General features: G+C 42.3%; 2 protein-coding genes and 1 long non-coding RNA gene across 4 annotated transcripts; 1 reads left to right on the top strand and 2 right to left on the bottom strand.

The window, feature by feature from the left end:
* Window positions 1-49,190: 49,190 nt before the first annotated feature.
* On the top strand, window positions 49,191-82,730 carry CXADR (CXADR Ig-like cell adhesion molecule). Of its 2 annotated transcripts, XM_063393884.1 has the most exons (8): window positions 49,191-49,863; window positions 66,081-66,250; window positions 66,921-67,125; window positions 67,497-67,652; window positions 68,632-68,754; window positions 69,036-69,174; window positions 69,506-69,692; window positions 82,152-82,730. In XM_063393884.1, the coding sequence occupies exons 1-8, from the start codon at window positions 49,206-49,208 to the stop codon at window positions 82,191-82,193; spliced, it is 1,680 nt and encodes a 559-aa protein (XP_063249954.1). In that variant the 5' UTR covers window positions 49,191-49,205; the 3' UTR covers window positions 82,194-82,730. The 2 variants fall into 2 exon arrangements, with proteins under 2 accessions (XP_063249954.1, XP_063249953.1); XM_063393883.1 differs by lacking the exon at window positions 82,152-82,730 and having other exon boundaries at window positions 69,506-73,996.
* Window positions 73,015-98,866, bottom strand: LOC134548807 (uncharacterized). Its single transcript, XR_010079900.1, has 2 exons — window positions 96,510-98,866; window positions 73,015-77,466 (listed from the first exon to the last, which is right to left on the bottom strand). It is a non-coding gene; the product is annotated as an uncharacterized LOC134548807 (long non-coding RNA).
* A 14,313-nt stretch (window positions 98,867-113,179) lies between these two features.
* Window positions 113,180-131,456, bottom strand: C3H21orf91 (chromosome 3 C21orf91 homolog). The gene is made up of 5 exons (XM_063393882.1): window positions 131,306-131,456; window positions 130,800-130,929; window positions 118,442-118,957; window positions 115,259-115,321; window positions 113,180-114,210 (listed from the first exon to the last, which is right to left on the bottom strand). Exons 2-5 carry the CDS (start codon window positions 130,921-130,923, stop codon window positions 114,050-114,052), a joined length of 864 nt encoding a protein of 287 aa, XP_063249952.1. The 5' UTR covers window positions 130,924-130,929; window positions 131,306-131,456; the 3' UTR covers window positions 113,180-114,049.
* Window positions 131,457-144,179: the final 12,723 nt, after the last annotated feature.

Below are 144,179 nucleotides of genomic sequence, written 5' to 3'. Positions count from 1 at the left end.
TGCAGAACTCAGTCCACTGGATGGATGAGAAATACATGCTTCCTTTCTGTGTTGGATTTGTTTGTTTGTTTGTTTTCCCATTTGGATTTCTTTGTATTCTGGATTCTGTAACCATGTAGAGTATTTAACACGGTGTTGTGAGCTGGTGTCAGCCAGCAGGTGAACTTCTACCCAGCTGCCTGCTCCCTCCCAAGAGGGAGAGGAGAGGAAGAACAAGAGCAAGAAAGCTGATGGGTCAAGAAGAAGGCAGGATGATCACTCACCCTTTTTTGCCACGGGACAGACTGACTGCTCTTGGGTAAATTCCCAGTTAAAAGGGTTGCCCAGAGAAGTTGTGGATGCCCTGCATGACAGCTGAAGGGAAGATAGGAAGAGCAGCACGAACAGTCACAGAGCTCATCCTTCACATGCTTCGGCATCAGGCACCCTCTCACTCCTGCTCTCCTCTTTTCTGGGTGATTGTAAGGAAGACAAAGAACCAGTTTAGGCCAAGAAGTCCTTGATATCGAAATTCAAATCCCATAATCAGGTGCAAGGTGCAGGCAGCCACCAGAGGCATCTCCTGGAGGCACTGGTTGCTGGGAACAGTGAAAGGGGAAAGAGGACCCAGGAGCTGAGGTAGGAGAGTTTTGCTACCTTTTCTCTGCAGTTTCTCTCAGATAGGTACCTCGATTTTAGGATGAATTTCAACAAACTGTAGGTGGGGAGAAAAAAATACAGGTTGAAAAAAGGTAAGAGCAGGTTGAAGAAAATTTTGATGAATTAAACCTATTTAACTTGGCAGAACTTAATGAAATGTACTTAAGTACTTTGGAAACTAGCCCTAATATTTCTGAATCATCTTTAGGGATTTCCTAGAGGACTGGGGAAGCATAACCATGGCACACAAATTGAAATATGGAAAGTGGATGGAGCTGGAGAATTATTGAGCATGCATCCTTGTTAGAACAGTTGAGGGAAGATCTCAGATTGAAAGAATTTGTCAGAGCATAGCCTCTGTTCAATCTTGCATTAAATTGCAGATGACGAAAGGGAAAAATGCACAAAATCAGCAAGGGAGGAACTGAAATTTTAGAGGAAGTTATCAGAATCCAACACCTAGGGTGATGCTCAGAAGAATTAGGATGGAGTCACCAGTACACATGTACAAATGGAAAATAAACAAGAAGCAGGAGAGCACAAAAGTTTGGAAATCATAACTTCAGTGCAAGTTGTTCACATGAGCCATTCCCAAACACCTTACCCTAAGATATCCCTGTCAGGAGATCCTACCTCAACTAAAAATGTGTTGATGATCAGCATCTGTTTGCTACGACTACAAACAGAGCTCTGATCTCAGTATGGCACATTAGATGCAATGTGGGCAAACCAGAGAAGGTAACCACAGCACAGCAAGAATGAATGATTTTATCATCACACCCCATGGGAAGAGGTATAAAACTACACTTTGCATTTCTAGAAAAAGAACACGGGCAGTGGCTGTGAAAGCAACAATGTGCAGGTGTGAGTACAGTGTGTGACCATAATCCTCTGTTCACAAAATTTTGATGGAAACAATGACAAGTCATTCCATTGGAAAATGAAGAAACAGTTATCATGCCTCAAATTATCAAGACTCTGTGTGAAAATAAAAATCCAAATTATCGAAACAACTATGGAGATAAAAGTTCCAGAAACTTCCATTTTTTTTTTAATTAGAAAATAAAATCCAGAGTGTAAGAGCTGCTCAGTGGCATTACAGGGATAACTCAAGGTAGGAGAAAGATTCATATGGCCATGCTGCACAGAATCCTTGTAATCAATGTGCCACTACAAGAGATTCACTCCAGCTCATGGACCTCCTTTGAAGTAGCTGCCTGTGTGTCAGATGAGATGCAGGATTCCTGCCACCTCAGTTTGCCATCACTGTGTCCATGGTTTCCTGTCTTTTGGCTTCCAGAATTCCACAGCCTAGAACTCTGATCACAGCTTCAGAAATAATCGTTCACAGCTTCTCCTTCAATTGGTTTATTCACTTGTGTATATTTAAAAGGTTGCAGATTAGACAGGCCAATAGTCAGAATTACTTCAATAGAACAGGAGTAATTCCAGAGAGTAAAATATTGTTATTGTCTTCCTTGAAAAACAAAGATGTTGATTTATTGGCAATTAATACACAACTAAACTGCGGGACACTCTCTACAAGAATTGCATGAAAATTCAAAAAAATCCAACAGAGAAAAAAAATCAACCAGAGGCAATTTTGCTTTATTATTTTTATTTTCCCCAATTATTTAATTACTGTTTTCTGGGGGTTTTTTTTAACACACTGCTTGAATTGTCATTTTATTTAGATAATGATCAAATCTCGCTATATCACCAGAAAATAATGCTGCTCAAACAGCCCAGCATTGCTCTGCTCCACAATCAAGAGCTGACCCACAGCCAGCCCGAACCTCTCTCCCAAAAGAGCCAACTGGATCACCTTGCCCAGCTGGGCAGACAAAGCATCTTGTGTTAGCCAGACTCTGCTTCTCCAGCCACTCAGCCCCAGCCAGAGACTCAAACCAGCCAGCCAGAGCCATGTTCCCCAGCTGCTCTGTGAGATCCTCTTGCCATCCAATGTTCCCCAGCTGCTCTGTGAGATCCTCTTGCCATCCAGTGTCACATGTTCCCCAGCTGCTCTGTGAGATCCTCTTGCCATCCAATGTTCCCCAGCTGCTCTGTGAGGTCCTCTTGCCATCCAGAGTCACCCAGCCCAGTCTGGCTCACCACAGCCTCTCTTCAGAGCTCAGAGCTTTCCCCCAGCCACCCAGAGCCTGTTTCTTCAGGCAGAGCCACTCAGCCCCAGCCTACCAGCAAGAGATCCACCCTGCCTGGCCAGTCAGCCACCCCTGCCCCAGCCAGCCAGGCTGTCCTGCCTGGCCAGGCAGGCACAGAGCCCACCCTGGGCAGCCAGCTGGAACAGCCAGCCTGTCCTGCCAGCAGAGCTCCCTTCTCCAGCGGGCAGCCAGCCAGGGCAGTGCTATTCACAGCACAGGATTGCTGTGGGAAACCAGACACGAGCCCCACTGAAGTCCATGCAGACAGCATTGTCTTACCTTCTGCTGTGATTCATCTATTTCAGCACTGAGGCCAATCAGATTGGTCAAGCATCATTTAACCTTAATGAATCCATACTGATCATTCTTGCTCACCTTGTTTTCACTCATTTTGCCCAGAGACAGCTTCAGAGAAGACATGTTTCATCATTTTCCCATCAACTAATGTGAACCTGACGTTCGTAGGTCCCCAAATTGTCCACATGTGTCATTCTCCTGAAATGTGTTCTTCCCTCACCTCTGGTATGGGGAAGTTTTCTCTCTTGAGCCCCCAGGTCTGTTCCCCACTGCTCCCTCCTCGATGCCCCTCCGATTTCTGTCTCCCTCTATGCTGTGGTGTGTGCAGCCATGGTTTCCATTCAGATCCCTCACCAGAACCTTGAGAAATGTTATCACTCCATATCTCCCCATCACAACCTCTGGTATTTGTGCTGCACAGGTCCCTTAGCTCAGCAAGTGGCATTGTTACAACTCAGCTGCACTTTGCATTGTTACAGCTTGCTCTGGAGCTGCAGAGCCAGGGTTTCCCAAAGCCTCTGCAACATTTCCCCTGCAGTTTTCTTGTGCCATTATTTTCACCCTGTTTTTCTCAGGGCTTTGTGCCTGTAAACCTCAACTGTGCTGTTATGGGAAGTTTTCACAGGAATGAACAATTGGTTTTGGAGTGTTGAAAAAAAAAGGACAAAGCCTACCCTTCATTATCTTGTTTTGTACATCTCAGTTTATGCTGGTAAAATCCAACCACACTGCATAACAGAATAAATAAGCCATTTATTTTTTTTTAATTTAGTGTATTTATTTAGTACAATTTAACTTCTTATTTTATCGCTATTTAATTCCTTGTTTAATTCATTATAGATAATTAGTTTTTAAATTTTAATTTTTATTATGAGTATTATAATTCTATCATTGGTATATCTTTTTCCAATAATATGCACAGTTGGAGATCAACTGATGTATGGTACTTGCACCTGATCACCCCATTCCAGTCAGCAGTAGAAGCATCATGAACAGCCAAAAGGGAGATTAAATGAATACTTCTGAAAGCATCATAGCTGTGTCATCCTGCTATCCCTCATGGAGGGAGTCTGCAGCTCACTGAGGACCAAACATCCCAGTGTCTCAGCAGTTCTACACTGTCATAGAATCATAAAGTCATGACTCCAAGATCATTGAGTCCAACCTTTGACTGAACATCACCATGACAAATAAACCATAGCACTAAGTGCCACATTGAGTCATTTCTTGAACAATTCTAGGGATGGTGACTCCAGCTGGGCACCACAGTTCCAAATTCCAATGCTTAAATAAAGCAGACCAGAGCTTAGAGGTCACTTGCCACGCCCTGCTTCCCCAGCAGCCTTCCCAGGCATGCCATGGCTCCTGCTACACCCTGCTCCTCTACCATGGCCACACGGATCCTGGGACACTGCAGGAGGCCCCTAAAGAGGCAGGAAAGCATATTTATAAAAAAATTAAACACACACACAGAAGATTCTGCCCAGAAGAGCTAAATGGCCTTTACAGGGTGCATCTGCAGTCACAGGGCTGGTGTTTGGGGCTGAGAGGAAGGGCAGGAGGAACATCAGCTATCCCTCTCCTGCAGAGTTTTCTCACTCTTCATTTTCCATTATGGTCAAATAACTTTTGGTGATTAAAAACTGCATTCAAAAGCTATTTCCTCCAGCAAATGAAGACGCTATTAAAAGCCTGTTTGATAGACAATGCTGAATCTGGTGACGATGTTCCATGGCTAGGAATAGATCAGCCCACAGAAACATAGCCATGGTTGTGTGGTGCTCCTAAACAGGCCAGTCGTGTCCTTCTCACAGCAGGACTAGCCAGCAAGAGTGCCATGCCCTATTCACAGCCACATCCTTGCTGCAGCTGGTTTGGCTTGGTCAGCTCAGGGTGCCTTGTCTTCCTCTGGCCAAACACCCCTTCTGACAGATGCTACTGCAGCAATGCATTTCCACACCCGAGCAGGTGTTTCTGTGTAAGAGAAAGAGTTTCAGCTTACCTTGGAACATGTAAGGAAGTTAAACTAGAACTTTCTACAGCCTGTTCATTGTAATTGGTTCAGTGCCAGCACAGAGACAGTGACTGGGCTTTGGAAGTGCATCTCAAACCTAGTGCAAATCTCATTGGGCAAGGTACCAAATAGCCCACCTGAACAATCAAGTACTAAACGGACAGCACAGAGGTGCTCAAGGCTTTTTTGGACTGCCTTAGCCAGTGTAAGAGTGTTTTCTACACTGTCTTCAGCTTGTATTTCTTTGTTTTATAATGTTTATTGGTTTTGTCATTATCAAAACCTTTTATTTTACAAAGCATGTCCAGAGAAGTTGTCTTACTATTATTTAGCCATTTCTCTGCAAGGCTGGACCCTGGGAGGTATTGGGAACCCCAATATGCTCCCACCTCCAATCCAACCCACAGGGTTTTCTTGCTGGTGGTAAGTGGGCCTTTCCTTACTCCCTGCTTGGTTTCCTCTTGTGGATGCTTGTGGGCCTGACATTGGTCTGAATTTAGGCTTCAGGCTCTGCTAGTGTCTGTGTGAAAGGCAGGCGAGCAACTTTCTCATGTTAGCCTGAGAAATCTAAAGGAGGAATTCAAACAAACCTTGGGAAGTGAGAAACCATCCGCAGGTGGTGTTTTTCCAACGTGTTTACTGGAAAGAAATGTTTACTAAAGGGTGTAGACGCTGAATAACCAATCATGTTCTTTGTACCGAACTACTCTATAAAAGTAGAATTTAGAAGAATAAAGTTTGCTCTCATCTTTACCATCATGGAGAGTCATGTTGTTATTTCTGTGCCGTCCGAAAACCATAGCAACATCTGGTGACCTGACGTTTCGAAGAAGTTCAGCGCAGCCGGGACTGATTCATGCAGCAAAGCTTGAAAATTCTACCTGCCTCCTTAGAGAGGTAAGCAAAATATCTCCACGTTTTTCTAAAGAATGCTGGTCCTGCTGACCATGGAAAAAGATCACTCCTGCCAAAAAACAGCAGGTCGGACGGCACCCAGCACAGCTGGACTTTAATTTCTAGAACAGACAGCTGGGCAAAGGTTCCAGAAAAACCTGGGGAACCAGCCTGAGAAAGGACAGCTTGTGCCTTTCCTGACAAGAGCTGCTGGAATTCTTCGCTGCCGACAGCTTGCCCAGCACTCCCCCGACCTCTTTCGGTTCTGTCTGGCCGAGATCAAAGCGAGCGTCTGTAAGCCTCTCCCGGCCGGCAGAGACGGCGCTTCCTTGGCTCTTCCTTCTCCTTTCTTCATACCACGGATGGCTGGCAGTGGTTCCTGCGCTATCATCCACTGCGACTAGTCTGTACCGTGACTTTAAAAGATGCTAGCCCGTCCAAGATACAGCTGGTCAGATTCCGACCCGGAGTGTGACACAACGATCGTTTCCTCCTCGGCGTGGCCCAGCATCTGGCCTGCGGACGGGACCGGGATCGAAAACCTTTGATCCCTCTGTATCCTTCTGTGTGTTCAGGGCGAAAAGTTCACTTTATGAGTGTTTTATGCTTTTAACGTTACCTGTGCTTGTTTTTATGATTGCCTGTGTGAGTTTAGGGCTTGTCTTTCTCTGTGTCTCTGTGTTTTAACTTTGTTCTTTCCCTTGCGCGGGGATGGGGGGTGCGGTGAGACAGAGGCATGGCAGCACGGATGCGATCTCCCTGCCTTCTCTCTCTCTCGCTCGGTTTTTCTCCCGCCCTGCTCCAGGGCGCTGCAGCAGCTGCAAAATCTCTCTCTCTCTCGTTTTTCCGTACTCGGTTTTCCCCCCTCCCCACAGGCGCGCGGGTCGGGCGGGTGCGCAGGTCCCTTCCCCGCGCGGTGCCGCTGAGACGGGCGGCTTGGAGCAGCTTTGCCTCTTCGTCCCCCCCCTTCCCCCCCGGGCGGTGAGGGGGGCCACCGGCTCTCCGCTTGAGACAGGCGGCGGCAGGGCGGCGGCGGGCTGAGCTCCGCCGAGCACCGCTCCGTTGTCCCCTCTCCGTTTCCCCTCTATTTCCTTCCCGCATGAATTTGCACAGCAAGTCGTCATAGGAACCGAGGAGCGGTCTCCTCGCTCCTTTTCCCCCTCCCCCCCGCCATGAGCGGCGGGGTTCGCTCCCCCACTCCTTCCCTGCGGGCCGAGCGGCTGGCTGCGAATAGGGCACGAGGAACTTGCCGTTCCTCTAGACAGCGGATAATGCTGTGGGAGTTGCTTCGCTTGAATTTTTTTTTTTTACATAGAAATGGGGGCCACGTTTGTTTGGATTTCCCCCAGCTCTGCGGAGCGGCCCTGGGGCCATTGAGCCCCCAAAGCCCCACTGAGGGAGGGCCAAATAGCTTCGTCGCCTTTGAGGTGAGCAGAAGCTTTTTCCTTTACAGAAAAATGGGGGCCACGTTTGTTTGGATTTCCCCCAGCTCCGCGGGGCGGCCCTGGGGCCCTTGAGCCCCCAAAGCCCCACTGAGGGAGGGCCAAATAGCTTCGTCGCCTTTGAGGTGAGCAGAAGCTTTTCCCTTTAGAGGGACAGTTGAATTTTGTTTGGGTTTTTTCCCTCCCCCCCTCCCTCAAAACATTTCTTCTCAAGGCGTCTCTGTGAACAGATGCCTGTTCATAATAGAAGAAAAATGACAAGAAATACAAAAAACAAATAAGCAACCTTTGTTGCCTTTCGCAGATAACACAAGTATTATTAATAATTCTACAGTATAACCATCAGTTATGAGATTTATCTCAGTTTTTAAGATATTTGATGTGAATTCACAGATATGATAAAGTTATCACAGTTCTACAGCCGGCTGCTGCTTCTGCTTCTTCTTCTCATGTACTTTGCTATTTGTCTATAATTGCCTGTAAGACACGTGTCACCCAAGAATTTTTCCTTGTTTCCTAGCTGTCTATGCTAGTTTTGCATTCATGATTTTCTAAATATTTTCAGATTTCCAGACAAGGTTATCTGAGTTTGTAAGAATGCCTCCTCTGTCCTGACGGTTTGGGATGCAGTTCCAATCCTGGTCACAGACCATCTCAAGAGCCTGCTGAGCTCAGAGCATCTCTACCCTGACAAATTTAGGAGGTGTCAATTACCATATTAGTTTCTTATTATAAGATTTTTAGAAAGTTTGTTTTTAAAATTGGTGTAAGGGATTCCTCTGCAGTTAGAGCTGGGCACTGGCCATGCCTTGGCTCTCTCTGGATGGGAATTGCCTGTTTGCCCAGATTTTTAACAAAAAATTACATATGAGTTATTTGACTCAACAATTTGACCTTTAAATATAATAGCTGAATTGATCTTTGAGGTGAACCTGGAATTCCTGCCCGGGAAGGATGAACAGGATCTCACTGGAAAAGAAGCACTTCAGCTTTTGCAGTTCCTGGGCTGATCAAAATTATTATCAAAAAGATAACAGGCAACAATGTAACATTTATGTTATGAACCTGAAGAAAAAGTAATTCTGAAACCTGGATGTTGAATTTAGACAATGGAGTCTGACAAGTTATCAGTTTAGGGCAGTGGAGCCTGACAAGTTTGTTAATTTAAGGGGAAGATGTGCCTGTGTTTTATCATTAGCAGGTTCAGCAGTCGTGTTACCCATCACCTTTGAGGAGTGAAAAGGGACATTGCATAGCCTTAGTGGCTGTCATATAGACTGCAAAGATGACCATGTGGTTGGAAGTTATGGAGACAACAGAAGTCCTGTGTCAGCAGCATGGTCCTGTTTTCATCGATCTTCCTCGAGTCACTTCCTGCTCCAGACTTCAAGAAGACATCCAGTGATGCTAAGGATCAACATCTTGTCTCAATGGACATTTCCTTTTCATGTGTTTTAATGTAGATGTTGTTTCATTTAAGTTTCCTACATAGATGTAGTTGTATTTTAGGTAATATTTCACGTGCCTTCGGTGTATGTTTTGTAGTTATTAAGGGTTGTTATTTCACTTTGTGGTTTTTGCCTTTCTGGTCTTTGGGATCATGTAGATTTTTTTTTGGAGTCAGATATCTTTTTATTGATATTTTTATTAATTTTATTATTCTTATTCTTTCTTTCTAGGTGACATCCTACAGGTATCATGGGCCAATTGAGTGACCAGTGGTCCAGTCCTGCACATCCTGCAATGGGTCTTTGCCCTTTCAAACATCACATGCATTTTTGCATTTAAAAAAAAAAAAAAAAAAAAAAAAAAAAAAAAAAGGGTCAACTCAGGTTGTCCAAATAATTGGAAAATTAAATCAGTTTGCGGTTGCAGGTAATGCAAGGACCACTGTCCTTTGCTAAAAGGCAGAAAAAGCCCTTGTTATCTGAAAGGATGATTCCTAGAGTGATGGATCTTGACAAATTAGACTGCCATTTTTGAGCAGGCTAATGATGTTTTGTTTTTTTCTGTATTAGAATTAGTAAATAGCTAAGCTTGACACTGGTGCATGGACATGGTTATGAAGGGTCAACACCAAATGCCACAGAACTTCCCTGACCATTTAAGTTGGTGCCCAATGAAAGTTCTATTTAGTGATTGGTTGATTACTAAAGGGACTTCTGGTGTCATGTTTGTTTTTTTCTCTTGCAAGGGCCCTGCAGGAGAGGACACAGACACAGACGCCGCCCTCAGCAAAAACTAAAAGGGGGAGATGTGGGCCTGACATTGGTCTGAATTTAGGCTTCAGGCTCTGCTAGTGTCTGTGTGAAAGGCAGGCGAGCAACTTTCTCATGTTAGCCTGAGAAATCTAAAGGAGGAATTCAAACAAACCTTGGGAAGTGAGAAACCATCCGCAGGTGGTGTTTTTCCAACGTGTTTACTGGAAAGAAATGTTTACTAAAGGGTGTAGACGCTGAATAACCAATCATGTTCTTTGTACCGAACTACTCTATAAAAGTAGAATTTAGAAGAATAAAGTTTGCTCTCATCTTTACCATCATGGAGAGTCATGTTGTTATTTCTGTGCCGTCCGAAAACCATAGCAACAGATGCTGACTGCAGACTTCACCCTCTGACAGAGATGGAGATGTGCTGGGAACAGGTACACACATGGCCCTCTTGACCTCTGCTTAGATACACTCGTGTCACCTAGTGCTTTATCTTCCTTCATGTTCTTAGTTAGGTATAAGTCTCTTGGAAAGTTTAGATTTGTGCTACTAGAGGAAATAGCTCAGGTGGTTACAATTCACACCAGCTGGCAATTCAAATGAGTTTCCTTGCTGCCCTTCAGTAGCTGCCCTGTTAACTACAACTGCCTGTAATCCCTTGTTCACTGTTAAATTCACCCCTTGATCTTCTATATTTCACATCTGTCATGGATAATTACTTCTTCAGTTTATTTACTCATTTCTAATTCCCATGCAGATAAAACTCTGAATTAATTTGTGGTCACCCTGATTTCTGTACCACTCCTCTGCTCTTTGAACTATCATGTCATATTCATTAATATGTATAGATTGATAAACAGAATCTTTGTTGTCAAATAGAGATAAATCATTCTAGTAACTTGCATCTTTTGGGTTGGGGGTTTTTTGGCGTTTTTTGGGGTTTTTTTGTTTTGGGTGTGGTTTTTTTGGGGTTGTTTTGTTTTGTTTTGTTTTGTTTGTTTGTTTGTTTTTTCAAGGTAAATAACTATTCAGAGTATCTTGCTTTTCCAGTATTCTCTAGACATTCCTATTTATATCTCCCCTTGGCAAATCCCAGTACTCACTTTATCTTCCTGTCCACAAGAAATAGAAATATCATTTTTGCACCATCCTCACCCTGCAATAGGTTTGCAGCTGGCCAGTTGCTGACCATCAGACCCTGAAAAGTGAAACAGCAAAGGTACATTTCTGAGTTTTCATTGTGTTTCTCAGCTGGCTGAAGGAGCCCAGTGCAGCAGCTCTGCCCTGCTTGGAGTGACCTCTCCTGTACTGTGCTTCTCTGTTGCCAGCCTCCAATTTCCAACATTTATCCTAGGCCTGTCTCCTCATCACTCAGCCCCAGCCACCTGTTTCTTACTCTGGTTCTATCACCATCCTCAGGCTCATCCCCCCAGCTCCTGCATCCTGCAGTCCCTGCACAGATCCTGCTCCCACCTCTCCAGCCTCAGATTGAGCAAAAGTAGCATCTTGCCCTTCAATAGCCCAATTTCTTCAGGATCCTTTATCCCAGATCCTTGGCTCTGTACAACTGAGCTTCTCTCATGACTCACCATTTCAGCATCTGACTCCTCCCTCCCCAGTCAGTTGTGATTACTGGACTCAGCAGTTAGTGGGTCTGCCAGACACAACCAACCTTGTAGGTCTGATCCCAAATCCATTTCCAGTTTTTAGCATCTAAGTCTGTAGCTCTTCCCTATTTAGAATTGCTGTGCATTAACTTCAGAGCAAACAATTCAGAGATGCCACTATTTTATGAACCCTAGCCTGGCTCACAAAGGCAAGCTCTGGTATGCTGGGTTATTAAATTTTTCTCAATCAATATATTGAATTTTATTTTAACAGGGGGCTGTGGCAAGATCAAACAGGAAAACAACACAAGCTTTCTGTTTAGGATTTGTGCTTCAATGACAAGACCCACGTCTCTCATTATCCAAGAGCTTTCCTTCTTAGCAATTACTCTAAATTATGTTGTTTCTTTCACAAAAGGCATTTAAGATGCTTAATACCTCTGTACCTAGAGAAGCAAAACTGCAAGACCTTAACAAAGGGTAAGGGTTTGCTATATAACCAGAAGAAAGCAGTTCAGGGTGCAGTCCCTTTATCAGATTGCAGAACAGGGCTGTAGCATCTACATTAAATTACACACACAATTCTATGTCAAAAATCTTAAGGTGTATTGGTAAAGAGATGGCCACAGAACATAACTGCAGCCACTTGAAACGCACAAGCCAGGTCTTGTCCATCTGTAACTCACCCAGCACTGGTACAGGGGGGCAATAATCTAGCTACCATTGAAATAGGATAAAGAAAAATACCTTAGATGAGGGTGTAACAACACTCAGAACAATTGGAGGTTGAAGGGAAACTGTTAACAGTTTTACCTGGAGAAATGTTATTTGATCAATGCTACCATCTTGAAAGGGGAGATGTGATAAGGAAAATGGAAATACATCTTGGAAAATATACCTGCTTTCTTGCTATTTCACATAAGCATTCCTTGTTCTGGCATTTCTGGATTTGTTTTGTTTTGGGCTTGGTTGGTTGGTTGGTTTCGTTTTCTGTTTTTTGTTTTTTATGTTAATCTAGCACCAGTGATACTGAAGGGCCAAAATTTTTTTCATATGTTGTTTAAGCATTGAATTACAGCTGCCTTGAAAACACTTTGTCCAGAATTCTGGAAAATTCTTTGTCCAAAATGTGACCAGGAAAATCATTTGGAGATAGAACCTAACATGCAGAACACAAAGCAGAGCTAGTTTATTCAAAGACAGATGGAAGTAATTCCTAAAAAAACACAAGAGTTCAGGAAGTGTTCCATTTGAAGACTGTATTTGCCCTGAAAAGCAGAGAGCATGCTGGATTAGACAGCAATAAAACGATTACTCTTTGACATTTTTTTAGCAGACAGAAGGTGGCAATTTCTTAGATATTTTTTGTGTCAATTTTCTGAGATTTTCCAAAAGCTTTCCCGATATGCTTTTGGTAAAATTTTTACTTAAGAACATAAGGAGTTACCATATTGGATCAGATTTGTGATCCATCTGGGCTGGTAGTCTGTCTACAATAGCAAATAGTACCAGACATGTCAGAAGAAAGTGCAAAAACCACACAGTTGACAGAGGTCATTTCATGCCTTCCCTAATAGTCAGGGGATAGTAAAAGGATTTTTAAACCCTTAAAATAATTAGTCTGCATTAAATAACTCTGAATATCTTTATTGTTGCTGAAAATGGTCAGTCCTTTCACATCCTTCTAAATGGCTTCCAGAATTGGCTTCCATTGTCAGTATGTTTAACAGCCAAACTGGAAAAGCAACTTTCTCCATTTTACATTTGTGCCTTCTATTTTCATTAACTGATAGTTATATCAGTCAGTGTCTCACTGCATCACTGAATATCTTAAAACAGATGGACTCTCTCTCACCCTTTCTACTCCAGGCATTGCTTTGTGTTCATTTCTCTCACTCATTCTCTTTTTACCTTTCCAGAGCAGAAAAGCCCAGTCTTTTCTGCTCCTTTTGGTGTAAGATTTTGTTCCTGTGTCTGATAATTGTCTCTGTGCTTTGAGGGAGCAGAGTGCAGCAGGAGGTCCACCTGACACAAAGGGCACCTTGAGGAAAAGACAGGACAGGAGCAGAGGGGTCATATAAGAGCACAAGGCTTTGTTTTGCAGGAGGTTGAGTGTTGTATTTCACTGAGAAATTATTTGTCCCACCCCAGAGACCCCTGGAGCCTGTAGCCATGTAGTTTAAGCCTTCCTCCCCTTTCTGACCCTACTGGCTGAGTTCCAACTATCTCTCCTTAGCAGGAGCCTGGATAAGGCCCTCTTCTTCTTTATTCTGTGTCTTTCCCCCCTGGAAACCATCTGGAATAAACCTCTGAGACTACATCTGGGGGTTAGAGCCTCTTTTGAATCCTTTGCCCTGTCCCTGAAATATTCCTCCAAAGCCTTCTAGGATCTGAGCTAGCATAGGAACTTTGGGGGGCTGCAAGGGGAGATATTTCAGTTGAGGAAGAGGAAGAGGACATGAACTCAATTCTGTCCTGCAGAAAGTAGAAAAAAAGAAGCCAAAGTGAGGTGGTGAACAGTCTCCCAGAGGGGCTACATGAGGTATCCTAACCTCTTGTGCCTTGAAATCTGCCTTGGCTGGAAACATTGTAAAACCAACCCAAATTTCAGGAATGCTGAACTTTTCCAGCAGTACTGACCATGGAGTGAGTGGAAAATATCATCTCAATAATGAGACAGCCTAAAACACAAAAGCTTGCATTAGAGGTTGATCAGAACGAGCTAGTTCTGAATCTTATTGACTGTGATTATTGCTGTGTGTTTCCTGAGCTACTTGCTGACCAGAGGAATAAATTATTGGATTCAGAACTGTTAAACAAATCCTGTCATTGACAGTAAAAAACCCAAATCTCCAGATTTTGCCAACTTCACTAGATTTCCGCCAGCTCAGATAAATTCTTCCAAGATGCTGTCAGTAGCACTGCTCAGCACCCACTGAAGTAACTTTAAATAATATCCCAAGGCTGTGCACAGAAGAGATGCCATTGCAAAATAATTTCTGGAGGCAAATTTGAATGTTTCTATTTCTTCTTAAACTGTAGAAAGAGACTAAATTTTTGAAAGACTCAAATGTTCCCTATGGGACTGATTGTTTCTTTGACAGGCAGATGTAGGAAATGTTACCACTTTTGTTTTTATAGAGTTTTCACAAGTGTAGCCAAAGGATTTTGGTAACATGAACTGAGCAAATAAATTTCAAAGCACAGAAAAGAAAGAATTGCACTCTTATGGGTATTAGTTGTTCAAAAGTAAAATTACATAAGCAAATGAAGATCCACAAAATATTAATTCATTCATTCAGAGGAAGGACTGTAGAATGAGTAATGGATACTGAATAGAAGAAAGACTGAGAATATCTGTAAAATATCATCTTTTGACTGTACAATTCTGAATTGTCATAATTTTTAATTATTGAATTTAATACATGAGTTAATGCCAGTAGAGAAAGATACAAAAGTCCTTCTTCAATTAGTTAGCAGTACAGTTTATTGGTCTGAATTCAGGCTTTTGCATTAAACTGTGTTAAAAATTCCAGCTTAAATGCCTTAGTTTATGGGATGAGATGTAGAGTTTAGCAGGATCCTGGAAGGTTATTAACACTGATATAGATAAAATCCATCACAAGGTCTTATAGTATGGCAGGACAGTTGGATTATAAAAAATGTCAAATCTGAGGATTTCAAAAGTTTTTGAAAAAGAAAACTCTGTTTCTAAAACAAAATTACACGTTAAATAAAAATGTAGGGGCTTTTTATTCTGTTGGATAAAGGTTTCAATTTAATAACACCTAAAATCACCTTTACTGATCTCTTTTTTTCCTTCCATTTACTTCTGTACTACTGATCTTAGATGTGAGTTGGAATTTTTGTAGTTATTACATTAAATGTAATAAGTAGTGTGTTTGTAGTTGATCATTTACTGATAAAGAATTATAAATTACTCTCAGTTTTATAATTGTTTTAATAACTGATAAGACTTGTTTTGCCTTTGTTCACTGATAGGTTTAATCAGTTACCTGCAATTCAGTCTGCGCTTTGGTGCAAAGCTCTTTAAAACAAAAGGGTGGAGAAAAAAACACTGACATAATGTAAAATGTACTGTGGTGGAGGACTACCACCAACAGTAGATGTTTATGTCTATAGGTATTAGAGAATACGAAAAGAAGAGGGGTAACTTATGTGTGTGTGAAGGAAAAATACACCAAAATACTGCACACATGAAATGTGTACTTACATATGACATGGGAGACGTCATTTGAAAAATTATCTGCAAGATTTTGATACCAGGAAAGCTGTGTGATGTCCATTTGTGCAATCACTGGGGATTTGTTTATTTGTTTCAGTATTTGGCTTTCCTTGTTCAGTCCACAGGCTACCTGGAACGGACCAAATTCACTACTCTTTGAAGTTTTGTGTTTTCTTACTAAGTTTACAAGAAGAGATCATTATGCCCTCTTTTCAAACCCTCTCCTAAAGCACAAAGCAATGTTTATTTTTATTAATTTAATTAACCTAGGGTCTTGGTTTAATGCACTAGCTCCTCCATCTGTTAGTGTTCACAATAATTTTAATCCATTTTTACAAGACATCTCTGAGCAGACAGACAGAGGGAGCTCAAGTACACTTTACAGATGGTCAGCTGAGTCACTGAGAGTTGAAAGTTTCCACCCATTTTCGATGCCCATAAGGCTTTATTTTGTGGAGTACTTAAGATTAGGTTAAACATTATACCTTGATGTTTACCTACCAATATAGTTAACACTATAATTCAAGTTCACCTTGCACCAACTTTATTTTACTGCTGTGTGCTCTGTGTTTCTGGTTTGATTTCAAGATGTCAGACAAGAAACAGGAAAAACACAACTAGTGTGAAAAACTGCAAATACTAAGCAAAAATCAATTTATATTTAAAATAATTTTCCACTCTCATTCTGAACTTCCCCAAATGAAAACCTTTCCACTCACGTGCCTGGGTGCAAACTCAAATAACAGGTCATGCTGGACAACTTGAATAATACAGAGTTCCCTGCCCTTGCCATAACACACATTCATTAATGTCAGCATTCATGACAGGTTTCTGCAGTCAGGGGATGTTGCTGCAGTGTCAGGGATTTTGTTAGGTGGAAGGTACTGAATACAAAAGGTTAATTCTAGTAATTAGTTGATGATAGATTAGGACCATGAAAAGCTGCAGAGAACATCAATATGAACACTGAAGAATGTCCCCAAGGCCATTTAATCTAATTCAGGAGTCAGAGTAATAGCTGAAGTAAAGGAAAGCCTGGCACCAAAAGTCAACCAAGTAGAGACAGCAGAGCCAAGCTCTGATGGGCTGCTCTAGTCCAGAGGTTTAGAGTGACTGAACCAAAGACAGCAACAGATAATGGACTAGTGGACTGTAAGATATTAAACCAAAATATACAACAGGACTAATCTATGAGGAAATGCCACTAGATTTTGATGAAAAGCTCTTGCATAATTAGGTTATGTAGCACACTGTATAGATTGCCTCTGGAGCAGCATCCTGCCTGCCTTCCATCCGTGTTCTGTTCAATACTGATGGAGTCGAGTTGGATTGATTTCATCAATCTAATCTGTACTGTGCCTTAGTTTTGGCTTTCCTGCCATTGCTTTTATTGCCTTTGCATCACACAGAACATATCTTTTCAAGTTGCAGCCCAATGATATAACAGTGAATGTGCCACTGCAGAGACTTGTGTGACTGGTAGAACCTCAAATATGTCACTTCAAGAATAAAAATAGCTTCAGTTCAGCTGTTATTGGGAGAGTTTGCTCTACTTGAATGAATTCACATTAATTTAAATATTTTAAATTACCAGTTCAAATAATCTAGTGTAAGAAGAGGGAAATTAAGCATTTTTGTTTACCAAATTTTTCCATTGGTTTTGACATAAATGGCATTTTGTTCAGAAATGGTTATTTTTCCATCTATTTCAAGAAATTGATTTTTTTTAAAAAATATTGACTGTATTTTATAGGTTTCAGATGTAAGGCTATGATTTTTAATAAGCTTTTTTTTCTGTCCTTTTCTGCCTCTGTTTAATGACCTTTCCTCAGCCCTATTAATTCCCCTCTTTTTGTATACTCTCTATACTTGGGGCTCTTTGGGCACAGAAATTATGCAGGAATATAGATGAATTTGGGGGCAAAATTTTGTATTCTTTAGGTGTGATGGATTAGAATTTGCTCCCTTAGAAACTGATATAAGTGTTTGGTGAGGGCAATGTGTTCACTGGGGGCAAGAACCAAGAGTTCTCTCTGTGCCAGTCAGTAATTCCTCAAATTCCTTTTCGATGGCAGCCAGGTGGGGTCAGCCTAAGCTCCCGGGCAGGTAGTGACAGGACAAGAGGACATGGCCTCAGGATGCACCAGGGAAGCTGAGGTTGGATATCATGAGGAATTTCGTCACAAGAAGTTGTTAAGCATGGGAAGGGACTGCCCAGGGAGGCGGCGGAGCCACCGTCCCTGGAGGTGATCAAGGGATGGCTGGCGTGGCACTCGGTGCCAGGGTCTGTTCGACAAGGGGTGCTCGGCCATTGTTGGATTCGGTGATCCCAGAGGTGTTTTCCAAGCCAAATGATCCTGTGAAATGTCCTTTAAGGATGCCGAAGAGGGATGCCGAGGAGTGCGATGTCGCTGTGTCGCTCCCCGAGGGGTAAGCGACGGGGTTACACTCGGAGGGGAGGGATGCGCTGGCAGCGCCGCCTCTCTCGCCCCGGCCCGCTGGGACCCGAACGGCCGGACCGGGCCCCGCCGCGTTCCCGGCTGGTTCTCCGGGCGCTGAACCCAGCGCCCAGCAGCGCACAGAGCCCGCCAGCACTGCAGATCATTGCCGGCACTCCACGGCGGCTCCTCCGCTTGTCCCCTGCGGGTGGTTCCCCGGCCCTCATCCACCCTGTCACAGCATCTCCCGCAGCCGCTCCCCGCCACGCCTCCGCACACCGGCACCTCCGGCACAGCCACCCCCGGCACCACCATCCATCCTCCGGCACCCCATCCTCCGGCACGCCATCCCGGCACCCCATCCTCCAGCACTCCATCTCGGCACCCCATCCACATCCGCACCATCCCGGCACTCCATCCTGGCTCTTCAGCCCTATCCACGCCATCCCGGCACTCCATCCTGGCTCTCCATCCCCACCCACGGCATCCCAGCACTCCATCCCCATCCACGCCATCCCGGCACTCCATCCCCACCCATGGCATCCCGGCTCTCCATCCCCACCCACGGCATCCCAGCACTCCATCCCCATCCACGCCATCCCGGCACTCCATCCCCACCCCTCCATCCCCGCCGCCCCGCCCCGCCGCTCCCGTTGCGTCCCTCCGCCGCCGGGGAGCGCTGCGAGCCCGCCCGGGAGGCGGCGGCGCCCGCGGCTCCCTGCGCTCGTCCCCGTTCCTCCCTGCGCTCGTCCCCGTTCCTCCCTGCGCTCGTCCCCGTTGCTCCCTGCGCTCGTCCCCGTTGCTCGCTGCCGGAGGCAGAGCGGCCCCGCTGCCGTCGCAGGCTGTGCGGACACGCTCGCACACGTTCCGCGGGGTTTGCCCTTCCTGCTGGCTGCACCCGTGCGCTCTAATTGCGCTCGGTCTAACTTGAATTAATCCAACCTCTAGCTGTGAGGCTTTGGTGCTTTTGGTTCAAAGCTGGAAAGGCATTTGCCTGCAGAAAGATTTGGCTTTTCTTGAGGCCGCTAACTGCTCTAGTCACACTTCTGCCTACAGGCTTGCTTCTGCTTTTCCCGGAGAGACAGACAGAGCTTAGCCCAGCTGGTTCCTGGCGTAAAGAGCATGTACTGAAAGGACAGATATTGGTGATGAGATTGCAGCACCGTGCCTTCAAGAGAGAGCAGGCTGCCTGCCCACCTTGGGAAGAGCAGCCGTGGCATCCTTGGGCAGTGTCTCAGAGTTCATATCTCCATAAAGCTGTCTCAATTTAAATTAGAAGCGACTTTATCTTCAGTGGATAATTTCAGCTTGGGATCTGCAAAATTCAAACTAGATCTTTGAGCCAGGCAAGTGCAAACTCCTCACACAGACAAGATCACAAAAAATTATGTGTATGCAACTGACTTTGATAATCACAGCCAAATGGTTTGTGCCTTTGGTGCAGCCCTTGCAGCTTTTGGTTTGATTGTCTAACCAAATCAGGATTAAGTGATAGGGCTGTGCTCTCATGTGTGTATATATATACGTGTATATATATAAACACCTGTCTGTCTCTTCCATCCTCTGTCCAGTTCTGACCAATTCAGGTGATTGGTCAGAGATGTCAATGTCAATCATTTCAGGCATGTTTTGTATGTTTTGTATGTATTCAGAGTATGTTTTGTGGAGTTAGATAGTCTAATGTAGAAAGAGGCTGCACTAGTCTACAGCTCAGGAAAATCCTGCAGCTGGCATCCCTGTTACTGCCTTATTACACAGCAGAGAACCCACACCTTGCAACATGAATCCACAGAAACCAAGGTGCATTGGTCCTGCTGCTCTTATCATTATTATTTGGTTGCTTTTTCCTGCTTCTCATCCATCAGAGAGTTTAGCAACTTAAAACTCAAATACTTGAGAGAAGAAACATGTCAGAAGCAAGAGCACTGTGACTCTTCTGGTTACCTGCAGGTCAGGAGGTGGTATCTGACTTCAGATACAACCTGAACTCACCAAGGCAAGAGAGAGGTTAACTCAAAAACACAACAGGAACTAACAAGAGGAAAATATATCTTATCTTGCCAGTTGTCAAAGAATGCTATGTCTGAGCTTGGAAAAATGATAGAGCTTAGAGAGCTGGTCATTGAAAAAGTCCCTCACTGAAATGGTTCCTATGGTAAAAATGCTTAGTTTTCTCTGTGGCTGTAAAGTAAAGCTAGATTAGCTCTGGTTTACACATTTCTATGTGGAAGCATTATGTACAGCTGCAGCAATCTTCCTTCTTGCATCCTAAGTGATAACAATTTGGAAGATTTAGAAAACATGTAAGATTAAAGATATTAAAGACTAGATCATTTACTATTAAGTAAAATTGATTGTTAAGAATATATTAAAATACAGGAGAAAGAAAAATAAGCTCTCAACACAACCAAATTGTTTTTCAAGGCTAGCTGCATTTAGGCAAGACAGAGCTAGGCATAAATATAATTTTCTCAAGAGTTCTTAAATTATCTGGAATTTCTCTTTAAAACACAGCTCTTTCCAAGCCCACGGTTAAGTGTATGTCAGCAATGTTTATCCTTTGAGAATTCAGGCTCTCAAATCATGTGGATTCTCAAGAAAAAGAAATCATCTCTAACCTGCTGCAGTGCAGAGGGAAAATCACTTTCCCCAGGTCTCAGGGAGCAGGCAGATCCCATTCTCCAGGCTGGAGAGTGATCCGTCATGTGTGGGTTATCTGTGCTGGGAAGGGGCACATCAAGATTCCTGAGGCTCTGTGGGCATTGTGGACTAATTCCTAGCCACTTTTAAAAATTAAGATTCCTACTCTGTTATTAGCAGGGTTTGCAAAGTAGAACTTCCCAGTAGCCTCGTAATTTCAGGCTTTGCTGCAATAGAATATCCACAGCTAGGGAGCAGCAGCTGCCAGCAGCAATGACAGCCTCAGAGCCTGCCTTAAACCAGCTGTGATTTGATGCACCCACTGTCACTGCTGTCTGCTGCTGCAGAACAGCCTTTGCTTTCCAGTCAGATTCCACACAGAGACAAGGCTTGTGCAGCCTCACTGTCATCACCACCCTTTCAAAATCTTAAGCCCTAACAGAGAAATGTCAGACATAGAGTTACATCTGAAAAACCTTGTGTCCCACAGGTTTCCTGGGAAGTGGTGAGCAGACACTGCTTTATTGCTCAGCCACGCAAAGCTGTTCCTCTTTCTGGGAGACATGTCAGGCTGCTGAGTGAGCAGCATGCCTAGACTTTGAATCAGACACAGTATATAAGGTATCTTTCCTAGCTTTCATGTAAAACACGGAATAGGAACATTACAAGAGAGATACAGAAGGTATGAAAGCTGAGATGAGTGTAGCAGGAGGCCTCGGGCAATACAGGAGGGAGCTACGTGTCTTAGTTGACTTAGGAGAACACAGGAGAAAATTGAGTATAGAGATGGTTAGCAGAAGGAAAGAAAAGAGAGCCTGGGAACACTGCAGCACTGGCTTTATGGGATAAGAAGAGCAAACCAATACAGAAAATACAGAAGATTCATAAAACATGGGGGGGGAAAAGATGGAAGAGGGAAGGCTTTCTGTCTTGCTGCTCACAGAACTATCTTGTGCAGATCCCCTGTAACAGAGGATCAGTGGGGCACTTACAAAAAATGTGGGAATACCTGATCAAGCACGAAAGAAGAGACAGTTAACTCCTGTAAAAAAAAGCAAGGAGTATGTCTCAAGAGAATGGGAGTGTACCCGGATAAGACGAGACAGAGCTCACTTGTAAATGAAGTCTTAATGGATGTTTGGTTACCATGGATTTTATGCAGGTGATCTACTTCCTTTTCCTTTTTTGCTCACATTGCCAGCTTTTACTGTGACAGTCACTGCAGAGAGAAATGCTGCTCTGCTAGAGGAACATTAAAATGCAAGGACAGAGTACAGTGATTCCAGTGTCCCACAGAAGCCTTGTGGTAGGAACCCTTTTTTGGCTTCCACATCATCAGATGGCTCAGTTCCCCTTTTCCCTGACCACCAAATGCTGGCAAAGGGGAGCACAGGAGGAGAGGCAGTATCGCTTGGCTTCTTCTGTTGGTGATCTGCCAGTAAATCCCACATGGTTCAGGAGCTCATGTGAGAGTAATAGGGCAAGCTGGTACCTGAGGGCTCCCCATTTCACACTAGCCACAGCCTGTGGCTTCTCCTGTATGAGTGGTAGCAGTGAAAGCACAAGCACTTTTTTTTTTTTCCCATCTTGAACATGGGTGCTGATAAAGGGGTTCACCTGAGCAAGGCTGTGGGGAAGGTAGAAGAGGGCTTTGCATAATGGTTTTATGTGTTCATAAAGTGCTCTGAAATCCTCAGGGATAAAGCACTGCACTCCTTGTAATAAATTTTATTTTATCAACAAAGAATTTCTTTGAAAAATGGCAATATAGAAGTCAGAGAAAACCACAAGCAAAAATTAGTGCCGAGCCCGGGGTCAGCACTGGGTGATCACACTCCTCAACCTGAATCACCATAGTGCATGCATAGTGCATATTTCTCCTATGCAACTATTAATTATTTGTATTTCTTATTAAATACAAATATTTTTTTCTGCCTAATGAATAAGATCATATAATTATAGTATATGCTGAGCTGGAAAGGGCCCACAAGGATCATCAGTCCAGCTCCTCGCCCTCCACAGGACAGCCCCAAGAATCACGCCACATACCTGACAGCATTGTCCAAACACTTGTTTGATGTGGCCATTATTTCTTTACTATTAATATCATGGAACCTTTTTACTATTAATGTAATGATTAAAGGCAAAGGAGCTGTTTATTAAAGGCAAAGGCGTTTTGGGGGTTGGGCTTGTAATAGTTTGTGATTAGTATTTTTTTCCCCCAGGCTGCTTTGGTGAAAGCAACCAAAGGCAAACCCAGGACTGTCTAAGGACACATCAATCACTGCTCTGTTGAATCCCGGCTTCTCCCGGCGTTTCACGGCAATCCCTGGGAGGGAGTTGGGAATGGCAGCGCTGATGGGATGGTTGGCGCAGGGGCAGGCAGGGGTGGCAGTGCTGTAGTTGGGAAAGGCGCCGGTGGAGGTCAGTGTCTCCCAGGACAGGCGGGCACATTCCCGTATTCCCGGCGCACATTCCCCTATTCCCGGCGCACATTCCCCTATTCCCGGCGCTGCCCGCCCTGCTCCGCTGCTTCTTACCGCCCTGAACTCCGCTTCAGGGGTGTGAGCAGGGGCTGCTCAGCCTTGGCATCCTGCCTTGTCACAGCAGAAATGCTCCTGGATCTGACCAGGAACAAAACCTTTGGGATGGAATGCAGGTTTCAGGTGCCTCCAGCTCACGCATGTAGCTGTTTCAGGTTGACTGTATGCCCCTCGTCCTGTGTGAATGCAATGATCAGCCCCTCGCATGGTATTCTTTAGGCAATGACTCTATGTTTCATGATCCCACCAAAAGCCAGACTAATTTTACAAAGGACATAAGCAAGGCCATGTCGTAACACTGAAACCAAGCCAGAAACCCAGAGCTTTGCCTAGGAGGGAACATCAGGTGGTTAACACCTAATTGTTGTTTTATCCAGTTTGCTAAATGCCGGTCAGTATTTGCATGTGCTTGTGCCTGCAGTATCTGCATGTGCTTGTGCCTGCAGTATCTGCATAAGTGCCTGGTGAGCCGGACTTTCAGTTTCACATGGACTTTGAGTGAAAGGCAGAAAAGTTCCCTGCTTCTGTACACAAGTGCAAAGTGTCCCTTCGAAGGTACACAGCAGGGTACTAAAATATGTAAAGGCAATTGCCAGCAGAGTCTGGCTGCCTGGCTGGGCATAGCTGCATTGGAGACACACAAACTCTCCCAAGCACATAGAGACCCCAGAGGAGAAGGAAATGGATGAGAGCAGCTGGATGAGTTGTGGCCAAGAAGAGAAAGGCTGGAAGATTCAGGCTGTTCAGCCCAGAGAGGAGGCATGTGAGGAGAAACAATGCTGCAAAGGAGGAAATGAGTCTTTCCTTCTGCATGGACTCAGTAACAGGCTTGAACTGCAAGTTGAGAACTAGAAAAAGCAAGGAGATGAGTTGGGATGTACTGAAGGGCTACAAAAAAGTCCAGTGCTCAGCCTGGAAAAAACAGGTTTTGCCATGTGACTGAGAGATGGGACTTCAAAGGAGGGGTGCAAAAAGTAGTCCAAGCAAGAGGCTAAAGTAAAAAGAAGTCGAAGTCGAAGCAGAAGTTGAAGTAATTGAAGTAATTTATTTTCCTCTCAGTTCAGTTTTATATGCTGTTGCAGCTCTAAGCAGTTACATCCTTAAGCAAGAATTTCTCACTAGTTACAGAATTAGCCTGTTTTTTGCATTACTTGGCAGCCTTCAAAACGACATAGTTTTAAAAACCTTGAGATCTGCATATTCTGTACTTTCCCATTCTTCTCATATCTGTGATTGCTTATCCCACCAAGGTTAGGATATAATTAAGCTCTATTGTGCTCTCTGTTCTGTCCCCCATTTATTCCTCCACAAGGTTAGAAAAATGATTGTGACATAGTTGATCCTGCTTTGGCCAGCAGGAGGGCAACAGACCCTCTCAAAATCCTTCCTGGCCTGTTTATATCATCCATTGATACGACATAAATCCTGAGTTTCATACCTCAGGATCTATTGACAGCAAAAATAGGTTTAATCAATGAAGCTTTATGCTTCATTTTGTTTTCTTTCTTGCTTAGATGGGGTGTCTTCTAAGGTTTAAACTTTCTTAATTTAGAAATTCAGGCAATTTATCTCCTAGATAAGTCAGTGAAATTCTTCAACCATCTGGGTGTTAGTGGGAATTCCTCGTTATGTGCAGCTGATGTGTGTGTTTACACATTTATTTTGAAAGATCTGAAAGGTAAGAATAAACCCAAAATCTTGCTTTCTGTCCCCACAATTTACACACACATATATTCCAAAGAAGGCAAAGAGATTGAGACATAATATTATGAAATAAGGCCTTTGTTATTCCTTTTTCTTCTGTAAGGGATGTCCACTACTGTAAATAATTTTCCTTGGCTACCTCTTGAGCAGGGCTGGATGATGGGAAAGCTGGAAAGGACAGATCTATTGCATGCAACTGAGTTGAAATCCAGCACAGCTGCAGCATGAGAGGTTTGGGATCACATTTGCTCATTTTTTGACAATTTTTCTTGTCCTGTTCTGTACAGAAGTTGGTTGGTCAGGGATTAGGTAAAATAATCCTTATCTGTATGCTTAAAAATTTTGTCTGTCACAGACACAAGATCCTGGCACTGCTGTAATGAAAAGAGAGGCTCTTCTACTTCTTCTCTACTCCTGCACTTTCCTGCAGATCAGAAATAAGGCATCTTTCTCTAGGTGAACAAGAGTTAATTGTGCAATTTTCCATTGCAAAATTCTTGCACTTATTTTACTACTCTAGAAATTCACACTGCTACAAGATTCACAAAGTGTTCTTCATATCCTCTTCGCAGGCAAGTCAGAACCCTTAAATGAAAAAAACAAAAAACAAAAACCAAAAAACATTAATTTGGGAAAAAAACCCAGTGAGACTGGGTGTTTCATTGTAGTTAGGCCAATTGACACTCATCCCAGCACAGATATAGTAAACTGGCAAGCACAGGTATGGGAAATTAGATTAGGAGATTAGAAGAACCCCAGATGGGAATGAGAGGCAGAATCATCTCCTTTGTGGGTAAAAGTCAGAGTTGTCTTTGACTCTCTTGAAACTGGTGATATGAGAATTCCTTCATCCCTCCCTCTCTAATCAAGGAATGTGTAATAAGTAAATTTTTAATCAATTGGATTCATTGTTCTGGCATTCTTGCAAAGAGCTGTGAGTGCCGTTACTGCAAAATCTTGGAAAGAAAAGAAAAAGAGGAATAGCTACATTTTATCACAAAAAAGAAGACTGCTCAGTTAGTGTAAGGCAAAAGACAAGCAGAAGGGTCTCTGATTTGTGTCTGGGCTCCTGATTAGGGGTTACTAAGCAACACTAGGCCTGATCTTAACCCTGCATTCCTCCTTGGAATTCAGTGTCTGTTAACACTCAGGTTAAAAACTGGGCGTGTGTATACATTCTTCTGACATCAAAGGCATGCATTGGTGCAAATGAAACAGTGATTCCTGATTTTCAGGGAGGGGTTAACCCAAACACACACTTTACTGAGCATGGCTCGATGGGTCAGCTATCACCCTGCCCAGCCATGGCATGCATTTCGTTTCAGCAGCTGTATTTCCCTCTTTTGCTCCTCTTCCCTGCCTGCTCCCTCCCATCCCGTGCTCTGCAGCCTCTGTGCTCCTGTTGGGGATGGTCATTCCTGTTCATTCCTCAGTGACAGGGCCTACTAGGACATGTCTTCATACAAATACTAATGCAAGAATGACTTGGATGTATTACGCTGAAATAACATGAGGCTCTCTCAGGTGTTTTCCCTGAACACTTTTCCCAGGCAATATTCCATCACCTGAATGATGCTGCTCTCAGCCACAGCTCACTAACCTGCCCCGAGGCCTAGGCAAACAAAAAAAAAAAAACAAACAAACCAATCAGCAGTACAAGGTGCCCCTTTGGGATCTGGAAGAGCACAAAACAACTTCAGTGTAGACAGCCTTCTAGAGCTGCTCAGAGGGAAACCTCTTCCCACAGTTCTTTGGGATCCCAGTGTAATTCACCTTAATGGAGTGAAATAGCCATGGGATATATCCCCAGAAATCCCAGCAAGTGCTGACACGGTAACTCCTGTAGTGCTTTTGGAGTGGCTGCCCTCACCAGTCCCATAAATTAACTCAGCAAAGAGTGGTCATACATAGAGAAAATCCTTCCTGGCAGGATTCTTATGTCCATTCCTAAGAAACTACCTTTCCTAACATACCTCTGTAAAATGAACTGCTTAAAAGAGAAGAGGGTATACTTTCTCTGTTTGTGATGACTTCCAAAAAAATGTCAGTGTGTTCAGTATGACTGAGGTAGCTGCTGGTGATCTGTATAAAACACACTGAATTCAACACAATGTAAACGTGTTGCATGTAAATGTGTTGAATGTAAATGTGTTGAATGTGTAAATGTAAATATTCCATGAAGTTCTATTGCCATTGGTATAACAGTTCTTTGCAATTCAACAAAGAGAAAGTCCATGGGCTAGAGAAGTGCCCCCTCACTGCTAATAAACTTGGATTAAATGCATACGATTTAATTAACTCAATTTCATAAAGCTGCACTCTGGTTTTGCTTGTGCAGCTTGCATGCCAGAGAAACACACTGGCAGGCTCCCAAATAATAAGCAAATACAGAATATTCCAAGGTTGGGCTTGTGCCACCACCAGAGCAGGGAGAGCCAAATCTGCAATAGAAATGTCTGCAAACTGTTGGAGGAGAAATGCAGTGCCAAGGCAAAACCCGTTAAATAAAATCCCAGGCCCACAGGCCCCACTGTAGATCTGTGGGTTGAGAGGTGGGAGAGACAAAGAGAGTATTCAATTGCCTGTGAAAACAAACAAACAAACAAACAAAAAACCAAACAGGACTTTTCAACAAATCTGTTATGTTCTTACACAAAGAAAATGAAGTTTACTTCCTTCTAATATTGTTCTCACGACAGCTATATTTGTCAATATGTTTGTCAATGTATTTATCAATTTGTTTTTTTTTTAATTTGCTTGTAATTCAACTTGAAGCATATATCCAACATGGAAAAAATAGAAATGGCAAAATCAGAGCTTTGATAACTTACTTTTGATAAAAATGAGAAAAAAAAATGATCAGGAATTTAGAGGGTAAATGTGAATAACCTTAACTAAACTTAACCATGACTGCTTTTGCCTATAACAGCATTCCTCTCTGCTAGTTTTTCAATAAACTGGTTTTCATTTACAAATTTTAAACACTGGAATAATTACCAAGGAGAATCTTTTAGACTGACTGCACTTTCAAGTGAAAGTACAGTGAGGTAGTGTTCAGTCTTTGCTCTGAAAATAGCTATTCTAGGATAAACATTTTTTATACTAATTGTGAATCCCAATAGGAAATACATACTGTTTTAATTTTGCTATAATTAAATGTGATAAATATATATATTATAGTAAATACACTATAACTGGGATGATATCACTCTTTTAATTATATTGATATTTGCACTTTTAACACACATTCCATTGTTAGATAAGTGACTCTGGTCTGATTGCAATGTTTTGTGTTTCAAGCTGCAAGTCATATCACTTCAGATCTGCCATGGACTAAAAGCATTCATGTGGGTTGTTTTCATGGCTCACTTGGTCCATAGTAGCTTGCTAAGCCATGATGATTCAGTTATGAGTTTGAGCTGGAAGGGAAACGTTTCAGAGTGCTCTAATAATGGTGCTGCAGCTGTGAGAATACAAGGAGAGGTTTTACTTTAACACAAACCCTAACAAAATAGCACCATCATCTAAACTAGGCCTGCAGAAGAATTAAACAGTGAGTTCTAAATACTGCTGAAATAAATGAGGACTGTAAAGAGAGTCAGTGCTGGTTGGGATACAGCTGATGATAAGCTTGGAACACAGCATTGTTCCTTAGGGCTCACGTGAGTGTTCCACTTTAACCCCGAGAAAGATGAGTTTTGGTTGAGGAAAGTGTCCTCATTCAGAAATGCACTTCAGCATGTACTTGAATTTCACTGAAAGCACTAGGATTCAAGTGTGAGCTTAAAACTAAACATAGGCCTACACATTCTCCTGCACGGGGCATACACTGATTTAAAGGCTGCAAACCATGCAAGTTAACCTCTTTTGAAAGCCAGCGAGGCAGTGCTGAGGAAGGAAATAAAATGAAAACTTCAAAACCAAGGAAGCATTTGGGTTGCTATGTTTCAAGCTGAAAATTGTGGACCTCAAAGTGGAAAATCACAGCGAGATAAGGCAGGAATGACAGAAACTCTCTAATGTCAACAAATATGAATCACCTCTGGCCAGGAGGTGGGGGAGGAAGGAGGAGGATTGCCCGAGGGTAACCTAATACTGATTAGCATGGCAGAAATCACACCCCTGCCAGGAGACCATGTGATGTCAGACTGCTTTTGTGTGATGGACTAGTCACTAACAGAGCACATGCAGAAATGCATTGGTTGTATAACTGGAAGCTGAGTAATGAACAAATTATTGTGCAGCTACGAGCTCTCCAAAGAGGCAGTGCTAGCTTTGGGGACTCTGGCTAGCACCCCTCTGTGCAGAGCAGCATTAAAGGCTGGAAGGTGGCTCTAAGGTCTAAGAACAGACCTTGCTCCTCTTTGAGAGCCGACAAAGTGATATCACAGAGATCTGCTGCACCCCAATGAAATGATACAAATTGTAGGAATTAATCCCAAGGTATTTCTTAATGATACAGTTTGCTTACTGCTTGTCATGCTTTTTAACCCAAGAACTATGTATGTCTGATAAATTGTTTAACTTGGTAGAGCTGATGGAAAGTGGGGTCTTGCCAGTGCTCTGAGAAGCTTACTTTCCCCATTGAACCTCACATATAAACTACCCTGGCTACTCTAATGTGTAAATAAATAAACATGGGAAGAGCAGCATCAGCTCCAGGAGTCTGCTCAGCCTTCCTGTTAAAGCTGTAACATACTGGGATGTGCTCACACATAGGGTGAGCACTTACAGTCAATTACACTCAATTTATTAGATTAGGTATGCAGAGGAATGGAATAATAGTGGAGTCATATGGCAGAGGAGTTTTACCATCTGTTATCTGCCTTTTGCAGTGGACCAGTTCTTACTGTGGACAACAAAAAAGAGGAGTAGTGAAAAAAATAAATGGAGTATATGCTTTTAAATTCCCAGATGGGACTTTGACTCTAAATTCTCCATTTACAATCACACCCTTTTGTGAACGAACTGGATTATTTTCCAGTATTTTACAGCTGAATAGATTTGCTAGCAGGCTCTTATTAATTACATTTAATAGTCTTCTGTTAGAAGCCTGTGCAGAGTGTGCCAAAGGGTACAGGCTAAGGGAAAAGATCTAGATAATGCAATTGACAGCAGCAGAATTGTGCCGAGTTCGTTTTGGCAACCATTCATGTGTATACGCTGAGATTTTTGTATTCGAAAAAATTGTATCTGTGCATAAATACTAACCTCTAAAACAGAGCTGAGGAGATACATATGGGACAAACACTCTCAAGCAGCATCATCAGGCATCTAAACCTGAAATCTGAAGACTAAAACTTCTATTCAGGAATTTTATTCAGCTATTAGTCAACAGTGCCACCCTGGGTGAGGATCCTCAAGAACCAAAATGCCATTTCTACGCAACCACAGCACTTCATTCTTCAAAAAAGAAACACAATTTAGCCTGATGTCAAACCTACCACAAAGCCTCATCTGCTTTTAGAAACCAGAAGTATCACCACATGCTTCCCTGATGGCCATCTGCAGTTATGCTTTATATCCACATTGTGGCTTTTTTTTTTTTTTTTTAACTTGTGTAAATGAAATTTGCCTTCTTAAATCTCAGGCCTTTCTGCCTCTGTGCTGCAACTAGCAAAGTTTGATTTATTTATGGAAACAATCAGTTCTGAGTAATTTTGTGACAGCTTCTGAGACCTATGACATAGCAAAATAAATACAGCATTAGTACTGCTGCAGCTGTTTTGGGAGACTGACGTTCCAGGATCAGTTGATATCCCTGCTTTTCCTCCCTCACTTCACTGGGGATTGGTGTGGGGTGGGGAGAAGTTGTTTGCAAAACAGACCTTGACCTTGTCAGCAGCAAAGCATTGCTGCTGAACAAGCAAGCAAAGGCCATTTCTGGGAATTTTTTCAAGAATTTTGGATTGGGACTGCATTTGCCATCTGCATTTGCCATCTCTTCTGCTTCTGTGACTATTCTAAGAGCTTATAAACCAGATTCTCAAACTCAACCTACCTACTGATAGTTTAAATTTGTCAATTCCTGTTTCTAACCTCCATTAAAACCCTCACATACTTAGAAGCACAGACTCTAAAATTTTAATATTAACAGCTGAACTAACACCATCCTTACCCTTTAAAATTCTATTATTGTAAAAAAAACCTTCAAAATGAGACACACTATCTTAATCAAGACATAGAATAATCTATAAGAATGGTTTTGAAGTGAAACATTTTGTAAATCTATTTGATAAACTGAATTTTATTAAAAGATTTTGCATTTCCCTTGCTTTTAACTTGAGAATCTCAATCCCATCTGTAAGCAAAGATAAATTAACTCCTCCAAAGTAATCAAAAGAGAATGAAACTCCTAGCAATACATCTACCTGCAGGTGTATGTGCATAAAATGTAAAGTTATATTATTTCACATGTATTTGTGTCAGGTTTTTTTTTCAAATTTGCATGTCTGTTTTTGACCACGTTAGTCTAGTGTAATTTCAGAATCAAAAATCATTTGCTGTTGCATCAATGTCATGGGAAATTCTCAAATTGCCAGAAACATCCTTCCCTCCATTTGACCTCTCCAACATGTACATTGGGACAGCTTGGTGATTTTGTGATCTTTTTACCATTAAAAGAGACTTGGATTCAGGGACTTATTGACTTAACTTGCCTGTTTTTTGCTGTTTTTCTACAGAAAGGAGCCTTTTATTATTACACCTAAAATTTCTGTATACCTCTACCTGTGAGTTCTCCCTGTTCCTCTTAGGACATGCCGGCCAGTTTAATTTCACAGAGACATACAAAGGTCTCCAAGACAAAACATGTAGTTTCAGTGTCATTACAACATATAAGGACTCTTAACAATTAACTTGTGTGGCTGCTGTGTGAGCTCAGACCTTACAGTACCCTTGAGTTTACCTGGGAAAGAAGAGAGACAAAGGGCAGGACTCTCCAGCAGCAGGAAAAGCGCCCAGTCATGCATATGATAAATATGCAGGAATACAAGTTGCCCTAGTTCTGGTGCTCCCTGAGAGGCCTGTAGGTGTACATGATGCTCCTTCTGGTCCCAGTACACTGCCTAGAAACCAGTGCCCATCAAGCAGGATTAAAGACTGGCCTGACTTTGCTTGGGTGTCGTTTGGTGGCTGTGGGCAGTGGTCAGGTGGATACCTGCCATAGCTCTGCCATGGCACTTTCCAAGTCACTCTGCCCTGCAATCCTCCAAGTGACTCTTTGGTTTTGCACAAAGTTAAGTGGAACAAAGTTTACTAGTGGCTGTAGTATAAATTCACCAGCGTAACCTAGCTGGTAATACCTGGGATTTATGTCCTTGAACTCGCTCTGATGGTGCGAATGTATTATATTGTGTGTGCTTATAGGCTGTTAAATCAATAAGCTGCTGAAGGGGAATCTTCCACATCATTTATAAATAATGGTGAGAGATGTGCTCTCAGCAGCACAGCTGTACATGCAAAGTGCCTCCATTGACTTCTGCACTATTACACATTTTGAAGCAGGATTAATTGAACCTGTTCCCTCTCACAAACTGCCCACACCAACATTTGCTGCTCTAACCAGAGACAGCTGTACTGCCTTCCCAAATCAGCCTTTCTAATAACAGGGAAACAAAAGAAACTATGAAAATCAGAAGGTATTAACATCATAATTTCTGGTCCACACCAGACTTACACCTATATCCAGGACCTGCATCTGCATCCAGGAATGGATTCTCTCTGCTGATAGAAAAAGTTCATTTGCGCTCCTGCTCTTTCATAATATGTTAGGTTTCAGGTCCATCCCAGGTCCCCTCCCCTGGCTTTGTACTTTGGTGTCAAGCACTCAAAACGTTGAGCCCTGTACTCCACACTCATCCAACTGATGAAATTTCTGGCCCTGAAATTTATTAAGATTATTATTATTATAGTAAAGTATGGCCTACAGCTGAACTCTGTTGGAAAGTCATCACGGAGCTGATGCAAGAAATGAAATGAGCCAAAAGCATGAGTGTGGGCACATGTATTGCAATATTACTGCAGTACACAATGAGAGGAGGAAGTATTGGTGATCACAAATAACCAAGAAATCCTAGTCAGAATAATGAACAAATTAATGACAAAATAATATCAGACTGGTCAAATCCAAAAAAGAAATCTGAAACAATGACAATATAATCAATAATTACTCAGATGTTTTGATGAATGAAGTAACACTATGTTTCAATAGATGAATGATAAAAACATTTAATTGAAGTTATAAAAGTAGTCAAGTTTCATGGAGCAGTTTTTCCAAGTAAGAGGTTTTCTTTTCAGAGCCTCACCACCCTCACAGTAAAGAATTTCTTCCTACTCTCTAATCTAAACCTACTCTCTGTCAGTTCGAAGCCATTCCCCCTTGTCCTGTCACTCCAGACAACAGTAAATAGTCTCTCACCATCTTTCTTGTGGACTCCCTTCAGGTACTGAAAGGCCACAATCAGGTCACCCTGAAGCCTTCTCTCTTCCAGGCTGAACAATCCCAATTCTCTCAGCCTTTCCTCAAAGGAGAGCTGCTCCATCCCTTTCCTACCCACTGATGAATATATTGAATAAAGAAAACAGGCTGTACTGTCAACACAGTGAGACACACTCCTTTTCTTTGCACCCGAAGTTCAGTTGTGCCTTATTCCCACTTTTCTGACACCATACAGGACCCGTGCTGGAAAGGTCTAAGTGTCAGTCAGTAAGTTTGTATATTTTCCTAATATAAGGAATATAAGGTTCTGAATCAGAACATCCTTCTGATGAGTGGGAATTAGCCAGGTCCTGAAACTCATGAAAAACAGGTGGTTTTGCACAGAAATGAGTTTAATTGGTCGTTTCAGCAATCTCTGCTCCAACATTAGCACTCATTTCCTCATAGCAAGTCCTTTTGTAATTGAAGTTACTTTGACAATAGAGAGAAAGGTTCCTTGTTGATCTAGTGACCCAATAAACCACAACAAACAAGGAGCTGGGAAACAACACCAGCAGCCATCTCTCCTCTAGCATTTTTCTCAACATTAAAAGACTATTTCATGAGAAGAAAACAAGCTTGTAAGATTCTGAGCTTAATAAGCTATATTTATGCAAAACTGCTGTAGCACTCTCTTAATAGGTAACCCCACTACCCAATAGAAGTCCACAATCCTCTTTGTCTGCTTTGTGTTTCCTTTGTCCCGATCAGAACCTTGGCTGGCAGGGCGAGCAACAGTGGCTCAGAGGAACTGCTCTTTGCTGTGCTTCATACCTGGCTGTGACTCATAAAGATTGTCTGGGAAAGTTTGTAAACATGAGAAATAGCCATTAGACACAAGGATCGCATTACCAGTCTGACAAATCAAGGCAGTTCTTGCCGGGTCGGGATGAATAACAAAGGGCACAGAGGTATATTTAGAAAGTAAATGTGTATGTATGATGAGTTACATCCATTTCACCGGCAGCAAGACTGAAGTCTGTGAAAGAACCAGTTCTCACAGGACTCCACCCAGACCAAGACAGCAAATAGGCAGCAACGCATGATGAAGCAAGCAAATGAAATCAAGCCATACACACCCAGCCGGGGTTACCTCCAGCACCTATATGATCATACATAACCTAAATGGATTAAATCGGTTTATTGCACGGTGAATTATGAATCTAAGACTGTTTCACAATTATTTTTTGAGACAGAAGTATGTTTCAGTGCAGCAGTTTTCCACTGGGAAACAGGGATGCGTGTAGGCAGCACACCAAATCTTTCTAGAGAAACACTCCACCCAGTAGGAACGAAGTGTAAAATTTTTTATCATTTTAATTCTTTGTGGCACCTCGTCCTCTCTTCCCTCTTTTGTTTTCTTCCTGTACATTTTGATTGGCGATCTCTCTTTACTTTTGCACGTTTTGATTCTCTCTTCTCCTGATGCTCTGGGCAGTACTGCCAGAAAAAAAAAAAAAAAAAAAAAAAAAAAAAAAAAAAAAAAAAAAAAAAAAAGAGAGAGAGAGGCGGGAAAAGAAAAAAATAAATTTAAAAACCACAACCCAACCCTGCCTGGCTCTGCTTCTGTTATCTGGTGCCAGTGATGCTGTAAAGAGCGAATGCCTGGAGTTCTGTTCTCGCCAAGAGCCCAGCTGCGTGGAGGAGGCTGATGGGAGCAGCCCCTCTTCTGCTGATGCTTTTCCACTTTAGCTGGATGGCGGGAGCGGGTTCCTGAGTGGGACAGCCCAAGGAGCTGCTGCCAATGACGGCGGGGGGCTCGAGGGTGTGTTAGCGGAGACAAACCTTGTCTGAAATTCAGCACGGCGATCCCCGCTGGCACACGGAGGATGAGGCGCGGCAGGACTGGCGTGTTTCCCTCAGCGGACCGAGGCTGCGGCTCCAAGCCTGCAGCCCCGCCGCTGACCTCCTTCCTCCTGCGGGGAGCAGGGACGGGGCCGGCGGATGGCCAAGGGCTCTGGGTCACCCTCACGTCCCTATCCCGGCCCGGTTCGCCGTGACACGTGGTGGGGGAAGCGCTCCGTGCCATTTTGGGCGGGTCGTTTTTAGCGTTTTTAGCCCACGCCGATTTGTGAAGGCGCAGCGGAGGCGGGCGCTTTCCTTCACATCAGGCAGCTCGGGGATGAATGGCTGAGGTGGGAATGCCATTGTTCACCCCGGTCGGCAGTCAGGATTCCCAGGAAGGCTCACATCTCATTATCAGCACCAGCGGCAAATAGCGGCATTGTTATTCCCTGGTTGCACCTTTTCAAAGGCTGAATCGCCAGCCCGAGGCTGTGTCTGGGGAAGGGGGTGGGGGAAAGGATCTGCCTCAAGTCCTTCGGTTTCAGGCTGCTCCATTTGTTTTCCTGGAGGATGAGAGTGCTTTGGCAGGCTGTTGAAGTTGGTTTTCTGGGGTTTTTTGTGGGTTTTTTGTTTGTGTGTTTGTTTTTTGTTTTATGGGGTTTTTTGGGTTTTTTTGTTTTTTGTCTGGGCAGGTCTCTCTCTCAGTGTTGAGCCCCGTGTAGCACACTGAGCTCTCAACGAGCCGGTTTTGTGTATATGGAAACAAAAAGAAGAAGAAGAAAAAAGAAAACAAACAAACAGACAAAACAACAACAACAAAAAAACCCCACAAACACCCACCCAAAAACCCCACCAAACAAAACAAAACAAAAAACCAAAAAACCCAAAAAACCCCCAAACAAACCCAAAAAACCCAACAAAACAAAACAAAAACACCCCAAACGTGGAAAAATGTGGAAACTTGCTTAATTACTTCACATGGTCAACATGGACATTTTATCTTCGTTCTGTCCTTCCTCTCCACCAAGCTGTTACCAGCCTTTGTGGTGGGTTTTCTCTTTCTCTCTCTCTCCTTTTTTTTTTTTTTTTTTTTTTTTTTTTTCCCCTGAACCCTGCACAATGAAATGTGATTCAGAGTTCATTTTGCTAATCAGTCCTCCTTTGACCAACAAGTGCTTTACGGAGGCTTCACCCAGCTTGGTGGTGTCAGATTATAGTGTGAAAGTGTTACATTCCTGACTGCCCTGCAGTCTCTTTGCATTTGATGTTGCAGGGTAAAATAAATGGAATATTTAGAAAGAATAATCCCATTCAGAAAATAAGAGGAAACAAAATGGAAATAAAAAGGGGGGTGGGGATATGAAATAAGAATTCAGCTTTTTTGGGTTTTGCATGCTTGATTCCACCTTTCCATGCATTATATCAATTATCTTTTACTGTTGCTGTCCTACATTTTTTTTTTTTTAACCTTTGGTTTACTTAAGGTTTGATACTCCTCCCTGACTTGTGGTTTTAGCTGAAAAAAGCCCTTCTCTAAGTCTCTAAAAAATCACAAAATGCTTTTTTCAAAAATACACATATTAAAAAGTTACTCTGGAAGACAGCTGTAACTTTCACCTTTCACTTCTTGCTGTAGTTCATGACAGAAGTTGCTCATGCTGGAAAAGCTGCTTGAATCATTTGAGAATCATAAAAGTACTCTGGATTTTTACATTTATTTATCTTTTCTAGCATATAGAGAAAGCCTGCATTTTTGCACGTATCTTTTATTTTAAACGCTGCTTTCCCCCTGCCTTTAGTCTTGTCTATAATTGTCTTTTCTGAAGGCACTCGAGGGGGAGGAAGACCATTTGCATCACTGTAGCTTTTTGTCTGAACGCAGTTACACTGGCACAAGATAGTATAATTAGGCTGTCACTATAAAGTGACAAAAATGTTGACTAATTCCTAGAAGAAAAAGGACTTTAATACAGTATTTAGTGTGAACTCCTGACATACATTTGAAAATCTGGAGTCTTCTTTGTAGACAGCCAATTCTTACTGTAAAAAACAAAAACAAAAACAAAAACAACACCACTACCACCACCACTAACAAAAACCAGACATTTTTAATACAAAAAACCCCTTTGCCCACATCAGTAGTGATAATAACAACAACCCCCCCAAAATATTAGAGCATTCTTCTCTTTTGAAAGTTACATTTATAAAATAAGTAGAATCACATTTTGATCCATATACCAAAGAATCTCTTTGTTTTGCATGCAATATAACATTCATGTTGGCTGTTTTGTTGTCTTGTTTTTATTTACTTATTTGTTTGTTTGTTTTTCTTGGAAGAATGGGCTTCTTTTACATTTTTAAAGGCTGTATTTTTATTATCTTCTTTTTCTCTGCTTTTGCCTCTTAATTTTTCCTGAAAGAGCCTCACTTGCTTTAGAGGCACAATTAAGAACTTGAAGATCTTCAGAAAAGGAGCTTTTAAAATGAATTATTCTGAATATTATAATGTATATTAAAAAAAAAAAATAAAAAAGCTTGCATTTCTAAGCATCCCTCCTGGTCTTTCAAAACAGAAGCTGGCATCTGTGTTGGCTTGAATTTAAATGGTCCCTGCAGGCTCTTTAACTCAAAGGGTTATTTTATTCATTTGGTTGTCTCATATTTCTTCCCGGAGGGTAACTACGAACCTAGCTCTTGTATTTGTTTACTTGCCTCACTTTGTTAAAAGATTATGTATTCACCAGCGCTTACGAATTTATTAGTGCTTAAAATGCACTCAAATTGTCAAACAGTTTGCCTTCATCACTGTATTTTACCTGGAGCATTTTGTGCCGTGATTGTTCCCCGTGTATCCCGAACAATAAGCTCTGGGAAGGAGGAAATGCACCGAGTGAGCCGAGCAGAGGATGCAGGGAAGTGTCAAACATCATTTGTCTGCCTTTATTTGCTCCTATTAATACAGCCTTCGTTTGCTCTGCCTGCGGTCAGCATTTCCAAACGCAAGGGATCCTCACTGGGTACCTGACCTCCACATCTACTAAAATATGTTGCTGACACTGTTTAACGGGGACAAACCCATCTCCCAGGCTGTATTTCCTCCCGTGCTCTCCCCAGTTGCCTCCATGGCCAATCCACACCTTTCCCCCAGTGGGAAAAGTGGATTGCATGGAAGGACACGCCACATTCTCCAGCCCAGCCCGAGGAACCTCCTCATCCCACCTGCCCCCTTCCCTCTGGTGTCCAGCGCTGTCCCCGTGGTGGTGCCAGCAGGTTTTTGAGGGGTTGTGTGGGAACAGAGTTTCCTGAGAAGACCTGAGTTAAAGAAGAGGGAGATGTGGTACAGAGTAAGATCAGGGGGGCTCCAAGTGTTTGTCAGCATCGCTGAACTGCACCTTCCCCTGTCACAACCAAAGAGAACGACCTGCAGACAGCAAAGTCTGCCTCTTCTAAAATACCTCCCTGAATTCTACACCTGCAGTTACAGTGGCCAGAGAGGGAGAAGGGGTGACAAAACCATCATGGAAACGTTGGAAATCCCAGGACGAGCTTTGGTCTGGTTCCTCAGCCTGCCCTCTCCCAGGGCCGTTCTCAGCTGGTGGCACAGCAGCCACACAGGCAGCTTTCTCCAGCCAGAAAGGTTCACAGGGTCATAGTGCATGTCTAAAGCACATAAAACCAGTGTCATAATCTCCTAGTCTGTGTTTCTAGCCTGACCAGCTTTTGACGTTTAATAGCTCAGTTTTAAAGTATTTGATAGTTTTATGCTGTGTTCTACTCAGCATTAATTATTTGATAGTTTTATAACCATTAACAAATATAAGAGATAGTAAATATAAGAGACAAGCAATGGAAACATAAGAGTCAGCATCTGGCTCGACCTTTTCCCTCTCTGGCAAGAAAGAATGGCATGTGGGAGTTTTCCTCTCGGGTGTTTGTCTTTTTTTTTTTTTTTTTTTTTTTTTTTTTTAGTGTGTGTGTATCTCACCTGTGATCTTGAAGAAACAATTACGGGGGGAAAAAAAAAAAAAAAAAAAAGAAGAGGGTTATATTTGTGCCAGTGCAGGCAGGTTTGAAGTATTTCTAGGATGAGGTTTGAACTAGATCCTGAAAAAAAACCCTTTCTTTTTCATAAATGTAACAACACTCCTTGTGGCACCAACAGATTGTTACTGGTGTCAGAGGAGAAACTGAAGGCTGGTGAGAAGAACAGCTGTGCTTGGGGTGTACATAAATACTGTAATATTCAAAATAGGCCACCCAGTTCCCCTCTGTATATGAGCAAAGAGACAGTGGAACGTGACAGGGACAGAGATACCTGAATATGAGTTGGTGGGGGGAAGATTTTGTGGTCTTTACTTTAAATCCACGATTCAAAACATAAGACCATCAAAACACCAAGGCTGTTTTGACTGTCTAAAGAGACACTAACCATTTCTAAACTGCTCTGAGAGACTGACACCTACAGAGTAAGGCAACTGATTTTATTAGATTTATTTTATTATTCTATTTGTTTGTTTGTTTGTTTGTTTATTTGTTTATTTTAAATAATTGTTGTGGAGCTTCATGGCAAGGTTTTAAATTGTGAAGTGTTTGCTTCTTATGTTACAAGAAAATCTTGTAGATGAGCTGCTGGCATCATTTTTGTCCCAGTTCAGCAGATACAATCTTATTCTCTAAACCCATGTATTAACACATCTGACTTTCAGCTTAATCAATTTGATCACAGCACATTTCCTTTTGTGTCTTTCCATTGCTTCCTTTTCCCAGCATGTCATAAATACTTCTTGTTTTGGTTCTGCATTCTTTATCTATATTTTCTTACATCCTTTCAATTTGTTCACCTTCTTGTTCTCTGCCTTTTCAGATGGTATAATCTTCTATGGCACATAACACCTTTTTTCTTTCTCCTTTGATTATCAAAGGACATTATTTGGTTATCAAAGTAGCATCAAAGGACACCTTCCACTAGACTCCCCCCCCCCAAAAAAAAAAAAAAAGATAAGGCCACTAAGTTAATTTATTCTACATCCTTACTTAAAGGCTGTCTCTCCCAGGAAGCATATTAGTTTGCTAGTAAGTAGACAGTTATGTGTTATTACTAGTATTATAATCATCTCTTTCCACCTGCCTCATACTCACCTTAGAGGGACTTAGTATTTTCCCTTACTGGAAATAGTTTAATTCTTTGCATGCATTGTCTAAATGGCAAATGTGTGCCATACCTTTCGTGGTTTGGGTTGGTTGTTTTTCTCCCAAAAAATGGTATTCTCTATTTGCAGGGAGAAGCAGGGTCTCTATATTTCAAGGTCAAGGCTTATAAATGCTTTGGTTTAGTTCTGATTTGTCTGTACTGCTAAAGGATAATATAAATAAAATACTTAGCTTCACGTCAGCTAAAGCAAATTATAAACATTTGCTTACAGAAAAAGGGATAGTTTATGAAGGACTCTGCCCTGCTCACCCCACTAAGATACCCCTGCTCCAGTCTTCAGCCACCAAAAGTTACAACATCCAGAAAAAGCAGGAATAAAAAGAAGGGCTGTTCTCCCTCCTTCCCTTTTTTGGTCATTTCTGTTCACTGTGAAACTGATAAGTGCACTTTGATGTTGCAGATTTCAAGGTGTAAACTAGAGAAGCTGAGCTGTGGGTACACTTCCTGTTTTGCTTTTTCTGCTGTTGGAGTAATAATCTCCAACAGAGAGAAAAGAAAGGCATTCAGAATAGTACCATCTTAAATGACAGACAAAAAACATACCAGGAGGCTACACCCTTAAGAAGGGCTTATTATGAAATAAAGTCACAGTTAAAATGAATTGTGTTTGACCTGCTGTGAGGTTGCAATGGCAGGTCAATTATCATTGGAGTACTGTTACTCTGTGGTAAAGTGAAAATACTGTATCTCCACAAGGACAGTTTATCTTGAATACTTTTATCTAGTTAAGTTCATGATGACAGATTAATTTCACACCTTTTAGAGCACTAAAAGGAAACACTTGCTTTGGAGAACAGAGTAGATGTTACTCAGGACATAGATCAATATTTTGTTATGCATATGCACTGGATGAAACAGAGCCATGACTCATAACTAGAACCTTTTAGACTGCACTGTAGCACAGACACAAATAGTATTCATAATTTTGACAGTCTTTTAATAACAGGTTTAGCTATAATAATAGAATTGTTAAGGTTGGAAAAGACGTCTAAGATCAAGAGCAGCTGCCAACCTAGTACCACCATCACTAAACCATCATGCGTCCTCAAAGGTTATAACCACATTGTTTGAATACTTTCAGGTGACTCCACCACTTCCCTGGGCAGCCTGTCCCAGTGCTTTGGGGAGAAATTTTTCCAAATGTCCAATTTAAACCTCCAATTGTGTAACTTGAGGGCAGTTCCTCTTGTCCCATCTCTTGTTTAACCTGGGAGGAGGCTGATGCCCACCTGGTGCACCCTCCTGTGAGAGAGTTGTAGAGGGTGATAGAGTCTCCCCTGGGCCTCCTTTTCTCCAGGCTAAACACCTCCATGTCCCTCAGCTGCTCCTGCTCAGCCTTGTGCTCCAGACCCTTCCCCAGCTCTCTTCCCTTCTCTGGACTCTCTCCAGCCCCTCAATGTCCTTCCTGCAGTGAGGAGCCCAAAACTGAGCACAGGATTGAGGTGTGGCCTCAGCAGTGCCCAGCCCAGGGGAATGATGATGTTCACTTTATCTGATGTAATAATCACAACCACACTGCTGGCCTGACCTTTTTTGGGGGATATGTCACAGCTTCCTGAGCCACCACAAGTTGCTGCCTGGGGGATGACAGGAAGCTAAACCTTGCAAGGGGACCCTGTGACCCATCTGAGCCCTGTGGGTGCTCAGCTCCTCATTCCAGAGGTGCCAGGGCCTCTCCTGCAGCCCGTGCTTAGGGGAAGTATTGCTTAGGTGAAATATTGAGAGCCATCATCAAAACTGATGATATAAAAGTTTGCTCACGTGCCTGAGAGGGGAAGGTCTCAACCCTCACCTGTCCTGATGATTCCTTTTCTCTTGCTAGATTGTGGGATTTGCCCAATCCCCTCTCCCAGTGGCTGCAAGGCACTGAACACTGCCCAAAAACAAAGGGGTAGCAGGGAGCAATGAGAGCACAGGGGAAGGGAAGGGCCAGGACTGCTGCTTTTCATGTCCTTGCAGACACAGCATTAGCCTTTGCTACCCTGTACTGTAAACAAATCTCGGAACTTCCAGGGAGAGGTCATAAAATGCATTAAATTGTCCTATGAAATGGACCTCACAAGCTCCTATAACTTTTCCTGCACTTCACTCTTTCCTGTGTGATGGGGGTAAAACAAAGTGTTTTGGCAACTATAACCTATTGATTTTAGTTTTTCATACTGTCCCTTTCAGACAAGCAAATATTTAATCATACAACTATTCGGATGGATCAAATTGAGAACAGAGAGATGAAGCAAATTGTCCAGAGATTTCAACAAACAGCAAAACTAAGACTCTGGCTATCCTGCCTCTCCACTCTCCTCTCCATGTCAGGCCATTTAGTTTTGAACTCCTGAATTCATTTTGCTCATCCTTCTGGAGCATTTCACTAATTGATAAAACATTAAAATGTAATTCAGGATGACATTCATCACTGAAATCTGACTTAACAAGAGGCAATAAGATGAAAGCGTGGAAAAAAGCGGAAAAATGCTTTCAGAAAAAAAACCCTAAAGTACAAAACTGAAAAAGCAATTTTATTTTTTGGTAGAGGACTACTCACAAAATGTCCCCAGATACATCAGAATCCTGCAATAAGTGCCACACACAATAAGCAGTGACATTGTTCTAGTTTGCCATTAGGTTAACAGTGCTAGTCTTCCAGCTAGGTGCTACTTCCCCTGGGCAAACACTTTCCACAGGCTCTCTGGAGAGCCTTTCCAAACAGGTTTCATTGCAAACAGTTACGCAAGACTTTACAATGGTTGTTGGCCGTAAAAATATGTATTCTGCACACTGTCAGCATTTTTTTCCTGGGCTAATGTAATTACAAAGCTCTATTGAAACCAACCCAACCTGTTTATACAGTAGGAAGGGAAATTACATAACCCTACCTAAAAAACCGAAACAAACCACAAAAACCAACCAGCCAAAAAAAAAAAAAAAAAAAAAAAAAAAAAAAAAAAAAAAAAAAAAAAAAGTGAGATTTTCACCATGATGTGATGCTGAAAGATCTAGCAACTAAAAATGCATCCAAGTCGACCTGAAATACAAACTAGAACTCACCCTAACAACAGGACACTGTTTAAATGCACTGGACAAGGAAAGAAAATCTCCACAAAGGACACCTGAATGTATGAAAGGAGAGGACTTCTCTTCGAGTCAGTGAGCAGCACCCACTGCTCTCTCAAGCAGCCACATCATACACTCCCTTCCAGGAACTGGTGAAGTTCTGCACTGAAAGTTGTTCCACATTTATTTTTACCTCCATGGGGGAAGGCTCCTTCAGAGCACCCAACCAGAAACATCACCCTGAAAAAACTGTGTGAATCCCCTGTGCCAAGGTCTCTGCCGAACCCGGGGGGGTGTGGCAGCAATGAGGGAAGCAATGAAGGGCAAAGGGTGGTTTCTGTCACACTTGGTGCAGCAGGAAAGGGGACCTGCTCCGAGAGTGCATGACCCGTACCCAGGGTACAGGATATGGAGGAGGAAGTGGCATCCACCTCAGAATGGGTTAGGAAAATTATGTAGTACAGCCAACAAAAACCTACGAGTAAAATTCTTTACCACATATCACCAAATACTTGGGCTGAGTTAAAACAAACAAACAAATCTTCTTGAAACAAATTAAGTTAAGAGTATTTTTATTTGGGTCATTTTTGTGATTTTTGTAGGTCTTCTTCCCAGTCTATCAGCTGCAAACAGGTTCTGATTTTTTTTTATTTTTAATAAAAGATCTCTTTTTCATGAGAGAAGAAGCTGACACTTTAGAAGACTGAGCAGCAAAAAGCTTCAATCAAACTGGAGAAAATTATTATTCTGCAACAACCTCATGTGTAGTGACAACAGGTATTCAGTGGAAGCACTGTCAGAATCTCTGTAACTGTGGGCCCCAACAGATCCTTTGTGTTATTTAATTGTTTTGTCAGCAGATAACACCGAGCTACCTTTAAGGAGCTTGGCTGTAAGAACTATTGCAGTTACCCTAAAACACCTAAGCTCCTGTGAGGAGCAGATTTTACAGCCCTGAGCTATCCATCCAGGTTTTCCCAGGAAAGGGGAGTGCCAGACAGACACCTACGCAAGGAACATGTCAGAAGGCAGCCAGCTGAGCACAGAGTGTCTCACACTGGTCAAGAGTGAGAGGTGAAGTGTGAGACAAGGACAGAAGGCATCTCAGCTACTGGCTCCACAGAAGAGCTGACAGACCTCAAATGGCACCTTCCTGCCTGCTCTTGAGCTCTCTTCACAAGCTTGCTTCAGGCTTTGTAAGAAAGGGTAGTTTCCACAGATTACAGAGAATCTTGCCCCAGGGGTTCTGGGATTTCATCCCAGGAAAGAAAGGGCTTTGAGTAGCTTGCTAGTGACCAGGAAATGTCAGCAGTGCCAGCCAGGAGAAACCTGGCTGCCTATTAGGACAGTGGCAGCTGAGTAGCAGTTCAGGAAATGTCACGGGAGTCTTAAGTGGTAGGTACAGACACCAAAGAGACTGGTGAGTGCTAAAGCACCGTCTATGAATGCCTTGCACAAATAAAATAACCTGGAAGTTCATAATGCAGTCCAAGCCACCATCAGCTACTAGTTCTGCACTATTAAAACTGATGTGAGTAGGATTAAGTAGGAAAACCCATGGCTTCTGGCATACCTGTGATTAACTTCCCATTCAGTTGTACTCTCCAAAGAGCTCCTTCCAGAATCTGAAGGGGCCTACAGGGAAGATGGAGGGGGACTTTTCATCAGGAAATATAATGATAGGACAAAGAGTAATGGGTTCAAACTGAAAATCTTCGGCTCAGCTGCTAATGATGCATTTCCTCATCACTTCTGCAAATTGCATCTTTTTTTCTTTTTAAGGAAAGTGTCCTTCAGTCATCCCTGTGGTGAATACAAGCTCTGAAAAATAGTTTGCAAGAGTATGGGTCTGTAATTTCTATTGCATTAATGTTCCAGCCAACAGACATTGCACTTCTACTGCCATCTGCATGGACAATGATAATCTGAATACAAATAAATTTGAATACAAATATATAACTAAGAAAAAACAACACTCATATTTCTCATGATGTACTCCTCTTCTGGACTTCAAACAAAGCAATTCTACTTTATATTACATGTATTTTGCTTCCTTTTCACAGCAAAAGTATAAAGCTTTAAGCCTGGGTTAACTCTAACCACCATTGGTAAAGGACTGCTCTTCCTTCTTTCTCCTTTCTCTGTTTCAAAATGATGCAAACATCCAGGTAACCACTGAGAGAAAATTATTCGAGGCAAATTATTTTTCTAAGCTTTAATATTACATAGAGACAAAGGCGTAAATTGCTGCCCTCTTGAAACATCTTTGCTAAAAACTCTCTCTCCAAAAAGAGGAGTACGGCAAGGTGTGAATTTTACCCTGAGTGCAACTGTCACTTGACTGAGGTGCTAAATGGGAAAGGTGTTATTTTAACTAGAAACGAGACTGGCTCTCAAAAACATTAACTTGAATTAAAGATAATTAAACCTCAGCTATGGCTGGATAATTTTTTCCATTACTCCTTATTTTCCCCAGTAATGGATTGTGTTTAGTTATCATTATAAAAAGGCCATAAGTGATGAAAGCTTAGTTGGAAGCAGCCCAAGGTTGCCAAAGAAAAGGCAAACCCCGGTCAGAGCGTGCACTCCCTGGGGAAGCTGAGGTGAGGCGGGGGTGCTGATCCCTCACTGGACCTGTCCCAGAGGGGAGGCTGGAAAGCTGCTCCCAGGACACTGCTCCGGGCTCTGCTGGCTGGGACAGAACGTGAGAGTTGCCCTCCAAGCTTTATGATTAAATACTCAGCGCTCTGTAACTTTGCCTTCCCAAATCCTTTGCTGTAACCATCCCGAGTTGATGAGAACTTAATGCAGGCTATCTCTCGACTCTGGCAGCTATTTTCAGCATATCAGCCTGACTTGCCCCAGGCTGGTTTAGTTAATGCTGATAAGGGCAGTTAGTGCCAAAAAGCTTAGTAGGACAAGTGCCCCTTCCTCTCATCGGGCCCAAATGCCAGTATAAGCAATGACAAAATTCATTTTGGAAAAAATGTCTGCACAAGTTAGTCCTTCCCATTCACACAACTCTAGATATGGTGCCAACTTAAACTGATCCCAGTGGACTCTCAGTCCTTCCCTTTCCCTGCCTGCCACCCAGCCACTCCTTTTTTTTTTTTTTTTTTTTTTTTTTTTTTTTTTTTTTTTTTTTTTTTATGCTAGCTGGCACTCAGGCAAACCACCAGGAAAACACTTCAGGGAGCTCAGCAGGCTGAAAACAAAAGGTCTTCATCTTTGGGCAGCCTGGCTTCCCAAACTACCTTACCCACCGGTGTCCTGAGCTCCAGTGCCAGCACGCATGGGAGTTTGAGACTTGGGGAAGAGCAGGACTGTGGCACCCCCAGTTTAAATGAGAAACCTCCAGGTGGGTTCACGCTGAACACCAACAGCCTGCAACAGAAATGGTCCTGTCCTCCTACCTCAGCTCCCCAGTCCTGGCCAAACGCTCCCTCATGCTCACTCTGGCCTGCATTACAGAGTAAACCAATGGAGTTTGCTGATCCATCCCTTTTCCAGAAAAATATGTGTCCCAGAAATAAATGCAATGACTCCCTCCTGTAACTAGAAATCCAGACCCAAAGTCCCAAGGGTACTGGTTTATCCTTCTCTTTATTTTTCTTCCCTATTTTTTTCTTCTTGCCCTTCTTGAGAGATGTTGCTATCCACTTTAGGAGATGGTCCTTTGGGGAATTTTGTCTCAGGTATTGCAATGGCTGATGACAGCAGCTCCTCCTGTACAGGACAGAAACTGAAACAGAAAACAAGCCTGTTTTCTTTGCATGGCATGGACATGTCCTGTGTTACCTGTGTTATACAAACATGGATGATTTCCATTGCACTGCTTCTGTATGTCAAGCCTGGGAGTAACTTCATTTGGTGCTCTTTTACCCTCAAGAAAGTAAACCCATAGTAATTTCACTTCATGGAAGGTCAGACAGACAAGGAATTATATAAAATTTAGGGAAGATTATATTGATTTTACACTTTATTTCAAGTTGCCTGTAAGTTCAGGCTGAGACTGATGTAGGGGTAGTACTGATGGGCTTTTTTTAACATTAGACACACAAGATGGATTTTTTATATTTAACATAGAACATAAGATTCTTGAGCATAGGACAGCATTCTCCATAAGAGAGATGAGAAATAATTTTCCATTTGCAAATTGTATGTGGGTCTGGGCTGCAGACCTCTGCTCTGGTGGACACATTTTCCTGTTTGACTGGATTCTGCCTTCATCCTGAAGCTGTATTTGGGCTTGATCCAAAATGCTGGCACGAGTAGAAATTTGTTCAAAAAGTTTTGAACCTGACCTTTTCTTTTGTGAGTGGTCATTTTCACAGTTATCTCTTTCTCCCATTGTGTTCAGTGTTCCAGGAAGTATAGGTCACTAAAAATCTACAGAATGGCACATCCTCTAATAAACCTGTTAATTTCATGTATTTTCAGCTGGACCAATGTTTGTGGTGGGGAAGCAGGGATTTATTTGTTTTCCTTTTTAAAAATAATTATTAAACCCTGTACTGCAGGAGTGTGAACTTGACTGCATCAGTGTTGCTTTTGATTTAAATAAGACCAGAATAGGTCTGTCTAGGTTAGTCAAAATATGGAGCTCCTGTTTTCTAGATGCAGTACAGTATTAATTTTAATTACTAGCTAGGATTTATTTCACAGGAGGGTGAGCATCTCCATTCTAATGACGAATCATTTTCTCTTTCTGTAATGACTGTGATTGCCTCATTATACTTTCCATGGTATATAATTTCTGTGTTGACACAAGTGGATGTGCAGCAGAAAACCTCACTCATCCAGTCAGCCTGGGATACTTGGCTCGGATTACCCTTTAAAGTCTTCAGCACATATAAAAAGCAGAAGAGTGCAAAATCTTAATACCCTCACTTTGAGGTTCAGATTCCTTTAACTTCAGATTACATGAATATTTTCTTTCCTTCACAGAAAGAAAAGACAGTTCTGTTCTGCCATTAAATAAAATGCTTGATTCCTCCAAAATTGAAATTCTATGCTTTACGTATAGTATCCAGCATCTTATTGGGTAGATTTGTTTTTAAAAGGAGATCTAGCAGGCACTGTGAGTTGTCATGTCCTTACAAGATGTAAGAACTGCTTATCTGAACCTTCCTGGAAAACGACAATGCATTTGGCCTACTTATCAAAAAACTAATTCTGAGCTGGCAGGTAAGAGCTGCTGCTTTACTCAGAGTAACCAACCATTTTGAAAGACATCAGTGCATGTTCACATATTCATAATTCCAACAGAAATGGAGACACTGCTGATTTCAGCACTAGAAACCCTTTATTGAATGAAGGTGTAGCACCTAAGAGCATCTGAAACAAATCTTGTATTACACCCACTTAATTCAATGCTTTTGACAGGGGCAGGAAATTTTGGGTTTTAAACTCTCACATCATATACATAGTACGTAATCATATAAAAATGTATTTGTACTTTATTTATTACGGGCATCAGAAAAATAACGAACGGTAACACTTCCAAAATTTGTTTGGAATGCAAATCTGGATTGCACAGCTTTTATGTAAATATTTGGTTATGGGGACATTTTCCCAATAGAGGCAGAGCTGTGGACATAACAAAAGGGCACGGTACCAATACTACTTAACCCTTTGCAAGTGTCAGAAGCACATTTATATCAATCAGCTTTGATATTGCAGCATGTTGTAACACACACATGGCAATAAATTAACGGAAAATAAACCTCGACAAGTGCACTTTGTCTTCTGATAAACGTATCTGATGGTTTTGCTGTGCTGGGCGTGAAGCACAAACCGGCACGTTTTGCTGATACCGGCGAGGGCTGCTGATTTGGACACCATGCTACAGAACCGAAGTCTGCTCCGTGCCCTTTCGCACACGCTCTCGCCTCCCTTTTGTCTCCCGAGCCAGTTTTCCGCAATTCCAGATCTTTCACAGGCAAGACGTGTGCGCTGCACACGGAGCGCACACGGCAGCCGCGTTGCTATGGGGACCGGGACACGTCCGCTCGGCGCTCGCAGTAATCGCAGGGGACAAGCGCTCCCGACGGCAGCGGAGCGCTGCCCGCCGCGCCCCGGGCACCCCTCCGCCTACCGCGGGCAGCCCCCCGCCGCTCGGCCGGGCACTTTCGGGCGCTGCGGCCCCCGCGCCGCCCCGAACGCGCCGCCGGCCGGGCGGGCAGCCGGGGCAGCGGCGGGCGGTGCGCGGGCAGCCCGGGCCGGCCCCGGCGCGGCGGGCGGGCGCTGCGGGCGGCCCCGGGCCGGCGGCGGCGGGCGCAGGTGCCGCGGGCGGGGCGGGCGCTGCGGAGCCGCGGCCGGGGGCGCGGCGGGGCGGGGAGCGCCGGAAGTGACGGGGCCGGGCCGGGCTGATTCACCTGCTGGGCGGTACGCGGGGCGCAGCCCGGGCACGGAGCTGGAGCCGCCGCCGGGTGCTCGCCGCGCCATGGAGCCGCCGCTGCCGCTGCTCGGCGTGTCCTTCGTACTGCTCTGCTCCGCAGGTGGGCGCAGGTGGAAGGGATGGGACGGGACCGACGGGGAGGGGAAGGGAGGGAGCGAGCGAGGGAGGGAGCGGCGGCTCTGTGGGGCTGGGGGAAAGCGCGGCGGGGCTGAGGGGCTGCTGCCCCCCCGGTGTCCGCCCCGGGGGCCGGGGTGCGCCGCACCGCCGCCCGTGCATGTGTGGGGTCCCCGCCGTGAGTGTGGGCGTGGGGGGGTCTCCGCCCCGTGTGTGTGTGTGTGTGAGTGTGCGTGTTTGTCTCGGCCGTGTGCGGGTCTCTATCGCTCGTCTGCCTCCCCGTCCCCGCCAGCCCCGCTGCCCTGCCCGCCCTCAGCCCGGGGCGCGGTGCCCGGGCGGCGCTGGGGCCGCTGTGCCGCGGAGCCGACCTGGGCTTTGTTCGCCCTCGGCGCGGCTGCCGAGCTCTGCCTGCCGCCTCCCCTTCCCCCGCCGCCCTCCCGGGCAGCCCCGGGGCCGCCGTGCCGCGGTGCCCGCCCGCTGCCTCCGGCCGGAGCGGCTGCTGTGGCGGGAGGGCGGCGGAGTCAGGGAAAACCGACGTGGAAAGAGCAAAGGAAAAAAAAAAAAGAAATAAAATCAACCCCAGCCCTGCGTGTGTAGCACCTCCCGTATCCAGGCTGGCTCTGCCTTTGAGGGGTGGCTCCCGGAGAGCCCTCGGAACCCCGTTTGTCCAGACCCGATGGCCACGATTGAGCCCTGCGGAGGAAACGTGAGAGGATTTGAGGGTGGGAGGAGAGGAGCCGAATTAGATGGACCTAAACGCATTTGTTTTCCGTGATGAAAGAAAACAAAGGAGTAGATAGCCTCAAACAAAAAAAGCAATCAACCGTACCCATAACCCACACACACCAAATCAAACGTGCCTGGGCTGCTAAAAAGTAGGCAGATGTTTTTCATCTCAAATACTAAATGTTATTAGGTTCCTGTAATGAACTTGGCTGCCATATCACAATATATCTCTAAAATAAAAGTCAATTTTCCTTAAAGTTGACCCAAACTTGTGAAACTATCAAAGGTGACAAAACACCTATGGAGGTTCAGATTCACAGTAAAATGTGTATCGGTTGTGTCAGGAGGTCAGGTTTTATTTCCTATTGAAATGTTAATGCCCGTGTTGAAGTCACTGCTGTTTTGGGAAATTACTCATGGGGTCAAAATTCTGTGTCTGTAATGGAATGGTGAACTCTGATCTCCTGAATGAAAGGGAATAGGTGGCTCTGTATTAAATGTGTTTCCTGAAGCAGAATTAGAAACAAGGTAGATGCTGTGTAAGAGCTGTGAGTTACTAGTATTTAGTTGACAAGGTTAGTCATCAAGCTTTATATTGAAATGCTTCATTTAACAAAAACCGTGAAAAGAACTTGTAAGTAGAATTATATGTACTGCATTTGCACTGCTAGGTTATCAAAGGCTATGATAATAAAAAATTAGGAATAATTAATGTATGAGGAAATATGATATAAAGCGTAAAATTCTGTTCAATCCAAAACAGAATTTACACTTCACTTCTGCTGGAGGATACAGGTGTCTTCAGACCTCAGTGTGAAATTGGATGACTTTGTATGTAAAGAAATATTCCTAATAAAAACACACATACCTCTTTCATACAGTTATTTGGGTGACTGTACCCTAAAACATATATTTTTCAGTCCTCTGAAGGAAATAATTGAATGATCTGTGTATCATAGGAGTTGGCCTGTCCTCTGAGCTAGCTTGTGTTTTTCCCATCAGACTGAGTTACTGTTTCTGGGTCTGTGCTGCAGATAGACATTACTTCCTTCACCGAAGGAACAGATGTCAGTAAGTTGCTGTGTTCCATATGGACCAGACTTAGAGGAAGCTATTTTTTGTGCAGTTGAGTGAAAGTTGTTGTCAGTGGAGCATTGCCTAGGTGCTGAAGTTACTTTAATTTGTGGTGGTTGTGGTTTAACCCTAGTAAGAAACTAAGGACCACCTACGTGGTCACTGGTTCCCCATGTGTTGAGGGAGAGAATTGGAAGGGTAAAAGTGAGAAAACGTGTGGGTGGAGATGAAGACAGTTTAATGGGGAAAGCAAAATCCCCACATGCAAGCAGAGCAAAAGAAAGAATTCATTCACCACTTCCCATGGGCAGGGAGATGCTCAGGCGTACCCAGGAAAGCTGGGCTCTGTCACACACAAGGGTGAGGTGGCAAGAGAAACATTGTCACTCTGAACATCGCCACTTCCTTCTTCACCCAGCTGTGTTCCGTGTCATGACATCATGTGGTGTGGCACTGTCTCCCTGGTTAAACAGTGTTGGGGAAATAATCTCATTCCGTTTGGTGCAAATTCAAATTTGTGTAGGGTTTTAGGTGAGTAGGAATAACAATGAGTGCTGAACTTGTGATCTCAATTAAACAAGTATGATGATAATTTACAGCTTTTAAACATCTGTAACTTTAGAACACATTTTTTTTTATAATTGAAATGTTAACATAGCCAGATTATACCTATACAAAGATAAAGATACTACATGCATAGTGACCTATTTAACTTTTGGAAGAAGGTTTTACAAAACATTAATGCTGTGCTTATAAATGTCCCAACTGAGGATGAGTTTGAGTGTTAAGGTAAATAATTGGGCAGGAATTTCTTTAGTCTGTATTGGTATCTTTTCTTGCCTCTCTCATAGTGGGTTTTATACGCATTTTGGTTTTTTGTTTGCGATGGTAATAGTTGGTAATTTTGTACTTTGTTGAAATTCTACAGTGTGTGATGCTTTATTAATAGAATTGTAAGCTTTTAAATAAAATCAAAGTTCTGGAAAACTCTAGGGAAATCTGTGATTATTGCCCTGCTCTCAAACTTGCAAAAGTAATTCCAATATCATGCATGCAGGAGTAGAACCTAATGCAGGCATGGTAAGTCAGCATTTGGTGGTTAATACACTTTGCCAAATAGGTATAATAAGGAACTTAAGCCTGTTCATGTTTTTATGCATGCAATAGGATCTTGCAGAAGCTTAAATTATAAAGTGTGATTACCACAGGAGTTTAATGATCATTCCTATCCCAGTCTTTTAATTGCTAAACCCGGTATACTTCATCTGTTGGCAGTAATTGTAACAAGATGCAGGGTTCAAGGTCTTCTAAAGTGTCCATTGAGGTGAGAAGTTACCTGAAATTTGGGACTCGTTTTTTGGATCTTAGAGTTCTAAGAAGTATGAAAGTCTTTCACCAGAAATTACTTAATCAACTGTTAGTCAACTGCTGTGATATCGACCATGACATTTGAATTAGTGATTTTGCCTTGGCTGATCTGTGTTTCCCAGAAAGTATTTTAAGTGTTGAGAATGCTGCTGCAGAGATCATTATAGCTCCTCACCTTGGTCTCCTCTGACTGCCCCCCTGTGTTGCATCAAACTTCAGCAGCCCCTGTCTTCACTTCCAGTTCTTGCCTCTTCCACAGCCAAGCCCACTTAAGAGATGGATGAAACCACCCCTCCTGAATGTCTGGTTTGGCTTCTACTGCTGCTTTACAAAAGACACATGTGCTTGTGTTTTTATATGAGCACATGCTACTGATTCCATTCTTCACACACTTCAAGAAAGCAATCTTGAGTATCTTTAAATCTGCCTCAGTATTGGGGCATATTAAAACTCCTTTGCCACAGTGCCTGCAGAGATTTGTACAGACTAGGGAGCTTGTTTTTGGGGCAGTATTGTTTCGATATACTTCCACTTCCAATGTAATCAATTGTTGCTTGCATGCTTTCGTAAGCTTGTAATGACGGGGATCATTTTTGGTCTTGTTGCAACTTCTGGTTGATTTCTTAAAACTTTTAGATACTGTGTGAAACATTATAAATTTGGAGAAGTTTTAACAACTGTGTGGCTCCCCAGTGTGGAAGAATGTATTTGTCCCCACCTCTTCTACTACAACAATTTAGTCACACTTACTTTTTTTTCTGTTTATTTATTTTCCCCTTCCCTTTTTAGGGAATTCCTCTTTTACTTCTTTGTTCCTTTCAGGGGATGGCTCAGAGAAAAGCCTCTTCAGCCAGTTGCCACGGTTGTAAGTGGCAGGGAAGTCACAGTTCTGTGTAAACCTCTTTCAGCAGCAGCTGCAATATGAGCAGCCCCTGCATCCTAGATGGTGCTTTACTTTGCTGCAGTTGTAAATGGGTCTCAGTTGCAGAAAACTTTAATTTTTTAACTGGTTAGATCACATGATTTGAAACAAGAAAGTGTTTTGCCACCAATTTGTCCTGGTACAGGGCAGGAATGAGTGGCAGGAAGGATGGCAGAAGAGCATTAGGAGGAAAACTTGTTCAGTTTGATCAGTATTCTCCCAAAGTAGGGAAATACCTGTAAAACCTTGGCCTGAGGAGATCTTGGTTGAGGAGTAAGACTGCATGGCTAAATCAGACAATCAGTCAAATGTCTAGATGTCACCTCAAAGATTATTTTTGCATCCCATTTGAAGTTATACCTGGCATTCATCTGGCTCCATGGTGAGCTAGTTCAGGGAGTTTAAAAGTTATAAAAAGAATAAATTTTTTGTGAGGTCAGTTTTCTGCCTGTTCCTTTTCCTGATCTGACTCAATGAGTTCAAGTCTGAATTATAGCAAAGAGGTGTCGGCTGGAACCTCAAATGCACATGGGTGGAATATATTATTGATATTGTTTATTTATTAATTTATTTAAATGTCACCTACTTAGTGTGCCATGTGTTCAAAACTTGATAAAGAGGCAAGATTTGGAGCTTTGTTGGTTTTACACTGGAGCCATTCACTGGTATTCTGATGTCCTTTAGCTGCTGTCAAGAAGCATCTGAGGTACTTGATAGTTTCAAGTTTTGTAGTTGCACTTGCTGCTACATTTTTTAACAGATTTGTTTTTCATGCCCTACAGCTAAAGCCTGTACACTTAGTATGCTGAAATATGATTAGTCAACAAGAACTATTTGGTGTGCTGGAGGAAAGGATGAGGATTTGATACATTCTCAACGGTTTGAACTTGTGCAGAATTAGTTTGCATAAGGAAGTTTCCTATATTCACTTACCCTGCATCTTCAGTTCTTCGTTTTATATGTATTAACACTATAAGCTACAAGGAATATTTAATCTCAGTGTTTTAAGACATGTAAAAATTAACCTGTATATATGTGTGTGTATATAAATATATATGTTTAAAGTCTCCCTAATTTTTTAGATTATTAGTTAACCTTGTGGCTTATTAGATGGATATTCTAGTTCTTTGAGCTTATTTCTTTCTGTCTGTTACATGGTGGGAGTGGGGCAGGGAGGGAAACAAGAGCAGGCAGACAAGACATTTTTCAGTCATTGTGATGCTTCATCTTTATATTTAAACAAACAACAAAAACCCCCCAAAACACACACAAAAACACCAAAACAAACAACCCCCCCCCAAAACCAGCAACAAGCGAAGAGCCCCAAATCAACTCTGTGCTACTGAATCAGATAGTTGTCAATCTTAATGCAAAACTTGCATGTACCAGGAAAAAAGCATTGCTTGTTCAGTAGCTCGGAAGAGCCAAAGCCTCTTTACTCAAGTGAAAATAATATGGCTGCTCAGTTAAGTGTTGGATTGCAGTGAACTCCCTGATGCATTGACTGACAGATGTGCCCAATGCATTCACACTGCCAGCGAGCTGCTTCATTGAGCTCCCTTTTAAATGCCATCAAATTGGCAGGAAAAAGATCGAATCATGTGGCTTGATTGCTTAGTGACTGTGTAAGCCTCCAATATCCGTCCGTGACTTGCAGAGCTAAAGGCAAAACAACCTTTGCAGATTTGGTAGAGGAGGGGCACGATTTTGTGTAAGTCATGCCAGGATTTGAGCTCTGATCTTTTTCTGTGTTCACTGAACACAGTGGTTGTAGTGGTTGGCCTTCATTTCATTTTACACTTCTCAGTGCTGTTTCTAGATGGTTCCTTAGAGGCTCTGAAGTCCAGTCTGAAGGTACAGCGTCACATTACACCTGCCCGCATTACAGATGTGATGTGGTTACCTCTGGTGTGTCTGCTGTGGTTGGTGCCCCTTCCAGCGATGGCATCGGATTCCTTCTCCCCTCCCCTGTGTCACAGCAGCCTCCTGCAGCTGCTGCCAAAGTCCATCCAGCTGATACCGCAGAAAACCTGGAACTCATTGTGATCTTCTGTAGACACAGGGCTAAACGCTCTGCTTAAAACTATACTTAATCCCAGTTTGTGTTACACTATCCCCTCCCCCTTTGGGTTGCCTCCCGAAAGCTTATCCTTCCCTTCAGTAAGGAGATCTGAATGCCCCCTCTCTCCACTTGATAAGCACGTCCCTCTCAGGAAGGTCATCAGCCAGCAGTTGCTAGGATACGGGCTGCTGGCTTTGGGTTTAGCTACCCAAAAGCTCCAAGAATGTGCTGAACAAGTAGGGAGCACAAGGACAGTTGAAAAAGGGAAGGGGTGTTGGAGAAAATGTGAAGGCAAAGGGTGTGTTGAGGAAAAAACAGAAGTTGTGGGTAAATAAAAGAAAAAAAGATAATTAAAGTTTTAGCCTGTGATTTCTACATTTTTACGCATAGTTGCGTAAGTTTCTGCTGATCCCAGTGAATTGTGGTGAGGAGTGAAATTAAGTTCATGTTATGTTATTTGCAGAGTTGGGGTTATTGGTAGTTTTGTTTATATAAGCCTTAAAGTTAAGAATTTTTTTTATTAGATTGAGAGGGTCTGTAACTTGTAACTTAATTGTGCCTTTAAATGGGGCACCATTAAAAGTACCTTTTAAACGGGGGCAGGGGTATGCTGCACCTGCACTACATGAATTGGAGCTATTTATTAATTTAATGCTGTCACAAGACATCCAGACTGAAAAAGATTTTCTTTTTGTCTTTGAAGAAGTGTGTGTAGTCAGTTTGTCTTTTTTTTTTTTTTTAAACTCATGTGATTTGACAAAGGATTTGAGGATTCTAGTAAATGTGCCTCAGAGGAGTGGTGCTTCTCCCGCAGCCTGCTCAGAAGAAGTAAAACTTATTTCATGCATGTAAGTCTTTTATCTGTACCATCTGTGGAAAAAGTGTTCTGAAAACGGGGAGTTAGGTCACTCAGCATCTTTGAGCTGTTGGTGAGGTAGTGAGATGCAATACACAAGAGAGACTTTTAAAAATCTTGCCCCTACTAACATTAAGTGTATAAAATTCTAGCTCTTTCCTTAAAAAATTGCTGCAAAATTCTACAAAAAATTGCGTGGATTTAGTTTCCTGAACTGCTTTTATATTTAGTCTGGGACTAAATGAACTAGGAAGGAGGAGACACTGTGTGGAGCCAAGTCTCTCCTAGGTGAGTGCTTTTATTCCTGGGCTGTCTTTGCTTTCTCTGGCTCCATAAACTGTATGTTTTCTGCACAGTAGGAGAGTTTCACTAAGATCTGTGACTCCAGTTTAGAGAGCACTGACCTGGGAGGTCTGAAATGCAGGGGTGAACATCTTTTGTCTTAATTTTATTGTCTTTCAGGATTAACCAGTGTTCTGCCTAGTGGATTAGACTAGTGTAGAAAGGCAGTTTTTATCTTCTCTCTAACCTTTTTGCACTGGGTCTTTTTGAGGTTTAAGTAGAAGAGTACTTGGTACATTAATGTCACTAGCCCTGGAAATTTAAAGTTTAAGTAGGCTTGTTCCTTTTGCTAAAGTGTTTTGTTTTGAGGGGTGTTTTTACCACTACAGTGAACTGTGCTTATCTCTGAATTTGTATCACTGCATTGTATGATAACAGCGCTTAGGGTGTGAAGCATGGAAAAAATGTGGTCTGTGGAGCATGTTAAACAGTAACTGTTTAACACTTGATATTAGCAGGACAGTACTTTCTTTGTCAGGAAAAGCTTTGTGATTTCCCTTTATCAGCATGGGATTATCCTTAAAACTGAATTCTTTGTGGAGTTCTAAAATTAGAATGTACTAAAACCAAAACTCTTTAGATACATGGATTCAGATGCAGTAATGCTGTGTGACTTTTTCTTCTCTTGTTTTATTTACTGCTGTGTTATTATCTTTTGTTAGTTCCTGACCAATTGCTTACTTGTTCCCATCCTTCATCTCTTGCTGGTTTTACCTCTGTTGAGTTACTGTGAACCCTGAATATTCTCTGATACATAGATACCTGGCTAAATTAATAGATTGTGTATTGAGCTAATATGTGTTTTGGAATCTGTCATGAAACATTTTTGAATTTCATTCTCATATCAAAAATCCCCAAGTCTATTGAATTTGCTTTCTAAACGGAAGACTATTAACTTTTCTTTACCCTTCTATTAAACTTCCTTTTTATTGACATTGTTCCTTTAGTGTTTACTAAGTTAAAAGATACTGTTTAGGGGCTGTTCTTTATGTTGCAGAGTTTATGACATGTGAAGAGTTAGAGTCAGCAAAGCTTCATACTGTTTTGGGCCCAAGGTTCTGAAAGCTGTAACTGTGCTGGGTAGATGTAGAAGCTGAGAATCCAAATCTGAAGCTGGGGCCTTTTTTTTTTGTGAGGTGTCTCACTGATAAATTTAGGATGTGGTTTTGTTTTTCACTTGTGATAAACTGTGGCAAAACAGCATAACTGCAGCTTTGTGGCCATCTCAGCTGTGCCGATGTGACTCAGCTTCTGGGTGCTGCAAAAACCCCTAAAAGAAGTAATTCCAAATATTTGTTTCCCTTTATTCCTTTGTGAAGGCAGCTTTTAATCCAGTTACTTGATCAGCAGGCCCTGCCTTGCAGGCCTTGCCTTTGCTGATGTTTGGTGTTGTGAGGAAGCAGGAGATGATTGTGGGATGGTGGCTGCTTGTGGGGATTTCAGCCTTGGAGACTCGTGTCTGTGTTAGATAGTGGCAGTAAACACCTAAACACCGGGAAGTGTTAGGAGCCAGCGCTCCTCCGTGTTTACCTTCCTCCCTGCATACTCCCTGCTTGCTAAGGGTGTAAACTTGGCTCACTCACTGCTACAGCCCCCAAGTTCAGAAGTGCAGGTTTGAATGAAATGATTTTGTAGAACTTCTCTCCTGGTAAAGGTGGGAAAGGGGACAGCTGGGAAACTTTTGTTCTGTAAAGTCATTACAGCCAGCTGAGAAAAGTAGGAGATGAAGTACTGAGAAGAGGCATATACAGAAATAAAACGGGGATGGTGAGGAGGTAGTTTTTGAGACCAAGATCTGCCTGTTGAAAAGGTTTGATCACAGATACGTCTCAAATCTGCATTTGAAAGAAAAGTCTAAGCTGAAGTGTCTCTTTTGTGAATTTTATAGCTTGTGGCTCTCAAAGCCACAATGTGCATTTCTGGTTGTGATCAACTTGCTACTTAAGGACACGTTCTGTCAAAAAAAGCATTTATATATTTAGAGCCTCTGCTTGTTTGCAGTCAGGTATTGGCAAACAAGACTGGTTTGGAAAGCCTGATAGTAAAGTACTCTGAAGATGCAGTTGCAGGTGGATCACACTAAGTACAGCAGCATCTCTGAACTCAACTCTTGCTCTGTGAAGAAACTGTCCTGTTCCTCATCTAGGGAGGGACTGTGTCTGCCAGGTTACATAACCCTTCTGTGGCACAGCCCTATCTGATGCCAGAAACATTCATGCCAAATTTAGATGCACATTACATTTGTGTAAGCCAGCAATGCAGAATTTCAGTGTGTGCCAATTAAATAAGAAAATATTAAAAGTATAAGTAATTCATCTAATACTTTGCTTTCTGTTATTAGTGTATATCACAGCTCTGCTTATGTCTGTGTTGGAATGAAGAAAGCTTTGCTCCATTTTAATTTTGTGTCTGCTTTCTGTTTTAAAGATTCTTTTATACTAGAAAACAGCTTCTATCAGATTCCATAAAATATTTTGGTTTCCCTAGATTGTTCTTAATAATAATGTAGTTTGCTAAACAGAGTGAACTTACTTAAAGGTAAGTTCAGCTATTCGGAAGGGAGAGAGTTTTTCTAAAGATTGTCTACAGGTTTGCACCCCCTCAGAAATCATATGAAAAACTTGTTCAGTCAAACAGATATAGTTTGCAATGCTCTTTAGGGTCAGATCCCCTGAAAAAGAGTATTTTATTCCGCCTTAAGAAACTTAAATCTGAATGTTCTGAATCCAGAAAATGTATTGACCTCTTCTTACTTCTTCTAATACAAACTTTTGTAAGGGATAATACTTAATATTTTTCATCAAGGGAAAGGGTGCTTGTCTATTCTCATCCAGTCACAAATATTCATTGTTTTGTTTGCCACAGCTGAATATGGCACATGTCCTCCTTGCAAAATACTTTGAAAACGGTATACAGTCATTTGGATCAGGTGCACTGCAAGGTTGACTTTGAAGAGAAAACTTGTGTGCTTCTGAGTCTACACTTTGCAATGATTTATTTGCTGCAGTTAGAAATTAGATATTTTAATGCTAAACATATTTGAATAAGTGGGATAAATTACTTGAGCCACATATGTGTCTAAAACACAAAAGGTGTCTGAAAAGGGTCTGGAATTTTATTCATTAAACCATGCTAACCAAAACAAATACAGACCTTCCTTCAGCTTGTGATAAAATGTCTGCCTGTCATGTACTAGCAGTTGGATACCACAGTGGATCCACTCAAGTTTTGAGGAGCATACTAGGGGAATGAAATAAATAGAATCTCCTGGTTTGAATGGAAACTGGAGGGTTAAATCTTAGGAAAAATGGAGAAAATGTCATCTTGTCATTCTCTGTGTTGGCTTCATGTAGATCTTTAATGCAGTTGCAGAATTGTTTGTGTTGGACGTGACCTCAGTCACGTCCAACCTTCTGCTCCAAACAGCATCAACACTAAGTACTTTGGTCTTCTCTGTATCAGCTGTCACCTGTCCTATTTTTCTGTCTGATTCTTTCCTGCTCGTATAATAGTGGAAAGTTTTCATGTGGCACTGGAGTTCCATGCTGCTTGCAGCTTTGGTTGTGTTTTGACTTCCCTGCCAGGGGTGCTGCATGCCTGGGCAATATTTGTGTATTCTTCCCCTGGCAGGCTGTTCTTGCTTCTTCCTCCTAAGGCCAAGCTGCTGATTGATCTGTTTATTTTGCTGGGTTTTGGGATGTACTCCTGGTGTGGTTAACAATTATCCTTAAATACCACTCCCCTCCCCCAGTTTTCTTGAGCTCTTTTGCTTTTTAGAACTGGATCCCACAGAACTCCAGCTACTGGGTAAGTCAGCCTGCTCATAAGAAGTGCAGGGTCTATGCTGGATTTGCCTTCCTCCTCTCAGGATTTTAAACTTCACTGTTTCACAGTCAAAGGCTGCTGTTGATCCCATGCCCAGCAAGTTCTTAGGGTTTTTCCTTGAAAGTAATTTCAATAAAGTATCAAATGGAGATTGACTCATTTGGTGCTGTTTTTCCCTGAAATCTTTCAGAAACCTCTTCTTAGGTTTTGTCTCCTGCTGTGTTGCACTTCTAGTAGATGTCACAGAGGTGAAATAGTAACCAGTCTCTGTCATTTTTAGAAACTTTCTGAACTGCTGGAGTAGTTTTCATCAGTTTTCTTATGCCAATCAGGTGATTTGTGACAAACTTTGACTGTGATGTCCATACGGTCCTTTCCTTTAATCCTGACCCACAAGCTCTTAGGCAGCCTGTTGTCTGTCCTGTAGAACAGCTTTTTGTGTTCTGGCTGCTCCTGCAGGTAGAGGGCAGGTCACCTGCTGTTCTTCACACCCTGCTTTGTTAAAAACCTTGTGTCCATTCATGACAAAATGCCTCACTCTGGTGTCAGTTCTGTGTCCAGGTGCTGTAGGTGGCTTCCCTTTCAACATGCTTTATCCTCACCAGGGTCTCTGCCTTCAGCAGCCTGGCCCAGGTATTTGCCATGGCTCAGTCTCTATTTATTCCCTCCCTGGCTGCAAAGTTCTATGAACATTCCCTGGGAGGTCTCTCATTTCCAGTGCTCGTTGCCAGCTCTGATGAGGTTGTTCATAACCCCCTTGCTCGAGTGGATCCCATCTCTAACTTGGCAGCTCTTGTTTCTCAGGGGTACTCGTGGCCATGAAAGTTAAAGTGCTCCTTGCAGTGCCAGTCCTGTAGTGAGTTCTAAACTTGAAGGGTGTGTCTCTACAACCTTTTCCCTCTCACAGGAAAAGAGCAAGGAGAGCAAGCGTCACCTGGGATCCCATGGCCTCCTTTGCCCCTGGAGTTTTCTAGTCACGCTTGACTTGCTCCAGGTCTCTTTAATAGCAGGTAATAATTAAGCGAGAAAAGAACAAAAAAGAAAAGGCACTATTGGTGATGATAAGAAGGATTGGAGGACCCTTGACAACCTCTGACATGTCAATTCTGGCCAAGCCTCCTTCTCCAGCATATCTGGCAGCAGATGTGTCTTCCCTGCTGAAGGGATCTCCAGCTAGTATTACCTGCCCCTCCCTTGTGTTGCTAATGCTCAGTCCAAGCTCAGCTAGCTGTGACATGTACCTTAATTGAGATGCTTGCTGCTTCTGCATGCTGATGTTGACTCAAAAAAAAAAAAAAAAAAAAAAAAAAAAAAAAAAAAAAAAAAAAAAAAAAAGTGGAAAAAAGCTTTGTGTTTGCAGCCTTAGTGTAAGAAAAAGAATGTGGAACACTAGTATAATGAGAAAGAGGTGTTGGGAGATGTGCAGTAACAAAGGAATTTTGAGATTTATGGAAAAACTGATAATTAGAAGGCTCAGACTAATGTTTGAGTACCTCTCTGAGCAGCTAGTGTGTGATGGAAGCTTCACGTGCAGGAATGATTGTTGAGCGTTATCCTGAGGATTGTGTGCTTTAGCTTTCATTGATATGTTTACATGCAGTCATTGTGCATGAAAATACTGCTTGGCCTTCAAAAGTATCAAAAATCAAAACTTTAAAAAGATTTTTATGACAGTCTTCTATTTTGGGCAAGGCTCTTCAGGTTCTACTTTTTTTTGGCGCATGGTTACTATGTCAATTTATATGTTTGGATCAGAGAAATGAGTGCTGCAGTTGAAACTGAAACGTTTGCTATTTGTGGCTTTTAAAGCTCTTGGACCAAGCTGCCAGGCAGTGATAGGTGGGGTGACTGGTGTCTAGTTTCCTAGGAGTGTGTCTTTGAAATGTAGCACTTCCAGCTTTAAATGGAAGTTTTCTTCCCAGTTGCCACTTCCTCAGTGTTCTGCCATGAAACTGTGCAATGTCCACTTTGAAATTATACTCACATGAGCTGTCTGGCCATGAAGAGGCAAGAGATAGTTGAAGAATCTAAAGCTTCTTAGCTATGTCAGTACAAATGGGTACTAGGGGCACTTCTAGTTATACTGGGCTGTTATTTCTGCTTTTATATTTGTTTGAAATTGTCAAAGAGATGAACAAGTAACAGCTGACAACGGAGAGAAATAAAACATTGATCGTACAAGTCTCATTTGTTTAGAAAAGTAGTCAAAAAAATCAACATATGGGTACTCATCTGTCCAGTTTGTTTTGGCCATGTTGTGTTTCAGCAGGTATTAACTGAAAATATAGAGGCTGATACTTTTTAGTAGTAGGGATATGTCATAGTGTCCTTAGAGTATGAATTCTGTTACCTACTATCTGCTGTGAAAAAGCAGAGTGTTGCTCTTACATGAATTATTGTCCCATTTGTGAAATTCTCAGCAGGTTCTCTTGTGAGGAGGGGGAAGCAAATGTGTGTGCTGTGGTCCTTTGTTGTGGAACTTCAGGTGACAAAGTGACTGTGACTGGAGATGCTGCCACAGAGCAGCAGCTCTGCTTCAGTGATTTAGTTCAGAATGAAAGCTTCTAATTTCCCAGGCTACAGATTTGAGGCTTTTAAGGAAGTAAGTAACATCATGATGTATTTCATTATCAGTCACTTAAGCTGTACTCACATCCCTTTTCTTCAATATAGTAATGTTGAAGGTGCAATTTGGAGATGAATTTGAGACTATTGTATTACAGTTTGCTAATCTGTAAGGCCATGGGGGAAAGGGAAACAGAAGAGTATGGAAGTCGCTGAAAAAACAGTTTAGGAATTTACCTGAATAATGTAAGTGCTACTGTGTGTTATGGAAAGATGAATGTACTTTAAATCTACCCATAAACAGAAGTATTAGTGTTGTCTTTGCTTATTCAGAGGTTTAGAATGGCTAGTTTGGAAATCTGAAAAGATCCTTTAGGAGGGGATAGGATTGTGACAAGTTAACTGGTATTCATAGAGATCACTGTTATTTAGGGAACAGTATTAATTCAACCTAGTAGCAGAGAATTAATTGTTCAAATCTGTTTACTGTGGTCAGAAAAGAGGTGTAACAAACCTGTTAGAGTTGTCTTTGAAATGAAAAGGTGTATATTGTTGGTAAGAGACATTACACGTAAATGTCTTTCCTACCTTGAGTTGATGTGGGGTTTTTTTGGTTGGTGTTTCTTTTTTTTTTTTTTTTTACCCTCTTCCCCCTCCTCCCAGACTGAAGGTAATGTAATGAAAAGTAATACCATGAATGGCAGGAAACATAATAATCCTACCTAGTTCGTTAGTAGTCAACTATTGTGAAGGCTTTTCTTGCAGGCTGTAGCCCGAAATTTAGTATGTCAAGTGATTTCTCTTCCTAAAGGATTTTTTAAAATAGCTGTTAAAGATCCCATTGTTTTGTCATCAGGAACAGAATTAAAAGACTTGCTAGAGAGCAAATTTTAATAAAGCAGAAAAATATCTGTTGGGTCCTTTCCAACACACCATATTCAATGATCTACTGCAGGATGCTCCTACTGCACTGGAGCTCCTTTACTATATGGAGAAGTGCAAGTTAGAACATAAAAGCACTGTGTAAAAGGATTTTAAACTTTTTCATCTGAGGCTGTTACTTTATGTCTGTAAAAGGCACAAAGCCATCTATCTTCCTCACACTGTCCACTCTCCTGATGGCCTTGCAGCTCTTGTGGCTGTGGTCATGTCTGTGTGTCCGTCTAGCAACCTGCACACATAAAATGACTGAAAATATGAGCTTGGTTTCCAGCAAGGTGGACAATCCAGTGGATGTAACAGTGCCAAACCTTTTTCCATCATGAGCAAAGGGTGTGTTTTGCAGGTCCTGGCTGTGATGGGCAAGCCTTTACACTTGATGTACGGGAAGCCTGCGAGAAGCCTGTGTTTGTGGTGTAATAGGGGGAATCTTGCTTCAGGACTTTTGAGTAGCTCCTTTTTGTGTCACTTTATGGACTCTTTTTTAGGGTTGAATTGAGAAAAAATTGTTGTTTGGAAGCATGTTTGCCTAGAGGCATGCAGATAAGAATTGCACAGCCTTTTTAGAGGAGTAAGACAAGCAGAAAAGGCAAACAAATGCAAAAAACTAATTGAGATTTTTGGAAAAGATTAATTTGCCCTCTGTCTGCCTGTAGATAGCTGAGCCTTTATAACTCAAGGCAAAGTAACTTACTTCCAACCCAGGATTCTCAAGAATTCTCTCTATCCTGGCAGACTTCATTGCTGTTCCATACTTTCGTTTTACCTTGCTGTTTCATACTTTCAACCTAAAGTATTTTACTTCCAACTCAGAATTCTCAAGAATTCTGTCTATCCTGGCAGACTTCATTGCTCTTCCATACTTTCATTTTACAGTGAGGAAGTAATGGTAAGGTGTTGCCATGAGGTTTTTTCCTGGTTTGCCGAGCGTTCATATTGAAGGAGAAATGTCCAGTTTCTCACTCTCGTGAATATAAACACAGGACCATGTTTTGTAAACACTGCCCTTGTTATGAATGCCTTCTCAAGGAGAAGGGGAGGTTGAATGACAGCCTCCTTGGCCAGTGTGGTGGGGAGGTGGGAATTCCATCCTCCAATCCACAGGCCTCATAGGAAATGTATAAAGGTGGGTTTTTGTAAATAAAGTGGTCCTTCCTGCCCTGCATGCCCGATGAACCCAGATCCGTCTCCCAAGTCTCATTTCTGTCCAGGCCCCGCGGTGATAGTAAGGTGATTATATAGTGACTTGAAAACCTGCTGCTGAAAATGTTTAGCTTAGGTTTGTGTGGGACATGAATTGTGCAAAAAAAAAAAAAAAAAGGTATAGCTGGAAAGATGTAGGTGCCTGTTGGATGTAATTCCAAATGAGCAGCACGGGACTTTGCAGTGTGTGGGGTGACAGGGTCTGCACAGGCTCTCCAGCAGGTCTGACTGATGGTGTGATTTCTATACAGGAAAAGTGTGAGCACTCAGTCAACAACGGCGTGTGACTTGTTTTCAAAACATAAAAATATATCTTTTTAGGTCTGACAAGAAGCCTAACTATAACTTCAGTTGACCAGTCAATGTTTGAAAAAGCACAAGGAGAGAAAGTTACGTTGCCATGTACCTTTGAACTCTCGGAAGAGGATGAAGGCCCACTAGATATTGAGTGGGTATTGATACCAGCAGATAATCAAAAGAAGGAACAAATAGTAAGTAGAGACTTCTTTTTGCACATTGTTAATTCAGTTGTTTGAGTAGGTCAATGTATGAGTTTTGTTACTGACTTTTTAAACTTCCACCTTTCCGAGTTGGGATGCTTGTGATCTTAAATTGCTTTGAAGCACCAGTCACATAAAATCTAGTGGAAGTTTTGAAATACTAGATTAAGGATGAAATGCCAAGACATTTTTCACTATAAACTTGCCTTCTAATGAAGAACTCCCAAATTAAATACACTTCAGTTCCAAAAATCAAACTTTGCTTTTGTACCTGCGTTACCTTCTTTATTAAAAACATATTCATGAGGACTTAATTTTAAATATGTTAACTCTTTTAGTTACTAATGCTTTCCTGTCTTTTAAAGCCTTATAACATGGTTCATATTAGTAGGCAGGCTTTGCAGAATGAAATTGGAGCAATTCTAAACAGTTTTCTTTCAGTCAGAAGTCAGTGCTGACATATTGGTACTTGGTCAGGTGTTTGGTTGGAGTATATAATGCTGAGTGTGGTGATACTTCAAAGATGGATATATTTAATATCCATCTCTTTTATTGCTGGGGTTGAAACTATAGAAAGAAACTTGACAAATCAGAGACTGAATTATTTTAATTGTTTGTACACTAAGTGGATTTCTGATTCATATTTCTTTTTTCTTTATAGATAATTATGTATTCTGTAGACAGGGTTTATGATCAATATTATGCTGCTACGACTAGGCGAATGCACTTTTCTAATCTTGATCCCAAATCTGGTGATGGTTCATTGGATATCCTGAATTTAAAGGCAGCAGACACTGGCACGTATCAGTGCAAAGTGAAGAAGGCTCCTGGAGTTCAAAGCCAAAAAATACAGTTGACTGTACTTGGTAAGATAATTTCTTTTCTTAATTTTTCAATGATGCTTTTTATGTGCTTATTTCACGCTATTTTCAGTGTCTGAAATAAAAGCTCCAGTTGGGCAGTGTTGTACTGATTCTGTAGTGATTATGGTCATTATTGAGGCCTTGGGAGGGGTGGGCATAATCCTGTTCCAGGAAATGAAGGGAATGATATTTAGAATAACAAGCATTTTTAGAAGTTCTGCTCCTGACTTGTATTTTGTAGAAAAGTCTTTCTGGGGGTTGAAATGGTTTGTGGCACAAACTTTATCTTTCACAAAATGGACTGGTTACTAGAATACAACTAGTAAACATTTTGATTGTGACTGTTACTAATTCAATGATGTTTTGTTTATCAGTAAAGCCGGCACGGACTAAATGTTCCATTGAAGGATCACAGGAGATCGGAAAAGACGTTACCTTGAAATGTGTGTCACAAGAAGGATCCCCACTTTTGTCTTATGACTGGAGGAGAGTTTCTGGCGCACAGCATCTTCCTGCCACTTCCGTGTTGAGTACTGTCAAACTTCATTTATTACTCTGAAATACTTCAAAAGATTGCAGTAGTATTTTTGGCTTATCCTGACTTGTAAGCATCTGGGGGTTAGTATAACTGTATAGGAGTCAAGATTAAATGTCATGTCTGCCCTCTAACAAAACTGACTTTGAAACAAGCTGGAGTTGATTCTGGTTTTTTAATTCATGCTTTGAAGTGTTTCAAGTTGAGATTCTTACCATTAGGCTGCAGCATGATGTTCACCTGTGCCCAAATGTCAGTTCTGCTTGCTGATGGTTTTGCTTTTGTGCTTAAGTGGACAGTAGGGAATTCAGATGTGGCTTCAATTTGATTTAAAACAAGCAAAAAATCTCCAGGTTCTGCACTTTATTAGAGTATGTAATATCTTAAAAACACAGATCTCTAAAAATCACTAAAAGGAAGAACCTAATACTGTTCTTCATTTTGAACTTGACTCCTGGTCTCCTATTTGATGTCTCTTATTTCTTCTTTTGACAATGAATCAGTTGATCATTAATGTCCTTCTCTGTGCCACTCAAGACTTTAAGCTACTGTTGTTATGCTCCTTCTTTCTCCACATCCCAAATTTGGCTTATGGTAACAAAAAGGGCAATTGGCAAGGTCAGTGCTGGACAAGAATGAGTGGGAAATTGTGCAAGAGTGACTTGTAACTCACTAAAGCCCTGTTAGTTTTGGGCTTGTGAATGTAGTTTTGGGGACACTGAGTGTGTTCTGAAGAATCTAGATACTACCTAACTTATTCAGCAGGTAGAGCAAGTGAAATGTGTGAAATACATTTCTAATGGGGTAAGAGTTACAAACAATAACATTTTACAGCGTGATAAAACTGTTTTAATCTGGATGTTTTTCGAATAGCATTCTTAAGATTTGATGTATGTGCTGGTTTAATAAGATGGATGTGAAATGTAGAATTACATTTAGGACAATGGTAAACCTCTGCCTTCTGTTGTTTGTAGATAAAAATACAGGGGAACTTCTTCTGAAGAACGCCTCTCAGGAGTACTCTGGCAGATACAGCTGTGTGGCCACGAACAGAGTTGGCACGGATGAATGTTCTGTTGAGCTGAATGTCACCCCTCGTAAGTGTTTGCTGTGTAATAGTCACACGGTGTTCTTGTATCAAAACTGAGCAGTCTTTTTCTCTAAACTCTTAAAAGGTTAAAAACCCCAATGCTGTTATGTAACTTGTGGGTGCTGCTTCAAGTCTTATTGTTTTAAATGCATGTGATTGAGCACTCCCCCTCTGATTCAGTGATGTATTATTGACCTGCCTCATGTGAAACATACTGGGCTGAATGTTAAAAGAAAGGTCTTATAACTTTGAGATTTAACAAACAGTGTTGTTATTTGTCTATTCTAGCCGTAAATACAGCTGGTATAATTGTTGGAGCTATTATAGCAACTCTGCTGGGTCTCTCTGTACTGAGTTCTATCATCTTCTGTTTCTGTAAGAAGCACAGAGAGAAGAAATATGAGAAAGAAGTACATCATGATATCAGGTAAACAGTGTGTCTCTGGTTTCTGAGCAGTATTATTGGAAGATTAACTTTTAAATGTGTATTTCTGCAAATAAGTTACTTAACAGTTGAGATTTGTCTTAATCTGGAAAGCTTATTATAACACACTAATGGCTTGTCAGAGAACTTTTTGTGGTTTGTCTAATTTCAGCAAACATTTTAGAGGCTATGAATTATTGATGGTTTGAGGGGGGTTTGTTACTCTAAGGGAAAATATAAGGATATTTTTGACTACTGCATTAGAGTAGGAAAAAAACCCTGAGTATTTGTTTTAAAGTAATGGTGACTGAACTGTTTGTTTTGGTCATTTCAGAGAAGATGTTCCACCTCCAAAAAGTCGCAGTTCTACAGCTCGCAGCTACATGGGCAGCAATCGTTCTTCCCTGGGCTCAATGTCTCCCTCCAACATGGAAGCATATACCAAAACTCCATACAGCCAAGTCCCAAGTGAAGACTTTGAACGTGCTGCTGCTCAAAACCCAGCCTTTGCACCTTCAAAGGTAGCTGCACCTAATTTGAGTAGAATGGGAGCTGTTCCTGTGATGATTCCAGCACAAAGCAAAGATGGGTCGATAGTATAAAATATTATTAATTTAAAAGCTGTTTTTTAAAGTGTTCATTTTAAGTATTAGAGAAAACTACTGTGTTCCATCCCTCATTTAAACACTGGCATGAAATTTTCCTTGAAAAAACTATACAAGTTAGTTTGAAAAGCCACCAATTCTCATATTTAATTTTAGACTTATTCACATATGACCGTTGAACTATTTGCTAAAAGCATTGAAGTTCATGAATAAATATCAGACACTGAAGGTATTTAGACCTCTGGTAGGTTGCTGAGGAGGCTCTGACACTGTCAGCTAATGTACAGTTCTGAATGTGTAACAGTGAGACACAAGTGAGAAGTAACAAAAGCATTTCATGTGTAGACCATGAAGTTTTTCAGAATTCCTGAGACTTTATTCTCAGTTGTGGAATAACAGAAATATTTTAACTTGGCCACTGTCTGGTATAGTTGCAGGGGGCTGAAATACAAGGGATGACTTTGAATTCTGTTTAAATTGAGTATTTATATGGTTCTTTAACCTTGTGATGTTTGTTTGGAGTACTTGAGCTCTTATTTCAAGGACAGACAGTTATTTGATTGGTTCAATTAATTTAATTAATCTGTTCTGAATTTAAAACGGCAGTGAGTGGAAGTGTGACAGGAAACTTTGCAAGTTCTTTGAAACACAATTTTTTCTACAATAACTAATTCTGGTCCTGTCAGATAACTTAACACTTATTATCTGATGCAAGAGGTCCTGTCAGGTTGTTGGTAGAGGTACCAAAGCTCTAAAACCTACAGACCAACTGTTACTGTCCCAGTAAGAATGAATTAATGTATCTTTATACATTTATAAATGTATTTTTTAAGTTAATTGTACCTTGCATTTTCCAATGCCTGGTTAGATACTAAGGCAGTGCTCTTAGGGTTTTTCCAAAGCAATTTCCTAGAAGCTCCATGTGGATTTGATGAAACCTGTTAAATAACTGGTATTTGATGGCTATCCTCTTGCTCTAACCACTGTGGAACAACTTTTCTCAAATGCACCTAAGCAGCTGTCAGTCCTTGTTCACGATGCTAATGTCTGGCTGTAAGAATTTCAAGGAATTCAAAGCTCATTTTTTTCTTGCCTCTTTAACAACCCTAAATATTCTGAACCAATGTTCAGACTGTGGAGAGCAAGAGTTTCATGTAGGTGAGAGGAAATAAGTACCCAGAATTGTTGATACAAATCTCATATTGAAAGACTGAGAAAGCTTCTTCCCAATTTTGCAAACTTAAAGCAATACAGGAGAAACACAACAGTTTCTTGTCTTACTTTCACATGTATTTAAGGACTTCTTTAAGGTAGCTTCTGATGACTGTTATTTACCTGCAAAAGCTCCATTTAAAACTCAGTACAGTTTGAATCTGAATTCTTTCTTCCTTCCTGTTTTCTACGTTTTTTATCTTGTGCTGGGGAGCAGGTGAGGGAGAGTTCTTTTAGCTTATTCCGGCTAGGGATGTTGAACTGTAAGGTATTTTGGAAAACTGTAAATGCATTATGCTATGTGCACTGATGTTGATGAAGGAAAAACCTGAATAGCCTGTTGAAAGATGTTGGTATTATTTGTGTAGCAACAGTGAGAGAAAACATTACCCCAGACTTCTAGGTTTAGTATCTGCTTATCTGTAGCTGCCTATAGATCTGTGATGAATTCTTTGGCTTACTACTAAATGTTTGTCCTCTCTGTAAATAGGTGCACAATTTTTGGCTGGCACTATTAATGTAAAGAAATTCCCCTGCCCATGGCAGTGGTTGGTACAAGGTCATCTTTAAGCTCCTTACAACTCAAACAATTTCATGATTTTAACATACCCTTCATACTGAATTTAGAAACTTGAATGGCTATTAAATAATATAGAATTAGTTTTACACATTTGGGACTTTTTTAGATTGTAAACTGATACTGTTAGAGATCAGATTTTTTATCTTTCATGTGTGCCTTGTCAATAAACTTTGCCTGATTGTAACTTCAGTTTTTATGAAATTTCTGGTGCCTAAACATACTGTATGAACAGGTGCTTAGATGGTACAGTTCTTAAAATATGACACTGTGATCTGATTTCTTGATTCTTATGTACTATTTATACCTCTTCATGCCTATTTTTGGATGTGAACTTCAGTGTCTCTCTCTGTATTGTTCTGTATTTCAAAATGTCACTTGACTCTTCAATTGCTATGTATGATCTGAGTGTTTGTATTCCTGAAAGTTCTTCAGTTGTTGTACCAACGAGAGGGACGACTGACTTTTATTTATGTGGGAAATGATAGGTTTAGTAAATGTGCCAAACATAGCTTCTGCAGAACTATAGATGAGGAGACAACTTTTTTGCATCCAATTATTGTGTTAGAAGAGACTTCCGAGGCGTTAATCATACACTGATTGTTTACCTTGAAACTAAGGCCTTTCTTAATGAAAAGGGTATAGTTACTACAAATACAAGTTGAGTGCAAGACTAAACTGAATCACAGAGTGAGAGAGAGCTAGAAACCTAAGGAACCAGGCAGCAAACCTACTAAATTTGGTTCTAAGCCGACCTATGTGTTTTTTAGTGGTTTGAGGTTTTTTAAAAATTAATTTTTAGTTTGTTTTAGTTTGGCCTGAGACCCTGTAACTTATAGTCAGGTAAGCCCTAGTACACAGACTCAGAAACCTGTCTCAGTAAGGCACACGGAGCAGAGTTTACACATGCTTGATGCTCTGTCAGCTTGTGCAAAATAATAAATGGGCAGAAGGACAGCCTGATGTGCCCTCAGAGCCTGGCTGTTAGGCTTAGCAGCCTTGACAGTGTCTTTCTATTTATGTAATTGCATGGAAAAATGAAATAAATGGAATCCGACACAGTCCTTATCTGAAACAGAGAACCTCTGACTTGAGGTAAACTCTGCCTCAAGTTGCTGTCATCATGCCTTTTGGGGTGGATGCAACACTACTATGAAAACATAATACTGCTACTATAAATTATTTCTTTTGTCACTAGATTGTTCACTTACACTGGATTATGATTCTCAAAAGCAGCTACTGTATTTTAACAAGGACTTCTAGCTGTGTGAGAGATGAACTGGTTAAACATGTGAGTTTCTGATGTGACAGAAAGCTCTGCTGACAGAACACTTTTAGGAAGTGATGGCAGCTGATATACCAGTTAGGAGGTGGCATTTTTAATGTCTCATTTTGTTGTTTTTTTTTGTTGTTTTTTTTTTAAGGGGTGGGGGAAAGGGGGGAGGGTGGTACCATTGTGTAAATACTCTGAGCTCAAGAAACATTTAGTTAATGTCATGACTGTAAAATTGCCTGTTGAGGACTACTATATATAGAAACCCCTCAATTTTAGCATGGTGTGAATAAAGTGTTAGACTTGTAATACTGTAGAGGTTATGTTACACTTGTCCATATATTACAAGAGTTTTCATCAACTTTCTGCAGTGGGTATTTAAAGATACTTGTGTGAAACTTCCTTCCCTAAAAACAAATACTTCTTCCAAAACTGGGTGGTGCACAGAAATGCCTTGTTGGAGGGGTAAAACATGACTTTTGAAAGAAATGTACAACGCATACGTCTTTCTCAGCTCTTGATAGTCTCATTAATATTAGATGTATGCTTCCTGTTTAATAGTTCAAGTAAGACTTCTGAATTGCAAGTTTTTCTGTAATGCTCAATATTGTATATTACTGGTTTCCATGACAAGCTTTTAGTTTTGTTCTGAGCAGTGTATATATTCTGGATCACTCTAGGTCTTTGTTCCAGTCTAAAGATATGATGCTATTTGTGTCACTTAAACCCTGTTTTATACACTTGATAGGTGCTTTTTGGGGCCCTTTGTTGAATAGTCCCCTAGCACTGAGGCATAGCTCAGCTGAAATCGGAGCAATAACAACTTCCTGGGATCCAATATGTTACGATGTTACATTACACTTCTCATGCACAAAGCATGGACTTTGAACATTGATATGAATTTCAGTATGAGGTTTTTATATTCACACTTTTGGGGGAATGGTATTTTAAAATACAGGTATTGTGAGTGAATTTGTAAAAAAACAAAATCCAAAATTTTAAAATGCTGTAGTTCCATGACAGACTTGTGTACTTTTTGAAATAAAACTGTTGGAGAAAACAGTAGTCTGTCTTTATTTTAAAGCAGCACTTGTATATGGCTTCAGCTTTTTCTTTATGTAATTGGAAGTGAACTAATAAATATGGCTGTGTATACCATGCTGGCATGAATAATTTTATTTATTGCTTCCCCCCCCCACCTCCAAGGCAAGTAAAGCTTTAGATATTTTAAAAGATTCACTTTTAGGTGAGGTTTTTAATTGTAGATATAATTATTCTGAGACTTAAGGCTGGAAAGGAACTTTAGATTAGATTTCATCCCTCTTTTACATAGAACCAAAAATTCCTGATTAATCTGTCTTTTAAAGTTCAAACAAGCAAGTTGACAGCACTCAAAGTATGTTGATAAAATGCTCCATGTTTTTATTGTTAATGTGTTAATTCGCATCTCTTTCAATTTTGATGAAGCTGACTTGGGATCCTCTGCACCGCTTGGCTTTGCAAACCAACTGATGATTTTCCTCGTAATTTTACCTGAGATTAATGTGATTTCTCCAGTGTCATCTCAGGTGGAGATCCAAAATCTGGCATGGGCTCTGTTTGCATCACTGGCATGTACTCAGTTCATATAATTGGAGGCATAATTCGCTTGCATTTTCTCATAATGTATGCATGTTCATATGTTATAAAGCATGCCTATCTTCATCTGTGAATGTGTTCTGGGCCAGGCCAGATGTTCTAGTCACTTCTTTGTAGATATAAAAAACCCAATACATGTGTGCACAAGCGTGTGAAGCTAAATGGAGTACTGGTGGATAAACCTCTAGAATTTTTTTCCTTGTTTTTTTTTCTTAATTTCAAAGTAAGACTCATGCTGGAACACCAAAGGAAGCCTAATCAGAATGGAAGTTCAGATTTGTCTCTATTTATAGAGTTCTAAGAAACCTTTCTTACACTGTTTTTAACATTCATGTCAAGACTTGGGAAAGGATGGAAGTGTTTAACTTAGGGTGGCAGTTTAGTCACAGATGGCTCTTGCATGCCTCAGCTGCTCCTCAGGCCTTTCATTTGGAGGCGAGGTGACCGTGAACCAGAAGCTGAGTACTACCTCCAGCTTGTCTGTGGAATTCCAGCAAGACAGCTAGAACTCTGAGTGTCCTGACAGAACAGAGGGCACTCAGCACCTGGTGGCTCTACAGAGCCACCTTTATATGTGTATTAGACAATGCCTTGGATAAAGTGTCATAAAAGGTCCGGCTGTTTGTTTGTGTCTCTGAACACCTTGGCTGTGTCTTTTGAGCTTACTGTCTCTAATTTGTTTCCCTGATGGAGCAGCCTGAGATCTTTCAAAGCTCTATGATAATACTGATAGGCAATTACTTGCTAGGCTCTTTTAAAAAGCAGATAATCACAAGCAATTTAGCCTTGTTTCCTATCTGTAAAATTCATAAAGCAGAAGAGTTTGTGAAAAAAACAGCTGATTAAGTAGCAGAAACAAGAACAGGATGAAACAAAGCTAGGAATGTTGCCTACCTGTCCAAATCTCAGCTTATTCTAAAACTACTTTTAGCTTGTGTATTACTGTAGGTGATTTCTCAAAACATGAAAACTTGCATCTTAATATAAAAATAATGTGTGTACTTGAGTTACGATGATTCTGTTGCTCTACTTAATTTGCTTTAGGCATTTTGCAGAATGTTGCAGGCACAACTACCAGGAGAAGAGTATGAACCTTTAATTTTATAAAATAACCAGTCTGGCAGAAAACTGGCCTGGAGGATTGTGTTGTCTCCGTGTCTGACTTCCATTCAAAGCCAAGTTTCTGGAAATAGGGAGCTTTTAAGTATATTTTGATTTTTGTATCATTGGAAAGCAAAGTCACTGTCACTCTTACAAGTTGGTACTTTGAAGACTTCAGCTTTCAGCTGTTGAAGGTCAGGTTGCTTTGGATATGCAAAGTCAGTAGGATTTAGTGGCACCAGCTACTATTTGAGTCCTCATTTTTAGTAAAGTTTCTTTTGGTCAATGCTGCCTGGCAAAACAATGAAGGACAATTGTACCATATTATTTAAATAAAGCAGTGCAATTCATACAGGAGCCCTGCAGGATGCCAGGGTTGATGGATGGATCGAGGGAGGGAGAGGAGCAGCTTGGTAAGGAAGTTGAGCTTGTTGGTTACACAACGTGGTTATGTAACAGTTTTAAAAAGTGGCAATATTAGAAGAGACATTACCAAAGATAAAATTATGTGCTTTCAGATGTTAATCTAATTTTTTCTTCGGGGAAAAATCTCTGGAGGCAGTGTGTCTGCTGGGAAGCGCGGGGAGCTGCGCGATGCCTTGACAGTTGTCCCATTTCCAGGGCTGGATGCTGCTGCCCTGGGGAGCTGCAGGCAGGGCAGAAGCCCAGTGCTGTACCTGAAGGGTATTGTACTCTTTTTCCCAGAGAATTTTTCCTAATTGCAACATGGGAGAGGAAAGCAGTGAGTCTGATTGGTTTCTGTGGAGGTTTGTACCAGGGATGAGAATTCTGGAAACATGCATGGACTTTCCAAATTCTTGAAGCCTTTTCCTACTCTTGTTTGTAGCAACATCTGGTTCAGAGGTCTTCAGAGTCTGCAAAACATTTTTGCATTCAGAGTTGCTTATGTAGCCAGCATACCTTCACTGGTAAACTGCAGAGTCTTGTACTCTCCTACTATCTGTAATTTCTGCAGGTGATGACTTTGGCTGTATTACTAACAGTACTGTAGAAAGCAGCAGAAGAAAGCAGATTCTCCTGAGCACTCCAGGCAGGGCAAATGGTGACAGCTCAGCTTTTTGGTGTTCTGGGCACAAACAACTTCAGGGGTGCAGTGGTCACTTGGGTTAGAAGTTGCTATGAAGAAGTACTGAATCAGATGGTAAAGAGCTATAAAAGTAATTTAGTGCCATTAGTAAATAGCTTCCAATTATGTCAGGTTCTGTGTGATCAGGAAAGCAACTTGAGCTTTTGTTTCTTGTGGCCAGTTACTGCTGTTCAAGTGGAGGAACACCTCTTTACAACTTGTGACTTGTCCTAGTCAGTGATTTGTAATTGAAACTATTATCCCATCCAGGCATCTGAATGTCCCTATTTTGTGTCACTTGGTAATATTTTACCTGTGAAACAGCAGTTGGGATTAGTCAGATTTCAGGGAAGTGTGCAGCAGAGCATTTATTCCCGACATTTAAGGGCTCTGATTGCAGTCTCAGCCTCTCACAGATGACGACTCAGGCAGCTGAGTGGGTGGTGTTTCAAAGAAACTATTTGCTGAAGTCAAAACACTTAGGCTATGTCTTACTTAGCTGTAGGAGATCAAGATAAAATTAATTTAAGATTTCTGTTTCCTGGTACAATAGCTCAGGTGGGAGGGAAGCTGATACCTTAGACTGGGAATAAAGGCAACTGGTGGGAATACATAAAACTACTGAATTGTTTTGACTGCTGAAGAAGATGCCAATTCTGGGGCACAGCTGGTGGTTCGTGAAACATGTCAAAAAGCTTATGTTGTGGCTGCTAGCACTGCACTTCTTCTCCAGATAAATAAAATGCCCTTCCATGTCACTTCCAATCTTGTAACTGTCAAGACCAGAAACCATTCATCTCATCTGTAAAATACAAAATAAAGCTTGCAATTAGTTTATTTTCACATATTCTTCCCTCTTTCTTGTTGGTACATGAGAAAAATTCAGATTTACTAAAAGGACACAGCTTGAAATGAACTGTTTGGTCTTGCCCTGGTTTCATCCTTGTACTCTGCAATTCAAGAAGTTGCTTAGGCATTATAATATCTTTTGCTTCGGACTTGAGTTTGTGGTTTGGGTGACCTCTTTAGGTAATCTATTTAATTTAATTTAATGATCTTGTATCCCTGTTTAGGATGGGAAAACTCATTGCGTTTAAAACACAAACTTCGGAAAACAAAAATAATTCCTGTGGATTCCCATACTGCCTGCAGCCCATTTGGAAAAAAAAAAAAAAAAGGCTAAATATGAGTGCTTTGTATGGAAACAGAGTAATAAATGTTGTGTTTGGGAATTTTGAGTATCCCCCACAGCTGATGCTTTGGCAGCCTCTGTCCCCATCTCTCTCTGCCTAAACGTGACCGGCTGTTTGGTGCTCTGCAGTGACTTTCTAGGAGTGTTTTCCAACAGAAAGCTGAGGAACCCTCTAAGGTGGTGCCAGATGGTTATTTTCTTATTGCATACTCAGGAAAATAATTGAGGTGAGAAATCTGTATCAGTTCAACTTTTTTTTTTTTTAATGAATTCTAACAAAAGCTCTGGAAATGTACAGCTGAGTTATGAATGTAATTTTTGATAGGTTTCAACAGTTGTGATGAGAAACTATATCATCTGTACACACACTGTTGCTAGGATTGAAGTACATACTTTTACATCCCTTTTATTTACCAGAAAAGTAGGTGTAACTATTGCCCAGTTGCCTAGTATGAAGCAGACCTTAGAGCTTCTCATTAAAATGTCAGTATTGTTCAGACTGAAGTTAAGACCACCAATGGTGGTTCTTCATTTACAGCTCATTTAGGGGAAAAAACGATCCTCAGCTAGATCATCTATGTGTCTGCTGGTTTTCATTTAGCAGCAAGACAATGAAAATTGTGATTCTTGTGTAGATAAGCTACTGATCTTGCTAGATTTGCATACTTGAAAGGCATCAAAATTCTAGACAGCAATTCTATGTTTTTTAAAATCAAGGTTATGTTGCTACTTGAAGTATGTTAGGTGAATTATTTTAAGTATGATCTTTGCACATCTGAACTGGGTGGGCAGGCAGGAATCTCAACTAACCCACTAAAATCCTTTATTCCTAGATGAAAGGGCTGGAAGGAGGGTTACAGCCTTTATGCTCAACAGTTCCTTTTGTTGCCTATTAGAAATTAGCATAATTTCCCTGGCCCTGGTGTTACCTGAGCAAGCTGAGATTTCAACTGACAGTGAAAATTGGGTCGTTACATTCTACATGTGAATTTAATTCTGTCAACATCTCATGTCTGTGCCAGCCATATGAGCTAGTTAATTTACTGCTGGCTTTATAGTTTGTACATGGAGGGAAAATTGCTGAAGGTGCAAGGAGGCTGAGGACATCCTTAATATCTGACAGAAGCTCACTCACCAGCAATAAAAACAATAATAAAAGAATCCCAAGGCAGAGGACTTCGATTAACGAGGTGGAGAATTAGGGTTGATGTCCTGGCTCTGTCATGGCTTAGCTGAGTGGTGTTTTTCTTTTTTTTTTTTTAATTTTCTATTGGCATTGCCATTTACTCTTCGTTCATCATCTCATAGCTCATAGAATGGAGCCCTCTGTTGACTCTTCGTGACTTTTGGAACTAGGGTTTCCCATCGCACTGTCATTTGTTTTTAAAGCTATCCTTGCCAAATCTTTTCAGTCTGCACCAGATGCCCACCTAGTACTTTCTTCAATTTCTTTCATGATCTTAGGAAATTTGAAACAGATATGTTTAAAGATAGTTATCCTGATGAGACCATCTGTGGTTGTCTCTGTCCCCTGCCGCTTCCTGGTTTTTAATTCTGTCCTGACAGCAGTCACTCTTTTCTGGTGCTTCTTGAGTATTGCAGGTTGTAGGAAAAGCAGTAGTTGAGCAGATCCCATTAAGGGGGTTCCCGAGGGTGAGATCCCCCAAATGTGAGGGAATTGCCAATGTGAGGGGAAGTGTCCTCATCCCTCCTCTGGGTCACTTGATTCTCCCTCACCACCTTTTCCCTGCTGCTCACTGCAGGTGCCTTGGAAGGTGTTGTCAGAGCGAGATAATGGAAATACAGCCTCCAGATGTGTTGGGTATTCTCCTTCAGTGTTATCCTCTCACTGTATCTGAGATAGAACCAGAGAGGTGGAAAGCTCCTTGGCATCACTGGCCCTGGCGTTTGGTGTTTTATACGCTTTGCCTACAGCTTCCCACTTACAGTGCTGCCTGACCTTCCTCTTTCTATCACATGCTGCCTTCTTATTACTGACTGTGGTATGGATTTCACTACTGGAGCAGGACAGACTTTTAGGCAGGTTTTTTCTTTTTTTCTGAATGTGGTATGTTGCTTTTGATTACGCTTTTGTGGAGGATTATTCTTTTTACTGTCACTTTCTATCATATTTTTGTTGCTAACCAGTTTTACTTGTGTCTGCTTTAGGCATTAGGCACTTTAAACTACATTTCATACAGTGTGTTTCCAACTGGCTTCTGGTTTTCCAGCTTAAAATTAATGGGGTTATGATTGCAAGTACATGAGCAGACAGTAGTTTCTTATTAACTGATAGTTTTCTTTGCACGATCCAAAGGACTTACCACATCTTGTTTATAAGTTACAACACTGGGGGGGTGGATGTTTAAATTTTTTTATTATTATTTATTTATTCTTTATCACAGCTGCATGAACAAACAGCCCCTAGCTGCATGCTAAGGTTCACTTGCCAGACTGCATTTTTTCTTTATTTTTTTTTTTTTTTTTATTGCTAGAGATTTGCTTGGATGAGAAAGAAAGGCAAAGAAAATCAAGACTGAAAGTATCAGCGCACTGCAGCAAGGGAGAACAGATTTTGTTTGCCTTTCTAGGTCATTTAAACATCAAATTTTAAAGAACACTTGCTTTTCCAAACAACTGGGGTATCAAGAACTATTCCCCCATCCCAGCTCGTCTCTGTGTCATGTAGCAGAATTTTCTCCATAAGCAGGGTATGCTAATGGGCTCTTGACTCGTTCATGAAATGGAGCAAAGAGGAGCTTGATGGAGGGACATGGTTATGTGAACCCCTGCTTGCACACCTGCCCTGGCCCTGAGAAAAGCTGGATTTATAAATGTTGTGGAGTGTAAGAGCACTGTTTCTTCAGGCTCTTCCAGCAGAATGGGAAAGGATGAGCTGTGTGTGGAGCAGCTAAACTTTATTTAGAAGGCATATCCTTGCTAATTATTAACTTGAGAACTATAAATGCAAGAAGTGAGAAACAGCAGCATTGTGCAATCCATGGTGCAAAGACAGGAATACTGAAAGGACACTTCTGGCCTCAGTGTTCAGTCCCAATTAACGTGCCTCTTAATATTCCCTACAACAATAATTATGTGAACAGTAGCCAGAGTAAAGTTCAGAGAACAGCAGGTTCTCGTGCCAGGTAATAGCTTGAAATAGAAAGAAGTCAAATGTCGTGATTTCCTGCCAAGCAGAACTTGGTGCTGCTTTGAGTTACTCTCCCAAGCAAAGTTTTGGGAAGGCACTCCCAGACAGTTCCTTTTACTGTCATGTGCGACTGGAGGATTCCATTTCATGTGTAATTCTAATTGCAGTGTGACAGTGTGCAAAGAAAAAAGTGAGATGTTGCAGAAATAGCCTGAGTCAGTTGTTTTAATTACTGGCCTTATGGAGAAACTATTGTGGCATTGAGGCACGTCTTAAAAATCTGTGAGGATGGGTGTAATTATACAAAGGCCTTTAATAAGCTGAAATTCAGTAAGAAAATGAGATGTTTCCAGTAAACACAATACATCCATATACATTTGTGGATTATTAGTTAGGAAGAGTTGTTTTCTGGTGTATTATCATGTTTGCAGAATTAATATTGGTGAGTATTGGCAGCATTTAGGTAAAGGCAGCATGAAGAAGAGTGCATTTTGTAGCATGGAGATGTGGCAAAAATGCTGAGTTATCATTTTTCTTACAGTACCAGTCTCAGAATATGAACTCAAAGAATACAGAACTGATAGAGAACTGGGACACAGAATTGTGGCAGTGTGTTATACGAACACCTCTCCAGCCCAGAATTATTTTTTTATTGTCTTTGTACAAACCATTATCCCCAGAAAAGTCAATAACAGTAGTCCAGGGAACGAGAACTGATTTCTAAAGAAATGATGAAATGAGCAAGTGTGAGCAGGTTGGGATGAGGCACTTTGAGAAAGCTGAGTGTTCATGGCAGTAAACAACAGAACTGGGTAGTCCTTTCACAATGCCAAGTTACTGGTATGAAACTTAGGAAAGAGCCATTTAGTGGATTTTACTGGTACTTTAAAAGTGCAGTGCAGTAGGTATGCACTGGGAAACCCGTGAGATACTGAAAATTTCCTGTCCAGTTAAACTTGCAGTTATTTATGGTCCACTGATCAATGAAGTTTTCAATCTGCTGCACCGCTGCATCTTTTTGCTGTCAGACACTGGTATAAACCCTAATCTGAATGACCACGAGTTGGGTGATGATTTAATTACTGTGTGTTACAGTATCTAACCTCCTGTTGATATGGATTAATGATATTCTTTCTTTTTGTAGTATGACATCGCACACAAGATTGGTGACATAACAGTGGTATAAACATGAAGAAACAGGCATCAGTTTTTGCATGACTTTCCACTATGGTGAAACTGAAGTACATTATGAAGTGCTGGGGTTTTTTTACTTGATCTCAATTTAGATTCAAGATTTTTAAGTAGGCTGTATTCAGTTTTGTAAGTACCATTTTTTTTCTTTTTCATATTTTTAATGCAAAGTTTACAAAGCCAATCCTGACGTTTTTCTTACTACTTTTGTGTGTTGAAAAGCGTGCACCATCCCTTCTCTCTGCTTCCCCCACCCCATTCCTGGAGATGCAAAAAACTATGAAGTTAAACTAAATCAACTCAGGTAGCAGAAATATAGCCTTAAGCAGCAGGGTGTTAAAGAGATTGTAATCTGAAATAGAGTAGTTCTGGGTTTTCCTAGCTTTCTGGTCTGCTGATTTCATAATGAAATGTGTCATCTATTGAATGCTGTAGTGATACCCATGAGGGCTTACAAACTGTGTGCAAAATGTGCTGTTTTGAGATTGTGTATATTTTATAACAATAAAATATACTTGAACATTACAGTTAACACATGCTTCAGCATAATCTGTTGATGCAGGTGGTGTGGTAATCTGTGTCTGTGCACTTCCTTGTTCCTTCTGCTCCCCAATTTACCATTCAGGTGTCCAGAGGGAAGAAGAGTATGCTTTTTAAACCAGGCTGGTTATGGGGTCCCCATTGCCTCCTGCAGTGTGGAGACTTTGGGTATTGATTTAATAATGAAAATATTAATTTACTTAACCATTTAAGGATGAGACCACTGGAATGTGATCTAATGGGCTGGAATTTACTAAATCAATTTTTGGAGCCTGGTATCCTGTTGGTACTTGGGCATTTTTGGTAACCTGTCACAGTCCACATAAATCAGAGCACACTGAAGGACACGGGGAATTTAGGCAGTAGCAGTGAGCATCTGTAGACTCAGACCTGCCTTTAACTACATCTGCCTGTGTTGTTGAGAAATACTGGTTTCCAACTATTGTAAATACGTAGTTATTAATTTAAACTTTAATCTAGGGGCATGTATTACACTGTGGTCTGAAGGCAACCACATCACAATCCATTGTGAAACTGGTGGCTATCATGCTGAAAAGTTGTTCAATTATTTTGGCTTCTGTTGTTGAGAGGAGCGCAGCTAATTCTAGAGTAAACTCGGATGCTGTCAAGCACAAGTTCCATTTAATGAGTTTTGTCACTGCACATGAACAGTCAAGTAAAACAGTCTAAGGAAACAGGAATAACTTCTTGAGAAAAATAGAGGCGTGTTGGGTTCCTAATATCACAGTAATAATAGTCAAGTAGCCAGTTAAAAAATAAAAAAGCTCCAAATCTAAGTTCAATGTTATAATTGTAGAAAAGATACTTTGCCTTTAAGAAGCACTTGTTTTTGTGCCAAAATATTTCATTCCTTATTCTCTCCTTTGACTCCGTGCTGCCTAAACTTGTCTCTGAGTGAATCTGGCAAGAAATTAATCAGGGTAAAATTCCATTGGGATTGGTATGAAAGTTGCCTGTCAAGAAGCAGCAGCTGCTGTTCTGTTTAGTGTATGTTCTGTAATGTAAGGATTTGTAGACAGAATTTGCATTTTTTGCTATGGTGTGCTCCATATAAGATGAGAAAGTGTCTTTTCCTGCCCTCAGTGATCACCATCATCTAAATGCTTAATTGCTGGTCTTTGAGAAAGTCAGAAAAAGGTAGGAGTAATTGTGCAAACTTAGAGTTTTGTTTCAAAAGTGAATTTTGTAGAACTTTTTTCTGCAGAAAACTTTGCAAAGCTTGCTGCATTAAAGGATGTTCTTAAAGGAATAAGTGAAATAAACATTTTTGTGCTTGAATTCCTATGTAAATTAATACGTATATATTGCAGGTAAAATATATATATATATATAACTGCTGTCATTGAAGGTAAATGTGTGTCAATTTTGCAAAAAAATTTACTTTTTTTTAGTTTGTGGGGGTTTTTTGGTTGTTTTTTGGTTGGGTTTCTTTGGTTTTGGTTTTGGTTTTGTGGGGGTTTTTTGTGTGTGTGTGTGTGTGTTTGGTTTTGGTTTTGTTTTTTTTTTTCCCCCAAGAAATTAGTAATTGCAAAACTTCCTTGTCATCTTTCTTAGGAATTGCTTGGCTCACCCTCATGTTCTTATCAGATCTCCAGATACTGATTTTTTTGGAAGGTGCTTTTCCACCTTGGGTGTTGGGTAGTCACAGAAGTCAACCCTGCCTGAGGTCACCAAATAGGGGCTGTTCACTTTCTGTTGCTGTGGTGTAAGCAGGACATGAGTTTGAAAGCTTGTCTGAGGCCACACAGAAAATCTGAAGATTTATTCTCACTCTCAGTCTGTTCTCTGCCACCTTCCTCAGCCTTGAAAGATACGATGGTTAAGCCTGGGGGTTGTGCCTCTATAGATTATTTGGCCATTTAGGAGTGGCTGCAGATATCAGGGGAAAGTTCTACTATTTTTTCAACCATTTATCCTTTGTAATACATAGAACAGCTCGGTCACACATGGGCAGCAGGTGGGAAACTCCCTGACTCTTGTGCCAACACTATTAAATGAGTAGTGCATTTCACGTACTTTATTTCTTGCCAGGGCTTGCTTGTTCCAGGAGAGTTTAAGCATGTGTTTGTTTGGTAGCTGGGCTCCTGTTCACACCCAAAAGGATCTCATGAGATGTTTTGCATGCTGGCCTGGACCTGGAGAGTCACGAAGCCTGAGTGTCACCGATAGCAGCTGCATCTTTGCTGCAAAGAGATTAACCAGAAGTGCTTTCCCTCCATCCTTGCATACGACATTGGGAGCTGTGAGATCGAGCTGCTCCTTCTTTCTGTTTAGCTCAGACACTTCTGGAGCATTCTGTTTCCCCCAAAGCCATTATAATCACGGGTGTCTGCGGAGCAGCGCTGTGCTCAGCCATTCCCACACTTCCCAGGATCTTCTCCGTGCTGTCCAGGCCTGGCAGTCATGTGGAACTTTGGAAAAAGTGTGTCATTGCTGAGGCTGGTTCTGCTGGCTCAGGCTGCCACGGTGGCATCTTGTGTGCTCTGTGCAGTATGAGGTGAGCCATGCAGTTCACAGGTGAACTCTCCCGTGGTCAGGGAGGGATCTGGATTCCAGCAGCGCCCTGAAAGCAGGCAGTATGGCTTCAACAGGCTCAGAAGCTGTGCCAGTGCAAGGCAGTTTCACATGGCTGCAGCTGTATCCATGTCTCAAGTGGCATCACTGTAAGTATTTACATAAAATTAAGAAGCCTCAAATCGTGACTCTGGCGTGTGCATTTTGAATGGCAGCATTTGGCACGCTGCAGAAAGATTTGGCCCAGCCTGTCTTGACTCTTCTTCCCTGGCCTTGGGCTCCCTCCTATCTTGTCAGCAGAAGCACTGGTGCAGCTGCCATGAGCCACACCAGAGACACGATATGGTTTAAAATTGCTTACATATGGTGGAGTGTAGTTTGAACTCGGTACCTTCATCCTTCGGTTCAGCAGGCAGCTGCACCGGTGTTTGTGCTGACAACGGGAGAAGGAGGAAAGAAGGATCAAAGTACAAGAAAGAGGCAGACAACAAATGACTTTCAGCAGTGGGGCTAAAAGGGCCCAAGGCACTCAACTGCCCTGCTCTGCACGGGGACTTTGCCCAGGCAAACTCCAGAGGAGCTTTCCAGCTTCAGTGCTCCGTGATCCTGTAAAAGGATGCATGTAGCCAAATTCTCCCTGCATTCAAAAAACGTTGATCCTCAGCCGCGGAGCTCAAAGCTACAGACTCCTCAGCTTTTGGCACTGATTTCCAGGCACATGTACCCTGCTACCATGTGCAGAAACCCTTTATTCTGAGCAGGATGCACAGCTTGCATGGTAGTGCACGTGCACCCCATTGCCTGCCACACGTGAGAGCCTCCCCGAGTGTTCCCAGGGCACCCCGCTCCGGCCAGTGCCGCACGGAGCACGCTGGCAGCAGCTGCCACTTCCCTTTTACGACTTAAAGGAGATGGTAGTTGATAATGCTGATGTTGCCATCAACTGTGAGCTTGCAAAAAATAACTGCACGCAGTTATTTCATGTGACTTTGAAGTAAGACTTTGAGTCTGTCCCTGAGGCGTCTTGTGGAACATCCACGTGGGCAAACCACCTTTGGCTTCGGCAGCCACGCAGGTGGTGACTGGCACTGCAGTCCCCTCAGCAGGCTCCAGCTCTCCCGTGTTACTGACAAAATACACGTGGGTCAAACACAAACAAAGGGAAAGAACTTCAATCTCAACTCCAGTGGCATGTGGAAGGTAAAGAGGAAAAGCATTACTTAAAAGGAAGCCCCAGCATCTTTCACTATAATTCATTGCCACATTCAGAGACTGCTTGTTGCAATCTGCATGCTGGAGACCTAGCTCACTGGGTTTTAACAACACTGTTAACATAGCATAGCTGCAACTTCGGCATCATGCATTCCAGTCCATCTCTGTTCCTCACGTGACTTTCATTGTTTTCAGGAAAATGGGATACATTAAGAATCTGAAGTAATTTATTTTGTATAGCTTCCTTTTGCAATACAGTGCAGGCTGCATTAAAGCTCAGGAGGCAGCTAGACATGAGCTGACACTGAATATGCAAAAATATTTAAAATGAGCTGTATGTACCATGTTCTTTATAAATAATTTGCCTGTTACAAAGTAAATGACATTAATTACAATTATCACAACATAGGCTATTAAAGTTTGAGCAGGCAAATATATAATAATGAGATTACTGCCGTTTTCATTAACACTGGGTCACTTCTGCATTTTACCATTTCTGAGTATCCAACTTGACAATGTCTTCTCTCTGTCCTCATGACTGAGTCATTATTAATGCAATAAGAACTTGCTGTCCTTACAGAGAAATAGTGTTCCCTTCATGTATGTTTTTCTGACCTTTTTCCTCAAATCAGAAATCAAACTTTTCCATAAACTCCAATAGTCCTACTTCTGCGGTTAACAGAAAAGAAGGTGGAAATTCTAATAAATCTTATGTCATGCACTAACATGGAGAAGAGGTATATGGAAGCCTTGCAGGAGTCCTCAAAGGAATGAGTTGCTGAAACTGGGAAAGGGAGCACTAACACACAAAATCCTGTCCTATGACAGACAAAAAAGTTTCACACTTTAAAATCCTTAATTCCATAATTTTTATACATTTTTATAATTTAAATCAGGAACTAGGCATTTCAATGATGGGTGTGTTTAGAAGTAGCTAGGCTAGTTTTAAACCTTAGAGCCAAAATTTCAGATTAACTGTCTTTAACAGTGAGCACTGCCTGCCATGATCTCTCTAAGTGCAAAGCGTTGGTCTGGAGTAGTTGTGCCTTGGATTAGCTTCAAGCACACAGTCCCAAACCATGGACACCACGCCCTGTAGTGCTGGCTGCCATCCTGGGTGGTTCTAGTCCCAGGGGTGAACCAGAGCCAACGGGGGACTTCTGTTCTCTGCCTCTCTCCCAGACAGAAATCCTGGCCTTTTGTGAGAAGCTGGAATTGCCACGCTGTTCCAGGCTCTCGCCCTGGACCCTGTGCTGCAGGAGGCTGGGGAGGTTGCTTTCCTTGGACATATCAGCTGTCCTACAGTTTGCTCAAGTTTTTTGGGGGGGTTGAATTTTGTTTTTTTGTTTCTTAAGGATAGAGGAATCCTTTATCATCCCTCAGTGCTGTATTTCAGTGACCAGCATTAGTGTCTGATAGCTGTTTGTCATCCTAGGGCCTCTGCTTTGGCTTCAGTGCAATAAGCTAATGGGGATGGATTAAATGAGCTTGGGTGGGCTTTTGCTGGGGTTAATTTGATGTGTGTGTGTGCAAACAGTTTCTCCTATGCCAGCAGAATGATCTGTCAGCAGAAAGGTGGGTAGGTAATACCTTCAGCTGTTCCATCTGGATACAGAAGAGGAGGAGATGCTGTTGGGAAGCACCTGGGTAGAGCAAAGGTGTGGTAAGAAACAAGCCTGTCTTGATGTCACAAGACACAGTCCAACGACTGATGTACAGGTCTCTGCAGGAGCTGCTCTTGGCCTAGTTTGCATGGTAATGAGAAATGGAAATGCTAACAAAAAATCTGTATTTGTAGTATGAAGTATTTGTAGTAACAAAAATCATTACACAAGATTTTCTACACTGCTGCTAAGAAGAGAAAACAGTAATAGTTTAGACTTTCTTTAAAAAATTTGGAGATATGTAAGAAAGAAGCTAGGAGACATCAGGTGGGTGCACTGGGCTCCTCTTCCACCCACATCCAGGGGCAGTGGTGGTGTGGGCCAGAAAGGGATCCTGGAGGGTTTTGAATGCCTTCTGATGTCGCAGCTTTCTGCAAAAGTGAGGGTTTTCACCTTTCCCAGACTCCCTGACTACTGCTCTAAATGGATGGAAAACTCATGTTTTGTTTTTTTACCTTTAGTAGCAGGATAATGGCTGACACTGCATGGAGCTTCAGAGGACCAAGGGGAAAATGGGATTCAGAACCACTTTCCCTGCCTCCTAGGGAGCAGGATCCACTCAGGATCAACTCCGCTGATCCTTTTAGCTGGAAAGTAAGCTTGACTCTTACTTGACCTAAGCCAATGCTATTCCTATTCACAAAAGGCACTGTACACAAGTAAATTGTTGTCCTGTTGCATTACACTAAAAAGCCATATTCTGGCATGTCAGGGGGTTGCCTGGAGGAAGGGAATGTGTGGAAGATGAAGGATGTGTCGTGCACAGTGGTGTCGGGTTCTCTCCTGTCCTGGCCCCCAGAATGTTCTGGCTCTGCACTGTGCTTCCATGCGGAAGAATGAGGATTAGGTCTGTCCTGCTGTGAGATGATTCATGTGTGGGGAATGTGCGTGCTCAGAAACAGCCAGATTTCAAGAGGGCATCACTGGAGAGAGGCCTGGATTAAGAATCAGCAATAAAACAATAGCTGAGCAGGGAAAAATGTGTTTAATAAAAGGAATTTACAGTTGAAAACTTAAGCAGTTAGGATTGCTTGTCTAACCATTTCTGCTAAAGTTGCTGCTCTTCATCCTATTTTTCTTAAATGTCTTTAGATACACTGTTCATTCTTGGATTTTAGATTCATTTACATATTTATGCATATTTATATCTCACATTTTATGTGTATATATGTTTTTAATTATGCACTCTCTGAGGTGTTTTTTCCAATTTTACTACATGATTTTGCTTTGATACCATGTTGGCATTTACATAGTACTAAAATAGGGCTGGGTACTTAAAGTTAACGTAGCAGTAGCTAGAAGTCAAACTGTTATTTCCTTTATCTAAAATGTGAAGGATGTGAGCTAATATTTGACAAAATAAAAGTGTTTCCCAACTTTGATATTATTCATGCTTTCCCAGAGATGTTAACATAACCCTGTAATTGGCATGAATTCTATCCAGCAATGAGCACTGTAGGAAATGCACTTTGTTTTTAAGGCACAGTAGAAATTCACAGGATATAACAAGCTGTACATTTGAGTATGGTTAATTTTCTCTCTGTGCAATTATTTTTTTCTGATGGGAAAAGTAATATCAAGCTTAACATATTTCTCAGTAGAGAGCTTTCTGTGAAAGGTCCTCATTGGGGTATAAGTGCATAATTTACAAATGGCATGTTATGTTAAACAGCCATGTTCAGAAAATCTGCATTTGAACTCTCCCTTCCAGAAAAAGAAAAAAAAAAAAAGAAAAAAAATCATCAAAACAGTTCTTTTGCTTAGATTCCAGTTCTTGTCTTCATAGTGAACAACCAAAGCATGACAACATGGGTCTGGTGTACAAGCCCTGAAAAATCAGATTTATAAAGCAAAAACACAACTTAGGCTGGGGTTGTCTTTAGCTTGTCAGTTTGGCTTCTGTCTGAGCAGGCCCATGCCACTGGAGAACTGCTTGGAAACCCTGTGTGAAACTTGTTTATACCCCTCACTTCAGTCCCCCTTGCCCAGGTAACCTCACCATGCACTGCAGACCCATGTGTGACTGGTGTAAGAACTGGTGTGTTGTGCTGCTGGAAGAGTATGGCAAAAAGGCCTCATCATCCTCATCACAGCCAACTGCTGCTTGAGAGGCAGCCTCCCAAGCCCCATGGACCCTGCTGCTGCTTTCCTGCTGCCCACTTTCCCTTCTTAACCTTCCCTCTTTTTCTTTTTTTTTTTTCCTGCTGCCCACTTTCCCTTCTCAACCTTCCTTCTTTCTCTCTTTTTTTTTTTTTTCTATTTTCCCTGTCAAGCAACTTCATTGCTAGAGCCAACATATACCATAACTGATAGATGCTGCTGCTGAAGCTCTGTGCCTCTAAACTTGTGCAGCAAGAACCCCTTTGTTCCTTTTTTGTTTCTGTTCGGGTACAATTTGAGTAGGCAGTGAATCTCTGGGAGGTGGGGCTAGAAAAGCACTCAGCATTTTTTGCTGAGTTCCATGCTGCTGGTTTGGTTTTATTTTTTTTCCTTTCCCCATTTAATTTGACTCAAATTGAGAAACAAAGCAAGCCAAATCCAAGCCATTGTTGCTCAGGCAACAAGATGTAGCTAAGAATGAAAACTGCAGCTTCATTAAAAGCGGTGCAAAGGATGTGCTGTGGTTGGCTGTGGAAGTTTCTGTCCATCAAACCTGGGTGCATTATGAAAACATCAATTTCCATCAGATTCACTACATAAGCAGTTCAACCTGCCATGACAAGCTTGCATTTGTTTATGTTCATTGGAACCGTTGCTATTTGGAAGTTAAAATATTTTTGGCAGGCACTAAAGAGAGAAATGTGGTTAATTTTAATTTCTTCTTGCCAATTATCAGTTCTGCTGGGTATATCATACAGCTACCTAGGAAATCTGGAAGGCTTCATAAAATCTGGCAGCCTCAAGCTAATTAGTAATATCAATGTTTTTCAAATGACTGTTGATATTATTGCTGTACCTCATCCAGGGACTGTCACCCTGTGTGTTCACGAGCTATGGCAAAGTGTCATAGCCATGAATCCAAAACTCTCTGAAATATGAACGTATTTCTGTCCTTTTATCTCCTCTGCACTCCTCTATTCCCAGTTTGTAATCCTGATTTATCTTGTGGATTTAGTTAATGTTAATTTAATCTATGTAACCGAAGAGAAAAAAAAACCACATGGCAAAACCTCCTACATTAATGGCTTGATATTAAACATTCATGATCATGAAGTGGCACATACAACTATGAAGAAAGTGCTAGATTCTGCAGTCTTACTGTATCCCATGATACTTGATTTTGTTTCCCTTTACTCTTGAACTTCTGGAAATAATTAATGAGAGGGCAATTTTGGGGGTGAAATACTTGATTAAGAATACAGAACAATCATACAAAAGTAAAACAATCGTATAAAACCCCCACAGTATTTTATATACAAAAACCCACCACACACACATATTAACACGTGCATTGTTGTTATGGTATAATTAGGAAATAGGAATGTAGTAAGGCAGAAATCTAATAATGTTCTTCTCTCAGGTTAACTTTTGTTAAGGTATTAAACACACTCTTATCATTAGCAAACAATACTGCTATTTTTGTGGTAGGCTGGAGTCTAATGTTCTGACCCAGACTGGCCTCACTTTGTGAGACACTACAGGCAAACAGCAAGAAACTTGTCCTCCCACATAGATCCTGTAATCTAAATAATAAAAACAACCAAATGCTGAGGGGTGAAGGAGGGGGCAGATGGTGGTCTTTATTTTACAGAGGGGGAACCAAGTGAGCAATTAGTTCAGTGATATATCACAGATTGAAGAGGGCCCTGCAATAGAAAGATAATCCCAAACCAGGCTGCCTGGATCCAAGTCCAGAGCATTCACCGGATCAGAATTCTTTCCAGTAACAGGAGCTGTGGGAGCAAAAGAAGTGAAAATACGCCTAGGCATTAGTTGGAGAGGTTGACAGAATTGTGAGTCATTAGGTAGAAAGAGGAAATGGGAAGCTGGAGGATAGGATTATGGAAAAGCTAAAAGCAAAGCTTTTAATCTATGAACCTTCCCTTCATAGATAGTTGAGGTATGACTGCCAAAATACGATGTTTATTTTAGGTTTATTCCCAGTGGGGGGATTCATTAAAATGTGTGGATCATGTTTTTTTCAGTTGTATTTCATCAGCTGTTGGAAAGTCTGTGCTGTCTCTTAGTTTCTGGAGATCAAAGTGTAGGCAGTGAAAAATAATCTAATCTGCCACTTTGGAATAATTTGCCACAGCAGGCATTCCCAGTGCAAATCAGAGTACAAATCAGATGGTGAATCAGTGATCTCAAAAGAGGATTACTTTGGATTAGTTGTCCAGTGAAGCAGGCACTTTGTACAATGCAGCAGACAGCTCCAGCATCAGCCAATTCATTGCATGTTTTTCAGTTTGTTTGGTTTTTTTTTAAAGGAACATTAGTTTACCAATGGATTTTCATACACTAATTAACAGTATTTTGACAGTGTTTCTGTCTAGAAGAGAGATTATGTGACAATACCACTAAGCAAACTTAATGGCCAAACTTTCAGGAGAGGGAGGAGGCCTGGTAGGAAGCAGCCCAAGCTGCATTTTGGTTGACAGCAGGTGCAGGTTTAAACACTGGTTTGAAGGTTCTGTCTTGAATGTCCATTTCAGCTTAGAGCTTGATTTGTGGGACAGGAGACAATTTTGTCTGGCCATGGTTCAGTTCTACTGCTTCTCTAGTTTAATGTTTTAGTGATGCTTGACTTATCATAGAATGGCCTGGATTGGAAGGGACATTAAAGATCATCGGGTTATAACCAACCCCTTGCCATGGGCAGCAACACCTTCCACTACACCAGATTGCTCAGAGCCCCATCCAATCTGGCCTTGAACACTCCCAGGGATGGGGCAGCCACAGCTTCTCTGGGAAACCTGTGCCAGTGCCTCACCACCCTCAGAGTAAATAATTTCATCCTAATCTCATCTAAACCTTTTCTGTCTCTGTTTGAAGCTGTTCTCCCTTGTACTGTCATTGCAGGCACTCACAAATAGTCTCTCTCCATCTTTCCTGTGGGCTCCCTTCAGGAGCTGGAAGGTCACAATTAGGTCACCCCAAAGCCTTCTCTTCTCCAGGCTGAACAATCCCAGTTCTCCCAGCCTTTCCTCCCAGCAGAGCTGCTCCATCCCTCTGATCCCCTTGGTGCCTCCTCTGGCCTGGCTCCAGCAGGTCCCTGTCCTTGCTGTGCTGGCCCCCAGAGCTGGGTGCAGCCCTGCAGGTGGGGTCTCAGCAGAGGGGCAGAGGGGCAGAATCCCCTCCCTGCCCTGCTGCCCACGGGGCTTTGGCTGAGCCCAGCACACGGGGGGTTCTGGGCTCCCAGCGCACACGGCCGGGGCAGCTCCAGCCTCTCACCCACAGCACCCCCAAGTCCTTCTCCCAGGGCTGCTCTTGAAGAAAAGCTTTAATACCATTTCACTGATAGTATACTTTGCTAAATTAATCTGCTTTTCAGTTTCACTGGTATGAGTAACAAGGTAGTCATAAACACCACTTTTCTATTTATGAACACAATGTCCTGTTTCTTCAGGTCAATATTTAACTCCATCATGCTGTACCTGTGAGGTCATTACTGTACACAATCAATCGTTTTGCCACCTAACTGTTTACCTGGGTTCTGGACATTTATTAATAAAGATAAAGCCATTCTTGGCTGCATTTTCCATGTCACAAAGCTGGCTTGTTGGCTTAAGAAGCACCATCTATCCAGAACCAGTCTCTGGAGTGGCTGTAAAGGGATTAGAAGAGAAGGACAAGAACTTATTTGGACATCAGGCACTCAAAAGAGGCAAATTGTGCACATTCTCTGTGTGTGAAATGGTATCTGTTTCAGTATGGAAAGCAGTCATTGATGGAAAGCTCAAATTTCCCAGACAGTATAAAACCCCTGTGGAAGAAGAGCAGAAGTAGCCAACTCTTACTGTGACGGCAGAAATAAACCACATGCTATAGCTTGAGATCCAGGCAGTGTTACATTAAGGCAAGCCCAACTCCAGCAATATTTTCTCCTGTGTTTAGACAGTAACAGCTCCAGACCATCATCCAAGCTCTGCCCCCACCCCTTGACACACTGGGGAGAAGCGGAGCAAGCTAAAATTTCAGGAGTCACTGGTGGACAGTGACTTTGCACCATTGTTTCTGTGTTCAGAGCAAGCCTGAACAAGCTCTGGGAAGCTTGGTGTCTGCTCCAGACAAAGGTCAGCACATTGCTTCTGATTCAGTGCCAGACTGGTTGTTCTGCCAGAGGTTTCCTCCCCTGCATCATCACCCTACTCTCTCCTCTGGACTCTGCAGCAGGCTAGAGGTAAGCCAGAAGAGGAAAATATCACAATTGCTCTTGAATCTTCTTTGGAAATGGATGAAAATGTTCCCCTGGTGCCCGCTGTCCTAGGTGAGACACCAGTCTCAGCAATGAACAAAGTACTATGAAAAGTGACAGGGAGACTTACACCTCTAAACTGCTGGGATGGAATGAGGTCAAGTTTGGCACAGTGCATTACATCAGCTGGAGGAATCCTCCTTTAAAAAACAGCCCTTGCCAGCCACGCCAGATACATCCTCTAACCTGCCTAACAAAACCACCACTGAGAGCCTCTTTGTCCACCAGGGCTGTGACAAAGATGTCCAGGTATGTTTGTGCAAGGAACAGGACAAATGCCTGCTGTCCTTTGTGTATGTTTGAAATACAGCTCTGTGTGTTCTCAGTGATCTACAGCGATCGATCCTCTGCCATAAAGCAAACATCAGAACCCATCTTTTAAATAAAGAAATACTTCAAACACGTGGAAATTTGGGCTTGCAGGAATTGCTGGGACAATGACACAGCCCACAGGTTTCTTGGTTGCTTTAGGGATGTTCTAAGTCCACCTGTGCTTAGACCACATTGTTACTTAACAGGAATGGCAAGCTTTAGAAGGATAACAAGACTGAATGGGTTTTCCTCTTGTGGCAGACTGGAAATCTGTCTATGTGTCCATGACAGAGGCAGAATCAACACCAGATTCTTATCAAATATATTTGTCTTCAAATTCTTCCAAAACATGACAAAGTGCTAAAGGCACTTTAATCTTGGCATGTGCAATTATTTCTTATGAAATAAAAAGTTTGTTTATGAAACCTTCCTGTCCCTGCATATCATTCCAAGTTGCCTAGCTACCAGTATAAACCTAACCCTGACCATAAACTTAACCAAGTATCTAAGCAAACATTTCATTTGTACCTATGAACAGTTCTACTGAAGTCACAGGTCTGAAATTCTGCATGTCATTTTCCCAGCCATGTGTTAGTTCATTATACAGAAAGCAAAAATCCAATCTATACACACATATTATGTGAACATATTATATGTACATATATATACATACATATGTATCCACCTGTACAAAAGACAGCAGCCTACTGGCAATCAGATGAATTTTTGAGCATTTCCCAGATGTTTTTGACTCCAGGCTCTCCTGACTTCCTTAGATGTGTGTGCTAAAAGGTACAAGTGGGTCATTGGAATGAGAAGGCAATTCACTGAAATCTGTCATTCACACAATATGGTGAATAGCAAAGCTGTGCTGAATACACATAAATGCCTAATAAGGAGACAACCCTAATATGACTGTCTGTGTGACATCTGATTTTTTTTTTTCTGATGTTCAAATGTAAGTGGGCTGTAATTGACAGAGTGAATATTATATGCATGTAAAGAAACAACACAGTCTGTGCCTTAGCTTTTGACTTGGAGACTGAAGGATTCCTTGGTATCAAACATTTTTAATCTTGTAGAAGTTTTGTTTTATTTAGGACACATTCCCCCCCAAAAAGTGCCTAATGACAGTATGTGAAAGGACAGGAAGGCATATTGCCTTATAATTTATTGCTGGCTGCAGTAACACTATCCATACTAAACATAAATCTACTGTTGCCAAATGTACTCGGAGAAATCAGCAGCAAATAATACCAGCTATGGCTATCTTGCCTCCTTTCATTCCCAGGGCATTTGACTCACTTTTTTATGTTTCCACCTTGGAAGAGGCAAGTGAATTTAGAGTGATAGCTGCTCAGCAGTCAGTGCTACCCACAGAAATTGGATTTGAACATAAGCGTATCTGCTGCTCCAAGCTCTCTCCTGGGGCTACAAAGGCAGATTATATTTTGCTGTGTTAAGAAATTGCACCTGTAAGAATAAGAATAAATTCATTAAAATCTGAGGTAGATTCTGTTTCCTGAGCTCCTGGATGTGTTTGGGCTAAATGATATGTATGAAACCCTCATAAATGCCAATACATGGAAGTTTTCTGACCTCACAGCTTCAGATATCGTTTCCAGCTCACCATGTATAGTGTCTTGTCTTATCCCCGGTGTGTTCAGCTCTGTTCAAACAGGACAATGTCCCGCTCGCTGTTTGCTCCAGTGCCGTCACTAATCCTGGCAGAGCCTGGGGTGGGCTCGTCAGGAAAGGCAGGGACAGCACGGAGCTGCTCGGCTGCTTGGAGTGGGAGGGAAAGGAACCTGCAGAGCCTGCAATGTACCACCAGAGAGAGCTTTTGTCCTGCTGACTTTACCAGGGACACTGCACGGGGCTGTACTGCAGCTCTCAGCTCGCAGTGGAAGGGTTTGTGAGTGTTGAATCATCAGGTGGAGAGTGAGAATCGAAATTCACAGCACTGATACCATTTTAACTGCACCCTTGATCCTTTGAAGTGGTCAGGACAGCTGGTGGAGCTGATGCCAGCCAGGGGAAAGCTGCTACTAAATTAATGTCTCCTATCTATAAGGCCCTGGTCTGACACTGGTTCCTCTGATTTTGGCTGGTACAATCTAGAGAGGATGAGGCACTCTGGGAGTGATGGGACTGCCCTTGGAATTGAGTGGGGACCTGTGCTGCACATCTCTCCTTTGCCATGAAATCATAGATTCATAGCATTACAGAATCACACAGGTTGGAAAAGACCTCCAAGAGCATCAAATCCAACATTTGACCAATCAAGTTCAGGCATAATCTTGCTCTGGGAATATCACTTTTGGTTTCCACAACTGACACATTACACAACAGCAAAATATTTGTCAAATGTATGCGATCACACCTTCATTGAGCTTTGAAATACTATTTTTGTTTGCTCTGGATTTCTTAAGTGGAGAAAAACAGCTTCCGTGAAATGGATAAAACTTCAAAGAAAGTTTTGTTTCACTCTTCATTGTCTGTGTGGTAGAGTTTGGAATGTATTTTATCTGGTATTTTTTTGTGGCAAAATACCAGCGTTGGCTCAGGAACAGAATCAGGTAGGTCAAAGCTCTGAAGCTGTTTCTGGGAAGTGTCAGGAGATGTTTTGCAGGTTTCCCAGCTTCTTTCCCGGGCATTCAGTGCTGCAAAGAGGATACCAGGCAAAATGGATGATAACTGGGATCCAACATCTCCACCAGCCTTGTGGTTTGAGAGGAAGCATCCCCCTCTCTGCCCTCCCCACCTCCAATATCTGTCTCCACTTTTATTGCACAAGAGTTTGCAGTTTTAAAGCTGAACAATACCATCACCACGTGAGCCTCCTGAGACCTGAGTGAAAGGGATGGAAACCTCCACTGGGGCAAGGGTGGCCTTTGTTCTCACAGGAAGGCGATTGCCATCGTTCAGATCTTTCACCCAGCTGGGCCACAGCCCTCCTTCCACACTAAAGCTCCAGGGACTGCTGGGGAATAGGCGTGCTCAGGCCTGTAAAGAGGAATTTCTCACTGCAGGTAGGATAATTGCAGCTGGCTCTGTTCTCTTCCAGAAACTGTCAAGTCCTAGGAATTTCTTAGTGTCTTATGTACTCCTCATTTCAATATCTCAGTGTACTCAATTGTTTTTTCTTTTTTTTTTGGTGGAAAGAGATCAAACAGCATATTAAATAGCCATCAAAGCAACGCATATGCTCTCAGTGAGCCAGGCACATGACCAAACTCCACACAATCTAATTGTATGTAGACATGAACATCAAGAAGCCCTGGAGAAAAACACCATACCACAGGTCACGTGGATTATTCTGGCATGTTATGTCAAGCTAACTTAATTACAGATTGTCTTTAATGACGTGTTGCAGGCTTTAATTTTGTGTGTGTATGTCACTAAATAAATAACAACGCTGGCAGCCTAAAAATTGTGTGAAGTCCTAAGGAAGCTAAGCTATTCATGTTGGTTTGGGACTCATATAGACAAGGTTTCAAACTTCAGTGGCTCTGGCTAGGAAGGGGTGACTATGCTCAAGTGTCCTGGTACAGAAGCAGGCTCTAGTTTATTTATGTGCTCAAAAAAACCCATTGTTGCAGTAGATGTATTCCAATGTAGCTTTCAAAAATTTATTTCAACAAAAATGGATCTCTTAAATTTATTCCACCCTAATTTTCACCCCAGAGTGAGCTCTTTATTTGTGATCGTTGCACTAGCTGCTTGCTGAGAGTCCTGTGTTATTCCAGGCCTTGACACCAATGAGGACAGACACATTGCTGCACTACTTGATTGAGGTATGCAGAGCTGATCATGTTAAAAATTCATCAGCCCCAAGTGAGGTTTTAGAGTTGCTACAGTTGGAGACTGTGCTTGAAAAGAAAGGTGGAAAGTTGTCATAAACAATACAGGATTTGACCCTGCAAGACATTGTGACCCTTTGGTGATATGTGAAAATCTCCTCTTAGCCACCTTCATCATTCAGAGTTAATGATAATAGAATAAAGTTTGGACAGTCAGGACTGATGGGCTGAGGCCGATAGTCTGAGGCTCAACAAGGCCAAGTTCTTGGTCCTGCCCTGGGTCATAGCAGTGCTATGGGCTGGGGCAGGGTGGCTGGAAGGCTGCCCTGGGGAAAAGGTCCTGGAAGGGCTGGTGACAGCAGCTGAGCAAGAGCCAGCAGTGCCCAGGTGGCCAAGAGGGCCAAAGGCACCTGGCCTGGATCAGCAGTGGTGTGGCAGCAGGGCCAGGGTAGGGATTGTCCCCTGTGCTGGGCACTGGTGAGGCCACACCTCAATCCTACGCTCAGTTTTGGGCTCCTCACTACAGGAAGGACATTGAGGGGCTGGAGAGAGTCCAGAGAAGGGAACAGAGCTGGGGAAGGGTCTGGAGCACAAGGCTGAGCAGGAGCAGCTGAGGGAGATGAGGTTGTTTGAGCTGGAGAAAAGGAGGCTTAAGGGGAACATTATCACTCTCTACAACTGCCTGACAGGAGGGCACAGCCAGGTGGGGTCAGGCTCTTATCCCAGGTAACAAGTGACAGGACAAGAGGAAATGGCCTTAGGCTGCACCAGGGGAAGTCTAGATTGTACCTTTGGGAAAATTTCTTTCCTTAAAGGCATCAGAACAGACTGCCCAGGGAATTGAGGGAGTCACCATCTCTGGAGGTATTTAAAAGTTGTATATATGTGGCAGTGAGGGTCATGGTTTAGTGGTGTGCTTGGCAGTGTTGGGTTAATGGTTGGACTTGATGGTCTTAGAGATCTTTTCCAACCTAAATGATTCTATGATTCTGATTTCCAAATTTTAAACAGAGTGCCTGGCTGTGTCTGTGGATGCACTTTGGCTCTTCTGCAGTTGCTCTACAACTAAATCCCACATAGGAAGGGTAAGGTGTGAACCTGGAGCAGGGCATTGCCTGGAGCAGGGCCCCTCCATGCCCAGCAGTGCATGTTCCCAGGAACAGCCCTGCCATGGCCTGTGAAGCAGCATCAGCTCAACCATTTCTCAGACCACACTGTGAATCAGCTCAGGGAACTGCTTTGGGTGAAAATAAGCCAGCAAAGCACAGTGCACGGGGGCCTGTGCCTGCCCACCTGCAAAAGCAGAGGAGGCTGCATAAGGAAAGGGATGTGGAGAAACGTGGGAAGGCACAAAGCCAGCAAGAGCACTCAGACCCTCTGGTTACAACGTGCCTCAGTAGGAATGAGGTTATGGCCCTTTCTCTTCTCCACAAAGGGTGGGCAAGGGTGTGAGCTGGCAGCACCACCCTCCTCAGCCTGCCTCATGCCAAGCAGCTGCACCAACACTCACCCCTTCCTGCTGACCCTCCTCCCTGCCCTGCTCCTCGTGAGCCAGAGAGAGCCAGCAAAGGCTGCAGCTGGCTCTGTGCCTCCTTAAGCACCAGCTCCCAGAAGGTCTGGAAAAGGCCAGGGCTGGCTCAGTGGTTCTGGTGCTGAGGGAGGGGAGCTGGGGCAGTGGGGATGCCTTTGCTTGGCTCAGCTGCCTGGGAAAGCGCTGCACCAGCACAAGGCAGCCCACTTCAAACGCTGCTGCACCTAGGGGCTCCTGGTTTGTTCAGAGTGGGTATCAGTGGGGTTCCATCACTGCTGACAGAAGGCCTCTGGCTTGTATTGGAAGGGACCTTAAAGATCTTCTTCCAACCCCCTGATGTGGACAGCAACACCTTCCACTAGACCAGATTGCTCAGAAGTCTTGAACAAACCCAGTCTTGAACATTTCCAAAGGATGGGACATCCACAGCTTCTTTGAGAAACCTGTACCGGTGCCTCATCACCCTCACAATAAATAATTTTTTCCTAATATCTAAAACATACTCTCTGTCAGTTTGAATCCATCCCACTTGTCCTGTCACTCTAGGCCCCTGTAAAAAGTCTTTCTCTGTCTTTTCTGTAGGTTCCCTTCAGATACTGGAAGGCCACAATTAGGTCACCCCAGAGCCTTCTCTTTTTTTGTGCTGATCAATCCTAATTCTCTCAGGCTCTCCTCACAGGAGAGGTGCTCCATCCCTCTTGGACTCACTCCAACAGGTCCATGTTTTTCTTGTATTGAGGACTCTAGAGCTGGACTCAGGTGGGCTCAAGCATCCTCCATTTGATGGAGTGTTCACTCCAGTGTTCAGGATTTCTTTTCCACTGCACTGTCATTCCCCAGTGTGTCTGATCTGTCTTGATAGATCTCAGCACCTCTTTTCACTGCAAATGACTCCTTCATCCTTTCCAAGTGTACCTTTTCAAAGTTTATAAAGATAAAGCAACACAACAGACAGGTTGCTCTGCACTGCTTTCATAAATTCCAATGCTAGGCTGAGAGCTTATACTGGGTTTTTGAAGCAAGGGACTGCAAATATTACCTTTCTTCCTCTTCTATCAATGCTTTAGCCCAAGGCTTCTAATTTCAGTGTATTGCTTAGCACAGGACATACCACAAAGTAAAAACCATCTCCAAAGCACAGCAGTTCGAAATGGAAGTGGCACACAGCCTTGTGATACAGAACAGCTGAATCATATCAAAGGAAAAATAAAGGAATAAGGAATACTTACAACTAATTTAATGCTGTTGTTGTGGAGGGAGAGGGAGTTATCATTGTCTACAGGGGCAACACAAGCAGATAAACCTGTCAGGCAGCAAAAAAGCCACCCTGTTACAGGTGATCTGGTACCACAGTTGCTTACCAATGACTTGTCCAGCAAGACTGCTTTAAACCATGGGCAGTGGAAGTAGCTCCCAGTGGATCTCAGGCATTTTTGAATTTACCAGAGCAAAGACTGTACTGCACAAAACACCTGTTTGTATTTTGGTTTCTACATTTTTAAATAATTCTGAAGGAATATGCAGTGCATTTCTGGGAACTTTTGGAAGGATTAATCCTCCCAAAAAGTGGAGAAGCAGAGACTAGTGGCACTAGTGGCAGTGTATTGCATGCAGATGCATTTTTTTCTGTAATTTCCTGCTGTAATGGTGTTTATCTTCTGGAAGAGGATACTCAGAGAAGATGTGGAGTATCCAGCCTTTGAGATAGTGAAAACCCATCTGGACATGGTCCTGAGCAGCCTGCTCTGGCTGGTCCTGTCTTGGGCAGGGTTTGGACCAGGTGATCTCCCAAGGAGCATTCCAGCCTCAGCTGATCCCTGGTAGGGAGTGACTGTGTGTGTCTGCTAGCGAGAGAGCAACAGTGAGTGCCAGAGCTGCTCAGTGGCCTGCAATCAGTGCATGCCACTCATCTCCTGATTATTGTTTATATTTTATTTGTTCCTGTTTGCTGGGCGAAACTCAAGCCTGGCTGGGACTGAGAGCTCTGCCAGAGCCCCACGAATTCACCTTTCCCACAAGTGTAAGCAAAGCTGTTAACATGATATGTGTTTCTGGACAGATCTGATCTTGCATCTGAACATGATGCAAGAAGGAAATACCTTTAGTTTTCCCTGGTTCAGTTCAAAATGGTGAAAGGTGTCCTAAAACCAGCGACAAGGTGCTGTAGGAAATGCAGCATGTGGAGCCAAGCTTGCAAAATGAAGCGTTCTGGTTTGCCAGGCCGCAGTTAAAGTTGGCAGTGCAGTGTGGTTCGTCCCTTCGTGGTTAGTCACGATGAGACAGTCTCTGCTCAGACCATCCATGTGGGTGTTCTCTACGCTCCCTGCCTCCTCCCCCTCATTCCCACAATAGCTGGAGCTCACTGAATGAGCAACCAGAGATAGATACTCCTTTAACCTTGCTCAGCGTTTGAGCAGCCTGTCTGCTCCTGCTCTGAGAAACAACAGAGCAGCCCAACACGCTGTGCTCATGCTGACCAGCTCCCAGCCTTGTTCTGGGGTAATTCCAGCTGTGGCTCCCCCTCAGCCTGACTCCAGTGCTCTCCACCCTTGGCTGCTCAGGAAAGGGTTCTGCCAGCACAAGCCTCTCAGGGGACCTGGATCCTTTGCCAGGTTCTCAGGGAGCTGCTGCTGGGGGCTCCCAGTGGACCCAGCGGGGTCAGCTGGTGGCCTACAAGTGCTTCAGGGATGGAAGAACAATGACCTTGTGAAAAATGTGAAATGATTAATTCACGTTCTTATAGTTAATGAAATATTATTGAAAACTATAAAACTGTCGATATATGTGGGTTGTATGAAAATGTATGTTTCAGGACACCTTGTAACACTTTGCTAAACCAAAATTATGAAAAGGCAGGCACCACCCCAGAAGCTCACATTCAGAAAGAGACAAAAGGTTTAGTGGAAAACCGGCAGCCTCCTTGAGCACCGGGAGGAGACCCATCGAGATAAGGCGGCCAAGTGATCCACACCTCTGCTGACACCCTCACAGATCATCAGGCACCATCATCCATATCTCGACCATTCATCAGCCATGAGGATCTATAGAAACTGGACATTAACATATGAACTGAGAGAAAGAACTCTTTCCAGCCTGGTCAGAGACACCCTTGGATTTGAATAGCTAGCCAGGAAACAAAGGGAAATATGGGGAAATATTGCCAAGGGCAGAATAAAGTGTATAAAAACCAAGCCCCGATCTGGGCAAATTTGTGAACCAAAGGGGAGACAGCAGACTGCCAGGTTCTGTGTCTCAAGGTTCACCCTTGACATTTTCCCAGGAAAAAGACTGTCAAGTATCTCTGCTGTTGGTGGGTTTATCGAAATTCTGTAATTCGATCTTTGTTAATAAACCAAATTATTATTTTAATTGGAATATCGTATTGGCATTTATAACAACCTGACAGCAGGGCTGGGGCCTTCACCAGAGCAGCCAGAAGCAGCTCTTGGTCCCAGACCAGTTCCAGCACCATCAGGCCCTTGCATCCTCCTCAGCTTCGTAGGACAAGAGCTGGTCTCTGACTCACTTTCTTTCAACATGAGCCAGGTTAGCTTTGACTTTAACACCATGAATTCTGGTGGTGGTTGTTTCTGTTGTGGGACAGCTGTGAAAGGGATGGGAACAGACATTCCTCACCTGCCCCCGTGGTGGCCAAAAGGTGCCTTTTCCTCACCAGACCCACCACTGAGCTGGCATGGGTGGAGTTCATGGCCAGTTAAACCTCACAGCAGAGCTGGCTTGGGTTGAGCCTGGCATGGACAGCCCTGCCAGCCCAGCTTGGAGTCACAACCTCTTCAGTGACCATCGCAGCACAGGAGGTGTCTCAGAGGTGTGCTCAGGGTCAGCTTTGGACACAGGCTCACAGGGGCAGGAGAAGGCATCCCTCCAGGCAGGGTTCCATGGCCTCATCAGAGCCACAGCTCCCAGCAGTGAGAAAGGAAGAAGACACCTTGTCTTGAGGAGTGTACACCAGCAGTGCCTAACCAGCAACTGAGGGATCGTGCTGTGATCAGAGGAGTCTGAAATCTGCACTGCTGGGCAATGATATTTTCCCTGCTTTTATCAGCTGTGTAAAATGAGTAATTTTTCCTCCAGAGAAAATACGCTGCTACAAGCAAGTTTTCAGGAAAGATTAGTCTTGCCTCAATCACACCTTTAAAAAGGTCTATGAGCAGCAAATGAAACTGAAATGTTCACAAAGCCCTATAGAAAATGGCACGGTGCTGAAGAATTGATGCATTGAAGTAGAAGGTTAATATAAATAATATAAATGATGACTAAGCCGTGTGCTTTCAGCAGGGTGAAAAGCTGCATTTCACAGTTAGCTACGCAGAGTCTAGGATCTGCCTCTGTGATAACAACATGAAGAATATCAAAGCTAAATAGGCAAAGCCTTGAGCTGACCTTGAAGCACCATGAAGTAACTTCCCCATGATGACTTCCTTTGGCAGGGCCTGCTCAGGTCTTGTTGAAGATGACAAACCACGGGGACAAAACTTTTAGCCGTGCTTGTTGTGACAGGACAAGGAGTAATGGTTTTAAACCAAACCAGGCTCTAGTTAGATTAGACATCAGAAAGAAATCTTTTACAATGAGGGTGATGAGGCACTGGAATAGATTGCCCTGGAAGAGAGTAGATGTACCATCCCTAGAAATATTCAAGACCAGGTTGGAGAGGGCCCTGAGCAACCTGGTCAAGTCAAGGTGTCGCTGCCTGTGGAAGGAGACTGGAACAAGATGAGCTTTGAAGTCCTTTCCAACCCAAACCATTCTGGGATTCCATGAAACTGAACCAGGTGTCTCACTGTCACTGCTGGATCTGTTTTAAAGCTCTTTGGCCAGACAGAATAATGAATAAACTTGTGACTGAGATTTGCAGACATATAGGTGTTTTATTTACAAATAAATGCTAACTATTACTGTGTGCGAGTTATCTGCTTTTAGAAGAATATTTTTGTCATCTGACTTTTCCTCTGTGGAAAACACCAGTTGCTAAACAACATGCAGTACAAAACCAGAGCTGGTAAAGAGATCACGTTGCCCATGATGTAGCACCGAATACTAAAATGTTGAATTTAAACATTAGGCACTTATTTTTGATCAATGCAGTTAATTAACAGATTTCTTGTGGTTGTGGAATAGCATGGCACAGAAATAAGGGAATGGATGAAAGCATCTGGCCATTATTATTTTTGTTGCACTGAAACACACCATTACATTGCTGGGAGTGGTATAACTGGTCTGCTTTTCCTGTTGGATCAATGTCTTTCTTTGTCCCACACACCAAAACTGGAAGGCTGTGTTATTTTAACACATACAAAAAACAAGCACAAGCCAACGACCTTGGCCATTTGTCACACTGAAGGAAAACAATGCCAATTGTTCTTGAGCAACAGGCCTGGCTTGTCTCTGTGGCTGAGCCCAAGGCCCTCTGGCAGCTCTGCTGTGGGTCACTGTGACCCAGCAGAAAAACATGTCCTTGGGACAGGCTGTTCTGCACCCCCAGCCCCTCCCTGCAAGCCCAAGGCCAGGTGGTGGGCGCTGGGAGACAGCACAGGGACAAGGACAAGGCCAGCTCAGCCCCGCTCCTCCTGGAGCAGAAGCAGGAGGGAAACAGCCCTATGCCTGCTGGCAGAAACCCAGCTCTTGGGGTCTGCACCGGGGCCGTCTCCAACCACAGGACTGCAGCTTCATGTGGGGACGGCTGGAAAAGAGGAGGTTTCCTCCCACACCTCGGGGTGAGGTCTCGGTGGAGTCAGCTGCAGAATAGCTGATGCTGGAGAGGCTCACTGAAAGCCTCGTGTGGATGTTGACTGCCTCCTCCAAGGGCAGCAGGAGGAGTTAGTTACTGCTGTGAGAAATCTCGTTATCTTTTCAAAAAAGCTAAAAAATGGGAAAAAAGGCCATGCCTTTTCCTTCCTGTTCCTGTTTGCCTCTCAGTATAAAGCACCAGCACCTTTCCTTCAAAAATTAACCTCCTTCCCTTCTGAAGAGAAAATACAATTTTTGAGAACTGGCCAGTTTGGATGAAACTGCTGTAAGGGAAACCTTTGTAAGTACACACAGTAATAAACAGATGAATGCTCATTTGCTGCTGGGAAAAACATTTACAAGAGGATTTCAGGCTAATGAATGAGTTTGACCTGACTTCTGGTTAGTGGTGTAGGTGAGTGCATCTTTCCTGTGACTGTATTAAGAACTTTTTAAAGGCCTTGCCTTGCCTTCCTTTCCTTACCCTTCAGGTACTGGAAGGCTGCAATTCAGTCACCCCAAAGCCTTCTCTTCTCCAGGCTGAACAATCCCAGTTCTCCCAGCCTTTCCTCCCAGCAGAGCTGCTCCATCCCTCTGATCCCCTTGGTGCCTCCTCTGGCCTGGCTCCAGCAGGTCCCTGTCCTTGCTGTGCTGGCCCCCAGAGCTGGATGCAGCCCTGCAGGTGGGGTCTCAGCAGAGGGGCAGAGGGGCAGAATCCCCTCCCTGCCCTGCTGCCCACGGGGCTTTGGATGCAGTTTTGGGGGTGCTGTTGCTTGCTAAGCTCTTTGAGCTTGAGGGAGGAGAAACCTTGCATGTTCCAAAGTTATTTGCAGATTGGCACTATATTGTTCCTTCACCTCTCTCCACACTGAAGGACCAACTATCCTTAAATACAGTCACCTGTGCAAAGGCCTTGGTAATCTTTAACCACACAAAGAACTTAAGCAGTTGTAAGGGCACTTCAAACAGACCTTTAGTCAGAAAGGAGCATAACTGATTTTCAAAAGTGCACTCTACATAAACATCTATTCAGGATCTCCTTTTAAAGCCATCTGGGGAGAGAAGTCCATAATTGTTTATTTCAATTCACAGCTCTAAACAGAATAAATTGCAGCCTATGATCTTTTCACTTTGAAGGCTGGCTGCCTTGGATTTTGAATTTTAATTACTTTACCTACTGGAAGCCACAAAACTGCTGCTTCTCCTGCCCCAATTCCCTTAAAATCACTTCCTACAGTATTTTTTTTAGCAGATTAGTAAAAATCATTGAAAAGGTGAAAATCCTGAAACTATTTTTGATGATTTCTTCTTGCTTTCAGTGGATTAAAAAAGTCCTATCATTTAAAGCTGGGATTTGGCTTCACAGAATATTTATTTTCTCTGCTTTATCAGTAAGAAAACATATTTTATAGAAGAACTACTGGATATGTTCTGCTAAGGACCTTGGACCAAACTGGTGTTATTAAATAAGAAGTTAGGTTACTTTGGCTAATAAAATCTGTCTTTAGCCATGTTTCTTCACTTATGTGATACAGCAATCCATGCTACCATGACAGTAACATACACTCTTATATAAATGTATGTTATATACAGAGATATTTTGTATCCTCAACATCAGTCAGTGAAGGCTGCTATGTGCTTGAGTGACCACAGAACCAACACACTTGCTGAAAGTACTCAGAATACACAGAAAAGCACAAAAAATTTTCAAATAAGAGGGAGGAAATATTCTTACCCAAGTTCTCATTATAGACAGATGTGAATGTATCTCATCGATTCTGTGAGTATGGCCACACAGAAGCCCCGTGTGACTTAGACTGCAAAGGCCACCTCCATCCCATAGCCCATTTCTGCTTCATCTCAGCATTGCACACTTTTGAAATAAGGATGAAGATGAGGATGAAGATGCTAAAGTTGCTGCAATAGAGGTTCACATATGAGCTGCTCCAGGACCAGTCTCTGTGGGCCTTTTGTTACTGCAGAGGGTTTTGCTCAGAGGCATCTTGATGTGGAGTCAATATAGCACCTCAGTGAATAAGGTACTTGCATTCACTTCTTTGTTGTTGTGAGTAAAACTGAATGCTACAATGCTAGCCTAATGCCAAGACTGTATCTTAAAGAACTGAAAAAGGCACTGTTTGATTCCTGAGTTACTGAGGTAGGTGGAGAGGACAGGACAGAACTGCATAAGCCTTCCCTTGTTAGCCATTAGGGGATTATTAATGATCATGAGTGCTAAGTCATATCTTCCTAAAAATAACATATTTTGAACGTTTTCTTAGTCTGTAGGTAGGGACTTTTCAGCCAGCTCTGGGCTTGGCATCCAGTTTCCTCTCAATTTCCTACCTTTTCATGTCCATGCTTTACTCTTGAATCCTTGAGCTACCAATAAATTGCTGTCAACAACCCTACCTCATCCTGCAATTCTGCCTCTCTTTGGGAGTGTGAGTGAAGGAGGAACTGGGGAGTTACCGAAGGTGTTGGAGGGGAAGAGAGGAAATTCTTAGTTGTTCATGCCAACAGAAGAAAATGGCATTTGTCAGGCTTTTCATGGTGACTCAGGACTGCAGAGGACAGAAAACAGGAGAAAATGCTCCTGCAGGCAAGGACTGGGAGATGTCTGATGTGGCTGCCTTAGGAAAGGCTTTTGGGAAAGAATTAACTATATAACTACAACCAGCAAATTAATTTGTTCTCAGTAATTGAGAAAAGCAGTCCTTTAAATAAACATTTAAGCAGATGGTAGATAAACAAGTGATTGAAAGACATTCCAGCAGGTTTAAGGACTTCATGGCAATGGGAACCTTATGGAATACAAATTAAATGGAGGTGAAAAGTAAAGTTCTGTCTTTCATTTCACCACAGGATGTGCCATTGACTTGTGATACTGCTACACTAACAAACAATAGTAATTTAGCAGCATCTTTGTTTTTTCCACTCTAGTGCAGAATTTAATCTACTTTGGGAGCTATGGCCACTGGCATTCCTTTATTCCAACACACTGTCTTTACATACCATCCTTATGAAATAATTTTTTTTAGAAGTTGAAGCCAAGCAACGCTAACACATTTAATATTGCAAAACAAAAGTGAACAGAGGGCTGTTTCACACAACACAATAAAAAAGGGTTTTTTAAAAACAGGCTTCCTTGCAGACTTTATGAATTTAAACCCTGGCTTTCTTTAGCCAGAAGCATTGTGATTTCGAGATGTTTTAGAACCACAGCTATTGTGTGGAAGTTTCCTTAACAAAAAACCAACCAACTTCAATAGCCTCAATGCTATTTCTACAGATACAGCTTCCCTAGTGTAGTTGCAGTTACACGTCATCAATTTTATATGCAGTAAAAACCAGAAACAACATTTTACTCTTTCTTAGAACCAAAAATCCTGAGGGGGAGGAAATAAAATAAGCAATCTGCTAATCTGAAAAAGAGAAAGTAGCAGATTGCTTTATTACTTTCCCCTCAAAATTAACTCCAGTATTTAAGTGTGTATATCTACATCTTATAGCTGCAAACCAAATGTAAATGTCCCTGCAATCCATTACATATCTGCCACATGGAATCAGCATTTCCCATTTTGACAGAAACAGTTGCATTACCCAGACAGGGTATCTAGACAGAATCCTAGAAAGGTTTGGGTTGGAAAGGACCTCAAAGATCATCTTGTTCCAACCCCCTGCCATGGGCAGAAACAACTTCTACTATCCCAGGGTGCTTCAAGCCCTATCCAGCCTGGCCTTGAACATTCTCATGGATGGGGCAATTTTTGCCAGTGCCTCACCACACTCACAGTAAAGAATTTTTTCCTAATATCTAATCTAATATCTAATCTCTTATGTAACAGAAATATAAAATCCCAACCAAACAAACAAATCAATTTTGTTCTGAGGGTTTGATTAATTAAAAAGCAGCAATAGACCCCAAGTTCCATCCCCACTTTCTGAACATGGCTTGCTGGCATGAAAACCTGCACAGACATTATCCACGTTGCTACCAGAATACACCAGCCCAACATGAGTTCCCAAACTGGGAAAGAGGGAGAGCAACATTTTTCTAATGCAGTTGCAAAGTTGCTCCTAAAAGCCAAGATTCTGCATGAAAATAGTCGATTAAGACTTTAAATGGATCTAACTGTGGTGTGCTCTATTACACAGATCTCATTTTGATCAAGACGCCTCCTTGTGAATTTAATTATTACCTAACCCAGCCCCAGATGCAGCTGTGTTCTCACTGCTGGCATCTCCAGGGCACTGCAATACAAATACAGTCACAGAAGGTTTCGAAATCCCATTTCAGTGAATGTTTTATTGGTAATATATTCCTTTGTTAAAAGAATTGAGTTTCTACCCTTTATCAATAGCAATTGCAAAGAAACCCAAAACAGACAACCCCCACACTGTAGCAATTCTGCCTGTTTTCAGAGTATTAATTAATTTCCTTCTGTTAGGTGCCAGTTTCTGGCTAGTTCTTGTTACCATTTAAAGAAGAAATAGCTTGTAATGCAAATGAAAACTAGTAAACTTTAACTGTTAGACTCTCAGATTGCATTTTATTTGAACATTAGAATCAGAGTCACATAATGGCCTTGGTTGGAAGGGACTTTACAGATCATCTCGTTCCAGCCCCCTACCGTGGGCACAGACACCTTCCACTATCCCAGGCTGCTCAGAGCCCCATCCAACCTGGCCTTGAACACTTCCAGGGATGGGGCATCCACAGCTTCTCTGAGCAACCTGTGCCAGGGCCTCAACACTTTAACAAGAAAGAATTTCTTCCTAATATCTGATCTAAACCTACCATCTGTCATTTTGAGGCCATTCCCCCTTGTCCTGTCACTCCAGGCCCTTGTAAATAGTCTCTCTCCATCTTTCTGTGGGCTTCCTTCACGTACTGGAAGGCCACAATTCGATCACTCCAAAGCCTTCTCTTTTCTAGCCTGAACAATTCCAGTTCTCCCAGCCTTTCCTCATAGGAGAGGTGCTCCATCCCTCTGATCACCTTGTTCTCCTCTCTCCAACAGGTCGATTTGATAGGTGCTCATAGCCTCAAACACCCCTTGTGCAAATCCAAGCCTTCTCCCCTTGACCTTTTTAAAGACTGTTCACTACATACTCTCAAAATACATCCATCTCTAAACTGAATATCCTAAGATTCAATTTTCATATACAGAAACAACTCAAATTTAATGCAAGATCTCGAAAAACAGCTCACATTTAACTCAATATTTACACCACACCGATTTTCCAGTGAAAGTCAAGAAAGCAATGAGGAAAGAAATCCTCCTCACATTTTCTTATAGCCATGTCTGTCCTCTTGAACTCCTCTGGGCTAATGATGTGCTACAGCAAATGCAGTTCAGAGCTCACAGACATTGGGGTACGTGTTGACCCCCTCTGGAACTTGGGCCTGAGAAAAAAACTATATAGTTAATTTTTCATTATGTGTGCCAGGTGTACACTTTCCTTTCCCCTAAGTCACAATCTGAGGCAAAGCACGAAAAAATTTGCTTCTCTGTGGCTTAGGGTGTTCCCAAAGTCAGCATTCCTAATTATAATTCCTCTTAAAAAAAAAAAAACCCTTAAACGTTGCCTGGATCAATAACCTATCTAACATAACAAAAATAAAACGTTTCCACTCATAGTAAGGACTTCAAAGTGTAGATGTTCTGCATTTAATTCCCACAAAAGCAAACAGAAGCGTTAAGTATAGCTTAATTCTCCTCACTATCCAGTTGAACTGAAATTGACCCCCATCAGTCTGCTCAGACACCAGGGGAATGCTAAATCCAGCCTCGCTCAGACTGCACGATGGCCACTTTCACAGGCAGGAGTAACAAAATCCCAGACTGGGTCAGGTTGGAAGGGACCACAGTGGGTTACCTGGTCCCACCTCCCTGCTCCAGCAGGGCCATCCCAGAGCACAGGGCACAGGATTGCATCCAGATGGCTCTGGGCTCTCTGCAGTGAGGGAGACTCCACACCCTCTCTGGGTGATCTGTTCCAGTGTTTGGTCCCTGCACAGTGAAGAAGTTCTTCCTCATGTTCAGCTGGAGCTTCCTGTGCATCAATTCCTGCCGTTCCCTCTTGTCCCACTGCCGGGCAGCACCGAGCAGAGCCTGGTCCCTGCTCTGCCCCTCCCTGCAGGCACTGGCAGACACTGATGAGGGCCCCTCTCAGCTGTCTCTTCTCGAGGCTGAACAGCCCCAGCTCCCTCGGCCTTTCCTCATGTGAGAGATGCTCCAGCCCTTCATCATCTTCGTCACCTCCCCTGGACTGCTTCAGGAGCTCCAAGTCCCTCCTGTGCTGAGGAGCCAGGACTGGACACAGCACTCCAGAGGTGCCTCGCAGGGCTGAGCAGAGGGGCGGCCTGGCTCCCTGACCTGCTGGCAGTGCTCTTCCTAATGCATCCCTGGATCCCACTGGCCTCCCTGGCCACAAGGGCACTGCTGGCTCAGGGACAGTCTGTTCTCCACCAGGACCCTCAGGGAGACTTCTCTCACCTGACCCTTGGTCCTGAACCAACAAGGTCTACCCACTGACTTGCACATGGACATTAATCCATCTTCTGACAAGTAGAATCAGGGACTTCCTAGAGCCCACTTACTCACAGGCCTACTTGCATACACAAGCAATGGTGCTACTGATTTTTCCCCTCCTGAACCACCAAATACTCAGAGATAAGCTCAAGTCCCTACTCATGCATTTGCAGAGGGGCTTTGGAACAGCTGGAGGATATGGAAGGAAACAATAAAAATAATAAAAACACAAAACCAACCTGTCCTATGACACCCAGTTATCACTACACATAGGCCAATCACTAAACCTATTCTGAACTTTGGCTTACATCTGAGCTTGAGTTTAAAATCAAACCTAAACCTTTCTTTATGCTAGTCATGCCTTCAGCTCAGCTACAGAAGTTACTCCATTTTCACTTTAAGAGCTAAGAGCACAAAGACTTTTAACTTTTTTGAATGTGTCTGTATCTTCCACTTATCCTCCCACAGATTTTTTCAGTGCAACTCAGCAACTTCCAGCTACTCAAATGCAACCCTGCAGTATTTTTGGCAAAGACTAAGATTTCTTGTCATGGTAGACTGATGTAAGTTTAAAAAATGCAAAGGCTGTTCTGATTTATAATGTATCATTACTACTTGCACTTCAGAACTTTATCAATCTGATCCAACTTTATAAAGAAATCATAACAAGGCAGTGTAGTATTACAAATTTATTGAGTTTCATCAAAGTAATTTTTCAGCATTGAAAATTTCACACATATAAAACAACTCCAACTTCTATGCATTAAAACCAAAGTATGGATTATTTTTTTTTAATTTAAAGCAAAAGCTGTGCTTTTTTAAAACATCTCATGAACCAAATTCTTTAGTTATAAAGCTGATAAAAATAAGTGATACACCACTAGAGTTTTTTCTTCAACATGTGAAATTCATCTCTTTGGGAAACAATACTTTTTAAAATTGTATCATGAAAGATACAGACCTGAAAAAAGATAAACAATCATACACAAGGCATAAAACATTACACAGAGTAATTCAGACATTTTATAAAGAGATCTGGAAAAGTACCTAAAATAGTGATATTTATTTAGTATAAAATTTCAATAATAAAATATTGCTCATAATAAATAAGAAAACATGAGTTTCATTAATACTGTTCTCCCCTTAAAGCTCTCTTGGATGTAACATGATCAGACCTGATCAAAAGTCAAATTTTTATTTTGTCCTCTCTATGAGGGAGGCAGGTTTACATGCTTCAGGTCATTCTTTGCTAGGAACAATTCTATTATAAACAAAACACAGAATTCATTTCAAGGCTCATGCGTAGTTATGGGAAAGAAATAATAATCCCCAAATGTGAATAAACCATGTTACAGTAGATTTTAATACCCAAAATATTTGCCCTTTTTGTTAAACCCAAAGTGGAATAAGACTTCCCGCGGATTATGAATATAAAGAAAGCTGCCCAAGTTTTCTCAAAAGCTTCTAAATATGGGTGCGGCTGTACCTAATGGTTATCAACTCTGTCAGGGACAGTTTGCTCTGGGGGCACGGAAGTTGTCTCCCTTTATATGGGGACGTTGGATTTCATCCCTGCTCTTCCCATCTGCAGGCAGGGCAGTTTGGAGCAGTTCTTCAGCAGCTGCTCGATGGCGATGTGGCGCACGTTGAGCTCGGAGGCCAGCGAGTCCTTCTCCTGCACCTGCTGTGTCAGCTCCTCAAACACATCTGCAACAACAGCACTGGTCAATGCACTGGTCCCTGCACTGACACAGCTCAGGAAGCAGTGACACAAACACTGGGGAAGGGGCACGGACATTTGAGTGGGACCATGCACAGGAACTCTGCTTTTCCTGGCTCCAGCACAGCTTTGTCCGCACTGCAAACTGAACAGCATCACTTCGTTTCTGGTTATAGACAACCTGAGCCACGGGGGTCAGTTTGGAACTCCACACAAAGCTGACTCGGGCCTGGATCAGCAGTGGTGTGGCAGCAGGGCCAGGGCAGGGATTGTCCCCTGTGCTGGGCACTGCTGAGGCCACACCTCAATCCTGTGCTCAGTTCTGGGCTCCTCACTGCAGGAAGGACATTGAGGGGCTGGAGAGAGTCCAGAGAAGGGAACAGAGCTGGGGAAGGGTCTGGAGCACAAGGCTGAGCAGGAGCAGCTGAGGGGCCTCAGCCTGGAGAAAAGGAGGCTCAGAGGGGACCTTCTCATTCTCTACAATTGCCTGACAGGAGGCTGGAGCCAGGTGGGATCAGGCTCTTCTCTCAGGTAACAAGTGACAGGATGGGAGGAAATGGCTTTAGTTTGCACCCCTTGCAGTCCAAAGTTAGATTGGATATTAGGAAACATTTCTTCATTGTCATGCACTGAAACAGGCTGCCCAGGCAAGCGGTGGAGCCACCAGCCCTGGAGGGATTTAATAAACATGGAGATGTGGCATTTAGGAACCACTTGGTTTAGCAGGGGACTTAGCAGTGCTGGGTTAATGGTTGCACTCGAAGATCCTAAGGGTCATTTTCAACCTTAACAATTCTGTGGTTCTCGTCAAATTCCTAAAGAGAATAATACCGTGCCAATTTGCAGCACCAAAGCAGATGACATAATGAAAGCACCCAGAAATCTCTCTGTATCACACACTTCCATGCAAAACAAGAGACTTCAATTAAAAACTTAACTGACAGAAAGGCAATCAAAATTTCTTGTTTAAAACCAGACCTTTTTTCAATGACAAAGGATCACAAACCCAAAACAAGAGTATTGAAAAATTCTCACCCTGGATTTGCTTGAGTAGTTTTTCATTAAGTTGTTTTAACTCTCCTAGAGTCATTGTAGACACTGCAACGATAAAATCAGTTATTACTACTACTAAAGTCACATAAGCATCCCTGAGCAGACTCCTATTTTCTCAAGATCTCTCCTATTTGCATCCTAATAATCAACAGATGCATGGCAGTAAGTCAGAGACAACAGTATTATTTATCAGTCATTTGAGGAAAATTTGAAAATTCTCTTTTTAATGTTGCCACAGACAAGGATTTACTCCATTAGAAAACCCTCTCTTCAATGTCAAAAAGGTGGAAAATCAAGCCCTGAAAACAGTGGCATCCAGAATTGGAACTGCTTGGCACATTTAAATACTCCACCCTCCTCTGACTGCAAAACATGACTTCCCCAGTGCACCCCTCCAAGCAGACCTGTTTAATTGTGGGCAAGAGGACAATTCTGAGGTGTCCTGCTACATTTCCCAGCCTGCAAGAAGCAGCTTCCTGACAGAGTTTTCAGCATGTGGCTCCCTGTTTTGGTAATCAAAGTTTGTGCTTTATGCATGCAGGAATAACATACACAGTTTCCAGTGAGTATCTCAGTGACAAATGATGAAGCACAATCCTAGCCTGATATGAAGACCAGCATTTAAAAATAGGTTTCCTTCTGTGCTCCTGGTGGGAACTACAAGATCCTCTGTATCATTCAAAAGCCCTTCTGTATCTCAGGTTGTGTGCATTGATCATCCTCACAGAAAATACACCTTAAGCCTCAGAGGAGGGAATTGTGAAAGTAATCTTCAGTGACCTTGATCAGCAGCAGGGAAGCACTGGCTGCTTCCTAGGATCCCCTCAACCCTGCAGTGGACACACACGGCTGCTGCTGAGATGTCCTTGTCACCACGGTGAAAAGCAACAATCTGAACACCCCATGGGGCATAAGCTTTAAGACCTTACAATTCTAAAATACTGTTTTTAAACTTCAGCAAAGCTGTTTCTGCTGTAGCTTAGCAAAGCTCTCATTGCATACTTGAGAGAAAAAATGATGTTGCAGCTTTTTTCCAGAGATTTCTCTGTTCAAGAGGTTTCTACATGGCAAATTTGAAGTCCAGAGTTCTGAAAGAGATGGGTTTTAGCTACCCACTGGATTATTTGATTATCCTAAGCCTTCCCTTTCAAACTTTCTCATAGCTGGCAGTTGTGGGATGTTAAATTGCTGACAGTACTGCCAAACCAAAGAAGCTGGCAATAGCTAAGACTCAGTACTTGAGACATAATCCCAGCTAAGAATAGAATAGATTCACCTTTCTCCTCCATCAGCCAGGTAAAATGGTGCTCCTTCCTACCTTCAGCCATCAATAAACCTGAAAAGTCCCTTCTCACACCTTACCACCCTTTAAGAACTACGAAAACCCTGACCAAGTTTAACAGCTAAAAATGTTAACATTTTTCCCCCTTTTGTACCAGTGGTAGGATGTTACTTCCCCATTCTTCATTATTCTGATACAGAAGGGAAAGGGAGAAGGAATGGAGCACTGAATTTAAACAGTAAAATACTATTCTATCCACAGCTGAGGTAAATTCTGAAGAAATACTGGCCAAGCTATTTACAGTTCCATTAGTATCTTTTTTCAGTAGACAGCTATGTTGTTAAGAGTGAAAGCATTGCCTAATTCTGTACCTAATTCTGGCAGTCTAAGTTTTCATCTAATATAGAAACTTTATATAATCACAGAGCCTCCAAAATAAATATCTTTTAAAGGTAAATACTGCAAAATACATGCAAAAATGCCTCAAAGCTGCATTATGCAGTCACAACAGAAGAAAAAAAAAAACCTCTTACTGTGCTCAATGTAGATTTATGTTCCCATCCCGAAATCAAAGACTGGACATAAATTCCAAGTCACTAACTTCAGTTAGACAACCCCATAAACCAGGTCAAGCTTCCATAATTCCTCTGTTATATGCTGTCCTGATTTATGTAATCCCAATTCATGACTCCAGTGGACAGGTGGTCAAACAGCCCAGTGTGTCTGTTTTGATTTATGGCTTTAAGGCTACTAATTCACTACAAATGCAAAATGACACATCATGCAGCAGTTAAGTAAAATCCTTTCATAAAGAATGAGAAATGACTCAGCTTTGCAAGGACAGAGTTGTCAGTTTGTTAAAAAAACATTAGGAGGCTGAAGAAGCCAATTCCAACTTTTTACAGTACCTCTTTCTCTGACTCTTCTGACATGCTGATTCTATTATTATCTTGCTTTTCACCACCTGTTCTTCCCTGGAATATTTTATCAGTGCTTTTAGTTTCTTTCTCATGTCTTTTGAAGTTCAGAAACCCTCTCCAAATACTTTCCTGATCTACAAAAGTAGGAGTGGATATATATCAGTTCAGGACCAAATACTGCCTAAAATGCAGGATGGTAAGAGCCCATACCTCTAGGAATCCATTCCTAATACATTTCATGCAGCCTGATTCCAGAGACACTGGAATATCCTAGATTTTTCTAATGATTTCTTCTAGTGTTCTTCTTAAACAACAGGGAAAATAATTTTCTGTTATTTTCGCTATCACCACAGTCATCAAAAGATAGTTCAGGTCTTCTGTGAAAACCTTTAAGAGGACATGGTGGCAGAAGGCCCTTCTCATTTTCTTATGCTCAACAAGCACAAGGAAAAAACAAATCCAGTAAAATGCACAACAGAAGTCTGCTACTATTAAGATTATTTCACAAGTTTGCTCTGCTACATGACCTCTAATTTCCCGTTACTTAGGGCAGGTCCCTGTGAAATGTAGCTCAGGGCACTGTGCAAGTTCAATAGGAGATTTGCAGGAGCTGAGTAACTTCCACCTCCACAGGCAGGGCTGTGCAACTCCCAGGAATGACATATTGAAATGACTTTTCTTGCATAAAACAGACATGTCCTGTATCACACTGGGCTACAGCTAAGAGTAAAATAAATAAATAAAAAACAAACCAACAAAAAAAACCCCTGAAAAAACCAACCAACATACAAACAAAAACTAGCCAAACCACCCTATTTGCTCAGACACGTAGCTCTTCTTTCCCCACAGATTTTACATGCTGGACTTCAAGATGAGAACTAAAGCCCTGTGGAGACACAAAGTATAGGTATTTGAAAGAATGCCCCTGCTTGCCAGGCTGTGTGTAAATGGATGTATACTCACGTTCCTCCCTGCTGTGTTGAGGATGTCTCCTGTGAACACTGGCAAGAGAATCACCTTCAGCTTTTTCAGCTTTCTGGGCTTGGCTGCGCTTGGACCACAAAACGCTGCTGCAGCAGAAGGTAGCACCGAGTCTGAAATCAGGGGATTCTCTTGGTTCCAGCAGAGTCTGTGAGCAGCTTGAGATGCCTCCAGATTTCCCATCTATCCATTTTGCAGAGTATCTAGGTACTGGGGAGTCAAACTGTGGGAGTAATTTTCTATCAGTCTGATGTCTGAAGCTAAAAAGCTGGTGTTGGGATGGTTTTGAGCTTTCAGAATCAGAGTCTAAATCCTTGTTTTGTGCGTATTGTATGATCCAGTTAATTTTTTTGCTCAAGATATTTTTTACTTCTGCATAAGGACTTTTAGAGAGCTTTGATCGTGGACAGTCCTGATTTGCTATTAAGTGGAATTTTTCAAAACAGTCTCTGTGCCCCCTTAAAGATCTTGTATGTAGAAGATCTGACTTTGGTACTCCTGTAAAGACACAGAAGAAAGAAGTTCAATTACTGCTAATTTTTTAAAATCTTTATTCACAAGCAACTGACAAAACACAAGCTTTGGTGATGCTTTCCTACTAACAGTCGTACCACTGAAGCAAACAAGGGTACCTCACAGTCCAAACTTTGTGAAGCTCCCCTCAGGCTTGAGTCCTTGTCACACAAAGTGTTTTGCACACCATCATCTCTAGAGCAGGACTTCAGTGTGTGCCTCTTGCACGGTGACAGAGATGAAGCAAACTGACAACTCCACACGTGCTGCATCACCCCTACACACAAGTGTATGAGCTGCAGAAGTAAAATAAACCCAACTGTGTATCAGCAAGTTCTATAGAACGATCCTGAAGAGCATTTTGACAGCACTCATACAAGCATCCATCTTTTATGCATAATGTGATGAGCCATCTGCTCAAATACTGCAGAGTGCAGGCTTGTCTCATTCAAGTGGTCAAATGTAACTCAGATTTCAGTCATAGTTTATTATTTTCCACTGGTACAGGCCTGCAGCCTAGCCAGGGAAGCAAGCTCTAATACTGGCAATGCTTACCAACATTAAACTGTCCTGAAATTCATTGGAGGTGTGCTGCTTTTGGCTGGGATAGAGTTAATTTTTATCACAGTGTAATATGGGGCTGAGTTTTGGATTTGTGCTGCAGTGTTTCCATTATCACTGAGCAGTGCTTACACACAGTCAAGGCCCTTCTGCCTCTCTCACTATCCCAACAGTGAGTGGGCTGGGGGCATGCAAGGAGCTGGGAGAGGACACAGCTGGAACAGCTGGTCCCAGCAGACCCAAGGGATATTCCACACCATATGGCATCATGCTCAGTGTATAAAGCTGGGGGAAGAAGGTGGAAGGAAGGAATGTTTGGAGTGATGGTGTCTGTCATCCCAAGTCACCGTTATGCACGGCAGAGCCCTGGTCTCCTGGGGATGGCTGAACACCTGTCCAAGCGTGGGAAGCAGTGAATGAATTCCTGATTTTGCTTTGCTTGTGTGGACAGCTTTTGCTCTCCCTTTGAAACTGGCTTTGTCTCAACCCACAAGCTGAAATTCTCTCCCCATCCCCCTGGGGTTAAACCATGACATCACACAAGATGAATGTTTATTCTTCTCTTTGCTCATCCTCCCTCAAAGACTGTTCAAATAGCTACAGCAGGTAACTTAAACCTCCAAGTAACTGCTAGTGATTGACAGGTTAAAAAGGAACACAATCTGTGAAATTCTGCAGTTGGTGAGTGAACACAGATGGTATGAGAAATGACTATTCCAGAAAGTTAATAGTGCCCCAGTACAAAATTACTTTCTGCAACTTCAGTGGATATTTGTTTTCCTTCAGATTCACCTACACAGTAGATTCAGAATGCAGCTCTAGAGTAATGAACAGTTTGTCATTTATTTCAGTACCCCATATACTACTTGGGAGGTTCCCAGTACAATGAAAACTAATTTTGTCTAACAAATTTGTCACTGCAAATAACAATAATATATCTGTGAACCAGAGATTGAAACTGCTTAATGCCAAAGTACTTAAACTAACAAACAATGTAACTGGATCTCTGAATTGAGGCCCACCTTTTAGCCATTAAAAGTGACTAAAATAAAAAAAAACAACACATGAAATGCAACAGGTATCAAAATCTGGTAAGAGAGACATTTACAGACGATTAGAAGAAAACTACATGTTACAACAGGTCTCAGTTCTATCTGATTTACCCTCTTAAATTCTTGTGGTAAAGTGTAATCTCCCCACCCCAAACAACAAATGATACAATGGGGTTTTTTTTTTTAAGTTATTGAATGCCACAAAATCCCAGACTACTCTCAAAACTGATCTGAAAAGGTAAAATTTTTAACATGAAACTGTGAAAACAAATCCAAGCACTTCATTTTGATTATCTCACTTGCTGTTAGCTGCTGTTTGAAGATGGCGAGTTCAAACATCAAGAGTAGCCATTATAAATTGTTGATTTTCACTCTTTGGGCAGCACTGAAACTTAAGTGCATTATTTTCTGGCTGAGTTTCTGAGAGTGCATACAATTTATGGGGCAAAATGTCTAAAAAAATGGAAAATAAAAGAAAACAGCAGCGGAATTAATTTTGTTCTTAGTGGCAGGGGAAAAAAGGTAAAGTCACAAAAGCAGATGTTCCTTCTGTTCATGAGGTAACTAAGAAGAAAAAAAACTCACACACTAACCAGAGGCACCTTTTAAGAAGGAAGTTCTGGAGTAAAGTACACTCTGTGCCCCCACTCAGTGGGCAGTCAAGATTCTCACTCCAAAACTCAAAATACTTTTCAGCCTCTTTCAGCAAAGAGACATTCACCAACTTTTCTCAAACTCTGCATAATCTGCTGCCTGCTTGCAATGCCAGTTTACCTCTCTATCTTTACAGAGACTGAAAAAACTCCAACTAACATTTCTGTCGAAAACAAGAAAGACAAGCCATTTGTTTTCATGGCTTATCAGCACTATTTAAATAGAGCAAGCCTGCTTAACTCAAGTAGCATGATGGAAACCTTAAATCTTTAAGCCATCAAGGGAAAGCAAACACTGTCAAGTGAAACTGTAAGTCAAATATATCCACAACACTACAAACTCTAGAAAACCAAAGTGATTTGTTCAATGTTATTTGTTTTACCCAAATGATTCTTCAACACTCTACTTTGCTGCTGCTCATAGTGTTTTCTTTTACTTACAGAAAATAACCAATGGGCTGAAAAATACGTTTTGCACAATTTTCCATACAATAATGCTCAGGAACCCACCTAACAAACACACTCGCACAACAAATGACACAATACTGATGGTATCTCTTAAAAAAAGAAATTCCTTTGAGACTGCTTCATTATTTCAATGAGAATAAACGTTACTTGTCCAGTAGGAGACAAGCGTGAGACCACACAAAATAGCCAACACACAAATTGTTACACAAAAACAAGAACAAGTGCAGCATGGCTTCATGAAGTCCCAACTGAATTATGTGCAAGTCTTAAGCTCAAGGTTATTCAAGTCTTTCCTTCTGATGAACTTATCTTTTAAGAGTTCTGACCATTGCTAACTTCCCCACTCTACAGTCATGCTGCTCAAAGATATCTGTTTTATCTGAACTCAGTAATAGAGTGCCTGAAACAAGCAATTATTACAGAAGAAAAAAAAAATCCACGCTACTTCAAGAGTTTAAGCTTTGCTATTTATATGCCACACGTTGGCCACAGTGTCCCCATTTCTGAGCACAGGGCAGGTTATTGCAAAACATTTCCAGTATACAAGATCAGAATTTACATCCTACCCCTCCTCTTAACCCACTGCAAAAACCCCCAAAGGTGTCTTATCTAAGGAATCTTGAATAAAATAAGAAACTGAAAATGTGCAAAACCAAACCAGTTTTGTAGAGAACTGCTAACAGACCTGCTTCAGCTTTCACATAACTGGCTTGGGTTTTTACTGTAACAATCACACACAAAACTAAAACAACCATCAATCTCTCTTTTGTCCTAAGGTGACAACTAGTCCTTTCCTAGGCAGAGAACACCAGCCATAACCTTCTGGAAGAGCTGAGCAGGGACAGCAGCTGCTGTGCCAGCACAAACCAGCAATCACATCCCAGAATTACAGCAAGGGTACGGTTCTTTGGAACAAATCCTTCTGTTGTGGGCAATACCATCAGCTTTATGAGGCAGAAAAGATGTCCATTGCTTTTTGGGAAGACTTCATACTCCACTCAGATTACTTCATGTTTTCTCCTTCATCACAAGTGCAGAAAAAGCTACAATCTGGTGAGCTGTCATGGACCAAGTGATATATAAAGATGATGCAGTTTTATTGCTTTATTCAACACTATACACCAGGAGATGAATAAAGCATGGCAAGATTTCTGTACAAAACAAGAAGCAATACTGTAATTTTGATAAACAGCTATTGTGAGTTCTGGGGACTTTCACAGGGTTTCAGTTCCATCTCCACTTTTCTGTTTAGCAATATCAGCCTGAATCTTTCTTACTTTTTGTCTAGTTCTTCAAGTCTGCAATCATAAAACCATCAACTTCTTTTCCTCCTCACATTTGCAGGTGTGTGTACATTCGCCACTTGTATTACTGTCCAAGATCAGGACTGCAGACTATGTCCAAATATGTCCTCCTACACTTCATTTTTTCAGAGACGGAAAAAAAACCCTTCAAAAAGCAAAAAAACCCCACAACCACACAGAGTAGAAAAGTTTAATCTTCAGAGAAAAAAGAAAAATGGATCCCACAAGGTTCACTAATGTCTAGAAGGCCATATCCAAACAGCACAGATGCTACTAGGAAACAAGCTCATACCAGAGATCATTCCTCAAGGGCACGTGATCCACAGGCTGATGCCAAACCTCCAGACAAATCATAAAACAATGTAAGCACTTACAATCCATTATTTGTTTCTGATTCTAGTAATTCATGTGTCCTAGATGAAATATGAACATATCACTTCACTCAACAGTATCTTTGTATCTTGACTTGAAGAACAGGTCTTCCTAATTAAGTGCCCAATGTTTAGACAAAAAAAAGTCAACTCAAACCCTGACTACCAAGTCATTTTGTAAATGCATGACTAGTAATCAGGCAGTTTAATACACATCTTTGTAACTTCCATTTATTCATAACTATAAAGTATCTGGGAGCAGGGAGAATATTTACCAGTTAACCAGGTGAGCAATCGCATCTCAACAAGTTCTACCCCATTTTAAGGCATTTGTACTTGAAAGCAAATGAGTTCCCATCATATTAAAGTTTTTTTGCTTTCTGTTTTGGTTTTTTTTTGTTTGTTTGTTTTTTAATTTTTGTTTTGTTTTGTTTTTGAGGGTAAGAAACTTACAAAGACTTTTCTTCTGCCTTTGCAACTGATTCACTGAGAAGTATGTATAATTCTTCTTCATTGTAAAGACACAGAACTAAACTGAAATGTTTGCTCTTGTTTATATAAAGCTGGCTAGAATAGTTGTCCTATTTGGAGATTATAATAGTAATCAACAAGTTCAATTCAAAAGGAAAGTTCTTGAATACCAGGATTATTCCACATCCCTTCACACATGTTTCCAGAGAAAAAAAAATAATCAGTGATCATTAGCCTGCTTGTTTATCTTCAACAGTGTTTTTTTTTTCATTTGTTTGCTATTCTCTTTAAAACAAAAACAAACAACCAAACTTCTTATTTGGTCTTATTTCAGATCCATCAGTTGGAAATAACATTAAAGAAAGCCTGCATTCCCTTTTTAGCAATTTCTAATGTAATGCTGTAAACTAATTGTTTTTTGCAGTGGTGAGTAGCAGCTGAAGTGGAAAATGCCCCCTTAGTTTAAGATGAACTAAAATTAACAGCAATACTTGTAGACACATGAGTAGTCAGTGGTAAGTTTGTACTACGCCATTGGTTACTTAAAGCCCCTTTAAAGAATTTACAAGTACTTATGGGTAAGATTTATACCTGACTCGAGTTTGAGTTAGCTGTGGAGATCTGCCTCCACAGCCAGTGAAGAAATGCTTCTCAGGCACAGTTCACCTCATGTGAAACAGCAGATTCCAGAGAGACCTGTGACAGACACCTCTGCTCTCCTCCTTCAGTCCTAGAGTAAGCAAGAGCCCTTGCCTGGGCTGCCCACTTTCACTGTGTGTTCTGAGATGTCCCAGCTGCTGCTCCCCTCAGCCTCACTCAGGAGCACTCTGTAAACAGGGATGTTCAGCCAGCTCATGGAACTGCTCCCGGACATCTGCGAGTGTCCACTGGGAACACAAAGATCAGAGGAGCTCCAGTGTGCTTTACCTCGTGTGCAGGGCCAAGACCTGCAGCAGACAGAAAGGCTTCCCACAACATGAAATGTTCATGTCTAGCTATCTTAAAGCACTGCTACCTAAGCTATTTACCAAGAGTGCTGAAAGAGGGGGTTCCCAGAAAAGCAGATTCCCAAGACCTGTTCAAAATGCATGAAACAGAAGCAGTCCATGAAAACCTAAGACAATAAGTTATCCACACATCTAAATGACAAGGATGGGGAAAACTGATATTCTGCAGCTGTACAATTCTGCCGACACTGAAAAGCAGGATCATTAGACATGTGTATCTCCAGTACATCTGCCTGACAAGATGTAAATCCAACTGCTGTTCTTAAGGGTTCACATGCAATCTTATTTGAGCGTTAAATCTTATGATTTATTAGACTGGCTAGAAGGAAAATGCCAGTGCCATTCATTAACTGCTAAAACCAGACACTTTGTAAAGACTAGATATTATCTTGTTCACAAATTAAAGTTCTGTCCTTGCTTTCATACGATAATGCCTTTCCATGATAATGTACTTTCCATACATCAAGTGTGCACACAAATCACCTCCCACTTCATTTCTCTCAGCTCATTTGTATTTTAGCACAGAGCAAAGATATCAGAACAGAGATCCAGCTGGCCCCTTAAATATACTTTCAAGAATTATGTTCCTTATAAACTACTTTACTAAGAAGAGTTTGCTACTGTATTAAACAGAGCAATGCATTCTGATGAAAACTTCACTGCAGAAAATATTACGTCACATACTTTGTAAGAAAAATCAGTTAAATAGACATAGAAGAGAGTGGAAGTCATAAGCTGGTATTTCTGCAGTCTGGATGATGCCAGGTAACATAAATACTCAATTATTTTGTTTGCATGGACAAACCTCCCGAATGTACACATTAAGAATGCAAAAATGTACTCACTTAACCAGCTCCACAGCATGACATTACTCAGTGGTACTCGTACAGCATCCAGAGTAAGAACAGCATCTCCAATCACGTCCAGACTTGAATTTGTAGTTAACAGCTTTAGTGGTAACTGCAGCTAATTTCACATGCCCATTCAAGTTGGCAGAAATGAGTCATACCCCTGGCCTGCAAATGCTACCTTGAAACAAATTCTTATCTGTCTAGTCTAAAAGGCAAGGATGGAAATTTTTAGCTTTTAATGTTAGAATTTTACTGTTTATCATTTCATTAACACTGAAAATATAAGCATGTGTAATATTCTGGAACAGAATTAAATCAAACAGCGATTTACACTTCTTTCAACTATACCTTACAACACATTTTATTTCAGTGAGATATTCTTCTGTAGGGTGTAAAAAGAAAAAATAACCTGAAATTTGAGTGCTTGCAGCTTGCAACAACTAAACTCACCCCCTCTTTTTTTTTTTTTTTTTTTTTGTAAGGAACACAGAATGAGCAGAATGAGGATATTATACAAGATTTTATAGACCTTAACAGGAAAAAAGCTATATGGTAAGACAGACTTATTTATAATATCCTTGTCTCAGCCTGGAGACTGAGATGCACTAATCTAATGCTGAAATTGCCTCAAAAGCTGAGTCTATCAGCACTTTAAAGGACCATGGAAACCCAACTACTTCAACATAAATCAGGGGAATGGATGCCCACTACTTTACACTGTCTCTTATATTACAGGACCTGCTATGGGAACTGTCATTTGCTATTCAGCTGTTCAGCTCTAAACAGAAATGGAAGTGAGCCAGTTTGCTTGACAGCCAGCATTCTCCAAGATGTTATTGTAGACAGCAGTACTGGACAAGCAAAAGAGTAAAAAATCATCTCAATTAATCACATTTTCCACTTCTATTACAACCCTCGAATACACACACACAAGCATGTATTTTTGAGTTTTCCTGCATTTCTCCCCACCCTTGACGTATCACTGCAGATCTGTTGTTAGTACTGTATATTTGCTAGCAGAGTTCAGTTAATAAATTTCTCATATTCTAATGAAATTGAAAAGAGGAACTTTGTTTTAACTAACACACAACACGTGATTTCCTGGCTTATGCAAAGCAGTCACATATGAATTTAAAACATTTCCTGTTTCAATCCACTGATTACTACTGTGACACCTACTCAGAAAAGCAAACAATGCACAATCTCTGTTGTTAGCTTCATCTGTACAAGGCAAACAAAAGCCAACATCAAGCTCCACCAGATCCTTCCCATCAGGATATTCTAAACCCCATGGAGAACTTTGAAAACTGTCCACAATCCGCTTCATTTTTCAAAATGTTTAGTATTTCACATGTAAGTACTTTGCGTATTTTAAACTTTAAGAAGCACATTCATATTCTACTGTGTTATATCATCTGACTATGAACCCTCAGATACAAAAGCTAATTTGGCAACAGAAGTATTTATGTGTAGCTTAGTCCACTCAGCTTCCCTGAGTGTGAATCCTCAAACTAAGTGAGCAGGATGAGCCAGTGGAACAGGAAAAAATACTGCCCTGTACAGAGACAACACTGCTCCCACCCCTTTCACACTGAAGACCAGAACATGAACATGTTGCTCTTTCCTTGCTCAAGAAACACTGATAACATTTAACAGGGTTAAGCTTAAACTGTATATTGGCTTTAATTATTCCAATGCCACGTTCTCTTTTCTTCTGCCCTTGGTACCACTCTTTCAGTCAGCTTCAGAGAAATAGATCCTATAATCCACATGTATCACTCCTGAATAAATTCTGGGACAGACACCACAGCTCATCTCCCAGTTACACTCACACCAGCAGTTTCTGTGAATTAACTGAACTCAGTAAGAAGCATAATCATAGTTTAGGCTAAGATATCATTTTATTTCACTAAAATACTATAAATCTACTATTAGAAAAATCATGGAGACTTGATATCTGATAAAAATCAAAGTTTTTATGACACAGTAACTGACTTCCTTATTCAGAAATTCAACAGTTATATAATCAAGACAGACTATTTCTGTATAGCAGTATTCTCTAGAAAGGACTGTAGGAGAAACTCAATTTCCCCCCTCCAGTTCTGGAACGTTACCAATCTACTGTCCAAGTGTAATAAAGGTTACAAATAAACGTTCTAATGTCAGGAAAGGAAGGGCTGAGCCATGTCACAACACTAATCCAGAAAGGAGTCATTATTAGAGATGGAGATGGTCTCCAAATCTCCCACTTCAAATTCCTCCTCTTACTGACCCAAGCCAATCAACAACATCACCAGTGAGACAAAGGCAAACCTGTGTCAGCTGCTGAACTCACAAATGCCAGGAGATGCAAAGATTCACCATCACTAGATTACACACTAATGAAGTGCAGCTAAGTAAATTATACTTCTGCAGTATTTTGTTCACAGACACTTGAGAAAGTCTGTTTCAAGGTGCATTCAGCTGCATCAGCTCCCAGCACATGGATTTGCCATGTCCAGGTTTAAGCAGTCAAATGCTGCTGGCATGAGGGGAGACAGAATTGTCCTCATTAGTTTTGTTACAGCATTACAATATGACGCCCTGCTAAAAAACCAGAAAGCTCGGAAGCCTGCTTCCATAATTTCATACCTAGACTCACAAATCAGAAGTATTTAGGTCAGAAATGACCTTTAAGATCATTGAGTCCAGCTGCAAACCTGGCTGCCAAGCCCACTGCTTGCCCTTGCACATCCATGTGTAATGCTCCTTTCCATCCCGCCCCAGCTCCCGGTGCAGACGGTCAGGAGAGACGGAAGAGGTGCCAAACATTCCAATTAATTCAGACAGCACTTAACACATGGAAGTTAACAGGGTGCTGCGAACAGTGGGAGTACTCAAGCATCCTGCAAGATGCTGAGCTGTGACTAATAGCCTGCCTGCTCTCCAACAGCATCTATTTCCTGCTTCTCCGAGGGAGCAGTTCCACATGCACATCAACACCAAAAATGAGCAAGCCTGTCTTAGCTGCTGCATGAGAATCTTTTTAGAATTGCCTAGTTCAGTTCCTGAAATATCTAATATATGTATGGGTTTTAATTGCTGACAGTTTCAAATATGATGCTAAATAAAAAGACAAACTACCAGTGAGATGGACACTCATTTTTAAGTGTGGGATAACACATCTATAAGAGCTGATGCAACTTGCTGATTCTGTTCAACAAGTGTTAATGCATCTGAATTCCATTAAAACATAACCAGGAGGTCAGTATGAAAATATCCAGTTTAACATTGTGCTTTAGTGAATTACTCAGTTCATGCTGTACCCAGAACTGCCAAAGGACTTATTTTAGACGCATAAAAATCAACCTTTGTCACAAAAAAATACAGGAATTTGGAGGTATGTCAAAAGTAGAAAAAGTGTGACCATAGGTATGGTAAAGAAGTGACTCCTGCAGTAGTTCAGCTAAAAAGCCTTATAATGACTCTATATAAAAAGTCAGTGACACAGCCTCTGCCACCTTTAAGCCTCTGCTCCCAATGAGCAGTAACAGTACAGCTTTTCAAAGTGGCACACAAGAGACAGACTATCAGAAACTGAGGCATTTTGATGCTAACATGATCAAAGATATGTATATTTTTATTATGCAAAATAAAAGAATTGCAATGGCCCATGTAACTTCAGGGGAGCTTTTATCACTATTCTATTCCAAGCAGCCTCCTTTTAAAATTAACTGTCAATTTAGAAGATTATGCAAAGCTTTGCACAGATTAAGTCTTTCCTACTATCAAGGCTATTTAGAGAAAAAAATCCCAAACCTATTCCACTTAAAACACATGATCACTTTCTAAAGTCACAGCCATAACAAGCAGCTTTGACAAATCCACAGCTTATCTCAAACAACAGAGCACAGGAACCGTCCAGCAATTTTTTAATGTGTTTTATCACTTCCAACACTTCCAAAACAGAACTAGATTAGTAATGTAATGGAAGTACTTAATTCTCATTGTGCCAGTATGTCTTCAAAGCCTAGAAAGAGAAACATCCTCTCTCCACATTGAGAAGTCTAGACCTAACATTCTAAAACAATAAGAAAACTCAAGCAGATTGGCAGGTTGTGTTAGGTTAGACAGCTGCTCTTGAATTTTAACAAAAAGTGCAAGTACACAGGCATGTCTCTTCTAAACAAAGCAAAAAACATGCCAATTACTTCTGAAGTATCAAAGTATTGTTCAGATTAAAACACACTACCTTTACTAGCAACAGAAGTCTGTTATCAAGAAATACAAACATAAATGATGGGACTACTCACATAACACTTTTGAGATCTTCATATTCAATTGCCTCATAGCAACATAAATTCCTCTGGGAGGTCATGTCTACACATAATTGCCAAAGACCACCCTATGTAAGTGGAAGAAGTTACTTTGTTGGTCCAAAGCCAAGCAATTTGACTTAAAAAAGGGAGAAAGATAATCTCCTGCTCATTCATGCATGAAGAAAAGCAACAGGACGGGGAAATTCTTTACCAAAACAGGTTTAAAAATTTAAAAATACTGTTCTGAAGGCCAAAATGGGTTTACAAGATTAAGCTTCTAAAAGATGGCCAAAATTCCTGCATTATAATTTGCAGACTTTACAAAGTTTTGATAATGAACACTGTTTTATCATATTACACATAACATCATTTTATGAAAACTAAAAGAAATAATCCCCTGAGCAGATCTAGTGAAAGCAAAGTGATCTGCTTCCAAAAACCCAAATACTATGGCATAAAATTTGCAATTTGAGCTTGCTTTATACATAGATCCCCTCTAATTACTGAGCAAACCCGCTGAATAAAGTCAGAACGTGATTCAGATCCCGAGCTCAATATCTGAGGTCTAATACCGGGAGGTGGAATAAACACCAGGGCATTTCAGAGGCTCTGGAAAGGGGGGGCTCACCTTCACGTCTGGAGGAGGAGCAGCAGGAAACGAGCTAGGAAACAAACTGGTTTAAAACTTTCTACAGACAGCCCTTCCCAAACCCAGGACTCGATGGAAGCATCCGGAGGAGCCGGCCGTGCCTCCAGCCGCCGGCCGGGCTGGCCCCCGCTCCCAACCTCACCTTCGATGTTCAGCTCGAAACAGACGTGGCAGAAGGAGAGCGTTTCCTTCTCGGTGCCCAGCTTGCACACGCTGCAGATGTTGTCATCGTCCAAGTCGATGCTCACGAACTGCTCCTCGTTCATAGTGCCCTGCGGAGGCGGCCGGCGGCGACAGGGGACGGCAGGGTTATTGCTCCGCGCCCGCAGAGGGGGAGGGCAGGGGCGGAACGAGGGCGGGAGCGTCCCGGCAAAGTTTTCCCTCTAGAGAAACTGAGGCCAGGCCGCACAGCGGGGCCGGCACGGACCGAGACTTTCTCCTTTCCTCGCCCGTCCCATCCCGCCCTGCTCCCCAGCTACTCCTTCACCAGCTCCACCATCGCTGCCCATTCCATCCCTCCCTCCATCCCTCCCTCGCTCGCTCAGCGCGCCAGCGGCGCGGACGCCCCACCACCGCCCGTACCGCGATGTCGCCGGCTCTGCCCTATCCCCCACCGCTAATCCGATCCCAGATCCCGTCCCCGCTCACCGCCGCCCAGCCCGGCCGCGCTCCGCTTTGTCCGCCCGCCCGCGCCGCCGCCGCCGGAGCTCTCGGCGCCGGCACCGCCCGCCGCTTCCGGCCGCCACCACGGCCCGGCGGCACGGGGGGGGCACCGCGGGGCCCGGGCCGCGCCCCGCCGCTCTCGAGCAGCTGGAGTCGCCTCGGAGCTGGGCAGAGAAGCGGGAGGAGCGAGGAGCTCCGGTTTTCCCGGCCCTCCGAGCGGACGGGGCGGCGGAGAGCGGCCGCGCTCCCCCCGCAGCAGTTGGTGTGCGCCGCGCGGGCGGGCGCGCGGGCGGGCGCTGTGGCGGCGCTGCGCTGTGGCGGCCGGGGCTGCCCGGCGGGACTCGCCGGCAGCGGGGCTGCCCTGGGGACAGCGCTGACGCTGAGCGCCCCCGGCATCCGGGGCGATGAGGTGTTGTTAGAGGTGGGAGCTAAAAAAACAAAGGTACCGTGGTGGAATATCGATTCCGTTCAGGAACCGGTATTGAAACCCGGCCACTGCTCTGCTGGATGAAGCCACAACCGGTCACGGAATCTCAGATTTTGGGTACGGTTGGAAGGGACCACAGAGGGTCACTGGTGCCACCTCACTGCCCAAGCAGTGTCATCCCAGAGCACAGGGCACAGGATTGTGTCCAGACCGCTCTGGAATATCTCCAGGGAGGGAGACCCCACACCCTGTCTGTGCAGCCTGTTCCAGCATGTGTTCACTTGCACAGTAAAGTTCTTCTTCAAGTTTAGGTGGAACTTCCTGGACTCTGGTTTTTGCCCGTTGCCTCTTTTTGTGTTGGTTGGCAACACCGGGAAGAGGTTGATCTTATAGTCTCGGGAGTTTCCACAATTGACGGAAATTACGTACAACACATTCCTATATGTCCAAGTGGGATTATTTATGGGAGAGCTAAGTAATCTTCCAGAGGCTCCTGTGTTGAAACACATCTCTGCAATTTTGATTGTTTCTTTCACTGTTTTCTTGGGGTGTTTTCTTTGATTTTATCAAAAAAAGACAAATGCATATGGTGCCATCCAGAGGGACCTGGACAGGCTCAAGTGGTGGCCCATGGGAATCTCGTGAGGTTTAACAGACCAAGTGCAAGGTGCTGCACTGGGTCAGGGCAGCCCCAGGTACCAACCCAGGCTGGGGATGAGCAGAGCCAGGGCAGCCCTGGGAGAAGGACTTGGGGGTGCTGTGGGTGAGAGGCTGGAGCTGCCCCGGCCGTGTGCGCTGGGAGCCCAGAACCCCCCGTGTGCTGGGCTCAGCCAAAGCCCCGTGGGCAGCAGGGCAGGGAGGGGATTCTGCCCCTCTGCCCCTCTGCTGAGACCCCACCTGCAGGGCTGCATCCAGCTCTGGGGGCCAGCACAGCAAGGACAGGGACCTGCTGGAGCCAGGCCAGAGGAGGCACCAAGGGGATCAGAGGGATGGAGCAGCTCTGCTGGGAGGAAAGGCTGGGAGAACTGGGATTGTTCAGCCTGGAGAAGAGAAGGCTCTGGGGTAACCTAATTGTGACCCTCCAGTACCTGAAGGGAGCCCACAGGAAAGATGGAGAGAGACTATTTGTGAGTGCCTGGAGTAACAGGACAAGACAGAATAGCTTCAAACTGACTGAGAGTAGGTTTAGATTAGATATTAGGAAAAATTCTTTAATGTGAGAGTGTTGAGGCACTGGAACAGGTTGCCTGAAGAAGTTGTGGCTGCCCCATCCCTGAAAATATTCAAGGCCAGTTTAGATTGGAGTTTGAGTGACCTGGTCTAGTGGAAGGTGTCCCTGCCATGGCTGGAACTAGAATATCTTTGAGGGCCCTTCCAACCCAGGCCATTTTATGCTTCTGTGATTTTCTGAAAAAAAAAAAGAGTCCTACACTGTTCTGGAATTCCATCCTTTACCACTCTTAGGCTGCAAGTTGCCTTTAGATTTGTTTCTGCTGGAGGATGGTGGAGTGTGTTTCAGCACAGAACTCACTGAATCTTCCTCAGATTGTTTCTGCCACAAGCTGAGAACTGGATCTAGGAAAGGGAATGCATTTCCTGCTCCCCTCACCATCTGCTTTTTTGATGAAGGGTAGCAAAGAAGCGGCACCTTGGCTTCATTGCAGAAGAAATATTAGGACAGAAAGAGGCACATCACCCTGGGGTGGAAGATACAGAAATAGAAAGGGGAGACTGGACAAATGATGGTAGAGCTCTATAAGATCTATAATTATTGAAGTATTTTCCCCTCCAGAATCTGGTGTCTATTGAGTCTCAACAGCTCATCACCACAGTGCAGCAGCAGCTGCTGTGAAATTCAAGGGCAAAAAAGTCATGAATCTTGTTAATAAATGACATGTGGGAGACAGTATGGCTCTCGGTAACTGAGCTGCTTTTCTTGTCAAATATTGCTCTAAAATATAGAGGTCATTGCAGTAAAAATAGTGAAGGACAACTAATGTTTCAGGCACAAATTTCTGATAAAAGCTAGCAAATACCAAGATGAAGATTATGAAATTGTAGCTGCTGCCCGTGGTGTGGTTTATAGGTATTCATACACATTTGTATTTCCTCCCTTGGTTTATCAGTGCATGTAATTCTAGCTAACAGTTTACTTACACTGGAAAATTATTTTAGTAGGAAGCAAATCTGTTCTGTCTTTCTATGTTTCTTTTTCCCTACTGAGTTTGCATTTTTCTTAACAGGGAGGCTTTGGCAGTGATCGTGTTTCAGTAGTTCCTATTGCTTCACCTTCCCCCAGCTGCTTGGTCATGTTCCCACACTGTTTTCTCTCTGTATTTCTGTGTTTGTGAGGAGGCACAGGAGGCTGGATCGCTGGTTTAAAGGAGGAGAGTTAATTCTACCTCAGGCTGATTCACTGTGCTTCACTGTGCAGCCCTACAAGCGCTGGGGGAAGGCAGCTGAAGGGGTAAAGCATAGATGACAATGAGTACTCTGGACCCTGTATCATAAACTCATGGCTTGAGCTTCATCAGGGTCTTCCCTCCAAACACCAAAATGTTGGAAATGCAGCATTTTATAGGCATAATGAGTTCCAGTTTTTGTGAGCAAAGATTTAGGAGTTCTAAAGCTAAAAGGCATTTTTATTGAAAAATACAGTGTTAAACAGGAATCCAAGGGGAGGTGGAGCAAAATACTGCAGTGGAGATCCCCAGTGGAGACCACGAATAATTGACACTGAAATGTGTCTGTGTAGGTTTGTATATTAAAAGATACTCAAGAAATGAGAAAAGTTTGTCAAAAAATTTGAATGTTAGACTTGGACTAGGTGAAGTATGTCTGCCTCCCTGAATAATAAGTAACATACAGAAATCAGCCTGACTTCTTTGTCTGCCCTCTCTGCTCTCTCCCTTCTGCTCTCCCCTGGGCTTGGGGATATTTTTCCCCTCGATAGGTCAGGCAACTGTGGCTTTTCCAGGCACTCTGGCAGATCTTCATGTTCCTCAGGCATTTCTGTCTGCAGTTAATAAACACATGCATTTTCTCCAACTCATCTGGGTTTTGGTTTTTTTTTTTCCCCTGTATTCTGGTGAATTTTTTCCTAGTTTCTTTTACTTGTTGCTGTCCGTTCTTTTACAGATCTTTTATTCTTGTGTTCTCTGTTCTTTCCTAGTGTATTTTTTCTTTCACCCCTGGAAGACAACTATAGATAGGAATGATTTGCTGTACCCCCTATCCTGTTCCCACTTGTCTATTTTGTGACCTGTTATCTCTTTTTATTCTCCAAGTGCTCTTTCAACTTTCTTCAGTGTGCAACCTCTACTATAGTGTCCTATTTAAAATCTTTATTGACTGGTCTTTGCCCCCTTAGTGTGTAGCATAAAACCTAATTGGAAAGGGGTAGTTCCACATTCCCTATCCCTGCCGTTTCCTTTGTGTTGGATCTGGTGATCCCATGGCTGCTGCAAGGTGAAATGAGTGGCTGAGGTGATACAAAAGAGAAGAAAACAGAATTAAAAAGAAAAATCAAAGCCTTTCTTCACCAGCTCATTGAAATGTCTCTATATTCAGCTATATCACTGCTAGATGTGGTATAAGGGTTTTGGGGGTGGGAATGCAACTGACCTTTCAGCAGCCTGAAATTTCATCAGACTTGATGTAACCACTAGTTTTCTCTCTTTCTCCTAGTCCTTCTGTTCCTTCATCCAGTCCCTTTGCTTCATCTTCCCTCCAGGCCCTGATCTCATGATCCTCTTTTTTGGCAGCAGTGCCTGCTGAGGTAGTCACTGTTCTATCCATTTCCACCCTGTTATTTTCAGGGTATGTGCTGAAAAGTAACCAGCATCTGTCAGAGCCCTGTTCGCTTTCCTGCATGACTGCCCAGACCCTCAAGAGAGTGGTAGTGGAGTCAGTTTGAGCCAACTGCCTGAATACCTGGATAAAGACAGTCCAAGTCTTTCTTCTGCCTTTTTCTGGTTTTCTCTTCTTCCCCTTGTGACTGTTTTTCTCCTGTCCCTTCCCTCCATGTCTCTCCTGTTCTGCCATATGAAACCACACAGTTTCTCCACTACTCTGTGTAAAACACCCTTGTCTGTGCTGTAGCACACTACCAGACTTTATCTCTTATCTCTTTCTTCCCAAGCTCACTGAACTGCATGTCTTCATTAAGATCTCCTCCTGTGGGAGTTTAGTTCTGTCCATTCATCAGTGGCAGAGGTTACAGAGCTGTTCAGAACGCTCAGTAAACTCAGCTCTGGACTTGAAGAGACACTGCAAAGGAAAATTTCAAAGGCTTACCATAATACCACTGGTCTGATTCACAGATGTCATCTCAGCAAAGCAGCAAGAAAAGGATGGGTTACTCATTGGTTTTTGGCTTCAAGATTGGACTATGAAATGAAAGATCAAGCTAGTGTGGAAAAGCGTTCCTTGGAAAGTCATGCTCTGTATTTTTTGAGGTTAGAAAAACAAATCTGCCACTCATCTAATTGGCCACAAAATGAAGGAAGCTGAGCCAACCTCAAATTACATGAAAGTCACAGCAAACAAGGGTGGAGCAACAATTTGTGTCTTATAAACAAAGGCTTGTAGCAGGTTGCTGCCTACAGTGGATGGATGATAGATGAGTACGTGTGTATTCAAACAAGTCATGAATGAGACACAGAGGAGGGGAGTGACTTCTATGCCTTCACTCTCTGGTAAAAGGCTTTCTAGTAACTAGTTTATCCTGATTTTCTGTTCAGAAGAGCACAAGATTTCCTAATCCTAACAAGATCTCATTGATTAATTGTAATGATGAAATAGCATCTAATTTCTACGTGGTGTTTATGCATTCCTTTTTCATCCATAGATTTAGATACCCTTTACAATGCCTCTTGTCCCTTTAATGATCAACAATGCTCTTTAAAGCTCTTCAGACTTCTTTTTTCAAGGTTAATGGAATGTGTTGTGCACTGCCACAGCCTTGTTTCTGGCACAGCCTCATTTGCCTTCTTGATTATCACAGCAATCCACAAAGTTGTGGTGGTCTGCAAGTCACAGAAAGTGCTGTCCCAAGCTGAACATGCCTTCCTCCTGCCCAGACCTCAGCCCTCCAATTCCACCTGAATTTCCCTTGACCTCTCAGTATCACCTGACAATGCAAGTCATTCCATCATTTCCAAAATCGAGATTTCATATTGGCTTCTGTGTTTTGTCCAGTATGCCTTCTAATTCTTGGCTATTTCTCGTAAAGCAGCTGATTCTTAGTAATGAGCTTTTAATTGGGATCTGTAATACATCCCCTGAAGTCCTCATGGCTGTGAGCCTGTCTCTAGGTGTCTTATCCATGAATTTGGTGTTGCCTCATATCTTACTGTGGTGATTCACAGCTCCTCCCTTCTGTTGCTGGCTTGTCTTTTCATGCCCAGTTAAAATCAGGAGCTTTTAGCCACCTCCTTGAGGGCAGCTAGCACAGCTTATACTTGGCACAGTACATTCAGGTCCTGTTTTTTGCTGTCACAAACCTCTCTCCCTCTTTGTACTGTAAAGGCCTCACTGCCCTTCCAACCATTTAGGTATTTAAATTGAGTAGAATGATGCCTTAGGCTTTAGCTTTCATATTTTCTGGTTTCCGTACTGCATTAGTATGTAACTCTGAACTTCATACAAAGTGTTAGCAAGTTCTCCTCACAGTTTAGTTAGAGAAAACAATCATTTTCCAGCCCAAGAACCAAGGACACCATTGCAGCTTCAGGCTCAAAAAATATAAACAACAGCTAAATGAGGAGAGCAATCTGGGAGGATGGGACTTCATAACCTGAAGCTGTAATTGGACAATGACCCAAATATGTAAATGGACAAAAACTTTATGGAAGTGTGAAAAAGTGTGACCCGCTGTCCATCTTGGTTGTAGCCTTGGACAGGCTCTTGTACTGCCCAAGGTGCATCCTTTGAAGGCCTTTTTAAAAAATTCCTACTTTATTCCTTTAACTCTGTCTAGCCTCTGTTCTAGGTAGCCTCTCAAGGCATCGGATCATGCAGTCTCTGTGGAGCTATACATGAATAACCTGCCTGTAGTGTCTTGTTTCTCCCTACGTGTCAGTCAGGAGATGCAGCCTTGTTGACTGTCCCAGTGTCCTTGTCACTTCACACCTCAGCTATTACCAACTTTTCTGTGCGCCTCCTGCGAATTCCACCGTGTTCTCCAAAAGCTCATTCGGAATTGCCCTGTGAGGATTACCTTCCTTGCTGACATAATGTCTGTGTGTCTCTTCTGGCCTTCTGCTTCGTCGGCATGAAAGGCAAGCTCCTTGTCCTCTTCAAAGTTTCTGATCAATTGACTCTGCAGTGACTCAGCCTTACTGTCACATTGAGCACAGCCTCCGCTGCCCTCTGTCAGTAACACTTGTCTTCGCTGTCTCATTAGTCGTTTCTCACACAACCACCTCTGGCCTTTTCACAAAGTACCTCCTCCTTTGCTGGAAGTTCCTCACAAACTTCAAAGGAATTAGTTCTTGCTGCTATCTCACCCAAGACTTATTTCTGCATCATTGCCCAGAGCTGAATGTGTAAAATGCAGTCAATTGTGCTCTGTACCCTCTATTTTCTTCACCAGCTTTACTCCTCCTAGTTTTGCAACCTGCAAATTCTACTCTTCTTTTTATTACAAATACTAATGCAGGTCTTAACAAGCCTTGCAACCACCAAACTGTGATCTTCTGAAAATCATCTAAGGTAGTCTGCTAGTCTCGTTTTGCTTGAGTAAAAGTTTTGTGAACGTTTTAGCTATTCAGTAAATAATATTATGTGAGAAATCTTGGGAAGAGCCACAGTGCCACTGGCTCCTTAAATGTGAGGGTCACTGAGTAGCACAGAAAGCCCCGATTTTTGATAAGGGGAATCTTTATGATAATATGTTGTAATAACATCAATACAGCATTATGAAACCTCCATATACACCTAGAGCATTATGAAAGTTCTGTGGTCTTTAATGGCTTTCCACATGTTGAAATATCAGCATGAAAGGACACAATAAGGAAGTTACCTGTCTGAGAGTGCAGGGAGATGTGTATCACTACCTAATACACACATTAAGGAGTGGCTTCTGAAGCATGTTGTTGTTTTAGTATCTTGGCAAGTGCTCTATACTTTCCTAGAGAACTAGCAGCATCAATTGTGCTATTGGAATTCTGACTGTGCTGTCCTCATACTACAGTCTTCTGTAGCAGCAAGTGCAAGGAAAACGGCATCCTCATGCTACTGTCCTCACAATTTCTTTTTAATCCTAAACTCTGCTTTAACAGGATATCAGAAGGGGCTGATCCATTACATAGTTCCTTCTCCTACTCATTTCCCAGAGTAAAAATTCAATAGATTAAGAAAAAAAAAAAAAAAAGGAAAAATCAGATGTCTGTGTAAGATTGTATGACAAACTAAAAACCTTTAGTGAAGGTTGTCAAAAATGAGTACCACCTTCTATTTCAGTGAAGTTTGAATTATTTCTTCTCCATCCTGTATTTTGGTGATAATAGTCCTCCAAGTGGTAGGATTCCTCTGTGATGGTAAGGCTTGCCTCAAGAAACTTGTACCTGCTTGAACTGCGTGAGTTTTTCACTACAACACCAACTCCAGTTACTGCTGCAACACAACCATCCTCTTTGGAAACTCATTTAAGCAGTGACACTGCTGCTACTTATGCCTCTTGTTGCTGTCACTGTTTATGTGTTCATGCCCACACACACATTTAGAAGTTACTACTTCAATGAAAAGAGTCGATAGGGCATCAGAGGAGATGTACTTGCAGAAGCAAGCAGCAGTGTGAATTTGCACTTGTGTGGATGGTGATCCCGCCGTAATGCTCTGGCCACTGGGGTTCCCTGTGCTTTTCCTGTGTGTTTATGTGGAGACAGTTTCATTGTAGCACGAATGTCATCCCTGTGTGCAGGATATTGGCCTAGCCCTTCCTTCCAGCTCCGGTGTGTTTGGGTGTATTGGCACCAACTGTACATCCAGAAACTGCCTGCGTCAGCAGGAGGAAGAGTTAGTGCCATACCAAGGTGTTAAAAGAGACCATTAGTAATCCAGCCTAGCTGCCTAAACACTGGAGAAAATGAAAAACGAGGGCCAATGTGGGCTGTCAATTTTAGAATCACCTGGGCATGACACACTGCAATATTTGTAATCATACACTCAGCTGGGGCTGGCTGAGTTAGGAAGGTGTCTCAGGAGATTGTCTGGTCCAACCCCTGCTCACAGCAGGTTGCTCAGGGCTGTGTTGGCCTGGGTTTTCAATACCTTCAAGGTTGCTGACTGCTCGGCCTCTTTGGGCACCCTGTGCCTGTGTCCAACCATCCCCACAGTAAAAAGGCTTTCCTTATGTTTCACTGAAATTTCCCATATTTCACTTAGTACTCATTACCTCTTGAATTGTTGCTGGATACCACTAAGAGAAGCTGTGCTCCCTCATCTTCAGTCCCTTCATGAGGTCTTTTTACACTCTGAAGAGATCCCTCTGAGGCTTCTCTGCTCCGGGCTGGACACTCAGCTCTCTGTGTCTCCCTGAAGGACAAATGCCTTCAATCACTGAGGCACGCACAGGCTGTCTCCAGTGACACTACACCTCTGTTGCAGTGAGGAACCCAGGCACCCAGCTCTCCAGGGTTTTGATACTCTCACCAGGGCTGAGGAGAGAGGAAGGATTGCCTTCCTTGACCTGCTGGCAACACTCTGCTTAATCCAGCTCAGGAGGCTCTTGGCCTTCTGTTCAGCAAGGACACTTTGCTGGATTATGTCCCACCTGCCCACCAGAGACCTCAGCTCATTTCTTCGTAGCTGTTTTCCAGCCACATGGTTCCAACTTGTCCTGGTGCATGGGGTTATTCCTCCTGGGGTTCAGGACTTTGCACTTCTGTGTCAGACTTGGAACACCAGCTCATTTCTCCAGCCTGCCAAGGACCATCTGAAGGGCAGCACACCCCTCCCAGTTTTGTGCCAACAGCAGACTGGCTGAAGGCACACTGTCCCATCACCCATGTGGCTGTTGAAGATGTTAAACAGTCTTGGCTCTGCATCAGCCCTTGGGCTGCACCTTTAGGGACTGGTTTCCAGCTGGTATAACTGCTGCTGATCACAACTTTTTGAGTCCAGTTCCATCAGTTTTCAGTCCACCTCAGGTACTTTTATCTAGTCCACAGTTTCTCTACAAGGATATTATCAGAGACAGTGTTGAAAGCCTTGTTAAAGTCAAGACAAAGAACCCCACTGCTTGTACCTCATCCTCTCAACTAGTTATTTTATGGAAGAAAGCTTTCAGGTCATGAGGCATGATTTTCCTTTTACAAATCCTTGCTGGTCCTTCATGTCCTTCATGTGTCTGAAAATGATTTCCAGGATTGTAGGTCCCATCCTCTTCCCAGAGATCAAGGGAAGGCTGACAAGCCTGTAACTCTCCTTCATTCAACTTGTGGCCCTTCTTGAAGTTAGGGGTGACGTTTGCTTTGTTCCAGTCCTCAGAAACCCCTCCTGATTGCCATAGCCTTTAAAGGGTGATGGAGAGGGGCCTCACAGTGGCATTGTCCGGCTCCATCAGCAGCCATGGGTGGGTCCATCAGGTATTGGGACTTTGGCTTTGTCCAGGTTGTTTATATGCTCCCTAACTGATTCTCCTCAAGCGAGGGTTAAGCCCTCATTGCTCCAGACTTTTCCACTAGGTCCCAGGTCTCATGGGCCTGTGATTTCCACAGGCTGCTTTTTACTGCTAGTCAAAGGCATTCCATACCATGGCCTTTTCCATGTCCCGTGTCACCAGCTCCCTTGCCCTGTTAAGTAGTGAGCTCACATTTTTCCTGTAGAAGCTGTTGCCCTTCGCATCCCTCACCAGACTCAACAACCCATTGCTTGTTGGGTTTCCTGAGCCTATCCCCAGACATACCAGATTCCTGACTATCTTACTGATTCCATTTATCAGCCTCTGGAAAATGCAGGTGGTGCTCCAGGCAGCTGCCCAATACACATGTTGTCACTAATAAACTTAAGGAGAAGCAAAGATTGTATTTAGTTGTGTCTTTTTACTTAATTAAAATTAAAATGACACATCACTCTGTGTGCCGGCCAAGCCCCAATCTCCAAAGAGTGCCAGTTGGTATTAGGCTCATTATTGACAGTGGCCTAGTTTCCATTGATGGAGTCATTAAAAGTTTTAGTCTGCAAAGTCAGGAAAAAATGGTGGCTGATAGTCCTGATCTGAAATAAGAGGAAAAGAAAAAAGGCTCAAACCCAACCTGTTTTGTTAATCCATCCACGTACAACAAAACAGCACAGCAGGATTGGTGAACTAATCCCATTTCAAATCAGATGCCTGCTGGTTCTTTTTAATGAGCATTATGTCTGATTCTTTTTTAACCCTAAAATATCTGAATTCATATAACATAATCCTGCTTTTTAAAAAATATTGTATTTTTGTCAAGTCCATTAAGGTATTTGCTTCTATAGCTGGACCAAAGATGGATTGCTAACTACCATTTTTACTTCCAAACCACACCCTGAGCTTCACTCATATGGAAATACCCAGAAAATGGAATTAGCACAGGGTCCTGTGAGCATTGGTACTAATGAAATTTCCTACATATTTGTACCTTGTGAGTAAACTGTGGTGTGCAGGAAGAAATAAAGTTATGGGAGATTGTCTCTAAGCTGAGACATTAAAAACGTCTTTCTCTTCACACATCTTTAGTACTCAATGAATATTTTATACCCTCACACTGTACTCTTTTCCTGTGTAGATGCTCTGTCAAGATCTCTCCACCCTACATGCCCACTTTCATTAAATTTGCAAAAAAAAAAAAATTGTGACTTTTGTCTCACTGCTGAATAAGCCAAAAATTGGAGAAAGATCTAAAATCTATTAGCAGAGGTTAAGAAGGGGCATTTTCACTCCCCTCTGCCAAAGGCCATGTCAGCAGAATGAGTGAGTGTGTCGTGTACCATTTTAATTCAGAAATGTTTATATCTCTTGATAGCAACGCTTGCACAGAGTCCAGGATAATGAAGAAATACTGATCCAATTCTATTGATTATCAATATTAGCTTGATATCATTCAGATACCCATATAGTGATATTAGGGGAAATAAAAGTATATTTATGTAGATTTTATAATCAATGTTGACATTAGCTATTATCATAGTACTGTTTATTCTCCCAGCATTTACTATATTAATTTTTGTCTGCTTCATCATTCCTGGGGAAAAAAAAATACTCATTCCCCAAAATGTCTTTATCCTAGATGATTTCTAGACATTTGTTAAAATAATATAGAACGTGTTAAAATGGGTAGAGACTTCATTAAAAAGTACATATACATGTACATGTACATATGCATATACAAGTGTCTGTGTAAGGGAATGCCTGCAGTAATAATTTGTTCAATTCTCTTCAGCCTAGACATCCTCATCATCCTCTGTTGGTTTATTTAGTTTTTCAAGCCAGGGCAGCCTATTCATGTATACAAGCAGCCTAAAGAGTTCCCTCAATAGCAAAATACTTTCAGTAGCATATTTGCAAAATACCTGATGTCATGAATAGGAAACCTGTGACATTAAAGGTCAGGTAAATAAGGCCAGTGCACTCAATTGACAGCGGACAAATTTTTTATATTTTTCATGTGTTTCAGACTTTGCATCTTGGGGTCAGTGACTTGCATAAAGGTATTTATCATCATCCCAAATCTTTGCTAATTTTCTGTGTAGTTTGAATGATTCTTCCTTCTTCTGTGCAACAGTTTAAAAAGCAAAATGTTTTTTGGAGGATGAAACAAAAGCTTAGCAATTCTCCCTTTTACTATGATACGTGTCCTAACATTGAGAAAAGAATACAAGTTTGCAAATGATGGGCTGTCATGATTATCAGAAGACTTAGAAGTGGCTGGAACTACAGGAGATTTGCACCTGTAAATATATGTGAGGTGTAAAGTCATGTTTCAGTAAACAAAAGCTGCACTCTGTGGAGCAGAGCAGCGAGAGGACAGACATGCCACAGTGGCAGCACGGCTGTGCTGACCTACTTGAGCAGGCTGTGCAGTAACCAGCATGCAGCTCTGGCTCCATTTCAGCAAAGCAGTGTGTGACCTCCCAAATTGGAATGTAATTTGAAACATTAAATGACTAGACATATCTTTTGGCAATGCAGTTATTAACTTTTGACTTTATCTCCAGCCCACAAGGCCACCTCTTACATCACAGTGATGCAATGCCTACTAATTGAAAGTCAATTTTCTGCCAGCCAAGGACACTGGTTGCCAAAAGCAGACACAAGTGTGTGCAGAGGGGAGATATTTTCATTATTTCTTCCTCTGACTCCCTCCTTCTACCTGCCATCTCTCTTTGCTACTCTTTCTCTCTCCCATTTGCTCACACATCAAAAACCCTTAAAGCACAGCTTCATTGGGAAGGAGAAAA

Source organism: Prinia subflava, chromosome 3, assembly GCF_021018805.1.
Source record: "Prinia subflava isolate CZ2003 ecotype Zambia chromosome 3, Cam_Psub_1.2, whole genome shotgun sequence".
Classification (NCBI taxonomy): Eukaryota; Metazoa; Chordata; class Aves; order Passeriformes; family Cisticolidae; genus Prinia; species Prinia subflava.
The sequence above is the reverse complement of the archived record's forward strand: the minus strand, read 5'-3'. Positions and strand labels throughout refer to the sequence as shown.

Excerpts from the sequence above, each read along its gene's own strand:
- CXADR (XM_063393883.1), top strand. The coding sequence starts at position 49,206 with ATGCTACAGAACCGAAGTCTGCTCCGTGCCCTTTCGCACACGCTCTCG. Across the intron at positions 66,251-66,920 it reads ATCAAAAGAAGGAACAAATA|ATAATTATGTATTCTGTAGA; the intron begins GTAAGTAGAGAC and ends TTTTCTTTATAG. Across the intron at positions 69,175-69,505 it reads GAAGTACATCATGATATCAG|AGAAGATGTTCCACCTCCAA; the intron begins GTAAACAGTGTG and ends TGGTCATTTCAG.
- C3H21orf91 (XM_063393882.1), bottom strand. The coding sequence starts at position 130,923 with ATGAACGAGGAGCAGTTCGTGAGCATCGACTTGGACGATGACAACATC. Across the intron at positions 115,322-118,441 it reads TCAACACAGCAGGGAGGAAC|TGTCTACAATGACTCTAGGA; the intron begins GTGAGTATACAT and ends TTATCGTTGCAG. Across the intron at positions 114,211-115,258 it reads ACTACTCAAGCAAATCCAGG|ATGTGTTTGAGGAGCTGACA; the intron begins GTGAGAATTTTT and ends CTGTTGTTGCAG.